At 36.4% G+C, this 144,179-nt stretch overlaps 1 protein-coding gene across 1 annotated transcript; it reads right to left on the bottom strand.

Moving 5' to 3' along the window:
• Positions 1–37,591: 37,591 nt before the first annotated feature.
• Positions 37,592–134,830, bottom strand: LOC131152964 (suppressor of mec-8 and unc-52 protein homolog 1). Its single transcript, XM_058104948.1, has 16 exons — positions 134,596–134,830; positions 133,950–134,160; positions 129,875–130,027; positions 119,170–119,218; positions 118,191–118,274; positions 117,670–117,773; positions 108,653–108,739; positions 108,520–108,573; positions 88,810–88,905; positions 71,263–71,390; positions 70,893–71,019; positions 70,630–70,689; positions 70,412–70,519; positions 48,566–48,666; positions 44,995–45,046; positions 37,592–37,996 (listed from the first exon to the last, which is right to left on the bottom strand). The coding sequence occupies exons 1-16, from the start codon at positions 134,625–134,627 to the stop codon at positions 37,898–37,900; spliced, it is 1,545 nt and encodes a 514-aa protein (XP_057960931.1). The 5' UTR covers positions 134,628–134,830; the 3' UTR covers positions 37,592–37,897.
• Positions 134,831–144,179: the final 9,349 nt, after the last annotated feature.

Below are 144,179 nucleotides of genomic sequence, written 5' to 3'. Positions count from 1 at the left end.
AACAATATTTGAACTTAATTGTTGTCACAATCTTGGTCAACATATCTGCGGGATTTTCAGCTATAGCAATCTTCTGAAGAAGTATCTTGCCTCCATCAATTATATCCCGCATAAAATGAAACCGAACGTTGATGTGCTTCGTTCGTGCATGGTAGACTTGGTTCTTTGCCAAATGAATAGCACTCTGGCAATCATGGAACACAACAATGTGCTTCTAAACAACTCTCAAATTTTCAAGTAAACCCTGCAACCAAATAGCTTCCTTAACACCCTCTAAAGCTACCATGTACTCTACTTCTGTTGACGACAAGGCAATGGTAGATTGTAAGGTAGACCTCCTACTCACTGGACCATTAGCAAATGAAAAAACATATCCAGTTGTTGATCGACATTTATCCAGATCACTTGTAAAATCATAATCTTATCCAACAACACATTGATCAATAGTATTATTTTTCTTAAATACTATTTAACATCAATCGTATTCATAATATATCTCAAAATCCATTTCACAGCTTGCCAATGTCCTTTACCCAAATCATGCATACACCTGCGCCCCATACTAATAGCTTGTGAAATATCAGGTCTATTATAAACCATTGCATACATCAAACTACCATTAGCACTTGCATAAGGAACTCGTGACATATACTTACGTTCCTCATCTAATTTAGGAGATAAAGCTGCACTAAGTTTGAAATGAGAAGCAAGAGGAGTGCTTACTGGTTTTGACTACTCAAACATGCCAAAACACTGTACTACCTTTTTCAAATACTATTTCTGAGACAAATTAACTCTTCCTCTCATTCTATCTCTGCAAATCTCCATGCCAAGTATCTTCTTTGCTTCACCAAGATCTTTCATCTCAAACTCTTGATTTAACTACCTTTCAACTTGTTGATTTCTTCCCTGTTCTCTGAAGCTATCAACATATCATCAACATACAAGAGTAAATATATAAAAGATCAATTTTGTAGTTTGCAAAAATAAACACAATGATCATATTTATTTCTGATGTACTTGTGACCCATCAAAAACTGATGAAATCGTTCGTACCACTGTCTTGGAGACTATTTTAAACCATACAACGATTTACTTAGTTTACATACCCAATTTTCTTTTCCAGCAACCTGAAATCCATCTGGTTGAGTCATATAGATTTCCTCTTCCAAAACACCATGTAAAAATGTAGTTTTTACATCAAGCTGAACTAGTTCAAGATCAAATTGTGCTACCAAAGCCAACAAAATTTGAATGGAAGAATGTTTAACAACTGGAGAAAATACCTCATTATAATCAATGCCTTCTTTCTGTGTGTAGCCCTTAGCTACCAATCTAGCTTTGAAGTGAACATTATTTGCATCTGGAATCCTTCTTTCTTTACATGAACCCATTTACAACCAATTGCTTTCTTACCCTTAGGCAACTGGGCTAGCTCCCAAATCTGATTCTGATGAAAAGACTGCATTTCTTCATCCATCGCTCTTTTCCACTTGTCTAATTCAGAGTTCCTCATTGCTTCTTTGAAAGTATAAGGAACATTATCATGCACAACTGGAAGTGCATAAGCCACCATATCAGTATACCGAGTAGGTTTTCGAATTTCTCATCTTGGCCTCCAAGAAACAAGTGATTCTTGTTGCTATGAAGATTTTGAAATTGAAACATCTTCTTCTTGTGCACTATTCCCCACCGTAACTGAAGAGTTACCTTGTGTAGTCTCATTTCTCACTAAGTTTCCCTAAATTTTCTTAATCGCCACCTATTGTTGAGTACCACTGGTCTTCTCTTTAACTCGTGACTCCTTGCATAATGTTTTCCTCATCATTGCAAGTTCATCAAAAGTCACATCCCTGCTTAAAATCATTTTTTTCATCTCTAGACACCAAAGACGGTATCCTTTGACTCCTACACTTATCCCCGAGAATATTGCTTTCTTGGCTCTTGGATCCAACTTAGATTCTTTAACATAATAATAAGGCATGGTAAATACATGTAAAGAATCATAATCACTATCAAGCTTTCCAGACCATACCTTATAGGGTGTTTTCCCCCTATTGCAGATGATGGTAGACGGTTGATGAGATGACACACATATCTAAGCCAAAACCTTTTTTCTAAACCAGCATTAGACAACATACATTGAACTTTCTCCAGCAAAGTCCGATTCATGCGCTCTGCCACCCCATTCTGCTATAGTGTATCTCTAACTATGAAGTTTCGAGCAATACTTTCATCCTAACAAACCTTCATAAACGGGTTACTCTTGTATTCACCACCATTAACTGATCTGAGCCATTTAATCTTTCTACCAGTTTGAGTTTCAAATAATTTTTTTCACTTAAGGAAAATATCACACACTTCATTTTTACGCTTCATAGAATACACTAAAACTCTTTTGGAAAAATCATCAACAAAAGTGACAAAATAATGCATACCACCAAATGAATCCGTTTTTTTGAGCCCCCATACAACTATATAGACGTAGTCTAAAATACCTTCAGTCTGGTGGATTGCAGTGTCAAATTTCACTCTAGTCTGGCTTCCCAAAATACAATGCTCACGAAATTCAAGTTCGCACACCTTTACTCTAATGACCCAAAGAAATTATGGTATTTAAATAATGGAAGAAGGAATTTAAAAAGGAAATGCCATAGTTTTGAATTTCGTCAACGAGAAGTGAGCATTTGTTGACGAACTTCCTTCGTGACCTCATCGACGAAGTCACGTGGTTCGTCGATGAAGGCTAGTGTATAAATAGCCCTAATTCGGATTTCAGCGTATATTTTTAACCCAAAAAAAATTATCTCTCTCACCCCCCCCCCCCCCCCACTTTGGTTTCTACCCCTTCTCTCTAAGTTTCTAGGCCAAATTCTCGCCGGTTCGACGATTTGAGGCCACCAAGACACTCCTAGAAGAGTTCTTTTCAAATCTGCTAGAGTGGATCATTGGTGGGGCTAGCTTGAATTCCATCCCAGATTCGGGGTAAAGTCTTTTATTCACTATTTGAATTTTCTATTCTAGGAGATGTTGATTTCAGGGTGTTGAACGGGGAACCCAACGGGTGCAGGACTGGTATATTTTAGGGGCTCTTTAGAAATTAGGTAAGGGGATAAACTAAGCTAGTTGTTTTTATGGAAATATATGTATAATTTTATGGCATTTAATTTCAGGAATATATATATTAGAATTATGCTTGGAAATTACTGTTGTAAATAATGATATGTTTTAAACATGTGTAATACCCATTTTTGTGGAATGAATAGAATTTATTGTGAATTACTGTTTTTTGGGAAAATGTTAAATGATACAAACTTTTACTATGACATAGCGACGTACGGGCCGAGGATGTTCTCACATGATATGTTAACGTACGGGTCAAGCCTTTTACATGATATGTCGGCGTACGGGTCAAGCCTTTTACATGATATGTCGGCGTACGGGTCAAGCCTTTTATATGATATGTTGGTGTACGGGCCGAGCCTCTTATTTGATATGTGATATGGCCTACAGGTCGTGATTAATAAAATACGAAATGCCGGCATAAGGGCCGAAGATTTTCATATTATGTTATGAAATGTGATATGATGATATTGATTTGACAATTATTACTATGTAATAGCAATGTATCATAATTTGAAATATGTTATATGTTATCAGAACCTGGTTGGCTTGGTTTAGGCTTACACGAGCACGGTACTTTTGATTGTAATGGCTTCTTTGCTTCATCCAGGACTATGTACGAGGTGAAGCATGATAGTTCAATCAATTTTGCTGCATACTGTTGAACTGTCAATTGTCCCTGCGTCATACTTAAGAATTCCTCCACTTTAGCTTCTTTGGTGGTGACAGGGAAATATATGTCAAAGCATATCTCTTTAAATTGACTCCAAGTTAGAGCTACAGGTATCGGCCTCTGCTCCTCCAGCAGTCTCATAGCCAACCACCAATGTTCAGCCTCCCCCGTCATTCTGAAGGTGGCAAATAACACTCTCTTCTTATCAGTGCAGCATAGTATAGTCTGTATCTTCTCCATTTCCTGTACCCTGTTCCTCGCTGCAATCAAGTCTGCACCCCCTGTAACGACCTGCCTTTTTTCCCATAATTTTCTTTTAAATAATAACATACGTAATGATCCACATAACCTACTAAACTGACATAATCATGATCAACCTGGATCCATGGGTACCTGGGATAAACCTGACATACAACTCTGATACCTATGCAGCGGAAAACATAAATTACATACATACCATCCAACAGTTACAATACAAGAGTGCTACTAATCTTTCAAATATATATATATATATATATATATATATATATATATATACATACATCCTAAAAAAGACAAGAAAGGGAAAGGTAGGATCATAATCGAAAAACCATCTGACCCTAGTTCAGTAACTCACCCTCCTACTAGGGTAGTATAAGTTGTCTCTACTGGCACAGAGCTCAGTCTGCCTGTCTATCTAGATGCCTTGAAATTTTTTATAAGCTGGGGTGAGACACCTCTCAGCAAGGGAAATAAACTAATATCAGTTGTGTGGCGGTGTGAGTTATTCGTACTATAATAGATAAACAATACATAGCATATGTCTGGATAAATAAAACTGGTGATATAATACTGAATAAAACATACATAATCATGATCATGTTAAATCATACTGAAATTTCAATTATAATAAAATCATCTGCTATAACTGATAGTACTAAAATATTACCCAGGATGGAAAGCTAGTTGATGTCATATATTATCCCCCCATGACTGGGTTGTCCAGCTCGAAGGCGGGACCTAACAATGGTTGGTCGACCACTGCCAAGTCAAATGTGTCTGTAAGTACGATGGGTCAGCCCCACCCTGGTCTGGACTGCCAGGGGGATGTTTACAACACTACACTGAAGTCACATCGACTATCCATCTCCCACACTATCTACTAGCAAGTGTGGTAGTACTAGTCTAAACTAAACTAAATACCTACGGTACTGAGCCCTGAATACTGATCTAAACTAAACCATCCGAGTTCTGATAACATATAGTATATTTACATATACTGATTTAACATGAAACTGGATTGATAGCATTTTCTTAAATTCTGACATATCATACATAATCACGACCTTGCGCCGAATAACATACATAGTTATGGCCTTGCACCAGCTATCAATCACGGCCTTGTGCCAAGCATATTACAACATACCAAACTAAAATTTGTACTGTTTATCATAAAATTCTGAAACCATAATTTCCTGTATTATTTATGGTTTTCCTGAAAAACTATTGTAAACATGCTTTTGTTGAAAATCTTATATAACATAATATTTGCAAAATGATACTCATGCCATGCAACTTTAAATAGTATTAAAACTGAATACCTAAGCTGAATGTATTTCTGATTAAATATTTTAAAACTGTTTTCCTGTTCAATAGTAGTATTCCCAAACATTCTAATATAACATACATAATTAGTGTAAATACATGTTGTTTTAAAATAATAAATTTTCATAAAAATAAACTAACTTAATTTATCCACTTACCTAACTACTGAGAAGCCTGCAAATTTAACTAAATGCACATATGGTGTTCCCAGCTCAACATCCTAAAATTTACATTTTTCCCTAGCAAAACTTCAGTATTATTTCATCTACTACACCTCCTCAGTCCATAAATACCAAATACTTTATAAAATATTAAAATAACCAACATACCCAAATTTTGGGATGGTGCCCAAGTTAGCCCAACTAACGATCTACTCCTGTGGATATGAAGAGAAACTTCCTAGGAGTAGCGTGGCAACTTTAGATCGTCGAATCGGCGTGAAACGAGGCTGGATTTCTAGAGAGAAGGCAAAGGAGACAGGTTTTAGAGAGAGAAAGGAGAAATTTGCATGTTTCTCTCATAGAAATGAGTTCTGGGCCTTTTATAGAAATGCATGTCCACGTGGCCTCATCGACGAGCCACATCTCCTCGTCAAAGAGTCTAAGAAGGAGTTTCGTCGACGAACACTTACCCCGCATCGATAAAATTTAGGCCCTAGGAAACAGTCTCTTGGTAAGTTCTCGTCGTCGAGATGCATGTCCCCGTCGACGAGCCCAAGAAGCCTATTTGTTGACAAACGTGCTGCATTCGTCGACAAGACCCTATTGAATTTCCCCTTTAAAATTCCTTTCTTTCCTCTCCTTTATTATTTAATTTATTTAATTCACTGGGTTTCTACATTCTCCCCTTCTTATAAAAATTCGTCCTCGAAATTTACTATCCATATTGACTCCATCCTCTAAATAAAAATGGGCTACTTATTTTATTACTTATTACTTACCCTCACTTGTGGCGGAGGAATATCGTAGTTACATTCAAGGTCCTGGAAGATTACAAATACATAAACTAAAATTCTCCCAAAACCAAAATACCAACTACTACCAAAATATTATTACATGTACTAATTAACCTGCAAAAGGAACATTACAAATTTATTTGCATCTTTTCCTAATTACTGCTGAACTCCACTAAATAAATGCAGGTATTTCTATCATATTTGCTCCTCGAGCTCTCATGAAGCTTCCTCTACCACATAAGGAAAGGTCGTGATGAAGGATAACTGAGACCCCAGGGCCTACTACAAGCTCTTCCAAAATCGTGACGTGAAACATGGGTCTCGGTCTGATATTATAGACACTGGCACACCATGAGAATGGACTATCTCCTAAACATAAATCTCTACCAATCTATCCATCCAGTACTTGATTTTAATGGGAAGGAAATGGGTGGTCTTTGTCAGATGATCCACAATCAACCAAATTGCATTCTGACCATGCAATGCCGACGGCAGCCTCGTAATAAAATCCATAGATATGTGATCCCACTTCCACTCTGAAATGAAAAGTAGCTACAACTGACATGCCGGTCTCTAGTGCTCAGCCTTAACCTGCTGGTACGTCAATCACTGTGCTACAAACTTAGCAATCTCCCTCTTCACGCTACTCCACCAGAAAAATTCTCGAAGATCCTTATACATTTTTGTACTGCCAGGATGAACCGTGCATAGAGATTTGTGAGCCTCCTCAAGGATGGCCCACCTAATATCAGCATCCGTAGGCACACACAATCTGGTGCAAAACCTCAGAGCTCCGTTATCTAAAATACTGAACTCCTCTCCCTGAACACCCTGTACTCTGGTTATTACCTCTACTAATTCAATATTTTCTTTCTAAGCAGCTTTAATCATTTCCTATAATGTAGGCTGCACCACCAAGTTAGAAATAAATGCATAAGGATCACACTCTACCAATTCTACACTGAGTCTCTCCATATCCATCTAGATCGGATGCTAAACCTTTATAGCTGCCAATGATAGTCCCACTGATTTCCTACTCAGAGCATCAGCTACCATGTTTGCTTTCCTTGGGTGATAACTGATAGTGCAGTCATAATCTTTAATAAGCTCCAACCACCTCCTCTGTCTCATGTTCAGCTCCTTTTGAGTGAAAAAGTACTTCTAACTTTTGTGATCGTAGAATATCTCGCATCTCTCACCGTACAAATAATGTCTCCAAATATTTAACGTGTGTACCACTGCATCCAATTTTAGATCGTGGGTAGGTTAGTTCTTTTCATACTCTTTCAACTGTTGGGAGGCATAAGCTATAACCCTTCCATGCTACATCAATACACATTCGAGCCCTTTCAAAGATGCGTCACTGTAAATTACATAGCCATCACCCCCCCACCGATGGAATCGTCAGTACTGGTGTAGTGACAAACCGTTGCTTTAATTCCTGGAAGCTCTGCTTGCATTCATCATCCCATACAAATCTGGAATTCTTCCTAGTTAGTCACGTCAAAGGCTCTGATAGTCCCATGAATCCCTCTACAAATCGACGGTAATATCCCTCCAGTCCTAAGAAACTCCTGATCTCCTGAATGTTCCTCGGCCTTTCCCAATTTACCACTGCCTCAATCTTGTTGGGATCCACTAAAATTTCATTCCCTAATATAACATGCCCTAGAAACGCAACATTCTCTAGCTAGAATTTACATTTTCTAAACTTGGCATACAATTTCTTCTCCCTGAGCATCTGAAATACCAGTCGTAGATGCATCTTATGCTCCTCAAAGCTCCTCGAGTAAACCAATATGTCATCAACAAAAACTACAATGAACCGGTCTAAATACTGGTGAAAAATTCTATTCATCAAATCCATGAATACAGTAGGAGCATTCGACAGACCAAAAAGCATAACAAGGAATTCATAATGCTTATACCTGGTCCTGAAGGCTATCTTTGAAATATCTTGAGTTTTAACTTTCACCTGGTGGTAACCTGACCTGAGGTTGATCTTGGAATAGACTCGTAGACCCTGAAGTTGATCAAATAAGTGGTTTATACGGGGTAGAGGATACATGTTCTTGATTATCACTTTATTAATTTCCCTGTAATCTATACACATTCTCATGGACCCCATCTTTCTTCTTTACAAATAACACTGGAGCTTCCCACGGTGATACACTAGGCTGAATAAAACTCTTATCCAGCAAGTCTTGCAACTAATTCTTTAGCTCTCCCAACTTTGCTGCAGCCATTATTAAGGAGCTTTAAAAATTGGTGCCATCCCCGAAAATAGATCAATAGAGAAATCTACCTCACGATCGAGATGCAACCCGTGTAGCTTGTCTGGAAAGACATCTGAAAACTCCTTCACCACTGGCATATTAGCAAGCTTTAATTCATTTTCTGATATTTCCTTTACAAATTTTACAAACCCCTGACAACCGTCCAGGAGTAATCTCCTCGCTTGTATGGCTGATACTAACTGAGGTGGGGATTGCACTTGCGACCCCATGAACTTGAATTCTGGTCCTCCCGGAAGTCTAAATATCACTTCTTTTAAACGACAGTCTATACTAACGTAGTTAGCTGTCAGTCAGTCCATACCAAATATTACATTGAACTCATATATGTCCAATACTATCAAGTCAGCTAGTAAAACTTTCCCCTGAATATCAATTGGACAGTGATGGAGCACTCTACTACACCTTTCTACTGACCCTGTCGATGTAGTTACTAACAATTCGGTGTCTAACAACTATGTTTCTGCCCTACATAATCTAATACACCTTATAGAGACAAATGAGTGTGTGATAATACAATAACTTTAAATGAAATCATTTTAATCATACTTATCACCACATTGTCAGCTGTCTCAGCATCACCTAGTGTCAGGGAGTAAACTCTCGTCGAAGCCATATTCCTCTGCTAACCTCCACGGGGCACCTGATAACCTCCCCGAGCAAGTCTGGGAGTGGGAACAGCTCTAGTCTGAGCCTCGCAATCTCTCATTATATGCCCTGGCTCCCCACATCAGTAGCAGACACCTTGCCCAGCACAACACTCTCTTGGGTGTTTCTTTCCACAAATCTGACAGGTTGGGTATGACTGCGTACCCGAAATCCCCCGACTCCCTGACTCCTACTTTCGATCCTTATAGTAGCCACCCTTCTTCCACGAACCTCGACTAGATTCTTGTTGGAAACCTGAAGGCGTGGATCTCTTTTTCTATATCTGTTCCTCAGTATCCATCTGTACTTCGATTTCCGCCATAGTTGCTCTATCTACTAGCTCGGCAAAGTCCTGCAGTTTCAGTATTGCCACCTGCTTACATAATTCTCGCCTCATGCCTTTTTCAAACTGTCTTGCTTTCTTCATCTCATCCGAGATAATGTACAGGGCAAAGCGAGATAATTCAATGAACCTCGCCATATACTGCTACAATGTCTGCTATCTTTGCTTTAGATTTAGTAACTCCTCTACCTTGGCTTCCCTGGACGAGGCCGGAAAGTATCTGTCAAAAAATATTTCTTTGAATCGGTCCCATGTCATCTCTATAGGCATTGACCTCTACTAGTCCAGAAGTTTCACAGTCATCCACCATCTCTCGGCCTCTTCTGTCAGTTTATACATGGAAAATAGAACCTTCTGCTCCTCTGTACACTGCAGCACTGCCAACACTTTCTCAATCTCCTACATCCAGTTCTCAGCGACTACAGGATCAGTTCCTCTTGAGAAAGCCAGAGGATTCATCTATGTCAACTTCTCAATCATACAACTGTGGCCTGCAGATGGACCTCACTACTCCCTAGAGCTTTTGGCAATTTCAGCCATGACTTGCTGAGCCACGCTGCGTAATACTGCGTCTGAGTCGCCACCAGCTACACCCAAGGGCCCAACACCCTCACTGCCACTTGTATGTGCGCTACCACCTCCACGGTCCATCCTGTAAAAACAATAAACTTGGCTTTAGGACCCTATTACCCTAACATGTCCAACATATTTCATCTAACTAGTATATTATATCCTTAATTAATTTATCATTTATTCTTAATTCAAGGTTCAATCATGCAACCTAGACACCCAACCCGACAACATCTTACTATGGCTTTCCTAAAATCATAACCCCATGAAAGACACATAAACCATCATGGAAGTCCTGCATCTAGACTATAAAACAAAACCTCAAATTCCTTTGTCTTATACTCTGGTATTGTTTCCACTGCTTCCTAAAGTCTACAAAACCTAGCAACCTATGCTCTGATACCAAACTGTAACGACCTGCCTATTTTTCCATAATTCTTTCTTTTAAATAATAATATACGTAATGATCCACATAACCTGCTAAATAGACATAATCATGATCAACCTGGACCCATGGATACTAGGGATATACCTGACATACAACTCTAATACCTAAGTAGCAGAAAACATAAATTACATACATACCATCCAACAGTTACAATACTAGAGTGCTACTAATCTGTCAAATATATATATATACATCCAAAAAAGACCAAAAAGGTAAAGCTAGGATCATAATCCAAAAACCATCTGACCCTAGCTCAATAACTCACCCTCCTATCGGGATAGTATGAATTGTCTCTACTGACGCGGAGCTCGGTCCACTTGTCTATCTACATGCCCTGAAATGTTTTGTAAGTTGGGGTGAGACACCTCTTAGTAAGACAAATAAACTAATATCAGTTGTGTGGCAGTATGAGTATATTTGTACTATAATATATAAATAATACATAACACATGTCTAGATAAATAAAATTGGTGATATAATACTGGATAAAACATACATAATCACGATCATGTTAAATCATACTGAAATTTCAATTATAATAAAATCATCTGCTATAACTGATAGTACTGAAATATTACCTAAGATGGATAGCTAGTTGATGTCATCTATTACCCCCATGACTAGGTTGTGCAGCCCAAAGGTGGGACATGATAATGGCTGGCAAACCACTGCGAAGTCAAATTTCTTTGTAAGTATGATGGGCCCGCCCCACCCTGGTCCAGACTATCAGGGGGACGTCTACAACACTACACTAAAGTCACATCGACTATCCATCTCCCACACTCTCTACTAACAAGTGTGGTAGAACTAGTCTAAACTGAACTGAATAGCTATGGTATCAAGCCCTGAATACTGATCTAAACTAAACCATCCGGGTTCTGATAACATATAGTATGTTTACATATACTGATTTAACATGAAACTGGATTGATAGCATTTTTCTAAATTCTGGCATATCATACATAATCACGACTTTGCGCCAAATAACATACATAATTACGGCCTTGCGCCGACTATCAATCACAGCCTTGTACCGAGTATATTATAACATACTGAACCAAAATTTGTACTGTTTATCATAAAATTCTAAAACCATAATTTCCTATCTTATTTATGATTTTCCTAAAAAACTGTTGTAAACATGCTTTTACTGAAAATCTTACATAACATAATATTTAGAAAATGATACTCATGCCACACAGCTTTAAATAGTATTAAAACAGAATACCTAAGCTGAATATATTTCTGATTAAATATTTTAAAATTGTTTTCCTGTTCAACAACAGTATTCCCAAATATTCTAATATAACATACATAATTACTGTAAATACATATTGTTTAAAATAATAAATTTTCATAAAAATAAACTGACTTAATTTATCCCCTTACCTGACTACGGAGAAGCCCACAAATTTAACTAAATCTGCACCTATGGTGTTCCCAGCTCAACACCCCGAAATTCACATTTTTTCCTAGCAAAATTTCAGTATTATTTCTTATGCTACACCTCCTCAATCCAGAAATACCAAATACCTTATAAAATATTAAAATAACCAACTTACCCAAATTTTCGAAAGGTGCCCAAGGTGGCCCAACCAACGATCTACTCCTACAGATATGAAGAGAAACTTTCCAGGAGTAGTATAGTAGCTTCAGATCATCGAATCAGCGTGAAATGAGGCCAAATTTCTGGAGATAATGTAGAGGGGATGGGTTTTAGAGAGAGAAAGGAGAAATCTGCATGTTTCTCTCGCAAAATGAGTTATGGGCCTTTTATAGAAATGTCTGTCCACGTCGCCTCGTTGACGAGCCACATCTCCTCATCGACAAGTCCAAGAAGAAGTTTCGTCGATGAACGCTTACCCCTCATCGAAGAAATTCAGGCCCTGGGAAACGGTCTCTCGATAAGTACCCGTCGACGAGCCCAAGTAGCCTATTTGTCGACGAACGTGCTACGTTTGTCGATGAGACCCTGCTGAATTTCCTCTTTAAAATTTCCTTTATTTCTTCTCCTTTATTATTTAATTGATTTAATTCACCAGGCCTCAACACCCCTTGAAAAAGCTAGAGGCTTCATTTTGGTGAACTGTTCTATATTGCAGCCCTAGCCTACTGATGGGTCTCCCTGCTCTCTAGAGCTTTGTGCAATCTCAGTCATAACCTGCTGAGCTACACTGCGCAGAACTGCATCTAAATCACCGTCGCCTATGCTAGAGGGCCCTGCACCATCACTACCACTAGCATGAGCACTGCTACCCCTAAGATCCATCCTGAAAAGAAAATAAATATAATCTAAAGACCTTATCTTTATAACATAACTATTATATTTATCTAACTGAAATCTCATATCATCAATTAACCTAGCATCCTTATTTTTAATTTAAGATTCAGTCCAACAATTTAGAAACACAAGCTGACAATAGTTTACTATAGCTTTCCTAAAATCGTCACCCTAGGAAAGACACAGAAACCACTACAAAAATCCTATTTCTCGATTGTGGAACAAAATTCTAAATCCTCATATTAACTTCCCAACCTCGACTCACTAAAACTCTGATCTACCCCACTTCCTATCCTTTTCAAAATTTATTCCTATACTTTTGTATTGTTTCTGTTGTACTCTAAAGTCTGCAGAACTTAGGAACCTAAGCTTTGATACCAAACTATAACGACCCCAAATTTATGCTATATTTTTTTTTTCCACATAATAATAATAATCATACTCTGATACCATAAAAATTAAACAAAATCAACCCAAACCCATAAGTACCTGGAATTCACATATTTATACAAACGTGTCAACTAAGCAGTACAAACCATGATATACTTAAACTTATACACAATACCAGAGTTTTACTGTTTCCATATATACATATATACACATATACATCCCAAAAGAACCACAAATCCTAGAGTCAAACCCAAAAATCCATCCTAATCCTAACTTGACTACTTACCTTGCAATTGGGGTGGTACCAACGAACTCCTTTATCTCAGAGCTTGCTCCACACGTCTGTCCGGGTTTCCTGAAATATTTGTAATGCTGGGGTGAGACACATCTCGTTAAGGGAAATAAACTAATATCAGTGTGTAACAACATGAGTATTATTATGTTATAATCATATACTGTACATGATAAACTGTATCTAATAAGTAAGGAAATTCTGAGCATAGTTTAACTTGCATATGACAAACCTGGTAAAATTGTTCTGTATAAAATCTGAATAACTCATGTTTCAACATAATATATATTGTGTCATACTAAATTTTTGTATAGATATAAATCATCTGCTATATCTGTGTATTACTGAGATTATATCCTGGATGGATAGCTTGGCTGAGGTCATGTATTACCCCCATATGATTGGGTTGTGCGGCTCGTAGGTGGGCTCTAACAATGGTTGGCTTACCATGCTAAGCCAAAATTGATAAGTATGTAAGTACGATTGGTCTGCCTAGCCTGGTCAAGACTATCAGGGGGGCACACTACTCTTCCCCGATTTCCAATCAACTATCCAACTCCCACACTCTATCTGAGATGTGTGGTAGCACTAACTGATCGAGATAGCTATAGTACCGTGCTCTAAATCTAAACTAAGTCATCTGAGTTTTGCTATCATATAATATATATTTCATAATACTGATATATAACTGTTTCATAAATCTGTATAACAACTATAATGATAATATTTCCTGAATAACTGTTATAACATAAATATCACAGCATCTGCTGCACCGACTGAATAATCACGGCATCTGCGTCGGCTGAATAATCATGACATCTATGCCGGCTGAATAATCACGGCATCTGCGCCGATTGAATATCAATATGCTGAAAATATACTTTCTGTACTGTTTATAGTTTTTTTTTTCTAAAATAAACTGTTTTCAAATCACGCTTATTCTGAGGAATCATAAAATATTCTGACAAACTATTAATGCTGTAAAATATATACTCATGCCACACAAGTAAGTGCTACTATATATATATATCACACTATCAATCTGGGAAACGCATATTTTTCTGAAAAATATTATTAGATCTGTTTCTAGGGTTTTCTCAATTCAACATCAGTATTCTCAAAAACTATACTAATCACATATATAAATTTCTGAATTAAATTCTATATATTCAATAATAAATTTTATGAAAAATATCTGACTTAGTCTATCTTGTTACCCAATTTCTGAGAAGCCTGTTAAAATCCTAAACCACGCTTACAGGGTCCAGAACTCCAAACCCTGAAATCGTATTAACCCTAATTCAATCAACTCAAACACCCTAGTATATTACTGTCTAACACATTTCCTGGGTTCACATATCCCAAATAATCACATAAACCCTAAAATAACTTACTTACCCTGATTTTGGGATGGTGCCCAAGAATCCCAAATCAACAATCTGCTATGGCTGTCTTGCAGAGAATCACCCCGAGATCATTGTGGTGACTTCCGATCTTTAAAGCGGGGTAAAACAGAGCTGGATTTGAAAAGAGAAGGTAGGTTGGCCGAATTCTAGAGAGAGAGAGAGAGAGAGAGAGAGAGAGAGAGAGAGAGAAGAAAATCTCGCTGAAAAATCTTATTTTTTTCCATATATAGGAAGTTGTCCAGGTGGCTTCGTCGATGAGACACATAGACTCGTTGACGAGCTGAAGAAGAAAGTTCGTCGGTGAAACCACTGAGTTTGTCGACAAACATTTTAGGATCTAAAATTTTTTTCCCTCACGGTATCTCCTCGTCAACGAGACACGTGTACTTTGTTGATGAGACTTAGAAGGACATTCGTCGACGAAGACCCTAGATTCATCGATGAATTCCTGCTGATGCCCCTTTTTATAATCCTTTTTCCTTCTTTTCTTTCTCTTTCTTTTCCTTTCTTTTATTACTTCCATAAATTAAATTTTCCCAAGTCTCTACAAACAACATTTGAAGTGGTGAAATATATTGGATTGTGTAGGAAGAAATGCAATACATGAAATGGTAGAGAAAGCGTGTAACATGAAGAGAGAAAAGTTGAAGTGAAATTAGGAGAAGAAGAGAGGATTGGCAACATGAATGAGGTTTGTAAAAACTAAAAAATTTGCATTATTCGATTCTCATCAAGAAGACAAAGTAATTAGAAATTTGGGACTAAGTTGGAAAGTTGTAATGAGACGAACATAATGTAAGTAAAATAAAGAATTGAGGAAGGTAACTTTGATATTTTAAAAGTTGTTCATAATGGACTACCTAAAAAAAGAGGCATTTTGCTTTCAGAAGTAGTAATAGGACATGTTAAACTCTTGATAAGACTAAATTTCATTAATTCAAGAAATTTTCTTATAGAATTTATAAACTCATAGGTACTATAATGATCCAAAAGATTTCAATTTAGATAGTCCTATACAACCAACATAACAAATCTAGTCGTGGTGCGGGCATGGACTACTCGACCCACACTTTGATCGAGCCCATGTCCACTTACTCTTAATAGTCAAGTCAAAATGTAAACCTAGTTATCCACACAACATATCTAAAGAGATTAAAACTACCATTGAACATGTTATGTTGATAGTTAGGATCGCAATCAAACCAAGCCAAGTTGGGTTTGAACTTATTTATGTTTGGCTTATTATTACTTTGGTCTAAACAAGTTAAATCTAATCCTTTTAAAATGTTCATTAAACATTGATAATCTTTTATGTTTATTTTCTATGAGTTTAACTATTTTGTGTAATGAAAGTAATATAAAAGATAAATAGAAATATGTGATTAGGAATGAGTACAGAGAAAATTTAGCACGTTTATGCATGTGTGACAATCATTTTCCCACGATTGTGACTAGCTATTGGGCATCTGTGCACAGTAATTTGTCGTTAAATTCAGTGAATCCAGAGACCTACACGGCCTGGGAGAAACATATAGGCAGCTGACCTAGGCAGTCCCTTGCCTGCAATTGCACCGAGTGGCTGTGCAGGTTGCGCCATTGACATGCAAGCAAATTAAAGCCTTGATATGATCATGTCCACACGAACAACTTTTAACCTTTTATTTTGCTTTATCTTTCTGAGCCACAAACATATCTTAATTGACTTGACAAATGAGATGCATGTGGTTTAGAGCGAGGCGACAGTGACCAAGACTACAAGACTGCTGCCCTTTCCCATATTTCCAAATCGATGAGTAATTGCCAGAAAGACGCCTCTTGGCAGCAGGCTGTGCTGGACTTTGTTTCTTTCTCTTTTTGTTTGGGAAAATCACAGTGCACGTGCATCGTGCAATATGTGTCTATTCCGTTCGTGTCAATTTTAGATCGAACCCGTCTGTCGGCCTCCACACCACACCATTGTTAATTTAGTTTGTTTGGTTTTTCAAATCCTACCCTAGCTAGCTAATTGCCTACTGAATGATCACCCGTCACTTCATTGTTTTAAGGTCCAGCCAACCAATTTGTTCATGGGCAACAATTTATATAGTTTTTCTTCATTATTTTTAATAACGAAACATATCCCCTGGCCTTAACATGTGTTTTATGTATTTTCAAAAAGTAAATAATTTTTAATATGAGAAAAACTTTTAAACGGAAAAAGTATTAACGAATCAGCCAAACCGGACTATTTTTTTCAAAACAAAAAAAAAAAAATTGTCCAAATTTTGACCAACCTTAAATTTTTGAGTTTTTTTTTATTGGCCGAATAATTATGGAAATAAACCCAACCTACTTTTCAATAGTCGGTTTCAGCCAAAACCGACTATTGAAAAGTCGGTTTCCTTTCACCCGCCGGCACCTTGTCTTCTCTAAGTCAGAATTGACTTTCCAAAAGTCGGTTCTCATATAAAAATCAAAATTCCCCTCCCCCAGGCCCCTGCCACTCGTCAAGCCAATTGCTCTGAGCTATTATTTCAAGCCAGAATCGACTTTTAGAAAGTTAGTTCTCATTCAAATTTGTTTTCCCGAACCCATTTTCTTCTCCCTCCCTCTTGCGTGTTCCTCCCTCCTCCTTTTTCTTCCTTCTTCTTCCTTCCTCCTCGGCCGCTCTCTGCCGAAGTGACATCTTCTCTCCCCCTTTTGCTACCCCAACGGCTCTCTTCCAACAACTCTCTTTCAACAGTCACTGGGCACGCTCTTAGTGAACATTTTCACTGAGAGGAAGGAGGATCACTCGTATAAATACCCATCTTCAAATCAAGTCATCCTAAAAAAACAAAAATAAATAAAAGTAAACCCTCTCCTCTATACATTTGAAGTTGAAATTTTCTCTACTTTTGTGTTTACTATTATAGTAGAACTAAGAGCATTTGAAGTTTGTGCTTTGATTTTTTGCATTAGTTCAATTTGATTTTGAGGTATTTTTATGATTATGGTGCATATATATTTATATATTTTTGCGAGATTTTATGTATGTGAAATAAGATTTGTTTGATATTATTGTGATTTAATCATAATATTTATTATTGTTCTATAATTTTGCATTATTTTATTACACTGAAATTATTTTTTTCAATCTCGATAATATATAATTGTGGAAATAATAGTTTTAACTGATTGAAAATAATTATTTGTTAAAACTTTGTTAGAAAGAATGGTGATTTGAAGCAAATAGGAATTAATGCTTTTTGATAAAGTTTTATTTAGATATTTGTTTCGAATAGGAGTTAGTATTTGTTTAAAATTTTTCAGTAGCACCAACGCTTTCTTAAAGAAGTAATTTTTATTAATTATTTTAGATAAAAGCAATAATTTTAGGAAAAAGTAATTCTTAAATTGCTGTTAAATTTTTTTTTTTTTTTGTAGGAAAACAATAATTACAGTAATTTAGTTGAAATTTGGAATAATTGATTTTTGAATTAGTTTTAAAGTAAAACATATTGAGTTGAAAATTTAGTTGTTACGTGGGAAATAATATTTTATTTTTTCAAATTAAAATAATATGTAAGTTTTCATTAATTTCTAGTTTTTTTGAGGAAAAAATATTTTAATTAGTTTAGTTGAAAACTTAAATATCTTAATTTTTTTCAAATTATAGATTTAAAATTGTTGATTTTAGTTACATGAAACATAGTTAATATATTAGTAATATATTAGTATTATATTAAAAAATGACTTTGTGACTTATTAATTAGTTATGGTAATTATGTTTTAGCGATAATTATTTACAGTTTATAATTTCATAATAGTATTAGTGAACAATATTTTCATTTATTTAGATTAAATAATAGGTGATTTGAATATATTAGAAGTAAAAGTATTTATTTTGGCACTCAGTAATTTATCATTAGAATTTAGTTATAGCAATAGTTAATTAGTGTTTATAAATTAAAAAGTGACTAAGACTCAGAAGAAAAGAATCTATAGCGATAGTTATTAGAGTAGGAATATATTTATCAATAAGATAATAATCAACAAATAAGGACTTAGAAGAGAAGAATCTATTGTGCATAACTGAAAAGTGAACGAGATTTGGTATTGAAAATTTAGAATGACATCAAGCTTGTCAGTTAACAAAATTACGATTTTATTATAGGTTGACGGTGAGATGGTACATAGGTTGACCGATATTGAATACAGTACTAGGCCAACGAAGGCGATTTGAGTTATAAGGAAGATAAAGTTAGAAATTCTTTAACAAAAAAAAAAACATGAAGGATTAGGCATCGATCATAATGATTATATATTAGAATTGAGTTTGAGAAATCCGCAACGAGGGGGTGGTGGAAGTGTAGTGTATGTCGATGTGCCAATAAAGGATAATTCAAATGTGCTAATTACATTGGACCCATAGAGTTCTTGTTCTAATGTGTATATAGTTAAAATTTTATTTAAATGCATCTCTCATAGTAGGAGTATGGGTGGAGCTTCAATTGTGCAGAGGGAAACATTTTTTCCATCATTAACCATGTAATGAATTTGATACTGCTGAGATGGTTAGGTTGTGCGATCACCTTTCACAAGTGATGGTAGCTTTGGGTTTGAATGACATGCCCTACATTGTTTCAATTAGAATTTTTGCGAACAGAGTTTGCACGTAAGGAGACAAATTTGCACAGATTCATTATAGGGTCTAATTTTCATGATGAACCATGACCATCAAATGAGCATAGGCATGACCAAAGTTCATGTGCAGCACTTGTAACAACGTGCCTATTTTACCGTAAATTTTTTTTTAATAACATACATAATGATCCCCCTAATCTGCTAAATTGACATAATTATGATCAACCTGGACCCATGGGTACCAAGGATATACCTGTCATACATCTTTGATACCTAAGCAGCGGTAAACATAAATTACATTCATACCTTCCAACAGTTACAATACTAGAGTACTACTAATATTTCAAATATATATATATATATACACACACATCTGCAAATACCAAAAAGATAAATCTAGGATCATAATCCAAAAATCATCTAACCCTAGCTCAGTAACTCACCCTCTCACCAGGGTAGTATAAACTGCATCTATTGACGCGGAGCTAGGTCTGCTTGTCTAGTCGGATTCCTTGAAATGTTTTGTAAAATAGGGTGAGACACCTCTCAGTAAGGAAAATAAACTAACACCAGTGTGTGGCAACATGAGTATTTTCATGTTATACATAATATCAGTACATAAATCATATCTGGTAAAAACTGTTGATATCGTATTTGAATAAAACATGGTACCTCATAACATGATATAACGTACTAAATTACTGTACATGAAAATCATCTTATATAATTGTACAATACATGAATAATATTAAGGATGGATAGCTAACTGATGTCATGCATTATCCCCACATGACTAGGTTATGCAGCCTGAAGGCGAGACCTAGCAATGGCTGGCCGACCACACTAAGTCAAACATGAGTATGTAAGTACGATGGGCCTACTCTACTTGGTTCGGACTGCCAGGGGAGCGCCTACACTACCATGAAGCCATATTAACTGCCATCTCCCACACTCTACATAAGATGTGTGGTAGCACTATCATGAACTTGTACTTGAACTTGTAGCTACGGTACCATGCTCGTGAAACCTAAACTAAACCATCCGAATTTTGATAACATATAGTACTTTTCATATACTAGTACATAACTCTTTCATAATCATAATAATGTCTAACATGTTAATATTTCATGAAATCTTGCATATCATACATAATAACGGCATCTGAGTCAACATGAATCACGGCATTTGTGCTGCCATATCATAACATGAAAATCACGACATCTGCGCCGGCGTATCATAACATACTGAACATGAAATTCTTATACTGATTTACATAATATCTGTAAAACATGGTTTTTGTACTGTTTAATAATTTTCTTGAAAATAGAGAAAAACATGCTTATTCTAGGAAAATCATAATATTCTGATATAACATAATTTCATGAAAATTATACTCATGCCACACAAATATGAATAATGTCTCAAGCATAAAACCTAATCTAAAATCATATTTCTTGATAAATAACATTAAATCCATGTTCCTGTTCAACTGCAGTATTCCCAAATACTGTGCTAATACATACATAATTTCTAAAAATAAATGTTGTAATATAGTAAATAATTTCATGAAAAATACTAACTTAGTTTATCCCCTTACCTGACTTATTGAAAAGCCCACAAATTACTCCAAAATTACACCCATGATGTTCCCAACTCAACACCCTGAAATTTACATTTTCCCAAACAAAACTTCAGTATAAACTCATGTAATACCTTTCCTCGGTCCAGAAATACCAACTACCTTAATAAAACTTAAAATAATCAACTCACCCAAATTTTGGGATGGTTCCCAAGTTATCCTAATCAACGATCTACTCCTGCAGATATGAAGAGAAACTTCTCAGGAGTAGTGTGGCGGCTTCAAATCGTCGAATTGGCAAAGAATCGGGCCAAAAACCTAGAGAGAAGGCAGAGGGGGTCGGGGTTAGAGAGAGAAAGAGGATTCCAACATTTTTCTCGTAAGAAAAATGAATTCTTGGCCTTATATAGAATTTTTTTTCCACGTGGTCTCATTGAAGAGTCACATCTCCTCGTCAACGAGTCCAAGAGATAGTCTCGTCGACAAACACATTCTCCTCATTGACGAGTTTCAAGCTTTGGAAACAATCTTCTCGATAATTTCTTGTCGACGAGACACGCGTCCCCGTCGACAAGCCCAAGAGCCCTACTCGTTGACAAGTACTTCTTCACTCGTCGACAAGACCCTGCTGAAATCCCTTTTAGAAATTTATTTTCTCCCTTTTCTTTTATTATTTAATTACTATAATTCTTCGAGTCTCTACATTCTCCCCTCCTTATAAAAATTTGTCTTCGAAATTTACTATCTATATTGACATCATCCTTTAAAGAAAACGGGCTAATTATTTTATTACTTACCCTCACTTGTGGTGGAGGAATATCGTGGTGACATTTAGGGTCCTGGGAGATTACAAATACATAAATAAAATTCTCCTAGAACCAAAATACTACCTATTCTATAATCTACAATACTACTCACAAATATATCATCTTGCTTTTCATAAAATTAAACCATACTACATTTACCTACTCGTATACTTAGTGCTGATCTCTCCACTGAATAAGTGCGGGTATTTTTGTCATATCTGCTCCCCATGAGGCTTCTTCCACCGCATGATTTCTCCATAGAACTTTTACTAAAGGAATTTTTTTACTGCGCAATTCCTGTTCTTTTCTATCCGAAACCTACACTGGTATGTCATTATAAACTAGTGAATCTCTAAGCTCTAACTCTGCATAGCTAACCATGTGAGAAGGATCTGGGGCACATTTCCTCAGCATGAAAACATGAAATACGTTGTGCATTTTGAAAAAAAAGCTGGTGGTAAAGCTAGCCGATAGGCAACTAACCCTACTCTTTCAAGTATCTCGAAATGGCCAATGAATCTAGGGCTCAACTTACCCTTTCTACCAAACCTCATAACTCCCTTCAACGAAATTATCTTCAAAAACACATAGTCCCCAACTTCAAATTCCAACTTCCGGCGGTGAGTATCGACATTGTTCTTCTACCAACTCTGAGCTGCATAAATTCTTTTTTTAATGAGTCAAACTTTGTCGTAGGCTTGCTGCACTATTTCTGGTCCCAACACTCGCTTCTCACCTATCTTATCCCAGTATAGAGGAGAACGACACCTTCTACCATAGAGCGCTTCATAAGGTGTCATTCCGATGCTAGCTTGATAGATGTTATTGTATGCAAACTCTACCAGCGGCATATACTGGGTTCAACTACCCCCAAAATCCAGAACGCACGCATGAGGCATATCTTCTAATATCTGAATCACCCTCTCAGTCTGGCCGTCCATCTGAGGATGAAACGTTATGCTAAAAGATAACTGAGACCTTAGAGCCTCCTATAAGCTCCTCCAAAACCATGATGTGAAACGTGGATCTCGGTTTGATACTATAGACACTGGCACACCATGTGATCATACTATCTCTAGAATATATAATTTCTCCAGTCTATCCACGAAGTAGTTGACTTTACTAGGAATGAAGTGAGTGGTCTTCGTCAATATATCAACGACCACCCAAATAGCATTCTAACCATGCGGTGCTGGCGGTAAACCCATCACAAAGTCCATAGATACATGATCTCATTTCCACTCTGGGATGTAAAGTGGCTGCAACTGGCCCGCCAACCTCTGGTGCTCAGCCTTTACCTGCTGGCACATCAGACACTGTTACACAAATTCGACAATTTCCCTCTTCATACCGCTCCACTAGTAAGACTCATGCAAATCCCTATACATTTTAGTACTACTTGGATGAACCGTGTACAAGGGCCTATGAGTCTCCTCTAAGATCATCCTCCTGATGTTCATATCTGTAGGCAGGCACAAACTGGAACGAAACCTCAAGGCCCCGTCATCAGAAATATTGAATTCCTCTCCCTATCCATCCTACAACTTAGCTATCAGCTCTGCTAATTCTGCGTCATCTCTCTGAGTGGTCTTAATCCTTTCCTGTAAAGTAGGCTGCACTATCAGGTTGGCAATAAATGCCTAAGGATCACTCTCTACCAACTCTACACCGAGTCCCTCCAGATCCATTTAGATCAGATGCTGAACCTCCATAGCTACTAGTGCTGGTCCCACCGATTTCCTGCTCAGAGCATCAGCTACCACGTTTGGTTTCCTTGGGTGGTAAATGATAGTACAATCATAATCTTTAATCAGTTCAAATCACCTTCTTTATCTCATGGTCAGCTCCTTTTGAGCAAAAAAGTACTTCAAACTTTTGTGATCGGAGAATATCTCGCATCTCTCACCGTACAAATAATGCCTCCAAATATTTAATGGGTGTACCACTACATCCAATTCCAGATCGTAGGTAGGATGATTCTTTTCATACTCTTTCAGCTATCAGAAGGCATAAGCTACAACCCTACCATGCTGCATCAATACACAGCCGAGCCCTTTTAAAGGCGCATCACTGTAAATTACATAACCATTACCCCCTAACTAAATGATCAACACTAGTGCAGTGACAAGCCTCTGCTTTAATTCCTAGAAGCTCTGCTCGCAATGCTCATCCCATTTAAACCTAACATTCATTCTGGTCAGACCCGTGAGAGGTCCTGATAAAGCTGAAAACCCCTCTACAAACCAACAATAATAACCTGTCAGTCCTAAGAAACTCCTAATTTCCTGAACGTTATTCTAATTGGCCCAATTCAACACTGCCTCAATCTTGTTGGGATCCACTGAAATACCATCCCCTAAAATAACATGCCCCAGAAGCGACCCTTTCCCTAGCCAAAATTCACATTTTCTAAACTTGGCATACAATTTCTTTTCCCTAAGCATCTGAAGTTCTAGTCGTAAGTGTGTCTCATGCTCCTAAAAGATCCTCGAATAGACCAGTATGTCATCAATGAAAACTATAATGAATTGGTCTAAATACTGATCAAAGATTCTATTCATCAAATCCATGAATACAGCAAGAGCATTCGTTTGAGTCTTAAAAAGTCTTTATGTAAGTACTTCAATCAATTTCAATATGGTTACATGAAACTTTTAAGTTAATTACTTAGACCTAAATACCTTTTAAAATACTTGAAAAATATTTTTATAAGGTCAAAAGTTATTTCAAAATAGTTAAAATTTTTTTTGGAATGAAAAGCACCAAAACAAGATTTTCCAAATTCTGTTATTTTTTCTATATCCTATTTTATGTATATTTTTCTCTATAAAAAACTCCTTATTTTAAAAATTGTTCAACATGAAAGTTGTGGTATTTTCTCTTAGCTCTCTGTTGATACCAAGAATGTCTAATTTGGAGTTGTAAGAAAACGTTATGACTAAAATACTGAAAGGTGGTCAAAGCTATCAAGCGACTAACCTTGTCTGTTCAGGTGACTGACCCTGTGAGTCCAGGCACCTAACCCTGTACTGACTGACTAACCCCTTGAGTTCAAGCGCCTGACCCTTCAAAATTCAAAATTTTAAAAGTAACAAAAAGTTTCCAAAATTGAGTATTTGAATTCTAAACTTTGTGAAAACTTGGGGAATGCTCCAAGCAACTTGGGCAACACGAAAAATACTCTTTAAACTCTATAAATACATGATTAAACCCAAGGATTAAATAGACCAACAACCTACAAGCAGCAAATCAATCAAATTCTTTATAGTCTTCAAAGCTACCTTGCCTATACTCTTGTTGAATTACTTGCTACGATTTTGCTGAGAAAAGCTCACGGGTCTTTGCATTTTTACTGAGTTATTCAACCTAAGAAAGAACCCCGGTGGTATGTATACTTGAGCTTCATCTTTCTATATTGTGATTTTTATTGAAGTATATAGATTTCAATTGTACTATTCTACTCTTTTGAGAGTGTCATTGTACACCAAATTGTTTCGTATTTCTCTTGTAGTTTTTGACGGTTCAAGGTTGGTTGAATCGTTGTACCAAGCGTGGGGTATCGCTTGGAGACGGGACTCCACCCTAATTCAAGGAGGGATTGTAACGGTTTGCTTTGCCAATAAAGAAGTGCTATAGTGGAATCCTTAGGTGGTCTTGCCTAAGGCAAGGACGTAGGCTGGGTATAAGTCGAACCTCGTAAAAACTCAAACTCTCTCTCTACTCTTACTTTTTAATTTTTCTGCATATATAAATTGTGTGGTTGTATATCTAAGTGTAGGAAGCTGAAAATTCGATATTTAGAAAACTTTTAATTTAAGAGAGTATGCTGATTAATCGTTTGCGGAAACCTTAAAAGGAGTACGTTGATTAATCGTTTGCGGAAATCTTAGTTAAAAGGAAGTAAACCAATATTCATATATACAGGGCTTTATTTAAACTCTAAGCTGAGTTTTGCAAACGCTAAATCAAGGAAGTGTTGCAGCTCATATAATTGGTTAATTATCGTGTGTTTGAATGATTGATTGATTGATTGTTATTGTTAAAGGTATTTGGCTTCTGTTGATATTGAGTATGGATTAATTGTGGTCGGTTTAATTAAAAATCAAATCATTCTTGTGTGTTTGCTAAACTTACAAATGGTTGTGAATTTGTAAAAAAATTTAAAAGAAACTTTTAAAACTCCAATTCACCCCCCTCTTGGGACTATACCTTAATTTTCAATAGCCATAATTTTTCCTAACATACAAATTGTTGATTTGGTGCATAATAGAGTTTTTATAAACTTAACAGTGTAAATTCTCTCTCTCTCTCTCTCTCTTTCTCTCTCTCTCTCTCTCTCTCTCTCTCTCTCTCTCTCTCTCTCTCTCTCTTGCTTTTTCAACTTATATATATATATATATATATATATATATAATTAAAAGTAAGATGCCATTTTTTTGTAATTATTTAAAATTTAAAAAATTATTTGCACAAATAAATAGTATAAAAACTTTTTATCATTATTTTTCTATTTCCTATAAATGTTGTAAAAAAAAATTAACTTATCTTTTTTAATTCTCTTTAAGCCCTTTTTACAATATTTTTCTAATTTTCCTATTTTTTAATAAATCCAAAATAGATAAAAATATTTGAACAAAATTAAAGCAAAAATTTCAATGAAAAAGAAAAAGATCAAAACATAAAATGAAAGTATGTAGATGCATGCATGGGGCATAACTGACTTTTGAAAATTTGGTTTTGCTCACTACCATGCACATGAAAAGTGATGCAAATCTTTTGTAATTAAGAATGATTTTTCAAAAGTCAGTTCTCTCTCCTCATCATTCCTTGTCCCAAATTCGATGTAAATTTTGAATTTTTTTTAATGAGAATCGACTTTCCAAAATTTGGTTCTCTCTATTGACATGACACAGTACTGACATTGAACTGAAATTGACTTTCCAATAGCCAGTTTTAGCTTATTCTGACTTTTGGAAAGTTAGTTGGGTTTATTTCCATAATTATCCAGATAACTACCCCACAATTATGTTTATTTTATTTTATTTTATTTTAAATATCTTTGTAAAACCAACTCTTAAATTTTCCTTCTTTTTTTTTTTTTGTGCTAAGTCAAGCTAGTGGAAGGGAAAACTAAATTTTTATCTAATTAGCTTAGTTATGGGTTCAACTGAAACAAAGGCCTATGGTACTAATTATGTGTGGTTTTTTCCCATTTTTGAAAGGTAAAAATATGGTTCAAGCATACAAGGGGTATGAAAGAATAAAGAAAATCAACAAGAAGTTAAAGAAAAAAATAGGAGAAAGAGAAGATAAGAAGAAGGAAAAGAATTTAAATTTTTGTACCAAACAAGCCTAGGAAAATAAATTTCTTAAAATGAAAAAAAAAAATGATGCTTCAAGGGTCTAGCTCCTCTTAGTTAAAGCAACACTAGTTTTTCTCCTCCAAGCCTACAAATAGTTGCATAGGAATTAAATACCACCTTTCGATTTGAAGTCCTCAGTATCCTTTAAATTCCAACTACACAAGAGATCAAAAATAAAAACCTAAGTTCCCTAATAAAAAATGAAAAAATTCAAAAAACAAGCCAGAATCTCAGGAATAAATGAGCAATGTACAAGTAAATGGTCTAAAAATTACTCGACACTTTTCCAGAGGAAACATCAATTAGGAATTTGCCTACCTTTTCCTAGGGAACATCGCATGTGATAATTCTCCCCCAATAAGGTGTATATACGAAAAAGGAAAGTTTTAAACGGATAACATAACTCCAAATTGTTTGTGTTTGTGCCATCTTTGTGCACCCCCTGTAGTATGATGATTATCACTTAAGTTAGTAAATCACCCAAAGAGTTATAATGGGAAATTTACTTGTCTCCTAATCTCCCTAATGAATAGGTGAGGGGTCACCTAGGCAAGACGATGGAGAACATTGGTTAAGCCATGTAAGGTGAATGATTTGTAGCCAAGTCACTTTAAGGACAAAAAGAGAAGTTCCACTAAGCGAGGCAAGTAAGTTATCTCCATATCTGAAGAAGCAACAAAGGACCACCTAGGTGAAATGGATAAGTTATCTCCATATCCCCCTTCCCCAACAAAATGGCTGAGTGGGATTTCATAAAGGAGAGGCTCCCCTAATTTATTTTTTATGTGGGAAGGGGAGGGAGAAGACACGTGTCTAGCTGCCCATTGGTACAATTGTTTTTGTCTATTCTTGGGAACAATTGTTCTCATCACTTAAAAGAAGGGTAAACCCCTCCTCTTATAAAAGGTCAACCTCACCCGACCCCTTCTCCATAAGTTTACATGCTAAGCAATGGCATAGTGGTTATGGCCTTTCATTTTGGCCTAGTGGCCCATAGAAATATTTTGTCTTTGTGTTCAATTGAAATGGGTAGTCCAATTCTTAATATTTTAAGCTCTTAAAAATTGAAAAAAAAAAAAAAATTTGAGTCAATGTGTCAAAACCATTTGAAGGTTAAAACTAATGGTCTAATTTTCAATTTCGATTTTCAAACTCAAAAACCAATTATTTTGATTTGGTATTGAATTGAATGGGACAAATAACACTAGCAACAATCTATACCAAGAAAGAGAAAGTAATAAAATTGCAAAGGCTGTCACTCAGTCCTCCACTTTCCATTTTTTTTTCTCTTATTTCTTATAAAATTTTATATTATTTTTATACATTTCTATTAAAAAAATTAACTACACTTGGAATGTATGAACACATTGTGAAATTGGATTGCCCTAATTTATTTTGAAAATTTTTCTTTCCGATGTTTTATTTTAGAGAAAAATTCGCTTATCTTTCCTAAAGTTTGGCAAAAACATACAAAACCTTCCTAAAATTTCAAAAACCATACAAACCTCCATGACATTTGATTTTTAATGCTTAAAATTGAATATGTTGCTATTTTTTCACTTGACACTCATGATATGCATAAATATTGTTAAACTATAAAAGATAAAAAAAAAAATGTGTAATACCCCCTCCCCCCTCGCCCAAAAAAAGTGCAAAGTTAATTATTGGAGATGAATTCCTTCCAAGTATTTAAGAAAAAAAAAAAAAAAGTTATGTAATCCCCCTCCCCCCAAAAAATGCAAATGCTATCTTTATAGATGTATTTCTAGCCATTATTATGCTAATTTTTCAAGAAAAAGTAAAAAAGAGTTACTTTTTTTAAATATTTAGCCTGGTTATTTAATGGTTGACCAAAAGGGTGTCCATGAAACCTATATTAATCGAGATATGTGAAATTTAAAGAACCTCAATGAATGATCTTATCTTCATGCTAAATCTTAGGGGAAGTCAGTTTTTTTTTTTTTTTAGTTATGGATTGATGCTCAAATGATGTGGGAAGAGGGAGAAAGAAGGCCCAAAATTGGAAAGAGATCAACTTCAAGGGACCAAAATATGAAAATTAGAGTAGTTGAAATTTTCTTAAAAAACCTATATCCAAAAAATAAAATGAAAAGAAATGATAGCTATAATGAGGAAATTATCGAGTTAAATAACCAAAGGATAGCATTTAAAATATATATATATATATATATATATATATATATATATATATGATTGGAAACAACATTTAAAAATTATTTTTTAGTTTTTGTTTGTGCAATTTTTGTGCGCCCTCTTGGAATGTCATCATAATGGCCTATTCTTAGTATTCCTCTCAAGTATTACACAAAGATCTCCTAAGCAAATAACAAGTATCGCATGGGCATAAAGCAATCTTGTCCAAGCTAACTTTGCCTAGGCATGAGGCAAATCATTTGAGGCAAGGCGAATCATTCATCACCTCAAATGTTTGCAAATGACCAAGGAACTCATCAAAGGTGAAACACTCCCGCTTCAAGCAATATAATTTCTGGTACTATAGCTCATCGAGACAACAAAATTCTTTCTTTTAAGTGAAATTACACTTTCATCTAGCTCCTTTCTCAATGGGTCCTCAGGAAAGCAGTCAATTGGCTTTGTTTAATTGCTTATTGACATAAAGATTTTGTTTAGCTCTTCTAGCTGGAAGATCATCACCCCTCACCCTTAGCTTACACTAACTCTAGTTTAAAGCTCCTATAATGATAAAGCTTAACTAAAATGAGTGCTTATACCCCATTCTATTCCATAAGGGTTTCACTTCATTTGAAAGCATACAAAACAACCCTATCTAAATAGTGCTAATTAGATTTAGATAGATTGAATTCAAAAGAAATATTGTGTAGGGCAAGCTTCAGAGCAAGAACAAAGAAAAAGGATTATTCCACTATAAAAGGAGTGAAGTGAGCCATTGCCCGATGGGGCACGAGCGTCTAATCAATCCTTGCTTAATTTGGTTTATAGATGGGAGGTCACTCACTAGCTTTGAGACTCGTAGATGCTAATAATCATATGTAGTTAGTTTCATTCTTTACTAATGTAGTATTGAAAAGCCCTAATCTCTTATTTCCAGTTCAAAAATTATGATAAAACCCCCTCCCCCCTCCTTATCCTCAATATGGCAGTCCCTTTCCTAACGCTCAAGGAGTTGCTTCTTTTTTGCTTTATCTTTCTCCTATCCTTTTTTATTCTCTTAACTTAAAAACCAAACCTCTCAATAAGGACCATTATATAAAATCTTTCATCGCTAAGATAAAGCTAGCAGCTGATATGTGAAAGTCAATATCATTTAAACATCACCGTATCAGCGAAATTTATTATAAAAGATATTGGAGAATTCTAAATTCTAGTATATGTCACTGATACACTATTAGTTGGTATTCTTAGTACAAGTGCTTGGAATGATGTCGTTAATCAACTGTTATCTTAGTTGGTCCTTTTTTTTAGCTCCCTGTGATTATATAGAACCTAATTTTATTTTTTAGGTTGCCTATGCACCCCTTTAGGGGGGAGGATCAGGTTAAACTGTAGTTCTCTCTCACACCCTTATTCTTTTGGTCCCACTTAACAAGAAAGGGCTAGTCATTATCAGAACAATACTCCTCGACACCATTTAGTCTGTCTTGAGTGCCTATGTTTACCGTTATCAACTCATGCTCCCTTACCCAATCTATCCACCTTTTCAACTCATCGTCATTTTGGGAAGGTAGCAGTCACAATTCCCCTCAGCCTAGTTGAAGGAAGAGACTAAAGAATAACATTTCCTATTCATCTGTCCCATGTACTGGACCTATTCAGATTTTAAATTATAACATAAGTAGTCTGCCTGCTTTTCTTTCAATCAACTGCCCCTCAACCGCATTAAGGAACTTCTCAATCTAAATCAAATCTGCCATTAAACCTTTTAGTTTAAGGACACCCATATATCTCCCATGCCTTCATAGTGGCCTTGAGGTGTTTCACAGCCTCATTTTGATGTAGGATGGGGATGGGTGACCTAGTCCTATGGGTTTCAACCCTCAATCACATACATGAGAAACACTTTAAAATGAGAATTTAATGAACCAAACATAAAAAAAAAATGAATCATATTTTATCATGCGGTCCAACGATTTTAAAAAGGTATATAATCATATTCAAATTCAGTCTCAGGTAGTTCTTTCACAAGATAGTCAAGTTACATGCCATGAAAATACCATTCAATCATTCAAGAAAATAAATCAATGTTATCACAATCATATCCCACAGTTGACAAGCATGTATGTGCATAAATAGTGATAAATTTCAAGTTTTGGAGGTATTTAGTCTACTAGTGACAAAGGAATTGAATAAAAATGGGATTTTAAGGGGTTTTTGCAAAATGAGGGCTTATGGGATCTTAAACTAAGATGGTAACAAAGTTATGGATGGGTTAGGTTGAGTATTACCATGTGGCTCCTCTGGATAACTTACCAATGATCAACAAACATGAATCAAATCAAGAAATCCGTCAAGGTCGCAGTGAACCAGTGTAAAGGTTGCTGATTGTTGTTCGTCGTGTGCGGAGGGCATGGGATGATCAGAGATGGAATGATGTGATGGTTAGATGTTGGATAGCTTGATGGATAGATTGTTGGTCTCACACCAACTGGTCTCCAAGGAGAACGTCGTAGCCTCTCGCCACTCAACCACAAGGATTGGAACAAAGCTCTGAGCTTTCAAAGGAAGAACCTTTATTCAATCAATAATAATACTTGGCTTCCTTCTAACGTTTACAATAGCAATATATATAGGGGAAAATAAAGACCTAGTGATAAATGACCTAAATGTCCCATACAAGCATAGGAGTTGACTCACTTAAGGAACTCACACAAATCTCTCACAAATTAAATAGTTAACACAAATTAAATACCTAACATAACTCAATACAATTAATTAAATGAAACAAAGTCAAAAGGGAGGCCCAAGCTGTGGGAGGCCGAGAGTAGCCATGTGAGACCCAGTAGATTCGTGTGGGGCCCACAAGGATCTTGAGTCTCAAAATTGTAAAATCACAACTTGAGGCTTCTTGATTCTGAAAAGTCTTCAAGTACCATAAGATCTTCAAGTGGTTATCAAGCATTGCGGACATCTAGGGGTCGTCCACGTGTCACCATGTCGGCGAACAAAAGGGAAAGGGGGAGTGGTTGTCGATCCCCATCACATTTCCACTTTTGATATCGTAGCATTGTCTCAAGGTATCCATGACTTACTTCATTTTTTCAAGTCTATGGAAATCAGAATTAGCCATTTCCAAGTCATTAGAAACCTGGGAAACAAAGTTGAACTTTAGCTCTATTTTTGTATAAGCCCTAAGAAAATCATGCAGTTCAACTTTTATTTCCACTTGTTTTACTAAAAGGGAAGCTTGTTGTTCAACAAGCCCTAAGCCAATGGAAGAAAGGCCCAATAGGGCTATTGGGGAAAGCCCTGCTTGCTTCATGACCCCCTTCGTTGGGGCCGATGAAGAAACTTCTGGATTAAGCCACCTTCCAATCCATAAACCCGAGGAGGATGCTTCATTCTAGGTTAGCCCTTAGTCTACACTCATTACTTCCGAGCTAGATGAGCTAAAAGCTGGATCCATCATGTTTATGACGAAGAACACGTTTTCATTTCCAAAACTCGAAAGAATACCCATCACAAGAAGCCACACTTTCCACCTTAAGCACCTACTCAAATATAAAGAGAGGGCTCGATTCCCTAGAGAAAGCCCCTTTTCTAGAAGGAATGATGTAAAAAAAGTAAGGACCTCGAATACAAGAGCCATATTATAGCATACACCATTGTGAGCAACCAGGATGAGGAATGAAAAGAAAATGTTCTAAAATGAAGAGCTACCCAGCCTAAAGAAAAAGAAAGAAGAGAAATTGGGTCATGTTTCCTGAGAGAGGCCTCCTTCTCTCAGGCCAATAGTCTTCTATTTCTAGTCGACTGCTTTATGACGAGCTTCATTGTATCCTAGGCTCTACTCGCTTGTCTACGCTCTGACCCAGCAAGTAATAATTGAAAAATGACGTTTCCTTGCATTTAAAACTTGTAAAGAAATGAATCAATCAAAATCAAGAAAAAAAAATGAAAATAGTGAATCAAGTTCTCTAGATGAATCCCTATCTTTATCTCTATCCACAAAGATACCTATCAATATGGAGAGAGGTCTATCTATGAATCGATCTAGACTATCCTCTTTCGAGATAGATATGTCCTTATAAGCGACTACACCGATCTTTATATGTTTTGGCCACATTCGTTTCTACTCCAAAAAGGAAGGTTTGGATCTTTCAATATTATGTCATGAGGGATGTGACTTATGTTAGGTTCATAAGATACCACTGCTTTTGGTGTTCTATGATTCACCTCTGAATAATGAGTATGTAGTTCAATCCTTTTGGTTCTTCTCTTCATACTAAACTATTGGGGGCTGCGGAGCAAGTTAGGATGGAAAGCCCTAGAACAAGGTAAACTTGGGGCAACTTTATAGTTAAACAAGGAGTGACTCGAAGTTAATACTACCTTAACAATTAGTCGACTAACTTGGTAATCTAGATTAGGTTACAAAGAGAAATGCAGCCTAATCGTACTTTTATTCAATTCACTCAAATTCGACTAGTGCTTCAAACTTAGTTAGAAAATTACAAGATAAAAATGAAAAAAAAAACATAATCTAATTATCTTAACATCTAGGTAAGGGTAAAAATGGTCTTATAGCCAACAAATGAAGTCCTCATGGGGATCCACCTACTGACCAATAGGTAGTAGATCCCTTAATCCTAACAACCCTAGCAAAGAGGGATTTCACTTTCGCCCCATCAAATAGAAGCAAAACCCCATCTACTGCACAATCAAAACCAACATCAAGTGGTTAAAGAGTTGAAAAAAGGACCAAGCAACAAAGGTTGTACAGTAATGAAGTGAAGAGATCATCCAATCACTTGGGAAGTGGTCTAGCTGCCTAAGCGACTAAGTAGAGGGTCGCCCAAATGAGGAACAAGTTAAACAATGCCTAGGTTAGGCAATGATAATTTCATGTTTCCATTCACATAAGGGAGAATCACGATAGTAGGGCATGAAAGAAGTATGTATTCGCTTGAACCTCATTCACCTAGGTGAATATTGTCTTATTCAGTAATGCCATAAATAAGGAAGGAGAAATTTAAGACTGCTGAAGGTTACATGATATTGAGGCTATTAGTACACCTTTCAAGTGCATGGTAAAATGCCTTGTATCACAATGGATTGTGCATGGAGTTGCCCAAGAACATTCTAAACTAGGATTTCACAAAAAGGGACGGATATAAAAGTCAACTGCAATAAAGAGTCAACATTCAATGAGTGACTAATTATGCTAGGTTTATTTGTCAAAACGTGGGAATCTTAAATGTTTTATTTATTAAGGGTATTATCAAGGGATTTATTGTAACCCCAACTTTGACATGGCGAGAGTATAAATATGTCCACTTGTAAAAAGGAACTCACCCAAATTTAACATGCCAATAGAACAAGCCAATGCTAAAACAGACCCTAATGCTCTCTCTCTCTCTCTCTCTCTCTCTCTCTCTCTCTCTCTCTCTCTCTCTCTCTCTCTCTCTCTCTCTCTCTCTCTCTCTCTTAATTTCTTCTTCTGTTAATATATTCCTTCTCTATTTCTCTTCTAATTTGAGTCTTTTCACCTCCCTTTTATCTCCCCTCTTTGATGATTTCTACAATTCTTAGCGTCCCTATCCTTATATCTTTGATGAGGTCTAACACAATGATCTCATTCCACCTCCACACTCGACAAATCCCCGATTTCCACTCTAGGAACTAATTGTTTGAAAATAGTTTTCGACAAAATATGACTTTTTTTAATAAAAAAAAAAAAACCAGCAATTAGTTACTTTTTGGATATTTCATATGAAAATAACCTCAAGGGGTCTATGATTATGAAGTTCAATTATTTTTAAATCATAATTTAAAATCACTTTACTTTCTCAACTAAAAGTAACATGTCCAAATAATTCTATACACTTACCTTCCTTGAGATTTTTGCAAAAGGGTAGAAACTTTCCTCGAACGCATCATCATACAAAGTCAAAAACAAAAAATTAATTTTGAATAGAGTTGCAAATTTTCCTTAACTAATGGTCACCCAATAAAGGAAATGCTAGAACTTCTTTTTCCTTTTTGTTCTACTTTTAGGAAAATCAACATGAAGAGGTCCATGTCTTGCCTTCTCCAATTGGACATCATGATGATGAATGGAGGTCTACATATCACTACTCCTAAAATACAAAACCATTGCACAAAGTTTTGTCGTCGCATCGAGAAGTGAATAGACCATGACATGCATTGAGAAGTGAATGAAGCATGATGTACATAATCTTTATCTCTACAATAAGAGATTTTTTCGATGAATTGAATAATGACCTCTAAATTTAACTGCAATTCACATCACGCACTTGGCTTGGTGCATTGGATCGCTGGACAAATGATTGAGGTAGAGGTAAACTTGTTTTATTTTGTTCGCACTCTAGTAAAAAATTTCAAAAGTTACATGTCAAAATAGTGAGTAGTTTAGAAAGATGCCACTAGAAAAAAGACCAATGCCATACACAGGACCGATAAAAATGGCATATTAACATAAAAAAAATCACAATAACCAAAACAGATTTAAAGAAAAACCTTATCCCATGCTCAAGAACTTAGAATTTGAATTTGGTATTTCAATTTGCATAAATTTGAATAAAAGACAATACAAATCCAAATCCGAGGTAGAAATTCATGCTCTCAAAACTTTGGAATTTTCATCCTTTGCGGGTTACCAGTACTACTACCAACTATACTACAACATTTCGAGCTTGTTTGGTATTATTTTACTTTCTATTTTTGTTTCTTTTACATAAAAAAAATACAATAAGACCATATTTGCCTATATTGTCAGTTTTTTATTTTTATCATTGACTTTTTTTCTTGAAAAAAAAAAATTAAAAACCCAATCTTATATATATATATTTTAAGTTTTGGCAACCTATTGGTAGAATCCTTTGACATCCAAAATTTACTCTTGTGGATTAAAACATTCATTTATTTATACATAATTTCTAATTAAAGTCAAAATAAAATAGTCACATGAATTTAAAATATAATTAAAATAAAATATCCATAAATTTTCAAAAAAAATAATTGAAAATATATGGCCATTTAAAAAAAAAATTGTACTATTTTTGGATTGTCATATACAATAAAATTTTTCTTGTAAAGTGGATTTTAATTAAGTACAGTAACTATAATGTTTTTTTTATTTTCATTATAATAACTTAAATTCATATTCTTTTGTACTTTCATTATTTTAGTCACATTTTTTAATTACTATTTAATTCAAGAATAAAAAAGACCATTTGGTTCAATCAAGTTTTTATTTTTTTTACTTTTAAAGATAATAAAAACTTCAAATAAGTTTCACTTGTGGTTTAAAGAAAAAACACCTTTTAGTTTCATTATGATCACCAAACCCCCTTCTCATTCTCAAAATTGTGAAAAGTCATAATACTGTTAAATTATGTTACCTCAAATGTTTGAAAATACTAAAATACTCCAAATAATTAATTAAAATACGAAATGAGTAAGTACTAGTCTCCAATAACCAACAGGATAGAAGAGTACCAACAACAATCTCATCATTGGCAATACAAAACTAAATGTGTTACATATGCATACATATGTAATTAAATTGATATGTACGATCGAATATCAGTGATAGAAAGAGATACATATGTATTTGTTGCCGTCCTCAAGGTATGTACATAATTATATATTATAGATATGTACATGTGTACATAAGTACTATGCTAATTAATTACATATGTTTATAATTAATTGATTTTATTATGTGAGAAATTTATACATTATAGAGTAGCAAAAAAAAATCCAAACATCTCAAGGATGCGATAATCAAATTGTGGTAGCAAATCCTCAATAAGTTGGATTAGGAAAGATCTACATGCCGAGGATAATATTTCAGCAAGCCAGAATAACTCTAAACTACGTACATAAATATGTAATAAGGTAGTAATTACTTAATTACATAATTATGTAATATATATAAGCATATGCAATTACATGCACCTAATTTGATGCATATGATTTACATTTGACTTTTCTTAATTTATACTCAAATAAATGTTTATTTTTTAATACTATCTGATGAAGGAAAATATACATTGAAAAATGTATTTCTTTCTTATAATCAAGGAATAAATGTACAAAGCTTGAGCTTAGAGATAAAGAGATTGCTATTTAATCTGAAAACTACAGAAGCAAATTCTGATCTCTTGTGAGAAAAATACAGGGTATGAGCACTGACTTCCTAGGAAATTACCTCATCATATATGCTACGGCCTCGTGCATAAATAAGCCAGAATACAATAAAATTCCAGATCAACAAGAAAGAGTTACTGAAAACTAAATGTCGCTCTAAACTAGAGAGAAATAAATACATAAAAGATACAGGCCAATAATATACTCATGGCTTCCATAATTTCATTGTGCAATCTTCACTATATGTGGAGACAAGATTTAAATGTGGATGGTGAGTCACACCGATTACATCCTTCTCATGCACCTGCCAATCAGGTGAAAATGCAAAGGCGTGAAGACATTACAGAAAAATCCTGTATGCAATATAGACCAATTCATGATATCAAACATTTATTATTGGCGACGCTGGAACTGAGAAGCACCAACACCGACAAGCAATACATAAAAACACAAAATGGGCACAGCCATATGCAACTTCAAAAAATCCAGATGCAACACAGCAAAGAAACGTTATTAATAACTTGAATTAATCTGTGCGGGCACACAGAGCGAGCGCGACATGCCAAAGATGTTGTATGAGCATCTATCTTTTGGATCAAATAAAATCGCATACATATATTTGTGTCTGTTCTATGTAAGTATATATACCAGCGGGTATGCCCACACATGTGTGTTAAAATAGCAAATGAAAAATTGATCGAGACAAACATCACATAACAAGAACTCAAATTTTTTTTTTTCGGTGGGCATGCTCTAGGCAAATGAAAAATTGATGGGAGAGAGAAGCATAACATAACAAGGGCCCAAATTTTATTTTTTATTTTTTTTGGAAAAAGAAAAGAAATATAACAAATACATATAAAAAAATAAAGTAAAAGACTCGTTATTCAAGAAACCCTTCTTCAAACCCTTCCCAACATAATTAATGAAACATTAAATTGTCCAACTCTATTTTACCATTTTCCTTCTTAGATTTCATGCCCCTTTCTTCCTCGACGAAGACTCAAACCATCCAAAACATCATGAAACACATTGTCCTTCTCATTTGAATCCTATTGAAATATAGTAACTGCTAAGATACTGTCTACTTTGAAGGTGCTCACATGTTGCTTGTTCTCTTGGAGCTTTCAAATCAATTAAAAAGAGGCATTCCATAAACGGAATCAAAAATATTCCCATGAAATGACCTCCGTAGGAATCTCATTCCTATGAATGTTCTCATGGGAATATTTTTATATGGTCCAAATTTTAAGAATCCCAATAATGTATACACCATGCCTATGTTGGTGTATGTAACCACGTCAAGACATTTTAAGGAGACGAGCTTCATGCCCTTGACTTGTGCTAAAAATTTCAACCACCATATATATATATATATATATACAAACACATAATAATCCAATTAATTGAAATAATAGGGAACAATAGTATCGAAATTTCGACCATTATATTATAGGACTATAATATGGTTATAATAATATTACTTTCATTTTTTATTGATCACTACATTTGTTTTATAATGCTTTATTATTTTAAAAACAATTATAGCATGTAATAACACAACATTATGGGGGCATTAATATCCAATCGACCAAAATAGCGAGCGCAATTTAGCCCTAAAAAAGGATTCCTATGAAACCTGGGCAGAATGGTGGGAACAGAATTCCCATGTTTTGTGGGAATCATTCATTATCTGGAATGTGAGGTTAGCAGCAATTCATATGCTAAACCCCAAAACAAACATGGGGATAATATGTCAAGGACATCACATTCCTGAAAGTGTTGAAAGAATGCCACAAACCAAACGCTCCTAGGGATTTTGAACACATGGAAGGCATTATCAAGAGAGAAGTCTGAGCTACAACCATAGAAAGCACATAATTCATTAACAGATTACCATCATGGCCAAAAGAACTATCCAGCCCACCCTCCTCTTTCCCCAAATCACACAATCTCCTCCAGATAGCCACCTTGTGGTCCTAATTCCCAAGACCACTTTCCGAGCTAGTTTGACAATCCACAAGTGTAAACCAGAGCTCTTTCTTTTTAACATCCTTTTGGTACGTAATTCTGGCGAGAGCCTACACTTAAAATCTTTTGGGCAGTTAAGACCTAATTGCATAGCCATCATTGGAGCAGATACAGGTTAGAGCCAGCAAGAGTCACTACCTAACCAAGCATCAATCCTTACCCTCTGGTAAAACTCGAATTTCTGCACTATTTCCCATGGTAACTTCTTCGGATCAATCTTATTGGCCAGATCGTTCATTGTCTCATAATATCCTGAATGAACAATGCTACACAAAATCAACATCACCATCTTTGATAGACAAATATCATTCAACTTTCACCCAGGGTTCTTGTGATGATCCCAAGTGGTAGCTTCAAGACTCGAGCACCCATGTGTTACATGGTTTAAAATCACAGTAGCAGGTAGCATAATGTAACAGTAAAGGGATTAGCAAAGAGCAGGAGTAGCGGATTTTACATAACAGGAAGCAGGTGTAATGGTTGTGAATTTTTTTCAAGCACGCACAACTTTATGCATATTAGTGTATTTGCATGTTTTAAGCTTCTAACCCTTTTCAAGAATGGTTTCAGTGTATTTTGGATCCTTTAGTTCAACTAACCGAGTTGTTTGGTAAGGGCAAGAAATTCACATTTGTTTTAAACCACCATTGACAAAAAAAATTGTGTGTGCATGTATTTATACTTTTTCATTATTCTTATGTATAATAAATTCTTATGTGTAATAAATTAATTAATAAAATAAAATATATTATGCACTCCATTAATCTATTAGGCACATAAGACATACACACAATACAAATATACAATAACTAGAAAAGAAAAGGTTGAAGTTGAAAAATATAAAACATAAGTATCAAAGTGCTAATATTATCAAAATAAAATATTTTCTTAACAAATGAGTATTATTAAATTGTTAACTGATGCATCTCTTGGGAGTGTTTAAAAAAATAGCAAATTTTGTATCATTATCATCATCATTATAATTTTTTCCCTCCCCACATAGTACATGGAGAATAATTTATGAAAAGGGGGAAAAACAAAAGTAAGAAGAAAAAGTAAAAAATAAAATGCATATATATTTTTCCCGTAACAGTCCTGTAGTAGTTATGTAACGCCGTAGCGGCCTTCATAACATCACAGTCCGTAACGGCTGTGATTTTTCTTCCCACTGATTTAGCAGTATAACGATATCGGGAACCCAAAGGCTGTTATTTAAAACCAAGATGTGTACCAATAACAGCCTTCCTCGTCACTGTGGAAGAGAGATCCTTTGGGCAGTTGACTATGAAACACCTCTCAATCCCAAAATGTGACCATCAGTTCTACCCTTTCTTCTTCCAGAGTCCTGTCTATGTTTGATGGAAGAATGAATTCAACAGAAGTCTTTCCGAGTAAGGAGGTACAATGCATACATCATACCCTCAAAACCTCTGATGGCGTGATAGCATTATGCACTAGGTGTTACATTTTTTTTAGGAACTGCTGGCTGGCCTGTTCTCTGAGATCCTTAAAAGAAAGTTAAATCCAGCCAAACACTATAAAGTAAAGACCAGGCCATTCCATGCTGTTGGGTGTGAATATTAGAATTACTGAATCAGGCATTATCTTTACAGAGCTCATTTGGCCCACAACCTCCTTGAGCCAAACTCTAACACTTGACTCAAATCCAATAAAAACTGAAATACTTAGAATTGTAGCCATACACATGATATACATATTATACATATAAATTTTGCACATTCTACAAATATTTTTTTGTCCACGTGCATTTATAACTAATATTACACTCATAGAATGATTAAATGATGCTAAGAGAAAGAGATTCCTATACATAATGAGGTTTTGTGGGGCTCCATTTAAGCATGTGCGCACATGCACGCAGACACTCACATAGGAGTGCAAACATACTCGGTAAAGATAAACATCACGAAATTAAACGAGAATTCACTCCTGGTAAGGCTCTAAACTTTGGAGTCAGACCAAAACGATAGATGGTAGACTGGTCAAGTTTAAGCAGCACCCCTCCTGGGGGCTGTTTAATTTCTATTTCCCCACTAAAAATATGTAAAAGTGCACTTCGAAGTTTCTGCGAAACAGTTTTCATCATTTTGTCTGGAGGAAAAGTCTACGGAAAATGCATATATAGGGCATGAAACTGACATTACTAAAGGTTTGCAGAAACAACACCAAGCCCCTCCTAAAAGTTTATTTTGACACAAAAACCCTATCCCTTTAGTGCACCCATCAAATAACCCCAAGAGCTAAAAAAAAAATTTAAACTGCTGATTCAGCACTGCAGTTTTTTTTTCCCTTTTCTCGTTTATTGTTTGCTTAACATTATGCTATCTTCCTTTTCTTTCTTTTTTTTTCCAAGCCAGCACTGTTTACGTAGGTAAATACCATATTATCCTTCTATGATAAGTGTTAACCTTTAGAAACCACTAACCCTTCTAATTTTTATCATATGTTTATCTTTTTTCTATCATTATTTTGGCATTCTTGAAATTAAAAGACACGAGTGAGACATAGTTTTTCAAGCATATCAGCATTTTTTCTTTTCAAATGCAGACAAGCCCAGGACAGTCGGACCAGAATCACCAGATCCCCTCACCAGTCAGTCTGGGCTGAGCAAGAGAGCTTTTTATTTAATCAAGTAAACATCTTAAGCCACTAAAATGTTTTTTTTTTTTTATAAAAGACCGAGGTTAGCAAGGTTGAACATTGTCCAGCAAAGGATTGTAAAGGCGTCTTACAAATTGACTACTGTGCTATATTACTGAAGAGTTATATTTATTTAAATTCTATTACATGAAAAATTATACAAAATATGCCAAGTATATTTTCTATAAACAGTCAAATGTAACTTCGTTACACACACTAGTTTCATCAATCATATCTAGCAGAAATTCTTTTAATGAATCTGCAAAAATGTTGCACACCTACTATTTCAGTGATTATATGGGTTAAAACAATCAGGAGGAGAATCTCTTCCATCTTTGCTGATCAGAAGGAAATCCTTCGATTTGAAACCAAAAAGTGTTGGGGAAGTGGGTTTTCTCTGTTTGGAAGATAAATCTCAGTTTGGGAATCAGTGGATTAAATTTACTATTACAGAAGCACATTCAATCTGCGATTTCTTGTATGCAGTCTTTTCGAGATTAAACCATTTTATGTGTTACATAAAGTTAGGCAGGGTTCAATTCTGGGTTGCAATAAAGGCAAATCGACAAGGAAGTTCCTGGAGTTGGGTTTACAATCGTTTGGAAAGGAATATACTGTTTTGATTCCTGATGGTTTGGATGGTATGGGACATCAAAGATTTGTGGAGTGTTACAGGCACAGGTTTGCATCCAGAGTAAATCCTTGGCTACAGACATGATTTATCTGCTCACCATCTTGCTCTCCAGGAACTAGAAGGAGGCACTTTCAGGAAGACAGCGACCCATAAGAATGTGCTGCAGTGCGACAAATTAGGGTCAGGATCACTGTGTGGTGGAGTAATGGTAGCGAAGGGGTCTGCCACCCTGGGGGTAGCTAGGGTTTGTATGAAGACGATGGGTGTTGTACAAGGGCCCAAGATTGATGTGGGCATGGATCGGGTTGGACCTGCAATTATTAATAGTACGGCTCATTCTTCAAAACCTAATTCTGAGGCCAATGTCAAGGATTTTAAGCTAAGGGATTTTTCGAAGGCAAAAGATGCTTCGCAACAAGGGAAGGGGAAGGGGACTTGAGAAGGGGATTTGCAACAGGAGAAAGGGAAAGGGACTCCAGAAAATTTTCGAGCAGGATTCAGTAAAAGCTTATGGGGCAAATGGTTTCAGAGAGGAAAGATGTAGCAGCCCTTGCATCAGCTAGAGTGTGCAGGTGGAGGAGAAGGTTCATGGTCTGTCAAGTGGTCTCCAGCAAGGGATAACAATTTGAATAGTGCTCATGTACTTTTCTCAAAGCGTGCCAATTGAAGGGGTAAGGGATATTTTTGCATGATCATGAGCATTCTAGAGGACATTCTCTGGAGGTTGGAGGTCAACTGGAAGTTTGAGAAAAGCAGTAGCAGCAGAAAAAGGTTAATATGGCCATTAATCAGGTTAATGATTCGGTTAGCAAGGGTTCGAACACTAAAAAGGTGGGGTCAGACGGGATAGAGTTTGAGAAGCAGGAGTGGCAGAAAAAGGTTGATATGGCTGTTCGAACACTGAAAAGGTGGGGTCAGATAGGATAGTGAAGTTCTGGTTGAGGAAAAGTCAGCAACACCCAGATCAATTCTTGCCCAATGCTGGGGCCATGGTCTTAAATTTTCATGAAATTGTCGACGGAAATTTCTGATTTCCATCACCCTCAAAATCAAAATCGCAGTTGATTTCCGTCTTGCACAATTTCCGTCAAAATCTCAACAAATCATCCAAAATTTATCGAAATCTCGAAATTTTAGCGAAACTTATCAAAATTTTAATTATGCAATGAAATTTCCTCGAAATTCAAAAGAGAGATTTAGGAGTGAAATGAAATTTCTCTTTTTAATTTATTTTATTTATTTTTTTCTAAACAAATGATTATTACAAGTGCTTTTGGAATTATATGAAAAAATAAACTTACAACAACATTTTAGTTGACCATTCATTTCTAAATTACCATTATTTTTATAATAACTAATATTTAAATGATTTATGAATTTCATTTGTATTAACCGATTCACTAAATATGTTTAATGTACATTATCTTACAAATATGTTTGACGCACATATTATATTACATCTTCTCCACCTTATACACAACATAGATGTATTTACTTGTAATATATTTGTCCTAAAACTTACATTATTATGTCTATTAATCATTTCTAAAGCTTCATAAAAGAATTCCATCTTTTACTACTGATTTCCATTATTTTTTCAAATCGAAATTGAAATTTCTGTCGAAAAAAACACAGCATAACTTCAACTCAGCAAAGAGGGAAGAAAAGGGGGGGGGGGGGGGGGGAAATGGCATGACACTGAGTTGGCATTTTATATTAACTCTTAGTATGTTGGGGGATTTTTGTTCTTTGCACCAACAGTTAGGTGTGTTTCTGTTTTTTTTAAAACCTCTAGAGAACTTGGTATTTTTCCCCTCAAAGAAGGTTAGTGTTTTTAACCCTACATATAAATTTGAATAAATTTCCTAGTTCATTCAAATAGACTTGGAGTGTTCATTCTTGAGACACAATTCAACTAAATAGTAGATTAGAAGACAATGCATAATAATGGTGCATCCAACAATTGAACATCATACCTTCATTAGATGCTCTAGCTTGCCAGATTGATGACTGAAGCAGTAAATATTCCTGTATATTTTTGATAAATCAATATTCTAATAATGTTATAAAAATTTTCAAAAATAAATAAACAATAAAAAGCTAATAATAAAATAAAAACTCATGCTTAAGCTGGTTGATACAGGAACAAGAGCAAACATCTTTTTGGTAATATGAGCAAACATCGTTATCATAATGATTTTAAAAAGTTAGCTACTGTCTAACTCCAAGCAGGAAATAATGATAGTGACACACATTATGGTCAGCAGAAATACGGTTGGCAACATATAAGCAGTTCATAAATTGAAAGAGAACAAAAACTGGGCGTCTTGATGGCATTCCATACAATTGAATAGAAGAAGCTGATCAAACAATACACCAGTAAGTAAATTTTTCCAACCATTCTCAATCTATGGAACAAGATCTCCATAGCAACACTCGAGCTGGAAAAGTACTTGGTTTTAAATAGTGGTTGCGACCATTATGTAAAGCTGGTAAGTAACAATTTTTTCTGGCCTCAATACCTTTACACCCCACTAAACAATGGAAATTAGAATCACAGCCTTAATGGCTGTTACGAAGCACTGGCTTTAAATAACAGCTGCTCCAGCCATTACAGCCCCACTACAAGACTCTTACAGCAAAATTTTGCTTTTCTAATGTTTACGCATTTCCTTCTCGTTTTCTCTCATTTTTCCTTTTACAAAACAATCCTCATCAGTTGTATGCCCCTCCCCGATTTTTTTTTTTTGGGATCATAATGAGAATGGTAATGATATTATGAGATAGAAACATTTTTCTTTTTGCAATATTCACAACAGGTGCATTAATTAACAATTTGATATATGAACAAAATTCTGTAAAAATATTTTAATATTGAATCATTTATTCTTTTGTAACATTCACAAGAGATGCATTAATTAACAATTTGATATGAACAACGTTTTTGTTCAAAAGTTTAATTTATTAACAATATCAGTAATTAAATGTTTCTTTTCTGTATTGTTCAACTTAAAGGTTTCTTTTTTTTTTCTAGCTTTTGTCTTTTTAAAGTGGTTAATAGTCTTTTTAAATAATAAATTTTATGATTATAATCTTGTAATTTTAAAATCTTTTTTAAGAAGGGTTAAGAGCATAAAAACTCCAAATATACCAGTACAGATAAGGCTGCATATGCTTGAACAAAATTCACGGTCGTTACAACTACCTCCCACTACTTATATCTGCTATTATGCTTTCATCTACGCCCATTACCATTATGTTACACAACCCACTGCTGCTATTTAAAACTATGGTCAAAATGTATTGATGGATTTTGAAACATCAATGGTGGTCGCCAGAAATACCCTCACAGCACTGAAAGGCAGACTTCCCTGATGGCATCTGGCAAGGGTGACACTCAGCTTAAGGAAAGCAAGAATTTTGGAGAGAAATGCCTTCACCTAGAGTTGTGTATGAAAAAAGCTCTACAGAAAAATAATGATGGAAATTTTTCTCTAATGGAGAGTACAATTGAAGGAGTGATTCCTAGCAGAAGGTTTGGGAGTCTACGAGAAACAGGGCAAGGAGTGATGAAGAGTCAGTCTAATAGTGCATTTGGGTGTGATGGCAGCTTGTTATTGGATGAGTTTCATGAACAGGTGGCAACTTGGCCTCTTTGGAATCTGTGCATTAAGCTCCATGCATCAAAGACCCCTACAATTTCTTGGAAGGGGCACCTATTTTTTATCAGGAATGAGTTAAGATTAATGGTCAAATTGAGCAGGTGGCTAATTCAAAAAGGGGTAGCTTTTTACACCCATTTTCATAGGAGGAGGCTTACGAAAATAGTATTGAAGCTCAAAATCTCATGGATAAGATGGGCTTATAGCTGTCTGCTCTGCAAGGGCAAGATGTTAGGTTGGATTGTTGTAAAAAGAAGAAAACATTCATAGGGTTAGCAAATTTAGTGTATTCTGTAAATTATGAACGGAAGGGTTTTAAAAGGTTTTCTTGAATTAGTTGGTTTAGGGTTTCTTCTCTTCAGTATTTTCTACAGTTTCCTTTTTGTTTCTTTAGTTTCGAGGACACTTTCTCCTCCCTTAAGATTTATTTCCTCTCTTTAAGTTCTCTTTTCTATCCAAAAGAAAAATTCCCAGCGAATATGGGCATCTAAAATTTTGGTGAACAGCATAGTTTTGTGTAGCATAACAAGCAAGCTAGGCCCATGACTCCATGAGAAATCTATGCTCTATCTTGAAGAAGAGTGTTGGATATGTGATTGCTTATATTTTTGTAGTTTGAGCATCTAAAGACAAGTAGTAGTACATTCATATTCTTTAACAAGGGAAGAGAGGGAACCATTTGATTTTCTCTTTTCACTTTCACGAACCATTCAGTTTGTTCTTTCCACTTCCACACCTCTTTTTCCTCAACAGTAATCCTTCTCGAATCTAAACAATTTAACAATAAGCAACTGTTTAATCAATTATGGTGTCATTGTACAAGTTAGGAGAGAGCCATTTGTCCTTTTTCTTTCGTCCTCACATTGACAACCCTTTTCTCATCTCTTTCCCTCGAGTCATTTTCATTTAGCAACTCAACAAATGTAACCAACTGTTTAATCAACTGTGGAAAGCATCATTGCACAAAAAACAAGTCAATTATTGCATCACAGTCTTTGAATTAAATAATAAGCAAAACTAATCTATCGGACTTACTGAAAATACAGCAAGTAAATTAAATATTGCTAAACACAGTAAAGAATAAAGCTTGCACGGGCAAAAATAAAAAATAAAATAAATCCAAAAGAAAGGAGTGAAACAATTAAATAAGCCAATAAATTTAACAGCTCACAATAACAATCTAGCTGATAAGATTTTCTTAAGAAAAATGTCAGAAGCATTCTGAAATGGTAGTCCAACCATAGTAACAGTTGCATTGCTGGATAACTTAAAAGGTTATATAAAGTGGAAAAAATGCTATCCCCATTGTCATAAATATAGGTCTGTATATTTTAGATTAAATTAAGTGCTAAGATTATTGCATAAAATATTTCAGCACAAGATAGGAAGTCAGATAATCAAAATGTACAAATGGTGTACAGTGATTTAAAGCATTAAGGTTGTGAAGCAAATATTAGTGTGGCCTTAGAAAGCCTATCAAAAGAGACCATGAACTCAAATGATTGACATACACAGAATTTCAGTGTATTCCTGAGCAAAAACAGCAGCAAAAATTCCAGGAAAAGTTCTAACTAGTAACTAGTACTACCAACAGCCTACAACTTACCATCTCAGACAGGAAAAATCAATTTTATTCATGTTATATGTGCAACAATCAACAATAGATCACCATGGAATCATGATGTTAAAAAATTTTCAAAACCATCATCCAGAAAAACAGGAGTGCAACAAAATGAGAGGAGAAAAACAAGTAATAAAATACAGAGCAAATAAAGGCTCTTTGCATTCTTATGTTTTCCATAAATCTTAAATCAGAACTACTTATGGAAGGTGTATCAAAAGCACATAAACAAACATCATTTGTAGATTGCATAGGTGAATGAACCTGTCCTCTCCAACACAGTAAATCCATTCCCCTTTAGGCGAAAGACAAGATGCAACAAAATCTCCACCTTCTCTTTTACCAGAAGAGAAACTCTTCACAACCTGTAGTGCAGACATAAAGGAAGGAATCAAAAATTGAATCTCCAAGCAACGAAGTACAAAACTGTTTGAAAATATATTAAGGACATTTTCCATAAACATTTTTCCTATGGATTCTATCATCTTGGTGAGAATCCATCCAGTGTACATCAATTCTAACACCACCCTCAACAAGTACTTTGTCAGCCTTCATGACTATTTCCTACAAGCACTTTATTAACATATTCACAAGGCAGATATCAAATCCAACTCAGAAGGGGTTCTGATAGGGAACGAATCAGTGAGAAAAAGAAATAAAATAGAACCAAAGGGAAAATAATTGGAAAATAAAAGGGGTAAATAAAGTTAAGGGGCAGAGCAAACAAAAAAAAAAAACAATTACGGTAGCAATTCTCTGACAATCCAGGTTCTCTCAAATATAGATAATAAATTATATTAGAACAGCCAATCAGGTTCTCTCAAATATAGATAATAAATTATATTAGAACAGCCATGATGGGCTGAGTTTTGTAATAGGGGATATTATTTCAGAGACCCAAAGTGCTTTGGTAGGTGACAGGCAGATTGTGGATGCTATTTTAGTAGAAAATGAGCTTTTGAGAATTGAGAATTTTGGAGACTCAAAAGTGTTTTTTTGAGGTTTTGGGAAGACATTTGGGTGGGGAATTTCTTTGCATTGTACATCTTTTCCTCATTGGTATATACAGTCCTCATTGCACAATGAATCCATTTCTCCATTCTTTACTTCAAATGGGAGGGGTTCTCTTGGAATTTCCATTTTTGTGGGGCTCTTAGTTATAGCAAGGTGTTGGAGCGTTCAACTCCTTTCTTAATGATAGGATGAACTACCGTTCGTGGATTCTTAATGCTTCAAAGGAGTACTCTTGTGAGTCTTTTTGGAGCATTTAACCAATAAAAACATGTCCTTCCCCTTCACAATTCTATCTGGAAGGCCAAAGTCCCCCTCGAAGAGTAGGGCTTTATCTCTAGTGTTTGTTATCTTTGTTTAGTTCACAATCTATCTCTTACCTGTTTCCAAGGTCTTAAATTTCAATTTCAACTAAAATTCCAAGGCCCCAAAAGTGAAGAAATTTCTATTCCAATGTCAATTTTTCAATTTTGATTTTAAAAAACTAAGGAACTTAATAGTAAAGCATGGAATTATTTTATGAAACTTTAGAAATGGTTAATAAACATAATAATATAAGTTTTAGGACTAGGAGGGTAGATCGTTTATCATGTAAGGATTGTAAAGTTATTCTAGGTGAAAGTCTAACCACACAACATAAAGTCTTAGTGTTAGATATATGTATTAAAAAATGGAAGAAAAATGATAAAATAAACTAGTGTAGGAGAACTAGATGGTGGAACCTAAAAGGAGAAAATATAATAAAATTTAAAAATAAAATGATCAAGATGGAGATTGGACCTTAGAGGATGGGATAGATACAAATACTCTTTGGAATAAATTAGCTAGCTCTATTAAAAAGATAGTAAAAGAGATTTTAGGTGAATCAAGGGGAAGATTCTCGAATAGCAAAGAAAGTTGGTGGTGGGATAAAGATGTACAAAAAATCATAAAGACAAAAAGAATTTGGTATAAAACGTGGCAAAAAATGTAGAAACAGAGATAACTTTGAAAAATATATGGAGGCAAGAAAAGATGCAAAAAGGGCCGTTAGTGAAGCTAAATATAGATCATTTAATAGTTTGTATGATAGATTAGGTACAAAAGAAGGGGAAAGAGATATATTTAAACTTGCTAAAGCTAGAGAAGAGCAAGGACTTAGGAAATGTACAATGTATAAAAAGTGAGGATGATATTGTCTTGGTTAAGGACGAAGAAATTAAAGAAAGATGGCGAAGTTACTTTAGTAAGTTGTTTAACGAAAACCAAATAGAAGGCGGCTTAAACTTAGAATTGTCAAATGAGGAAAAGATTAAAAATTTAAGATTTATTCGCAAAATTAGAGTTAACAAAGTTAAGTTTACACTAAAAAAATGAAAAATAGGAAAGCTATGGGACCAAATAACATCCCAATTGAAGTTTGGAAATGCTTGGGTGATAACAAAATTATATGGCTAACTAATTTATTTAATACAATTGTAAAAACTAAGAAAATGCCAGATGAATGGAGGAAAAACACTTAAATACCTATATACAAAAATAAAGGAAATATTCAAAATTGTAATAATTATTGTGGAATTAAACTTATGAGTCATACGATAAAACTATGGTAAAGAGTAGTTAAACAAAGATTAAGGTTAGAAACGAAGATCTCAAAAAATCAATTTGGCTTTATGCCTAGGAGATCTACCACAAAAGCTATTTATCTTTTAAGAAGATTAATGGAAAAGTTTAGGGAAAAGAAGAAGGACTTACATATGATATTTATTGACCTTGAGAAAGCAGATGATAGGATACCTAGGGAAGTTCTATGGTGGGTTTTAGAAAAAAAGGGTATATGTTGTAGGTATACCAATGTCATTAAGGATATATACGATGGAGTAATGACTAGTGTAAGGACTATAGATGGAGAAACTAGAGAATTTTCAATTACCATAAGTGTACATCAAGGATCTGCTTTGAGTCCTTATCTTTTTGCTTTAGTGATGGACCAATTGACTAAGAGTATTCAAAAGGAGGTTCCATGGGGTATGTTGTTTGCAGATGATATTGTATTAATTGACGAAACTAGGGAAGGAGTAGAGGCTGAGTTGGAATTATGAAAAGAAGCTTTGGAATCTAGAGGATTTAGGATAAGTAGAAATAAAACAGAATATATGAAATGTAATTTTAGTAATGATAGGAGGAATATTGAAGACAAAGTTAAACTTGATGATGAAGAAATAAATAGCACTCGTAGATTTCAATACCTTGGATCTATTATGCAAACTAAAGGAGAAATTGAAGATGATGTAATGCATAGAGTTAAAGCAGGTTGGGTAAAATGGAGAAGTGCTTCAAGTGTGCTATGTGATCATAGAATACCCTTAAAATTGAAAGGAGAGTTTTATAGGACAGCTATAAGACCAGCTATGCTATATGGATCGGAATGTTGGGCGACGAAGAAACATAATATCCAAAAAGTAAAAGTTGCCGAGATGAGAATGCTTAGATGGATGAGTGGTATAACATTGAAAGATAAATTAAGGAATGTACATATTCGTAGTAAGTTAGGTGTAGCTCCTATAGAAGATAAGATAAGGGAGGGACAACTCAGAGGGTATGGACACTTGCAACGTAGGCCTTATAGTGCACCTATGAAGAAGAGTGACTTAATTACTATGGGGGGTAATAGAAGGGGTAGGGGTAGACCTAAAATAACTTGGGAGGAGATAGTGAGTAAGGATTTAATATCCTTGAATTTATCAAAAGAAATGGTCCATGATTGCATAAATTGGCGGAAAATGATTCATATAGCCGACCCCACTTAGTGAGACTATGGCTTGGTTTTGTTGTTATTGTTGTACTAGTAAATTATAAATTAAATACATGTGCTGTGTATGAGGTGCAATAGTTGTAAGACAATATGTGTATTAAACATATTCATAATATAAGGTGAATAAAAATATGTACAATTAATATAATTGTAATTCATGAATCAATTAAACATTATATAATATATATATATAATATAATTTTGACACAAACAAGTAAATAAAATGTTTTTGTAAATTCATTCTTCAATTAAAATTTCAACAAGTTTCTCTAGAATTATGAGATTTTGATAAATTTTGGATGAGTCGTTGAAATTCGATGAAAATTATGTAAGATAGAAATTGACAAGCATTTCAATTTCAAAGGTGATGGAAAATAGAAATTTCGATAATTTTGAGGAAGTTTAAGACTGCAAGTTCCTCCATTGCTCCTTTTCATGAAGGGTGTAGAATTATCTCTTTGGCTTATTTGGGGAGAGTTGGGTGTGTCCAAAGTCGATGAACGGCTTTTTGGCTATATCATTTTCGTGTTTTGGGAGGGGTAAAGATGGTTTCGCATTGTCGAGGTGGGCTAGTTTTGCAGTTTTGTGAGGATTTGGTTGTAGCGGAATGCTCAAACTTTTACAAGAAAAAGGCTGTCCTCGTCCATGCTTTGGGATAGGATTCAGCATCTGGCCTGCTTGTGCACTTTAGCAGCAGGATATTTCAAAAGGAGTTTCTTTTCAGATTTACAGCATGATTGGCTGCCTGCTGTTTTGCTATTTTCAATTTTTTTTTTCCTTCTTTTATCTTCTAACAAGGATTTCTTATGCTCCTTGGTGTACTTCTTGTGCTCAATAAAATCTATACTCTTTCATTATAACAACAATAATAATAACAATCTTCTATATGATCATGATTAAAATGGTCAATTGAAAATTTTTTTTTGGTTCTCCAAAATCCATTTTTTTAAGCAAAAGTAATTCAACTATTTTTGTCTTTGGCATTCTAATATCTTAACAGTTTTATGGGGAATTTGATTGGAAAAAAAAAGCTTGCATTTTTTCAAGATGGAAGAACACATGTCCTTTGCTATGGAAAGAATTTAGAATTTAGTATTTTGAAAGGCTGTCTCATTCTCATTGCATTTTATCCTTTTTGTTTCCTTTTTCCCATTAAATGATATATTATTCTCTTTTCTGTACATTTCTTCTTTAATGAAATATCTTCCTTTTCTATCAAAAGAAAAAAAATATATAAATAAAAGATGCCATTGTTAAGCATGATTGAAGTCTCAAGCTTTAATACTTCTCTTTCTTCTTGTTTTGCATCTTGGAGAAAGAGAGAAGGAAATTATCTTTAGGCTTTGATAATGTTTAGAAATATTATTGGGGACAAGTGCCAACCTTCCCCTTACCCTCGCGAAGCAGGGAGCCTTAGGGCCCGTGCCGGGGGGGGCGGGGGGCGCGGCGGTGGTGGGTGGGGTGGGCGTTTGGCAACCATGGCAATGCAGCTCTAAAACAAGAGGTACTTCATTCTCCAAATTTCTATTGCATAGGCCTGGCAAAATGGGTCATGACCCGACGGGTCACCCGTGACCCGCCCAGTTAAGACGGGTTCAGGTACATGAAAATCAACCCATTTATAACGGGTCAACCCGCCACCTGCCCGTTTATAAACAGGTCCAGCCGGGTTCGGGTCAGGTCACCCACCAGGTGACCTGTTTATTTGGCTTATAAATTAGTCATAACCGATAATCTACCCGTCTGCTAACTAATGTGCTGAGAGATCAAAGATTCAAACATAAAACCCTAATCGTCTAATCCTATTCCTGCGGCGCCGCGGCTCTAGCTGCCTCCTTCTAGTGCGCTACTGCAATCCACTCCCCGAGCGGCCAAGCTTGAGTCCTCGTCTGATGACTCTGATCATCTCCTCCACGCATCTCGGCGTCTCTGATCACCTCATTGCCGCTAATCTACCAATTCGATCATTATCGAGCCAGGGGTCCGGCCATGGCTCGAACGTGGGTTCGAGCCTTCCTTGCCCTGTTCATCGCGTCCTTCCTGTATCTCGATCGCTCCTCTGCTACAACGATCTTTCAACATTTCGATAATCACCACCATCAACTGGTCGCTGGCAACGGCGGAGCTGTGGGTCCCCCGATGATTCTCCCGCTTTACTTCTCAGACGGTAATTACTCTAGGCATCAGCAAGACATCGCCGGCGATTTTCGTCAACAGAAGCTACAGAACTCAAAGCACCACAAACCCAACGCTCGTATTAAAATTTTCTTCTCATCCCCCCTTCTTTGTTATTACTTATTATTATCTGGAAAGTGCAATGCATTACACCAAATACCCTTGCAAGAATTAAATTACTTGGGGAAGTCATGTTAGAGAGAGAGGCTCTCCCTTCTCTCTAGAGAGAAGTGCATGACCGTGATGCTGAGTTCTTGATCTCTTCGTGTTGCTCTAGAATCTGTTGCTGGTGTTGCACAATCTGGATGTGCTAGAGGTTGCTTCAACCTCCAGTGGTGATTTGTTGAGTTGATTTCGAGTTTCTTGTTCTCTACTCGTTGGAAACTTGAAGTTTGAAATTCTTTTGGCTGCTTCAGGTTTACTTCTCTCTGGCTCACGGTTCGGATGAAGTAGTTCTGAAGTTGTGATGGTTTATTGAAAGTTCAGGTTGAATGATCCACTCTTTTAGTTCACTCTTTTAGTTCCACTTCAGTTTCACTTCTCTCTGGCACTTGGTTTCGGTCGAAGTTAATATGAAGTTTTGATGATTTATTGAAAGTTCAAGATGAATGATCCACTCTTAATGGTTTGGATTATTTCTCAGCTTGGTTCATCTTAGAGATCTAGTTTGGGGTTTCAAAGTTTCAGTGGTGAGACATTTCAAGATTATTTGTTGGAATTTCTTCCTCTGTTTCGGTGATGTTCAAATTGGTCTTTAAGTGCTCGAGTTTCTAGATCTGTGAGGTCCCGCTTATTTTGGCTTCCGTTTAGCTCGTTTCAGTCCATGTTTTCAAGTCTGTTCCTTGCGCACGGGTTGGAGGTCTACCTGGTTTTTCTTGTTTTCCTTCGTTCAGCTAATAGCCGATTTCCCTGTTTGATCCGATCAAAGAGTTACTGTTCAGTTCTCTTCTGTTTGTGAGGTTTAATTTTGAAATTCAAATTCTGTCACGTGGCTATCTTGTGTCAGTGGAATTTATTGGCGGGCCAGTGTGGGTGCTTTTGTGAGGTTTGGCACAGGCAGGACTTTTTCTCTCCTGGTTGTGTCTTAGTTGTCATGATGGAGCCCACTTGTCTCTGTGTGGATCAGTGTTAAGTAATTTTCCCTTTGTAGAGTGTATCACGTGCTTTCGTGTTGGCCACTCCTTCCCTACAGTTTCATGCTCTTCCGTCGTGCGTGTGCTTTGGTGTCTGCCACGTATGCTAGTAAGGTGTCGTGTTATATGTGCTATGTAATTTCCTTCTTCCACGTGAGCTCGTGCATGCATGCATGGTGTTCCCATAGCTACACATGCATGCATGAATGGTATCCACTCATCAGTGAATTTGGAATTTGGAATTTGAAATACCAGTGTGAAGATGGGTCGTCGTAGTTCTTCTAAGGCTACTGGAATTCCAAATATGAAAGATGGAAATAGGTTCTCACCGCTAAAGGATTCAGATTCAAATGGTGATGACAGATTCGTTAAGAATGTAAAAGGACTCTCCCCCTGCTATGAAGATTCGGGTTCTAGAATTGAAGAAGACTCGGAATGTGATTCTGAAAATGATTCTGTTGGTGGTCTGCTAGCTGATGGAGTTGTGGATGCTTTGAGAGGGACTGAAGCTTGTACTTCTGGCACTCGCACGCTAGGTGTTCGAAGAAATGTCACAGATGGTGTCTCGACCCCAGGTTTGGATCTGGATCTTGCTGCTTGGCCTCTTATCAATACAAAGGTCCCTAGTGTCATGAGAGGGAATGATAGGCAGCAACATCTAGTCGATGCCACTACAAGTGGGAAGAAAGATGGATTCATCAACGGGATTAGGAAGGGGTCTTGGGCCGAAATGTTGTCTAAAAATAGACATCAAGAAAATTGTGGTGCTCTCCCTTCTTTCGAATCTAATGGTGATGAAGTCCTTATTGAAGAAAAGGATATGGCTGACCCTGAAGAGAAGTGGAAATTTTGCTTAGCAGGGTATTTTGCTGGCAAATTCCCTAGTAAATCTGCCCTTAATGATATTGTCTCATCTTGGCATGCTAAGGTTGACATTTTCTACCACAAGAGTGGCTGGATCATTTTCAAGTTCTACAAAAAGGAGGACATGTTTCAGGTGCTGCAAGGTGGCCCTTTTCTTGCGTATGGTAGGCCTCTGTTTCTCAAAAGATTGCCAGACATATTTCAATTTAATAATGAGGAACTGAGCATTGTGCCTATGTGGATTCAATTGAAAAACCTTCCTCTCGAACTTTGGACTTTAATTCTCTTGGAAAGATTTGTTCTATGTTAGGAAGGCATGTACACGCTGATAAGCTGACCACCAACAAGGAGAGTATTTCCTTTGCTAGGGCGTTGGTTGAGATTGATGTCGCCAAAGATCTAAAGCATAGTGTGAGAGTTCGTATGCCTAATGGGCGGTCTTTTAATCAAGAGGTTTCTTATGAGAATGTGCCAAAATTCTGTAAATTCTATAATATGCTTGGTCATGCAGAAGTGAATTGTAAAAACAAGAAAACACTAGAACAGAGGAAAGGAAAAAAGAAGAAAGACTCCAATACAATTAAAAAGCCATTGGATGTTTGCATGGACTCCTGTAAGTCCAATGACAAGAATGCTAAGAAGGTTAACACTGCAGGGTCCATTGAAGCAGTAAAGATTGGTGCTTCTTCTTCCTTGCAAGGGGGGAGAGAATCTGAATTTTTTAGGTAAATGTTAACGTTTCCCATGCTGTTTTGGATGATGCTGGAAAGATCAACAACAAAGGAATTGCCCCTCTTGGGCCATCGGTCAGTGGCATTCCCCATGGGGGTGCATTGGTGCAGGATAAGGAACTCCAAATGGTGAAAAGGAAGAATTGGAACAAGGGGCCTAGGCCTCCTGAGCTCACTTGATCTTGCGTTCCCTTTGTTTTCTGGGTATGCCTAGTTTTGATTGTACTTGTTTCTAAGTTTTTTTCATAGTTTTGTTGCTACTTGATTGTAAGCTCTGTGCCCTGGGTTGCACAGTTTTGATTGTATTTGTTTCTAGGCTCTTCCTAGTTGTGATTGGGAGCTTTGGCATCCCTTCTCAGTGTATGTGTCGGATTTATCTATACATATTCCTTAGATCAATATAATTTACCTTTACTGATAAAAAAAAAAAAGAATTAAATTGCTTGGACATCAATACCCTTGCAAGAATTAAATGGTTGTGTTTTTTTTTAAATTGTCATTTTATATGGAATTTTTAAAAAATTTTAAAATAAATAAATTATTTTTTAAAACAGGTAACCCGTGACCCGCCCTTTTATTAAACAGACGGGTTAGGGTTGGCACATGTGTAACCCATTTAACATCGACCCGTTTATGACCCGACCCGTTACAACCCGCACGAACCCGGCCTGTGAACTCATTTTGCCACCCTATTGCATTTCCGTTTCTTTTATTTTGGGGTGCTTTTATTAGGGTCATATCTTCAAGATTCTAGGATATTGTAATTTAGGAAGCAAAATTTTAGTTATTATTCAAGGATAGCTTATTTAGGTTTCTAGTAATTTTAGTTTACTTAGGAAACTAGTATTCCAGTTTATTTAGGTTTCCTAAAATAGTTTGCCTATTTTCCATGCAGTGTAAGCCTATCCCTTACATATTAGTTATAGGTGAATGGAATTGAGAATTAAAGTTGTTGCATTTTGGTCCTGTATGAAGTGGTATCAAAGCAGACTATTAGACACAGCTGTCAGTGCTATTTGAGAGGGTTCGCAATTTCAACTCAAATTGCCACAGCTGTCAATGTTTGGCAGGATTGTTTGCCAGTTTTTACTTATAACTCGTTCAATTAGCAATTTTAACTTGAATCACCTTGTGCCGCACCTGCCACTTCTGCCATCTCCACTCGATCCATCTTTCACAACAATAGGCATACAATAAAAAAGGAAAAAGGTGCAGTCCAAATCCAACAACCCTCATAACCTCCAACACCTCAGCATTTATCCCCTCAGTCCAAAACTCTACGTTTCCACTTCTCACAGTCCCGCACATCTCATCCTTGTTTCCGGTTACCCTCCAAATCAGCCTGAATCCGAATCAGCCCAGGAATTTCGTCAGACCTGCATTTGTCGTCACTGAGAAGTTGTCATCATTACAAGTCTTGCTGGATTGAAGGTCCTTGTAATTTGGTTCAGTGTCTTTCTCATGATATCCATCATCAGCAACCAATAATTCCGATCCAGACTCACTTACAATTGCCCCCCTTCACCAGAGCTTCAACTGCTGTCGTTGATCTGCATCAGTTGAAGAAGCAGTTCTAGTGTAACTGGCACAGGAGCAGAGATCAAGCTGTGACCCTCCCTGGATCAAACCCTAATTTCATTCTAATAAGGTACCTTTTATGTTATCTAAAACAAGTACATTTTTAAAACAGTTTGCTTCAGGCAACCCAAATCAGCCCAATCTCCAACAAGTTGATTTCATCGTCCCAGATGAATTTGCTAGTGGTACCTCCTGGGCTGTTCACACAAACATTCTTATTTCATTTCAAAGCCAGTACTTTACATTGGCCTCCCTCAAGCATGGTCACAAACTGGGCTTTTCTCCTTCGGAATTCTAAACTCATGGTCCAATTCTTTCTAGTTGGGGGAGAATGATGCAGTATGCAGACAAGAGCTACTTTACTCCTAATTTTTGTTGCATTTTTGTTCCTTTTATTTAGAGTAATTTTATTAGTATTTTATCTTCAAGATTCTAAGATAGTATAATTTAGGAAGCAACATTTTAGGGCATTATTATTTAAGGAACTAGTATTTTAGTTTATTTAGGTTTCCTAAATTAGTTTGCCAATCTTCCAAGCATTGTAAGCCTATAAATAGGCACTTATGTATGTTTTAGGGGATTGGAATTGAGAATTGAAGTTTTTGGATGTTATTCCTGCATTAAAGGTCTTCCTTTTGTGAAACAAAATGGAGTGGAAAGGTAGGGTATTTCCTCTTAATACTATACAAGTATACATAAACGATGGATGATTAACACCCATTCTGTCACTTGTGTTCTTAATGAGATCATCAGTATGATGAATTCAGAGGAATTCTTACATGATTTAGAGGACAAGGAGTCCTCTCAACCAGCTAGAGAAGCTGACGAAAAAAAAATAAACAGCAAGGAACATACCAAAATAGGAACAAAAACAAACACAAAATACAATACACAAAATCCAATACAAGAGCACTGCCTTCCAACCTCTAGCAAGGTCAGACAGCAAAGAGCCCTAAAAAAACCCAAGAAGCGCACAAACAGGGGGGCTAGGAAAGTCGCTCTATCCCACAAAAGTCGTAAGTTGATCGGCTTCTGAAAATCCTTGCGCTGTCCTTGAATTTAAAATTTAAAAATTCAAAACATAAATCGAATCTTCTATCTTAATTGATCTACTTTACTATTAAAACAACTAAAGATTATTTCAGGAAGGATATAAATAATAGTATTTAAATTTTCAAAATTGTATGAAAAAATAGTTAGATATTACCTACAACATTTTATTTGACTATTTGTATCCAAATTATCTGTACTTGTAAAATAGGCAATATACAAGTTACAACTAATTTATGAATTTAATTTATGCTGATTGAACATTTTTAATATGATTATTATAATACATTGCACCTTATACACTATATAAATGGCAATGATGTATTTTATAATTTTTATTCATAATACTTTATTTATAAATCTTGCATTCTTATGTTTATTAACAATTTCTGAATTCTGACAAAGGATTCCATGCTTTACTTGTATTCATTCATTTTTGAAAAACGAAATCAAAATTGACATTGATATTGAAATTTCCATGATTTTGTAGCCTCAAAATTTTAGTTGAGATCGAAATTTAAGAATTCGAAGCAAGCACCCAGTCCTAAGAGTGGGATTAGAACCAAATTTATTTATTTGCATTTTTCAATTACGGTGCAGATTTGGCATTGAACAAAGTCAATAAGCTTAACAAAAGGGTATTTCATGGGAGATATTGAATTGGGCTCTAAATATGCAAAAAAAAAAAATTTTAATTAAAAAAAAAAAAAAAGTGGGGGACAGGTGGGGGGAGAACATACCATTAAAATTTGTTGGTATGGAAGAGCTGTGTCAAAAATTATACTGCCTCAAAGCTTCAATATATGATCATCGCTAAATTTAGATAGCAGGAAGGTAAAATAGTAACCCCAAGGATTCATAATCAGTTCTGATAACACAAAATCATTGTGTTATATAATGTTTGCGCTCGAGTATTGTGATGATAAGTTAATAGAAAGTGTATCAAAACTTGAAGAAGCTTCGCAATACTAAGAAAGTTGGATTAGAAAAAAATAAATTAACAGAGAACAGACAAGGTACTATGGGGGGCGACAAGATGTCCTCCAAAGAGCATCACGAAAATTAAAAAAGTAAAATAAAGCAGCTCCCCAGTCCTTTTGAAAGAAGGGCAGCAACAAACCTCAAAAGATCCCAAAAGAATGGACCAGAAAGAGGCCAAGAATAATACTATACCCCATAACAGGCTAGGAGAGCTTGTGTGATCTTGAAAGTTTTTGCATTCTTCTCAATCCAAAGAGTCCACAAAGCAGTGGAAACCACACTACACCGTTAAGCTCCTTCTTCCCAGCTACCAAAGCCCCAATATCTCACTAGCAAAAAATCGCCCACAGCCCAGGGCGACACCAAAGCCTCACCAAAACCGAAAAAAGAGAGCACTCCAAAGATGGGTTGCTGTCCGACAATGAAGAAAGAGGTGAGCATTCATTTCAGTGTACTCACAGAAAATGAATCAGCACATATCAGGAATGAGAGCCTTGTAGGGTCTTCAAATGTGTAACAAATCATGTTTGTTAATCCTATTAAAGACTCACAGTTCAGCTGAAAATCTGAAATGATGTGGCTCAAAGTGAAGGAATCAGGGGAAGGAGTTTTAAGGAGGTGATGGAAGAAAATTTAGTAGAAAAGAGGCCTACAGAATCACCCTCCCAGACCCCTTTATCTCCACTATGTGAAGGAATAAAATGATCAAGAACATTGAGTAAGGTGGTAAGCTTATCAATCTCTCCTTCATTGAGATTCCCAAAAAATGGAAATCCCAAGAGAGAGAACACCCCTCAAAAGAAAAGAAAGAGCTTATAGGTGCATTGCCAAAAGTAGAAAGCTTAATCAAACGAGGCACTATCATTTCCAACAAACCTCACCCACCAAAGCATCATCTCAAAATGAACCTTTTTACCATTACCCACTTCCTCTAGTATCTATCACATTCCAGTGAACCCTATACATACCTTCCATTACCTTGTGCTCTAGGGAACCAAACCTCTAAAGGAAACCTCCACAGCCATTTTCCAATTAAAGAGAAGTTTTTAGAAACCACATTACCAAGCCCCGACTCCCCTTCAAATTTAGGTCTACAACAGCCTCCTACCTAACCACGTGATCCCTCTCATTCTCCCCAAAATTAGACAAAAGAAAGTAATGCATCATCCTATCTAGAGTCTAGGAAAAACTCGTGGGCACTCTCACAAGAGATAAGAAGTAAATTGAGATATTAGAAACAGCACACTAATGAGTGTGGTACGACCCCAAGAGATAAGTATGCCATTTTCCACCCCTCTAGCCTCCTACTGACCCTTTCAATCTTGACGTCCAAAAGGGCACAAAGTTAAGGCTGCATCCAAGAATGAGATCAAGATAGGAAACTGATCAATCCAAATATGCACAGCCCACCAAGGCCTTAAACCCCTCTAAACCCTACCACCAAAATCATTAACAATAACTGAAATATTGGTCAGGCTCAAGCAATACCTAATCCATTTCCTCCACAGCCCCATAACCTCTCCCACACCACTTTAACCCCCCCCCCCCCCCAAACCAAAAAATAAAAAATAAAAAATAACCACCTAGTTCACCTTATTATAAGCCTTCTTGAAGCCTAGTGTCCTCCAACTCCAATAAGGTATTGTCTGTTTTGGCCCACTAGTCTCACGAATTTGTGCTATAAAAGGCGTCTCACATAATTGGAACCCAAACAATCCTTAGAAGTCCAAGATCTACGTAGTACACATCTAATGTGAGACCGTGACAGGCTCTCTAATCTATAACACCTTCTTCAGAGTGGCTTACACCTTTGTGTAGGATCCACCCACATGATAGTACCCCCAAGATGGTTTTGATACCAAATGTAACGGTCTTGGGCCCAACTCTGAATGAGGTATTGTCCGCTTTGGCCCACTAGTCTTACGAATTTGTCCTACAAAAGGCATATCACATAGTTGAAGCCCAAACCATCCTTATAAGCCCAAGATCTCCCTAGTACACATTTGATGTGGGACCGTTACATGTTGATGTTAGGGTCTTAGAGTTTCAAAACCCTAACACATGATTTTGGTCTATGATTAATGACTTGGGGTCGGTTAACCTATATGCAACTAGGTTGTTTTCACGAGGATGGTTTCGGTATATCTCAGTGACGTTGTGTTTGTGCAGATAGTTCTGATTGTGGTGTTCTCAAATCTAAGATGTATGATTATTAGATCCTTGGTGGTTACTTGAATGTGACCAAGAACATTTCGAGAGAATGACTCTTGAGGAAACACTAGGTGAGCATCCTACCTCCTCTAGTATCTTGATGGGTACTAACTAAGCAACCCTGAGAAGTGCTCAGGGACGGGCTCTTGATATCCTCGAGGGGTGTCTTAGGCTTTTGTGTGGGATTGGGAGCCCCATGAACAGTCCATTTGGGGAATGGGATTGCACAGGTCTCTCTAGCCCAAAGGTTTAGGTGTACGTCCTCCTTAGCCATTGGCTTTACAGTTGAGTGGTATCATCTAAGACCCCTGGTCGTGTTAAAGGGATGAGAGTTACCCTTAGTAGTGGTGGAACGTGAACTATTTCCCTTGCCGTTAAAATCAGGATTCCTTAGTGATGACGTGGTTCAAGGGTTGTTGAGTCGTAAGACTTGAAGACTAGGTTGGACACTTGAGTGTTTCCTTGGATAAGACTGAATATGGTTAGGCTAGACTTGTTGTAGCCTTGTCGTCGCACGGCGTGACTCCTTGACACTATAGGAGGATTTTAGCAAAGGTGATTACGTTTGGCCATCGAGAACTCCACGTCCATGACAGTATTAAAGTGGATCTCTCGATCTCGAATGAGGAATGAGATGGAAACTATTGGCATCGACTCAATTGCGGGTATTCGGTTTGTGACAATAAGTGGGGGGTAGAAGCAAGTTATGTTTGAGTAAGTTTTTGTCTTGCACTCCCCTCTTTTCATGTAAACCATTGCGGGAAATGAAATGAAAATTGGCCTACAGTGAATGTCTTATGAATTTTTGGTTACTTGAGGCATGTTCTTAGGCAATGCACTCATTTCTCGGAAGAGTAAGAAGCAAGACAGAGTTTCCAAGTCCTCCACTAAGTCTGAGTATTGTGCTATGCCTTCCGCATACTTAGAGATCACATGGCTTTGTGGTTTATTGGGTGAACTTGGTTTTTCTCGGCTTCATTCCACTCCTCTTCATGCTGATAATACCAGTGCTATTCAGATCGCCGATAATCCTGTCTTCCATGAGCGTACAAAACATATTGAAGTCGATTGCCATTCCATACATGAATCCTTTGACAAACGAGTGATTACTCTTCCTCACATTTCCACCAAATGTCAAACTGTAAACATATTCACTAAAGCTCTTTCTCGGCACCGGCGTCAGTTCTTGGTTGACAAATTGATGCTTCTTGATTTACCAGCATCAATAAGAGGGGGGATGTTAACGGAGATAATTCAGGCAATTAGGCTGTAAATAATGCTGAAAATCTGGCAGCATTTAAGTGCTGAAAATCAGGCAATTAGGCTATAAAATAATGCTGATTAAGCTGTAAATAATGCTGAAAATCTGGCAGCATATTTAAGTACTGAAAATCAAGCAACAACTATGTAAATCTCTTTTATATAATGAAAGCAAACCTCATGGAAAGGGCATTCAGACCAAAACTAACAATATATATATATATATATATATATATATATATAAATCTCTTTTATATAATGAAAGCAAACCTGATGGAAAGGGCATTCAAACCAAAATTAACAATATATATATATATATATATATATATATATATATATGCAAGAATATAACCCCGAATGCCCAAAGCCCAACACCAAGTTTCCCTGGCTGAAGAAAGATGACAACTGTTCAATAATGACAACAAGGAGGAGAGTTCCAGCAACTCAAGATCTTCTGAAATGACAGTTCCAAGAAACCAGAGAGCTAACCAAATTGACTAGGAAGAATGAAATCATACTATCTTACCCTGTGCTTAATCGAAAGGGGACAAGGATAAGTTGTGGATGGAACATCATTCCCCAACCACAGATCTTTCCAAAAACGAGTCCAAGAACCCCTACCCGCCACAAAATTAAGGGATAAATATAAGGAATAGATCTCCATGGACTCTCTGAAGAACATGCAAACTAAATATGGTATCCCACCCATTCACACCCAACCCATGCTTACTTCTAATCACTTCATGCCAAAGGGAATGATCTTCTAAAGGAAAACGCCATAACCATTTAGCTGGGAGAGCAATGTTTTTAAACACCAAATTTCCAAGACCCAGCCTCCCTCCACTTTAGACCTATAGACCTCCTCCCACCTAAGTGATCTTGGAAACCCCCACTCCAGACTATAAGGCTACATTTGGTTTGTGGATTACCTATTCTCAAGAATAGATTAGTTTTAGTAGGTTAGTTACAATTAGTTATACAATAAATCATGTTGTTACTATTAAGCAAATAACAATATGATTTATGAGATCATAATATGGAATAGACAAGGAATAAATATTCCCAAATTTCATCACAGGGATGTTTATTCCTTTCTTATTACATATTCAATAAAATAATTAGGAATATATAAGGAATAACAATTCCTTTGATTCCCAAAATTTAAACTATATTTCATCTTATTCCAATGAATACCTATTCCGCTGAAACAAACGAATCATAAGAAATTTATCATTATTTTCTCAATCTTATTTGCAAACCCTACTGCAGTTTTAAAAATATACAAATAATATAAGGAGATACTAGATAAAGAGGCCTGATTGCCTGAATAAGGGTGATTCTGCCCCCAGGGGAAAAGAGTGCCCCTTTCCAGCCATCCAACCTCTTGACCACTCTTTCCACTGTCGGGATCCAAAATTCCACGAATCTAGGATAGCCCCCTAAATGGATCCCCAAGTCAAAGGCCACTCTAAAAGACCACACTCCACCTAAGAAACCTGCTCCCTAACACGCTCAAGAGGCGCATTAATATCAGCTAGACTGCTTTTCCCCAAATTTATTTTTAGACACAACACCCTTTCAAAGACATGGAGGGTACCCAAAATACATCTTAAAGAAGGCCTATGATCATCTAGAAAGAAATTAGTATCATTTGCAAACTAAAGATGAGAAACCATCACACCCTCTCTCCCCACTTCCAAACTTTTCACTAACCCCACAGCCTTATCCACCATTCTACTCAACACATCAGCTACAAAGACAAACAAAAAAGCGGAGAGTGGATCCCCTTGTCTAATGCCTCTCAAAGCCTAAACCAGGACTTAAGTTCCTCATTCACAACAATGAGAACCACACATTAGATAAGCAAAAATATTGTGAACATGGTCTTAAATTTCCACGAAATTGTCAAAATTTCCATCGAAATGTCCATTTTCCATTGCCCTCGAAATCAAAATGGCAGTCAATTTCCGTCGTAAATAATTTCCATCGAAATCTTAATGAATCATCCAAACTTTATCGAAATCTCGAAATTTTAGTGAAATATGTCAAAATTTTAACTATAGAATGAAATTTCTCTCTTAATTTATTTTATTCTTTTTTATTGAAACAAAAGATTATTACGTCAATTGTTGAAATTATATGAAAAAATAAACCAACAACAACATTTTATTTAACCATTCATGTCTAAATTATCATTACTTGCATAATAAATAATACTTAAAGTCATATAAACTTAGAACAACATTTTTTTCAACCGTTCATGTCTAAATTAGCATTATTTGTATAGTAAATAAATTTTAAACGATATATGAATTTCATTTTTATTAATTGAATATGTTTAACACACATTATCTTACAAAAATTTTTGATACACATATTATATTACAACTTTTCCACCTCATACACAACATAGATGTATTTAACTTGTAATATATTAGTCCTAGAACTTACATTACAATGTCTATTAACCATTTCTAAAGCTTCATAAAAAAAATTTTGTGCTTTAATACTGATTTCTGCTGTTTTTTCAAATCGAAATCGGAATTTTCATTGAAATTTTTGTATCTTTGAAGCTTCGAAATTTGAGTTGAAATTGAAATTTAAGACCTTGATTGTGAAAAGTATCTTTAAATAAAAAAGTTATATTATCTTTTAGAAGTTAGACAAAATATTTGTAAAAGAAGCTAAATTCAATAAAAATTATTGTGAAATGATTGAACCCAAAAAAATCCATTAGATTAAAAAAAATAAATAAATATAATGACACTACAAATGCTAACTAAAAGTTATAGCCCAAAATAAAATAGTTACATTGCCCTGCAATCTTCTAAAATTTTTATGAAATTATAACATCATTTAAATAAATAGTGACATATCTTCTAAAAGATGAATTTGAGGAATAAATTGTAGACATAAAAGCACTCATTAAATAATAAATTTTAAATTTATTTGAAATAAAAAATATATATATAAAAAAAAAAAAAAACCTCATTAATTGACTATTAAGTAAACCAAAACTAACATTTATAAAGATTTTAGGTAGCAAAATAATATTTTAGAATTTACAACTATTTATATTTTCATTGGAAGAAGTCATATATTGATATCTTCAGTTTGATTATTTTGTAAAATCAAAACCAAAGCCAAAAACCCTTTATTTATAAAACTCAAAACTGAAATTGAGAACCAAACCAAAATGTAAAATGAGTTGGTTTTGGTCCAGTTTTCAGTAATTTTTTAACACCTCTTATTATATGTTTCTTCTTCCATGTGATTGTGAAAACTTAACCACACAACATAGATTTTTAGTGCTAGATATATGTATTAAAAAATAGAAGAGAAAGGATAAAATAAATCAGTGTAAGAGAACTAGGTAGTGGAACCTAAAGGGAGAAAATATAATAAAATTTAAAGATAAAATGATCAAAGATGGTGATTGGACTATAGAGGATGGTATAGACACTATTAAAAGATAGCAAAAGAGATTTTAGGTGAATCAAAAGGAAGATTCTCAAATAACAAAAAAAGTTTGTGGTAGGATCAAGAGTTCCAAAAAGCTATAAAGACAGAATTTGGTATAAAACATGGCAAAAAATGTGGAAACATAGAAAACTTTGAAAAGTATAAAGAGGCAAGAGAAGATGCAAACAAAGGCTAAATATAGATCATTTAATAATTTGCATGCTAGATTAGATACAAAAATGGGGAAAGAGACATATTTGAACTTGCTAGAGCTAGAGAAAGAAAGAGTAAGGACTTAGGTAATATAAAATTTATAAAAAGTGAGGAGGATATGATCTTGGTTAAGGAAGAAGAATTAAAAGGAAGATCGTGAAGTTACTTTAGTAAGCTATTTAATGCAAACCAAGTATAACGCTTAAACTTAGAATTGACAAATAAGGAAAAGACTAAAAAAATATGAAATTTATTCGTAAAATTAAGTTAACAAGGTAAGTTTGCATTAAAAAAGATGAAAAATGGAAAAAAAACTATAGGACCAGATAACATCCCAATTGAAGTTTGGAAATGCCTAGGTGATAACAGAATTATGTAGTTAACTAGTTTATTTAACACAATTGTAAAAACTAAGAAAATGTCACAAATAAAGCAGAAGCACTTTAATACCTATACATAAAAACAAAGTAGATATGCAAAATTGTAATAACTATCGTAGAATTAAATTTATGAGTTATACAATGAAACTGTGGGAAAGAGTAGTTGAACAAAGATTAAGACTAGAAACAAAAGTTTCAGAAAATCAATTTGGTTTTATGCCTGGGAATCTATTACAGAAGCTATATATCTTTGAAGAAGACTAATGGAAAAGTTTAGAGAAAAGAAGAGGAACTTGCATACGGTATTAATTGACTTAGAGAAAGCATATGACAAGGTACCTAGAGAGTTATACGGTGGGTTTTCGAAAAAAGGTGTATTATAGTAGGTATATTGATGTCATTAAGTATTTGTACGATGGAGTAGTGACTAGTGTTAGGACTATAGGTGAAGAAACTAGAGAATTTCCAATATTGATGTACATCAAGGATCTGATTTGAGCGCTTATCTTTTTTCTTTGGTAATGGATGAACTAACTAGGAGTATCCAAAATGAGGTTCCATGGTGTATGTTTTTTGTAGTTGATAGTGTCTTAATTGATGAAACTAGGGGTAGAGTAGAATCTAAGTTAGAATTATGGAGAGAAATTTTAAAATCTAGAAGCTTTAGGATAAGTAGAAATAAGAAAAAATATATGAAATGTAATTTCAATCATAGGAGGAGGAATATTAAAGACAAAGTTAAACTTGATAATAAAGAAATCAATAGGACTAGTAGATTTTGATACCTTGGATATATTATGCAAGCTAAAGGAGAATTGAAGAAATTTTAATGAATAAAGTTAAAGTGAGTTGGGTAAAATGGCAAAGTGCTACGAGTGTGCTTTGTGATCGTAAAATACCCTTAAAATTAAGAGTAAAATTTTATAGGATAGCCGTAAGACCAGCTATGCTATATGAGAATGTTGAGCAACTAACAAACAGCATATCCAAAAAGTAAAAAATGTCAACATGAAAATGCTTAGATGGATGAATGGTATAACGTTAAAAGATATATTAAGAAATGAACATATTCATGGTAAGTTAGCATAGCTCCAATTGAAGATAAGATAAGCGAGGGACAACACAAATGGTTTGTGCACTTGCAACATAGGCTACATAATTCGATTACTGTGAGGGGTAGTAGATGGTGTAGGGGTAGACCTAAAATAACTTGAAATGAGATAGTAAAGATTTAATAGCCCTGAATTTGTCAAAGGGAATTGTCCATGATCCCATAAATTGGTGGAAAAGGATTCATGTAGCCGACCCCATCTATGGGACTTAAGGTTTGGTTTTTTGTTTGTTGTTTCATTGCTTTCATGTGATTATGTTATAAAATATGAAATATAAATATGTTCTATATTTTTATGATTCCTTAATTTAGATTAGAGTTATATTCTATAAAATATATATATATAAAGATGACTAGTAACAGCTACAAGAATTTTCTTTCCCTTTGCTGATACATGAACCAATATAACATTCAACATGTTGGGCATATGCTGTATGTAACTTGATTATAAATTTTGGTAACAAGCACTCAGACATTAGTATGCCAGATTTTGAAGTCAAAACATGTGAATCTATAAGTTTTAACAAGTTTCTAATCTCATAAACAAATTCACATACATAATATTCACTATGTTTGGTAGATCAATTTAGAGTTTGTTAATTTGATTTCCAGTGTATCCAGCCTCCTTGTGCGCTTTTGCAACGGGATGATACAAAGGGTTTTCTTTTCTTATTTACAGCGTGATTGGCTGGCTGCACTGTTTTGATTTATTTTTATTTTTTTCTTTTTTGTTCTTGTATCTTTTAAGGAATATTTCCTATGCTCCTTGTTGTACTTCTTCTTAATAAAATCTCTTTGTTTTCAATTTTTTTTTTTTTTTAAAAAAAACTAATAAAGGTGGACTAAAATATCAAGATTCAAGAATATGAAAAGAACATAAAAAAGAAAAATCAAAACTATAAGGAACAGTGAAGTTATGACCAATTCTTCCCTGTTGCCTGTCCATGGATCTGCAGCTATTTGAGATTATCAAGTGACGCAAGGAAAGAACACAACTTTTCAATTAATTACAGGATACCCAATGTGTTTGTCCCCATGTCAAATAGCAGAGCAAAAACTCTTCAGAAAATGTTACTCTTCCTAGAACCTCAGCAGGTGGGGAACAACATTATCTAACAAAAAATTCAATTGCCTATTTTCGGAAGAAAATGAGTACCTGTCCTTGAAGTGTCATAAGGTATATAGATGATGTCTTGTTACACACAATAATATGATCGGCATGTTTTGGGAAAAGATGAACAGAATTCACAGATGCATCACCTCCCTATTAATGCACAAAGAACCAGAAATTAGGCAATAAAATTAAATAATAACAAATTTCCAATATTATGAATGCTGCAACCATTCAATTCTCAAATCCATAAGAAACAATACCCTTAAAGGAGGCGGTGGCTTAAATGTTTGTAAACAGTCTGTGGTCTTCGCATCCCAGACCTGGAAAAGCCAAACATATACAATATTCACCTGAGCATAAAAGGAGCTCATCTCCTATTTCTTTCAGATGAATGATATGAATTGAACCTAAACCCCATGCCTGCAACATTGTGCAGCAATGCTTTTCATGGAAGAACCATGTTCTTACACACTGAAAGGACCCAGCAGCGTCATAACTCATTAATATATATATATAGCTTTACCTTGACAGTGCAATCACTGGATGCAGTAATAATACAACTTCCATCATTGGTAAATATAGCATTATTCACATAGGATGTATGGCCACGAAATTCCTTTAACAACTTCCCAGACTTTAAGCCATGGATCCTAAAACAAGAAATGAATACAGTTTATACATTAAATTATATTTTAGCAACCAAGAAGGAATGCTCCTGCTTTAAACAAATAACATTCAGTGAGTTGCAAAAGTCCCCAAAATTAGACCAGGTCAACGAACAAAAAAAAAAACTAAAATATAACAGCAGCAGTCCGAACCACTATTTAAACATGACATATTGTTGTCTTAGACTAGAAATAACCATGACACAGAAAACACCCATGACTTCAAACCTTGCAGTGCTGTCAAATGATGTACTGAGTAACTGGCTTCCATCTCGAGAAAAAGCAAGACTGGTGACGCCCTGAGAATGTGCACGTTCAAGACGGCGCAAGCATTGGCCTGTTCTTATACGCCAAACCTGAAACAATGTTACAAATAAATTGATGTGCAATTTTATCAAATCTCCGATCTTGTCATCGACAATAAACAAGGTGCAGCATTGAACAAGGCAAGGCACATGCTTAAAGCCTCCCACTAGCTAAAAGGTATGGTCCCATGTCCAATGACAACCAAAGTAACTTAAACAAATAGAAAATAAATATACTTCTAAAGACTGAAGGGCATCAGAAAGCATTTGGAAGGACTGGCCAAGAAAGACATAATAAGGATCATGTTGATGACAATGATGATGAAGGAAACAAATAATTATAACAACAAAAACAAAAACACTAACAATAATATACACTTAGGTCACATAATATATCCTAAATAAGATGATGTTGAATGAAAGTTCAAAAAGTTTCAATAGAACCCACTAACAAGATAAAGCATTCAAAGATGCTAAGATATTCATAAATATGACTTACAAGCAAGTTATATTTCATTTTATATAATGAATTCAATACTACAGCCAAAGAAAATCCTTTTGCAAGAAGTCTTTGACCATGAATTTGGAAAGATATAAATCTTTGATCCCAAAGTTGACCTTCTTCTTCTTCATATCACTGCCCATGATATTTCCTCAACCATTCCTAGGCTTCTTGAGTGGGAACACGTCTAGATAGCCCTCCAACAACCCCCTAGTGATAGAGAACATCCTGCATATTTAGGAAGTGCTGGTACATCCTAAGGAAAAGGTTAAAGAAGCCTGACTTTTATTGAGATGCTCCAAGCATCAAGACCCTCATCATCAGCAATTTCACCTCAATGCAAGCCAATGTTCTTCTGAAGATAGAGATATCACAGCTATCTTGACCCTCTGGAATCCTAGATGCTAGGACTGCCAAAGCATCCACTTGCTAGTTAGCCAACTATGATGCATGCATTTTCAACCTGGAATTTATTAATCAAAGGCCACACTAAGTTCTATAAGGTACAAGTAAGGTGCAAATGTGGATTCCGTAAAAGCACTCTCCATTTGGCTGCTTGAGAAAGATGCTAGAATCATTGTGCAGGCGCAAAGATTAGAAGGAAGAAGATGAAGAGGAAGACGAAGAAGAAGATAACAATGAAGAGGAAGAAGAAGAAGACGCAGAACATGGTTATCAAAATCCTGATCTAGATCATGCAATCCTATAATCCTATGATTCAGACTTGCCTAATCGATCCGGATCCTAAGTAAAATCTTAATCAAGTAGGATCCCAATAGGAACCTATCTGGTTCATGATATTAGTATCACGATCCTACTTGTGATCCTACCAATCCTACTTGTGCGATGGAATATGGATTTTTCCTGTTTAGGATTTTAAAGAAAAAGGCACAATATGTTTTTTTTTTTTATTGGTCTGAACACATTACTTTTGCAATAGACACAAAATTTGGTCTAATTGGCTCAAATGCATCAAAATTTGGACTAATTGGCTCAAATGAGATATTAGTATCACGATCCTACCAATCCTACTTGTACAAAGGAATATGGATTTCTCCTGTTCATAATTTTAAAGAAAAGGCAAAATATATATATATATTTTTATTGGTCTGAACACATTACTTTTGCAATAGATACAAAATTTGGTCTAAGTGGCTCAAATGCATCAAAATTAAGACACAAAATTTGGTCTAATTGGCTCAAATGAGATCTTAGTATCACGATCCTACTTGCGATCCTACCAATCCTACTCGTGCAATGGAATATGGATTTCTCCTGTTTAGGATTTTAAAGAAAAAGGCACATTATTTTTATTTTTTTTATTGGTCTGAACATATTACTTCTGCAATAGACACAAAATTTCGTCTAATTGGCTAAAATGCATCAAAATTAGGGCAAAATAATGAACATTTCTATTAGGCTCAGACTGTTCCTTCTTCCAGCAATGTCTTATTGAATCAAGATTAGCAGTTTCTTCCTCCTGTTGCTCTTCATTCTTTTTGCTTTTCTATTTAATTACAATTATTAAATAAATAAGCTAGAAACAGTCTGCCCTTTGCAGCACACTTTGCAGTTCAAACTATTCAGATTTTTTTAGGGTCAAAATTGTTGAAGGAAAATCTTGAGGATTTTCACATTGGGGGGTCATATATGCATATGCTTGTCGCTTAGGATAAAACTCCTATTGACATTTTTTGTTGACAAAATAGTAAAAATTATATATATAAACAGGCATGTGTAAATATATGTATATATCTAAATGTGTACATGCGATTAATGTATGGGTGTGAGTGTAGCAATTTATTAGTGAGAGCATGTAGCCAAGGGTCAAAATCCTAAGACATTTTTTTGCTAAGAAAATAGTATAAATAGGTATGTATATATCTAAGTGTGTATATGCGATTAATGTATGGGTGTGTGTTTAGCGACTTATTATTGAGAGCATATTATTATCATTACAATCCACGATCTGATCCTAAGACAGAAAAGGAGAAGAGGAAAGAGGAGGAGGAGGAGGAAAAGGAGGGGGAAAAGAAGGGGGGAGGAGGAGAATTACCTTTTCAAAACCCTACACATCTTAGTGCTGCCGGATGGATAATGTATCTAGAACAATGTACTTCTTGCAAGACTTCCTCTTTCAATCATGTGGAAGTGTGGAACACAAAGCCTGTCCAAATAACAAAGTCCTACATTAGAAGATTCTGTCCACCCTTTAGAGTGTGCACCCTCTTCCATACCTCTTCATATTTTTTTAAACTAAGGGTCATGTTCTTGCCCTTCGATAATTCACTCCAATAACGTTGATTGTGCCCTTAAGTTATATATACAAAACTTATCTCCTTGAAGGGTCGTTCACAAGTCAAATGAATCTATTGTTTCCAACATTTTCCACCTTCTAATTTTCAAATTTGCAAATGTATGTCAGGACTTTCTACTTAGCGCATCTACGACAACATTTGCCTTACCTGGATGATAATGGAGTTTAAAGTCATAATCTTCCAAATACTCCACCCATCGCCTTTGCCTTAAGTTCAATTCCTTTTAAGTAAAGAGATATTTAAGGCTTTTATGGTCTAGATACACTTCAAATTTGTTTCCATACGAGTATGAACGCCATAATAATGCAAACACAACAACAGCTAATTCCAAGTCACAAGTTGGCTAATAACATTCACGCGGTTAATTGTTGCAAATCTTGTGATCCATACGCAACCACCTTTTCCTTTTGCATCAACACGGATCTTAGTCCATTCAAGGACGCATCTGTATATACTACATAAAAAGAGTTAGTATTAGAGTTGTTCTCAATCAAGGTTTTAATTCTTGAATGGCTCTTTCACATTCTTCACTCCACACAAATTTCTTTCCTTTCCTAGTCAACTCAATTGAAGGCATGACTATTCTAGAAAAATTCTACAAAAATATGCAATATTACCTTGCCAAACCCAGAAAACTACAAATTTTTGCCACATTTTTAGGAGTTTCCCAACTCAATACAGCCTCAACTTTAGAAGGATCAATAGATAATCCATATTTGGTTATGACATGACCCAAAATTTTCACACTAGTTGTCTAGAATTCACATTTCTCCTATTTAGCAAATAACTGATGTTCTCGTAATGTTTGTAAAGCCAATTGCAAATGTTATTCATGTTGTTCTTGAGTCTTTGAATATATCAAAATATCATCACTAAAAATTATTGGTCTAAGTATGGTTGTCAAGCTTGATTCATCATATCCATGAACACAGCAAGTGCATTTGTAACCCCAAACAGTAACACAAGAAACTCATAATGACAATATCATGTACGAAATGTCATCTTTGGAATGTCTAATTCCCAAATCCTCAATTGGTGATAGCCTAATTGCAGGTCAATCTTCAAAAAAATTGAGATCCAGCCAACTGATCAAATAGTTCATCAATTCTTGGAAAAGGATACCAATTCTTGATAGTAACCCGATTCAACTTCCTATAACCAATGCATAGCTTCAAATACCCATCATGTTTCTTAGCAAATAATACTAGTGCAGCCCATGGTGATACACTAGCTCGAATAAATCCCTTATTGAGGAGATCTTGTAGTTGCACTTAAGTTCCCTTAGTTCAGCCAGAGCCATTTTATATGGAGCAGTCAATATAGGTTCCATCCTAGGCATCAAATCAATAGTAAACCCAATCTCTTGTTTTGGAAGCAGTCCTAATAAGTCATCTAGAAAAATATTTGGAAATTCATCAACCATGGGTAAAGAAGTTCGAGTTCCATTAACTTGTGTATTTGCTTTCATTACTGCTACAAACCCCACACATTTTCCAAAATTCTATCTTTTCACATGCAACCCAGATATCAAAGATGAGAGCTTCTTAGTTTGGTCTCCATAGAAGGAAACTATCACCCCATTTGGATCTCTAAGTACAACTTTCTTTCAAAATCAATCAGCAAATGCATGATAAGTGGATAACCACTCCATTCCTAGGATTATGTCATAATCCATAATTTCCAAAATTAACTAGGAAGTGATGTTGATCAATATCTAAAATGCAATTTCAATCAATCTTTGTTCACATTTATAGTTTTTCCCAAAGTGAAGCAACATTAAGAAAGCTACTCAAATGTTCAAATTCCAAACACAACATATTAGCGAAGGACATAGCAATGTAGAAGTAGGTAGAACCAAAATTAAATAAAACCCTTGCTCAAGTATTGTGTAAAACAAAGCCTTCATACACAAAGTCGGTCCCAAGCCAGGATTAAGGAGCAAGGTTGTGTTAGGTAGCTGGCAGCCAACGCAAAACTTCATCAGATCTTCTTATCATGAATTCTTACCAAAATCACCTAGATCAAGGGAATAGATCGGGTCAGTATAAAAAGGAGAGGGTCACTAAGTTAGTACAAGAAACTAAGATAAGATTAGCAACTTGGAATATGGGGACTCTTATGGGAAAAAGTATGGAAATAGTGGAAATAATGTTTCGAAGGAAAATTAATTTAGTCTACCTTCAAAAGACGAAATGAGTAGGAGAGAGCCAGAGAAATTGAAAATTTGGAATTTAAACTTTGCTACACTAACAAAGAGAGACATAAAAACGGGATGGGTATTATTGTAGATAGAGACCTAAAAGATAATGTAGTAGATGTTAAAAAATAGGGAATAGGATCATTACAATCAAGTTAGTTTTAGGCCTAGAGATAGTGAACTTCATTAGTGCATATGCTCCCCAAATAAGCTTAGCAAAAAATCTAAAAAGACAATTTTGGGAAGATATGGATAGTATTTTACAAAGGGTCCCGATGCGTGAAAAGACATTCATAGGAGCTTATTTGAATAGTCACATTGGGAAGGATAATATAGTGTATGAGAGGATACATGGAGGCCATGGATATGGAGATAAAAATGAGTCCAATGATACAATCTTAGATTTTTCAATGTCTTACGATTTGGTTATATTGAATACTTGCTTTATAAAAAGAAAAGAAAACTTAATAACTTTCAAGAGTGGGTACAATATAAGTCAAATAGATTTCTTTTTAACTAATAACAGGGACCGTCTATCTTGTAAGGATTGTAAGCTATCCTAGGTGAAAGTTTGGCTACACATCATAGAGTCTTAGTATTAGATATACATATTAAAGAATGAGAGAGAAGGAGTAGCATAAACCAACACAAGAGGACTAGATGGTGGAACTTGAAGAGAGATAATATAGTAACATTCAAATATAAAATGAAAAAAAGTGTGATTGAACAATAGGGGATGAGGTTGATGCAAATAATGTTTGGAATAAAATTGCGAATTCTATTGTAAGAATAGCAAAAGAGGTTTTAGGTGAGTCCAAAGGATGATACTTGCGTAGTAAATAAGTTAGTGGTGGGATCAAGAAGTCCAAAAAGCCATCAAGACAAAGAGAAATTGGTATAAGATATGGCAAAATTGTAGAAATATAGAAAATCTTGAAAAATATAAAGAAGAGAGAATGCAAAAAAGACTATCAATGATAATGTCTTAATTAGAGAAGAAGATATAAAATAAAGGTGGCAGAGATACTTTGATAAGTTGTTCAATGAAAACGAAAATGAAAAAATTGAACTTGGAAATGACAAATGAAAAGAAGATTATAAATAGGAGATTTATTCGTAAAATTAGGGTCCTTGAAGTTAAGATGACATTAAAAAAATTAAAAGTGGAAAATCTATAGGGCCAAATAAAATACCAATTGAAGTTTGGAAATGTTAAGGAGATAAAGGAATTGTTTGGTTAACTAATATATTCAATAATATTATAAAAACCAAGAAAATGACAGAAAAATGAAGGAAAAGTATGTTAGTACCTCTATATAAAAACATAGGCAACATTCAAAACTATAATAACTATCGTGGAATTAAGATTATGATTCATACGATGAAATTATGGGAAAGGGTAATTGAACATAGAATAAGATAAGAAATGAAGATTTCACAAATCAATTTGGTTTTATGCCTGGGAGATCGACAATAGAAGCTATTTATCTTTTACGAAATTTAATGGAAAAGTTTAGGCAAAAGAAGAACTTGCACTTGGTTTTTACTGATCTAGAGAAAGCTTCTGATAGAGTACCTAGGGTAGTGCTTTGGTAGGTATTAGAAAAGAAAGGAGTTTGCAGTGGATATACGGAGGTCATTAGAGTCGTGACTAGCGTCAGGACCGCAAGAGGAGAGTCTAGAGAGTTCTCAATCTCAATAGGTGGTCATCAAGGTTCTACTTTGAGTCCTAATCTTTTTACTTTAGTAATTGATGAAATCACTAAGGAATATCCAGGATGAGATCATTTGGTGTATGTTGTTTGCAGATGATATCGTGTTGATTGATGATAATAGGAGCGGAGTGGAAACTAAGCTAGAACTCTGGAGAGCCACATTAGAGTCTAAAGGGTTTAGAATAGGTAGGAATAAGACTGAATATATGAAATGAAATTTCAGCAATGTAAGGAGTAGCAACAAAGGGAAGATTAAATTGTTTAATCAAGAGATTAGATTTAGATATCGAGGATCTATTATGCAAGGTGAAGGGAAAATTGAAGAAGATGTATTACATAGAATTCAGACAAGTTGGGTAAAATAGAGGAGTGTGTCAGGTGTGTTTTGTGATATTAGAATACACTTAAAATTAAAAGAAAAGTTTTATAAGACAGCTATATGGTCAACTATGCTTTATGGTTTAGAATGCTAGGAAACTAAGAAACAACATATGCAAAGAATGAAAGTTGTTGAGATGTGTATGCTAAGGTGGATGAGAGGTTTAACATTAAAAGATAAAGTAAGAAATGAACATATACGCAAAAATTTAGGCATGGCACCGATTGAAAACAAGATAAGAGAGGCAACTTAGATAGTTTGGACATTTAAAATGCAAGCCTAGTAGAGCAGGTGTGAGGATGAGTCAGTTATGGTCTCTAGCATGGTATTAAATAACGGCCGTTACGTAACGGAAAAACAGGTCTCCAATACCGTTTCGGGCCACATTAGCGGCGAGCCAAAAATTCACATGTGTAACGGCCGTTACGGAAATGTAAGGGCCCGTAACAGCCGTTACACTAATGTTATGGAACGTAACGTCCGTTACGCAGCTTCGAGCCTTCGAACCCTTACATCTGTCGTCCGCAAGCTGAGTTCAGTTCCCTCTTCACCTGAATCACTCTTCGATTCTTCGTCTCCTTCATACGTACAGCTTCGATCTACTGATCTGAAGCTTTGAATCCCTAAAACCCCCAAAATCTGCTTCGTACAGCTTCGTCTCCCTCAGTCCGTCATTCGTCTGCTTCGTCCAAGAACCCAAAAATCAGCAAGCCTTCAATTCCTCCATTCGAAGCCTTCGATTCCTCCAAAATTTGGAGCCTTGCAGGTTGCAGCTGCAGCAGGCCAGCAGCTCTCTCACAGTCGCAGGCTCGCAGCTTCCATGGGAGTGGGAGTTGGGAGTGGGTATTGGGTAAGTGGTAACTAGGTAGTGGGTGGTAACCAGTGGGTATGTAATATGTATGTTGTTTTATTATTTCAATTTATGTTTTATTGCTTAATAATTTATTCTGTTTTATTATTTCAATTTATGCTTTATTGCTTTATATAAATTGTAAATTTCAGTTTATATAATTAGTATATAAATTGTAAATTTTAGTTCATTTAATTAGTATATAAATTGTAAATTTCCGTTTTAAATTTAGTTTGTTTTATAATTTCAATTTATAGTTTATATAAATTATAAATTTCAGTTTATTTAATTACTAATTAGTATATAAGTTGTAAATTTTGTTTTATAATTTCAGTTTATAAATATAATTAGTATATAAATTTAGTTTATTTATTATTTAATTAAAATACAAATTAACAATTATAAATTATTAATGATTGTATAAGTAGAATTTATTAATTAAAATAAAAAAATTAGTATAAAGTTTTTAAAATATAAAATTTATAGAGTTGCTTAGACTCTTAGAGAGTTAGAACCTAGAACTTAGAACTTAGAAACTTAGAGTACAGATTTAGTAAAAAATTATTAACTAATATTCTACATATTTATTTTTTTAAATACCTTGAGGTCATTGACAATTAATAATTTAATATTAGATCTACAATTTATAATAAATTCTAATTTGTACACAATTAGTCAAGTCTCAACTCTTAAGTGACTCAAGTTCAAGTCTATTACCATTTAAATAATTAAATTGTAAGATTTACAATTTCATATTTATTTTGTTAAATTGTAAATTTTAAAGTAATGTAAATTATTAAAAAATATGATTTTTTTCTATAAACAGCGCACTAAAATTAATATAAAAATCATAATGCCTATTAAAAAGCATTTGTAGGTTGAATGAAAACCTTTAAAATTCATTAAAAATCATGTATTAATGGATTTCATGCTTATTTTTCAATTTTGGCATGGTTGTGCATGCGTGAAAAAAATTCACGACCGTTACGCCTGCTTCCCGTTACATAACACTCACGTCTCCCGCGTCCCGCGAACGTTACGCAACATTACCCGCGACCGCGATTTCAAACCATGGTCTCTAGCATGAAAAATGGTACGGGTAGGCCTAAAATTACTTGGAATGAGGTAGTGAGGAAGGATTTAATAGCCTTTAATCTAATAGAGGAAAATTCTTTGGATCGGGTGAATTGGTGGAAAAGGATTCATGTAGCCGACCCCACCTAGTGGGACATAAGGCTCACTGTTGTTGTTGTTGTTGTCAAGTGTTGTGTAAAAAAAGCATACCTTCCACTATAGAATTGCTTACCTCCTTATTTGGTTGCTCTCCATGATGCCAATGTTGGGATGGTGCAATGGTATAAAATCATCCTTGTACCTTATTTTTCTAATTACTTCCCCTTTCCCTCATACGAAGCTTCAACCATTGTTGGATTTGCAAGAGCATTCAGCTGGGTTGGTTGCACTGAATATTAAGGAAAATTCAAGATTGGGGAAGGATATGGTTGATAAGAATCATCCTTGTACCTTATTCTCTAATTCCTTCCCCTTTCCCTTATACAAAGCTTCAAGAACTATTGGATTTGTAGGAGCATTTAGCTGGGTTAAGTTGCACTAAAGATCGAGGAAAACCCAAACTTGGGGAAGGATATGGTTGATAAGGTCTAGAACGAGAGAATAGAGTTGCTGGATGCTGTTGTCTTCTCAGCATCATTGGGGATTGAGAGTCAAGACACTCCCTCCTTATATGCCCCTCTTGCCCACACTCATAACACTTCAAAACCCCATGAAAGGGGCCACTAAATAAGAGCACTTTGTTGTGGTGCTAGAGAAACTTTCAGATTCTTTCCAGCTGACCCAGTTTTGCTAAATGAGGATTGCTCAAATTTTTTAACTGTCTTCAATACCTTGTTCTACCAAGAAACCCTTTCTACTATTTCTCCAAAACTCTCAATCCTTAGGGCCACAAGTTTAGACCTACTAGTAGGTCTCAATCCCCTCTCAAGCTTTTGAACCTTTAATTCCTCAATGTTGACTAGTTCTTGTCCAAACCGTGGCAATTCAGCAAATTTTCTTTCATATAGTTCCTTCGAGTCAACTGCATAAATTCCTGTAATTTGGCTTCTCAGAATGCCTTTCAGAATTATTTCTCATTGAAAACTGTTTCAAAGTCAGCCCAGCTCATACCCTCAACATCTCTTCCCCATTACACAGATTCCCACCAATGGTCAGCCTCACCTTCAAATAGAGAACTTTCAAAGATGACTCTATACCCATCTGGCATTCTAAGCATATCAAAAAGTTTCCTAACCTTCCGCAACTAGTTCTCTAACTCTAGGTTTCCTGCAAAGCTAGTAGGCCTTAACCCTTAAGCTCCTTCAGCATATTCATTCATTTTTCAGCAATTGTCTCTTCTAGTACATCTTCCACCATTGGTTGTTGATTCAACTGACTTTCATGATTATTTTGCTGAGTTGGCTAATTATTTTGAGCCATTGTAATTATGACCTGATTAATACTCCATAAGGCTGTATATATCCCAGCTAAACTCTCAGATTCCCTTGGAGCACTTTGATCCTAATTAATACCATCTTCTGGTGGGGCTGAAGGCGTCAAACCACCCCTTTATCATTCTCCTTAATAAAAATAGCTGTCAAGTGTTTTCATGTGCTCAATAAATATTACCATGGACATGTAATTATTAACAATCCTAACTAAGCTACACAACTAGTCGTATTCATTATTTTAATGTATATGCCTAAATCTACCTAACATAATCCGCAAATGATCTAACCACATGCAAGTCAAAGGACCCAACCACGTGCCGCTCAAATTAATATTATTATTGAGATTTTGATTAAAATAAATGACCTAACTAGAAGACAGGCCTCTGCCTCCATTTATAATACAAATCAAATACATTCTAATGACAATAATACCCTTACTAACTCTCTCTAATTAACACACTAACAAACTTAATGATAAATACTAAAAGACATAATTAACCTCTAACGCTCCCCTTTAAGCTGGAGCATAAATATCATATGCTCCTAGCTTGTTACAAATAAATTTAACACGAACAACCCCCCCCCCCCCCCCAAAGCTTTGGTGAACAAATCAGCAAGCTGCACATCAGACTTCACATAAGCGTAGTAATGAGCTTCTGCACAGCTTTTTCCCAAACAAAATAGCAATCAACTTAATGTGTTTCATTCGCTCATGAAAGACTAGGTTGGAGGCAATATGAAGAACAGTCTGATTATCACACATCAACTTCATAGGCTAAGAATTTGAGAAAACCAATTCATCCAACATGTTCTTCAACTAGACAAGTTCACAAGTAGTGTGAGCCATAGCTCCATATTCTAATTCAGCACTTGACCTGGCCTTCTTATTCTTCCAAGAAACCCAATTACCACCAACCAAGATACAATACCCGATTGAGGATCTTTGGTCCGAAGGCAACCCAGCCTAATCCGCACTTGTATATATCCATGAATATAAGTGTGACCTTGATCACGATATAAAAGACCTCTCCGAGGTGCACCTTTGAGATATCTCAAGTTGCGAATTACCGCATCACAATGACTTTTCCTCAGAGAATCTAGAAATTGACTCACGACACTTGTTACAAAAGATATATCCAGTTGAATGACTTTGCGATAATTCAACTTTCCAACAAGTCTCTGGTATTGTCCAAAATTAGGCAACAAATCACCCATATTTGACACTAAATGTTAAGATCCATGGGTGCATTAATTGGTTTGGATCCCAAAAATCCAATTTCATCCAACAGATCAAGAACATACTTCCTCTAAGAAAAAACAATTCCTATACGAGATCTAAATACTTTTATACCCAAGAAGTATTTCAATGGTCCCAAATATTTGGTTTGAAACTTATTCTGTAGAAAAAGTTTGAGACTTTGAAAGCCTTTATCATCATCACCTATAATAACAGTATCATCCACATACGCAACAAGAAGGATCCTACTTGATGAAGTATGACTATAAAGCACATAATGATCAATTGCCACCATTGAAGACCAAACTCAAGTACTACAGCAGTGAAACGGCCAAATCATGCTCTAGGAGATTTTTAAACCATATAGTACCTTCTTGAGCAGACATACTAAGCTTGACTCCCCCTAAGCAACAAACCCATGTGGTTGCTCCATATAAACCTCCTCCTCAAGATCACCATGCAAGAAGGCATTCTTCACATCTAATTGATCGAGACGCCAGTGACAAGTGCTACAAGGAGATGAACAGACATACTGATGTAAGTTTGGCAACCGGAGAAAAGGTGTCAAAACAACCCACACTTCTTTTCTCCTCTCATCATAAGGAACTGATTGGAGCAAGTGGTCAGATTTTCCTAATCCTACTCAATAAACCCGAACAGCTTTAGACCATTCAACATAATTCTTTCCATCCAACTTTTGAGTTATTATCTGTCGCAGCGATGAAGGAAGCATTTTTTTAGGATTCATAGACTCCACCCCAACACTCACAAACTAGCAGCCACACCAATGTCAAACAAGAAAAACAATCAAACTAATCAACATAATTACAAATGATGTGAAGCACCGATACAACCACGAACGAGGTAAATGACTTACCCATTGATATAGCACTACCACTACCTCACAATTCAACTTACGAACACTACCACGGCCCCCAAGAAACTCACAAAAAAGCCTTTAAAGACACCGAAAAACTAACAGATTACCACAAGTGCATGTTCGAAAAAGGTTGGATCTTTGAGCAAAAAACATGCCCTACAACTTGATAATATGGTCTAGAGAAGGAATCAGAACATCGCAGAGGGAAAAAAAAAAAGAAAAAGGTGGCCAGAAACTCTCTCACGCGCCAGCGCGTGGGGCTGTTGCCAGCGATGTGGTTTTCTGAAGGGTAGGCTTCAAAGGGTTTTATTTTTGGCTATATGGTTGGTTTTGTAAAATAATGAAGGATGGAGGTGGATTTGAGAAGGGGAGCGATGGGATGCTTTTTTCCGAAGATAGCTGAGTATGATAGGGTTTAGGTTGGATCATGCCCTCATACCATGTTGAAATTTTGATTAAAATGAATGATCTAACCTAAAGATAGGCCTCTCCCTCTATTTATAATACAAATCAAATGCATTCTAATGACAATAATACCCTTACTATCTCTAATTAACATATTAACAAACTTAATAATAATACTAAAATACATAAATAACCTCAAACAATTATCTTGCCGTCTCTTTCTTTAAGCAAGGCCCAATGTAAGCAAAGCTCTAAAACCGCTCTGTCACATCCCTATTTTTGGCATGTGACCAAGTAAAAGTGAATATTTGTTAAAAAACACAAGATACATAGAACATCTTTCAGTGACAAGTTCTCTCTTTGCAAAACTGCTAAGTAGCCGCTGCTCTCTTGCGAACTCTTTTGTCCCAGTTAATAAAGGGAAATATATAGGTCATTAGCCCAATGTGCTAGGTGTCAACTCCTGGTTTGTGAAACTTCTAAATGGCTGCTCTCTGCTGCTGCTCTCTTGCGAACTCTTTTGTCCCAGTTAGTAAAGGGAAATATATAGGTCATTAGCCCAATGTGCTAGGTGTCAACTCCTAGTTTGTGAAACCCCTCTCTCTCTCTCTCTCTGGATCTTTGAGCAAAAAACATGCCCTACAACTTGATAATATGGTCTAGAGATGGAATCAGAACATCAAAGAGGAATAAAAAAAAGTAAAAGAAAAAGGTGGATAGAAACTCTCTCACACGCCAGCGCGTGGAGCTGTTGCCAGCGATGCGGTTTTCTGAGGGGTAGGATTCAAAGGGTTCTGTTTTTGGCTATATGGTTGTTTTCATAAGATAATGAAGGATGGAGGTGGATTTGATAAGGGGAGCGACGGGATGCTGTTTTCCGGAGACAGCCGAGTATGATAGGGTTTAGGTTGGATCATGCTCTCATACCATGTTGAAATTTTGATTAAAATGAATGATCTAACCTGAAGATAGGCCTCTCCCTCTATTTATAATACAACTCAAATGCATTCTAATGACAATAATACCCTTACTATCTCTAATTAACATATTAACAAACTTAATAATAATACAAAAATACATAAATAACCTCTAACAATTATCTTGTCATCTCTTTCTTTAAGCAAGGCCCAATGTAACCAAAGCTCTAATACCATTCTGTAACATCCCTACTTTTGGCATGTGACCAAAAACGCTGCTCTCTCCCTCTCTCTCTCTCTCTCTCTCTCTCTTCTCCCCCCCCCCCTCTCTCTCCCTCCCTCCCTCCCTCCTACCACTAATAAATCGAATCGAATTTCCAATATCAGTTAACACAACTTAGTTAATGACTAACATGGTTAGTATGAACTTGTTTAATGCAAAACAAAGCAAAGTAATGCTAATTTATCAAAGTAGTTTAAATTTATCGTGGCCTAAAGGGTATGGTTAGCACAACCAGTGGTTCTCTTCACATCCTCTGCAAACTCATCAAAAGCCAACTCGAATAGGTAGGACTTTTGATGCTCAAATGGAGGCCTTAAGAGCTAGTATGAACACCTTCCAATTCCATCGCCCCTTGATGCATTGATAAACTAATGGGGGGGGTGGGGGGGGGGGGGAGATGGGCACGATTGTGATCATAGAACCACATGAGATCTAATGGAACATCTTAGCAGTCCCATATTCAAGTCCACAATCACAGAATCCATGGTCTTAAAGGAGGTATTGTTGAACCCTTGGATTGTTATGAGCTGTTTCACCAGATAATGTTCTCAAATCCTAGCAGCCTTGAAGGTGGAGAAGACCATGATATTCACACAAAATCCATTATCAATGAAGGTATGGTGAATAGGGAAGTCATCCATGATACTCTATAGGTAAAGAAGTTGATTATTGTTCTTACACTTGGTACACATGTCCACCTTTGTGAAAATGATTGCATTTTTATAGCTCCTCACCATCTTTCTCATCGATTAACCAACCAAGTTGCATTTCCATACCGCAAGCATAATATCTAGATAGGAGCCATAGCCAAAACTCTCTTGGATCCTTTTAAAAACCCCAACTAATCAAAGAAATGTCTGAAGTGGATATCTTCATTAGAGTGCACACCACCAAATCATCCTCCCCAAGTTTTCCTTGGTGAAGACAGCTTCACGTCCAGACTCCATAGAAATGGGCACAAGCTCATTACTACTCGCTAAGAGACTTAATAGGGATCGATAGTTTGACGTCCAAATTCCATAAAAAGGGGCACAATCTCACTACTACTCGCTAAGAGACTTAATAAGGATCAAACCATGGCACCAAAGTGAGTGGCCCACTTATAATGATGGAGCAAGGGGTTATTCCAAAAATCATCTCCTTCAACAAGAAGCTCACCATTTCCCATCTTTCTCTAGAAAATACTTCCCAAAATAGTTAATCTTTCAAAGGATGGCAAATAACGCCATGCAAGTGACAGTACTTCAAATCCTTCCCTTAATTGGTGGCTAGCACTAACAATGGGGAGTTCCACCACCCCGCCCTTCATCAATTCATCAAAGAGCACCTTCACCTTGTTCATGGCACTTAGAAAAGCTGGCTAAGAATCAATATGCAAATGAGACAACTACTAAGGATTCATACTAAATCTATCCCCCATATGTTAGAAGGCGTCCACACCCAAACCTGTCCAATTGAATGAGCATTATCATTCCACTAGCTTTGGATAGAGTTGTTGGTTCTTGTAGCAGCCATCACAAGCATGGCAAAGTATGTACTACTCAATTCTCTAAGTAGATCTTATCCTAAATAGGCATCAATTGGATTCACATCACATCTAGGTCCCGTTGGATACATCCCCTCACAAAAGCACTCCACATAGTCCATCAAGTCTTCCTTGGGCTTCTGGCACACCCTCCTAGGAAAATTCACCTTCTCCTAAGTGAAGCAGAACTTATTGCAAAACACGTGGCACATTTGGCACTAGGTTTCCACTAACATAGGCTTAACTTCTTAAGGTTGACATACCATGTGTACCCCTTCCTTGCTAAGAACTTGGAGATCTCCTCAAATTTGAGGTCAACAACTAAAACCATAGACACTAGATGTCTCCACAAACTTCATTAAATGCTCATTGACGTTACAATCTTGCTAGTAAAGAGGTAGAATTTGGGTAACATAACCCTCATGGTAATGCAAGTAAGCGTTGACTCATTTACTGACACTAAATCCAATCCAAAGTGGTTGAGTTTCTTTTGCATGGAAGTGATGGGGGCGGAATTGGAGGTGAAAAGTGCTCAAAACATTGAGGTGAGGTTCAAGGGTTGTTTATAAAGTAGATCCCCCATGTTGGACATGTGGGAGGGGGGACCAATGCATGCAAAAAGATCTGGCAAGAACCGCCACCTATGAAGCTGGGGTAGAAATATACTACAAGGTTTGAGGTAGATGGATCTCTTTGGATCAGAGGTATACTATTGCCATGTCCTCTCAAATTAGGACGAGGAATATTGCTATACCCACTTTGAGGACAATTAACTAGAGGGGTTAAGGTAGCTCCTTGAGGCTGCTGGATGGGAGAGGCTGTGACTGATAGTAGCCACTGCTTAATTTAAACACCCAGATATTCTTTTGGAGAATGCTGAATATGTTCTTTAGACAGAACTAGAACATTTGTGTCGTCTGCATCCTGTAGGTGAAAGGGTGGATACCTCATGGAAGTGTATCAAATTAGAATGGATATGTTTGTAGGCTCAAATGCCAAATTGAACAGTGACAAGTGACAATGGTTGAGGAGGTAAGAGAAGCCTCATGTTGCAAATGACAAGTAGTGGACGCTCCAATAGGTTAAGAAAAGGTTAAAAGGTGTTTAGCCTTCCCAAATAAAACCCATATTTGGGCCAACAAAGCCCAGAACATCTCAAGACAAAGATTAGTAAAAAATTACATCTGATTATTCTCAAGAGTAATCTCCACTGCATAGTCTCAGGTTCAGCCTCCTATAGAGTGGCAAGCATGAAATTATCAGCAATCAAGTAGTAATTACATGCATTAAGCCCTAGTTGAGAGAACATTCATGGTTGGGCCAAAACAATAATTTTAGGTATCAACAATTTCCATGCTCAACTTCATGCTAACTCAGATTTTCTTTAATTCATGTTAGCTTAAATTTTATTTTCAAACCACCCACATTTTTGTGAGTGGTACTATCAACTATCTTTAAAATATTTGAATTTTTTTCTAATTATTAATTGCATTTTGCGGGGAAGAAAAGAAAAGAGAATATTTTTTAAAAAAGAAATTAAAATCATGCCACCCACTCATGCATTGCATCTCAATATGTTGGTATAATATTTTAAGACTCAACAACAACCACGCACGAACTCTATAACAGCACCAAAATGCAATAACAAAAAGCAGATGAAGCCATGCAGATAACATACCAAAGGAACAGGCAATTTAAATCAAAGAAATTTAAAAAAAAAAATCAATTTAAAACTAAAGGGGCACAATAGAAACTTACTTTAATTTTCCCATCTTGTGACCCAGATGCAAGCATCTCTGAATCTCTGCTGAAATCAACACAAAGGACAGCATCCTCATGCATCATAAATCTTTCCTGCAAAGTTTACACTAATCAGTAAATTCACAACATAGTATTTCAGAGAAGGCCCCACCTTGCAAAATTAATAATAATAATAATGATAATGATTGTGGGGAATTTGTTTTCAATCAAATAAATTCAAGGGAATGGGAAACCCATGATTATCTAATCATAACTGATTCAGCTTTTCTTGGCTCATTTATTAACAAAAGAACTACTAGTGTTTTGTCAATTGATTTAAGTTTTTCTTGGCATGATAGTATTAGCATGTTTTGTCTTCCACACATAATCAATGGTAAGGATAAGGCAGCTACAAAGAGGCTCAAGTGAGGTTGATATGATAATGATAATGTTGATGTAATTTGTTGATGATTATGATTATCATTAAAAGTTAATTACCCTTGTTTTTCATGCAGAGGGGTTGTTCCTTGGACTCAAACCCTTGAACCAACTGACCACAAAGGAGCAACCTGGCTGTTGATCCAAGGCCCACCCTCTTGGTTAAGGCTGCATACACTGTGATGACTCTCCCCCCTACCCTCGCAAAGCTGGAAGCCTTGTGGCTCGGGGACACCCTTTCCATTAAAAGTTAAATAAATATTAAATAATAATGAGCGAGGATTTGATTCTGTAAAAAATATCTATAAACGATAAAAAAGTTCAATTAATCCATATAATAAAAAAAAAAAATAGTAAAATAATTTTTTATTTATTCAGTTAAAATTTAGCTAGGTTCCACCCGACTTAAATATCATGTTCAAGGAAAGGAAATGCAAAGAAAAACAAGATGATAATAATGTGTAAATAAAAGTTTATCAATTTATTTCAAAAATATTTTATTTTCCTCTCACTTTCAGTAGAAATTTTGAATTCCAACATATTTTCATTTTCATTTCCTAATATTTTTCAGAACTATAACAGAAACTTAAAGTGAAAGAGTTTAGACATTCTAATAAAATTATACATTTCTATATTCCACTATGAATATATGTATATATATCACACACAGTTATATAACATATTTATATATGTAAACACACAAACATATTAAGTGCATAATATATATATTGTGTGTTACTATCAAACTCAAGAGTGGTCATGGTGGTAAGACTCCTCAAAAGGATAGCAAAGGTAGTGGGATCAACTCCACCCTCCTGTGCACGTGTCCATGTAATAACTATTTTTTAGATGAAAAGTGGGTCAACCCCACCAGCTCACCAAGTCCAGCCAGGTCAGAGCAGGCCACCCGGGTCTGGCCAGGTTGACCTTGGTTAGCTTCAATTCCGGTTTTAATAACTAGGCCGGACCCATGGAATGACCAATTCCAGTCCAACCAGATCAGACGGGCTGGTACAGTCTGGTTTTCGACACCATGCAGGCAAAGCTTTCAGCAGGGGGGTATGGCAATGGCACCAGTAAACCTGCATAGCTTTCTTTAGCAGGAGTTGGTTTCAACAGAATCTATTTTCAATGGTACTGGCACAAAAAAACAGCTGTGCCACATTGTTACTAACAACCTGCTTCATCCAAGTCTCCAAACAGCACTATTACCTTATACTTGTTCAACACATTAATTCTTCTTTAAAACCCAGATAGAGATATCTGCCTCACCTGAAGCCTCTCCCAACCTCTCAACAGCAGCTAAGGGACACACCTCCATAACTTATTCTTTTGAATTGAATCAATTTGATGCAATTACTCTCCCATGACATCTGGATAAATTTCCCGATCCGCAAACATCTCTCAAACCAACCCTATCCAATCCCTCCTCCATCACTCACCAAGACACCCTTATGAGACTCACAGCAGAACCCAACAGTTTCTCCACCAAACAATTTCCTTCCAAAAGAAAACTTTCAGAGAGAAAATTTTGCTAAAGACAAAGTTATTGGGAATGCAAAGAATTCCATATATGCAACCTCTCTAATTTCTATGCCAATGAGCTCAATGCGCTGGTCCTCCATGTATGACTTACTAGTTCTAATGTCAACATTCTTAGTCTTTCATGAATTCTTTGGACTTAATGGTTAAATATTGTGGCAACTCTTATTTTCTTGGGCTATTCTTCTAATACAATGGATTACTGTTTGAGTTTTGGCAATGGCTTGTTCAACATCTCAATGAGCCTTACATCTGTTTTTTCAACAATAATATATTTTCTTTCAATCGTTTCTCACTCTCTTAGCGTATCCAAATGATTTGAAACAATATCCAACTTGTTTCTGAGGTCTATGACATCCTCATAAAGATCTTCAACATCTTTGTTGTACTGTTGGTCCATATTAGTCTTTTCTACAAGGACAATTATGTGATTTCTTCAATCCTCGAACTAGCTCAAATTGTTCTTTGGTCACAATCACACTCCCCCTATTCTTGCATCATTTCAGCTTGTTCCTATGGCCATAGCAATTGAAACTGATCCAGTCAGGTTGTCATATTACCACTTTACCTAAAAGCTTAAGCTGTTACGTTGTGGACCAACTATGCATATCAAGCTTTAACACTTCCCCACACAAACAGCCTGACATGTGGAAATATAAACAGTCAATAGATAACACTCATTACAGGGAATACAATAACTTTTTAAACACCACATAATAAAGGCAGACAACGAGACTAGAACCCACGACATCCTGGTAACTAGCTCTGGTACCATGTTAGATTACCACTTTACCTAAAGCTTAAGCTGTTAGGTTATGGGCCAAAAATGTATATCAAGCTTTAACACAGGCACACTAATCAATTCAGTTCATTAGACTGGCCTGATTCAGTTAAATTGGTTAAAGACGAGATCGGCAATATGGCATTTGACTGGTTATGGCACAGGTTAAGAGAAAGAAAGCATCTCTTCTATTGCTGGCTTCCATGAACTTCATGACCCCTCTTCGAAGGGATGAAGGAGTTGGGCAACATTGGAGGGAGTTGGGGACTACAATAAATGGTCAAGGGGAGGAACAAGCAAGAATGAAGTCGCTAGTGGTTTGTCAAGGATAATGATGTGAGATGAGGCAAGAGAGGCTCCTCTATTTTGTGGTGACAGGTGGACCTTTGTGAGCAGCTGAAGAGTCTAGCAGTTAAGGTAGGACTTCAACTTGTCGATGATGATTAATAGAGAGGATCAGAGCTTCAAGATTTGTCAATGACAGCAGCAACTCCAGCAAGTTACAAATAGCTTCCTCGATGGCTTAAGCAACGAAATCCCCTTTGCTTGGGCACAAGGACTTCTTTTTTCTATTTTTAGCTAACTGAGAGAAGGAATTAGGTTAGATCACCATAGAGTTATGCAGAAACGGGGACATGACACAATTGACAATAAGATCGGAGATTGTGTTGCAAAAGTGATTGAAGATGGTGAAATGTAGGTTGTAATGATGATGACAGGAATAGTATAGTGATGGTGCTTGTCATTCAATGCTCCAAATACAGAACCTACCTACCTCCTTACAAACAAGGGATAAACCCTAAACAACCTCAATTCATAATATTTAACTCAGGCCTAGCATGCTTGGGAATCAAGAAAATATTTAAGGGAACCTAAGAAAACTAAATACTACTTTCCAAATTGCTAGACACCTAAAATCTACAAAAATTAGCACCAGATAAATATAATAGTAGAAAATATTTAAAAAATAGAAAAAATCAAAAAAAATGTTTTAAAATCAAGTAATCGACTTAAATTGCATTAATCTTGACCATACATGTCCTCTTGATGTTCTCTACCATTAAACCTCCTAAACTAAATTAGGAAAAATACAATTCCATGCAATAATCAACAAGAAACAATGAAGACAACAAGCAACCTGCCTACTGCCTGAAGCAATCCAAATAACCCAAGCATTAAACAAAGGAGTGTCTTTCAACTCACAATCCCTAATAAACCAATCAAAGCAACTTGTACTACATGTGACCTTAGAATCCCTCAACTTTTCATGCAAGCCCTAATGACATTAAAACTGCCCCTCAAACATCAACAAGAACCCACAATCTGTATAAATCCCCAAGCTCAACCCAGAAGGATCCATAACAATGGCGAGCAGAACCATATACATAAGTGAACCACCACTCCCTTGTTCCTGTAACATTAAGGAGGATCAACACAAAAAATAAATTAATAAATAAATAAAACCCAACAAGGGATCCACCTTAAAATTTGGAAGCAAATATGGAATCCCAAACAATTAACATAACCCCAGAGGCACCAGAAGAAGGCAGCCATGCTCAATCTTTGAATTTAAATTCCCAAAAGTTCCTATCAAAACTCAACTCATCAACAAATCTCTTAGGGGCTCGTTTTTCATTAAGTATAATGAACAAACAAGTGGTGACAAGTGCCAACACATTTGTCTGCCTTGCTAGACTTTAGTTTCTATTATATATTTTTCTGCTGTTGTAACTTCTGAAAACCTTGTTTGTTGCCATAGTACTTTGATATCCAAAATTCCCTTTTGCAGTTAAATCATTGCGTGCACAAATTTTAAATTAAAAAATTAAAATAATATATGTGAATTTATGAAATAAGTTTGAGTCCCTACAATATCTTAAAATTTTGAAAAAAAAAAAAAAACTAAAATCAGTCAAAAAATATTTTCACAATTTTTCAACCTTCACATACAATAGGATTATTCTTGAAGTACAAAAAATAAGTTTTAAAATATAATTATTAGGTAAATTATAATTAATTTCCATCCTTTATTATAAAATTTCTTAATTTGTATTCTTTTGTATTTTCGATATACGAATCATACATACATACATACATACATAAATATATGCATATATATAATTTCATCTAAGAACAAAAATGAGCATGCGTTCACTTGGGGATCATTTGGTATCACCGTCAAAAATTATGAAAACAAAAACCAAAAACAAGAAACAAAACTAAAAACCGAAGACCAGCAACATTTTTTGGTTAATATTTCTAAAACTAAAACAAATTAAAATTTTGTTTGAACAAATGCTAATTCTTTCCTTAAATCAAATAAAAATTAAAAATATGATGAAAACAATAAAAATACAAAAACGGGTACAAATTAAAAAAAAAATTAAACAAATTATACCTATTTTACTTAAATTTTATAGTTTAAAACTCACTTTTAGTGCTAAAAAAACAATCTTATTGTACATGACAATTGGAAATTAGTAAAGATATTTTTTTAATGCCCTTTATAAATTTATGGACATTTTTATTTAATATCATTATATTTTTATTTTAATTAAAAATTATGTAATTTTATTTTTATTTAATTATGAATTATGTATTAAATGAATGACTTAATCCACAAAAACTTAATTCTAGATATTAAAACAATTAAAAACTGAAAACAGAAATAGAAAACTAGCAACGTACGCAAACACATTTTCATGACTCATAATTTGTTTTTTCACTTTACAGCAACGAAAACAAATGACATAAATGATACTAACATCCCCTTAGGTCTTTTACTTTGTTTCAGTTTTGGAAACATTAACCAAACATGTTCCCAGAATTCAGTATTTAGAGTTAGTTTTCATTTCTGACTTTTGTTTTCAACACTTAATAAAAACAATATCAGGCCTAACCCTAACAACACCTCCCTAATCACTTCTCTTTTGATACTATCACCTAATCCTCTAACATCCCATCTCCAAATCTTTAAGGAATACCCTTTTCTTCCTTTTCCTGACCATAATTAATGGAAAAAAAAAACAGGGTTTTGGACCCACTATGGTTTCAAAGTGCCATCAATCCTTCTGCGCTGCTTGAAGCTCTACACTAGGGTTTAATGTTCCATTTGCATTTCTAATGATCTCTCTTTTCTGTTAAGTTTCACAGGCTCAAAACCCTAGTTCCTTCTGGTAGATACCTTTCAATTCTACGGTTCTCCTTGCTTGGGTCATTCAAGACAATGACTCTCCTCACCAATGATTCTCCTCATCATCTCCATCATGCCAACTCACGACCTGGGAATATCTATCATGACAGAACTCTAACCTTCCCATTCCCAACCCCTTTGTCTGGAAATCATAAGCCAATAATCTTTCTGTCCTTCACACCTAGTCGCCTTCTCTTTTGATAACCTATTTTCCGCTATAGCTTCTCTTCATTTCCAGAACCTCTTTCAGCAAATTCTACTTGGCTATCAGAGTCTGGTCAACCTACCACATTGTGTTGTCCTTTATTTCTCACATTTGGGAAAGGCTTTTAAGCAACTCCTCGCTGGTTTTCAGAGTACACTCAAGCCATTTTGATGAGAACCTCCGACAGCTTCTTTTGGTTTTCTTTGACCATAAGCAATCCTCAGTCATGGCTTTTCTATCACTATTGATAGGACAGTGTCCTCCTTCGACTGGGTCCCCAATTCGCATGCGCTCAGAATGGGGGAAGATCTGAAGCTAGAGCATTCAGATGCACATTATTGGCAGATGACGAAGTTGACTCAACGCCAGTTCAGCAAAATCTGGACACAAAATTCTCAGTATCCTTGGGTAAAAACAAAAAAAAAATCCAGGAGGATCACTGAGCATGCGGCTGATATCAAATAAATTTGAACGCCTGATTGTCATAGAGAAATTCTTTTATTCCAGGGGAAGATTCTCCATAAGAATTCCAGAGGGTAAGGAGGCTTCCACTTGGTGGTCCTTTTGCAAAATTTTGTTAGAAGGTGAAGTAATAACGGTTTCAACAGAATCAAGGTCACTCTTGCAAAAACTGTGGATCAAGAGACGTAGTGAAAATGAAGGCAGAAATCTCAAGTTTAATGGGCTCACAAGTGAGTTCTGCTTTGCAGATATGGTAAAGCATGGAGGTTGTGGTGATCATAACTGGAAATCTTTTGGTGAAACTAGCTGGAAAACTCAACAAGGCAAATCGCCAGAAATGGAAGGAGGAAATCAGGGAGGGAGTGATTCTCAGACTATTTTCAGACGTAAAGCTCGTTCAAATGTTAAATTTTATTCTCTTAAAAATGGGCTGAAAGTCATTAATATAGAAAATATTTTTTTCAGTACACAGTTTGGACCAGGGGGCCTATGTTTGGAACCGGTCTACCTGTTAGGCTCAAGGTGGGTAAATGGGCTAGTCTAGCTTGGACAGATACGGAAAAGTCCCGGGTCATTAAAAACCCAGGCCCTGAAGGGGATTCTTCTTATGATGGGGGCCTGAACATAAACAATAAAGGGAGATGGGAAGGTCAGAGCAGCAGTTGATTTTAAACAAGGAGGGCAATCAATTTTCGCCAATTTCACAAATTCAGAAGGAGAAGTCCAGGAAAGGTGTTGCATTTCAAGCACCTAATCAGATCAACCAGGAGTGTGTTGTGGATACAGCAGAATTTTCAGAGAGATTTGTCATGTGAAGAATATGCAAGGAAGGCATTATATGCAGAAAATAATATTGAAACTGGAGTAATAAGCAGCAAGAATTCAGGCAGGGCTTTGAGTATGGAAAATACAGATTCATACAAGCAAGGAAACAGGCAGGCGGTGTTGTCGGATAATCAACAAATGGATCATATATCTGACTGGGATAATGAAGAGGAAGAATGGTATGAACTACGAAAACAACAATAATCTACTACTGGAACAGATTTGGGAATATGAGGATGTAGGCTTTCCTTCATCTCAGTTGAAAGATACAGTTAATTCAGAGGATGCTGCAAATTCAAAGAACTATTTGAGCAAGTATCAAACTGCTAAATCAACACAAAATGCACTCTCGAAGGAGGTAGGGACTCTGATCAAGTCGTCTTATTCTGATCAATCTGGTATGTTTCTTCAAGTTTTTCAATAGATTCAAAGAATCATTTTTATAAGGAAGCTTTGGTTGCTGATAATCTCTTGAGGAAATCTTTGTGGTGTTCTCCTCTCAATCTAAATTCTGGGTTTGTAACTTCTGATGTTCATAATGAGTCATTTAACTCTGACGAAGGCATCCTACCTATGCCTGGGGCTAATCTAACTGAAACAAATTATCTTTCTTGCCAAAGAGATTTCTATTCCATGGGAGGGACTTTAATCATTGACCCACTGGGAGGTGAGAGAGACAGCCGAAACCCACATGACCTTTTAGATAAATTGGGGTGCTCCGGGGTTAACCCATGAGGCCAGGTTGTCAAAGTGGCAATGTCCCCTAGTACTTATGAAGCAAAAAAAAAAAAATTGGAAAAAGAATAGCAAAAATTAGCCTCTTGCATAAATTATTGGGGGGGTTTGGCTCTCTTGATAAACATTGTCAGATTAAAGATATAATAGTCAAGGCTGCCCCTGACATTGTTATGATGCAAGAATCTAAATTGGAGATGGTGGATGGTTTTCTTGTTAGGAGCATTTGTAATACTAGATTTAAAGACTGGGTGTTGTTAGCATCTACTGGTTCCTCAGGGGGGGCATAGTTATTATTTGGGATACCAGATTTGCTAGCAAATTGATGTTCTCATTGGTTCCTTTTCTGTGTCAGCTCACCTAGAAATTATAGGCAAGGGTCAATGGTGGTTTACCTCGATTTATGGTCTCAAATGATCCTCGGCTGAGAAGTATTATTTGGGATGAGTTAGCCGTGGTTCATGGCATGTGTTCCCCTAGTTGGTGTTTGGGGAGAGATTTCAATGTCATTTGATTAGCAAATGAAAAATTGGGAGGCTCAAGAATTACTTGAAGCGTGAAGGGTTTTGATATATTTATTAGGGATTGTGAATTGAGGGACATTGCTCTTTCTAATGCTCACTTTACTAGGTTCACTGATGGCTGTAGATCTATAGCTACTAGTATTGATAGGTTCCTGCTTACTACAGACTGGGAAGATACTTTTCCAACTTTTACTCCAGAAGTACTCCCTAGAGTTGTTTCTGACCATTGCCCCTTGATTCTTGAATCTGATCCTATTAAATGGGGCCAACTCTGTTTAGGTTGAAAATATGTGACTTACTCATGCTGATTTTTGAGGTTTGAGGAGTTCGCAGGGGGAGTACACTGATGAAGGATGGGAAGGTTTTTGTTTTATGAAAAAACTTAAGAATTTGAAAGAGAATTGAAAACTTGGAATATTGAGACCTTCGGTGATGTTAGATGTAGGAAAAAGAATATTGTTGAGGAATTGGGGGCGATTGATAGACTAACTGAGGAGAATCTTATTTCTGAGGGCATTGCTGGAAGACATAGCCAGTTGTCCAAACAGTTTTAAGCAGGTTGTTTTAAGGGAAGAGATGAGCTAGAGGCAAAAATCTAGGACGAATCATGCCAAGAGTGGGGACTGTAATTCCATATTCTTCCACAGGGTGGCTAATGGTAGGAGAAGAAAGAATTTTATTAAAGAGATTGAGGATGATAGAGGAGATTACTAGGGATTTGAATCATATTCTGGGGCTGACTACTGATTTTTATAGGAATCTCTTTTCAAAGGAGGATAAAGGGAGAGTTATGATTGAGGGGCTGGACTCGTGTCCTATATCAGCTGATAAAGCAACCTGGCTAGAGAGACCCTTTGAGGAAGAAGAAGAGATTAAAATTTCAGTTTTTGAAAGGGATAGAGAGAAGGCCCCTAGGTTGGATGGTTTTACCATGACTTTCTTTCAGGATTGTTGGGATATTCTGGAGGGAGACCCGCTCAAAGTTTTTCATGAATTTTTTGATAATGGGATAGTAGGAAGGAGCATAAATTGTACTTTTATCAACCTGGTGCCTAAAAATGATTGTGCCGTGAATCAAAGATTTTAGACCACTTACCTTAGTCACAAGTGTCTATAAGATTTTGACTAAGGTATCATCTAAGAGATTGACTACTATTTTGGAGGACATTATCTCTCTTAGCCAGAGCACTTCCACAGGAAATAGACAGATCCTTGATGCTACTTTGATAGCTAATGAGGTAGTTGAAGATGCTGTCCATAGGAAAAAGAGGGGTTTAGTGCTAAAACTGGATTTTGAAAAAACCTATGATAGGGTGAACTAGAGCCTCTTGGACAAGGTTATGGATAGAAAAGGCTTTGGTCTGAGGTGGAGGAATTGGATTAGAGGATGCTTATCTCCTGTGGCCCTCTCTGTTTTAGTTAATGGTGAGGCTGGGCCTTGGTTTCATGCGTCCACGGGTATTAGACAGCGGGATCCCCTCTCCCTTTTTCTCTTAACTATTGTAGTTGATGGTTTGAGCAGGAAAATTGAGAGAGGAGTTGATTGGGGAGGATTAAGGTGGGAAATGAGGAAGTGTCATTTCAGTGATTTCACATCAACAAGTTGCAGATTATACTATGTGGGAAATGAGGAGGTGTCATTTCAGTGATTTCACATCAACAATTTGCAGATTATACTATTCTCTTCGTCACAGATAGCATGGGTTGTTTTTTTCTAATTTGCTATCCTTCAAGTTTTTGAGAAAGCTTCTGGTTTGAATGATTAACTTTTCCAAGAGTGGTCTGGTGAGCCTTGGCATTAATGTTGGCCCTTTTGTTAAGCTTATGGGTTGTGCAGTTTTGAATTGGCAGTTTTCCCTTAGGCGGCAATCCTACTACTGATTCTTTCTGGGATCCTGTTTTTGAGAGTGTGGCTAGGAGAGTGGATGGGTGGAAAGGAGCGTTGTTCACCTTAGGAGGTCAGATTACTCTTATCCATGCATATCTTTTTCCATTCCATTGTATTATCTTTCTCTTTTTAAAATTCCTGTGAGAGTGGGACGCAAGCTTGAGAAATCAATGAGGGAATCCTTGTGATTGAGTGGAGGAGAGAGTAAAAGAGATCACCTTGTAGGTTGAGAGACTCTGTGTGAGTTTAAAAAGAGGAAGGTCTAGGTCTTGGTAATTTGGTGTCCAAAAACATTTCTTTGGTGGGGAAATGGTCATGCGGCTTTCCTTTAGAATCTAATTCTCTTTAGCATAAGGTAATTTGTAGTAAATTTGGTCTACTACAGAATGGGTGGGATGCTAAAGTTGGGGTTAATATTACTCATGCAAGTCCTTGGAAGTTTATAACTCAGATTTATGATTATTGCCTTCCTAGAATCCAGTACATGGTGGGTAACAAGGAGCGAATTCGTTTTTGGGAGGACCTTTGGATTGGGGAGATGCCATTGGTTATTGCTTTTCCCTGTCTTTATCAAGTCTCTATTCTTCACGACACCCCTATTTTTTGATTTTTTTTTTCTTTTAAAAGGGATAGTCTCTTTTGGAATTTCCATTTTGTGAGAAATTTCAACAATAGAGAGATTGATCAGTTGGCTCTTTTAACCAGTTTGCTTGATTCTTTTCATGTTAATTTGGGGACTGATAAAAGGGTTTGGAGTTTGTATGCTTCCAGGAATCTCTTGTAAATATTTTTTCTCTTATTTGACTAGCAACCCTAATGAGGATCCTTTGGGTTTGAACTCTTCGATTTGGAAAGCTAAAGCTCCCTCAAAAATAAAAGCTTTTATTTGGACTGTCGTACTTGATAGAACTAATGCAAATGATGTGCTGCAGGTTAGGAGACCTTTTAAGGCTACATATCCAGACATCTGTGCTCTTTATTTTACTTGTTCAGAACCTGCATCGCATTTGTTCATTCATTGTGATTATGCTTGGAGGGATGGAATAAGCTACTTGGTATTTTAGGAGAATGTTGGGGGAGTTCAGGGGCAGTGGAGGACTTTCTGACTGTTTCTTTTGCTGGTTTTGGCAGGAAAAGGAAAGGGCAGCACTCTGACAATGTGCTTTTTTTGCAGTCTTTTGGGGGGCTGTGGACAGCATAATGCACGTATTTTTTTCTAGAGAAGAAGTCATCTCATTTGCTGGTCTGCAAAAAGATACGTTGTTTGGCCCCTCTTTGCCATGTGGAGCAAGGCAATTTTAAGGGGGTGAGCTTTTCTAATATTCAGTGCAATTGGCATATTTAGCACAATAGGCATTATGTTTGTTGGAATGTTGGTTCGAGTTGGTTTTTCTCTCCTTGTTTTTTAATTTTCAGGTTATTTCTTTGTGTTTTTTATCAGGATTTTCCAGACCAGGTTAAGGAGCTGTCTTATTCTCCTGGCTGTATATTTTTATTCTATTAATGAAACTCTTCTTCGTTTACAATCAAAAAATATAAATGATGTGCTTCAGAAGAGAAGACCATAGGGCCCTATCACAGGATGTTTGTGTCCTTTGTTTGTGTAGTGGGAAGACTAGCTCACACTTGTTTCTTTATTGCCCCTTTACCTGGGACATCTGGAATAAACTATTTGGTTCTGTGGTGAAGACTAAATTTGTCCCTCCACTTTGAAGGCTTTTTGCTCTATCACTTTTAGAGGTTTTGGAAAAAAGGAGGGATAGGAAAGCCTTATGGCGATGCACTATTATGGCTGTTATTTGGTGTCTTTGGTTGGAGAGAAAGCGCCAGAATTTTCGAAGTGGTAGACACAGCTAATAATTTGGTTTGGAGTAGAGTGGTTTATCTTGCACCATTGTGGGTGCCAACTAATGGCTGTTTTCATCATGTTCTCTGGGAGACCTGCAGCGGGACTGATTGGCTCTGCTTCATTGACTTGGCTTTCAGACTATGATGATCTCCTGGTGCAATTTTTTGTTTTTGTTTTAAAGGGAGGATTTCTTATGCTCCCGCTTTTCTTGTCTTTTCCACTTTTTTCTTTTGTTGTACATTCTTATCTCTAACAATAAATTTCCTTATTTATTGAAAAAAGAGACCAAATGCCCGCAAGAGAAAATTCAAACAAATTATTCCAGATTTCCCATTAAAAGAGACAATCTAAGAGTAAGTTAGAAACAGTCTCCATATTATGATAATATAGCACACAACATTAAGACATAGAGCTTCATCTGATCTTCTTCTCTACAGAAGATTTTAGTATTGATTCTTTCAAGGACTGCAATCCAGGTGAAAGCCTTAATTTTAGAGGGAAACTAAGACTTTCAAATAAAAGAGTTAACACGAAAAGAGAAGCAGGATTGCGATTATAGATCAAGTGGGCAAAGACTGACTCAAAAGGAAAGTTCATAAAAAAGCACAAAACTCATTTTATATTATCCCTACCCTCAGAAAGGGCTGAAGGAATCAAATGAATCCAACAACAAAATAAGATCATCAGCGTTCCTTTCATCAATTTCTAGCTGAATGAAAATTTCAAAAAATCAAATTCCTCTAACCAAGGAAAAACTCAAAAATAGGAGAATCATGAAGAACTGAAAGAGAATATAGATATAGAAAACCTAAACAAAAGCAGCATTCCCAACCCAAAGTTCATCCCAAAACCAAACCCTCTCAAGTATTCCAATGTTATGCCTCTCATGTGGGGAAAAAAAGGGGGCATGAAATCTAAGAAACAAATTTCCAATGGCTCACATGGCTAAGAGCACCTGCTTTAGCATTCTGCCCACATTCTGCTAAAGCCCATATTAGCTACAGATTACCTTATGCTAAAGGGAAGTAAGCTCTAAAATGAACTGCCATAACCACTCCCCACAAAAAGAGAAGTTTTTAGACACCAACCAGCACTTGTCCAAACTCCCATGGCATCCCCCTCCCCACCACCACCACCCCAAAAAAAAAAAAAATCTTAGGCCTAGATAAAAGCTGCTAAATTCTTTCACCATCACGAACCCCATGCCACAAAACAACTCACGTCAGCTTTTCTAACCTAGCTTTTCTAACCTAAAGCAATGAACACTGGAATCCTAGAAAAAGACAAATAATACAAAGCAATACAAGAAAGCCAAGTTTAAATACAAGTAATCAGAGCCCTACTGTGAAGTAAACACCCCTCCATCCAACCTCCTATAGACCATTTCTAATACCAGGTCTCAAAAGGAAACAAATATAGGATTACCACTAGGGGAACACCTAAATATGTAAAAGGGGCTACTACAAAAACCAGGCTCAGCCACTGACACAGCAGGAAAGAATATCCGACTCAGCTTTAATGCCTAAAGTCCCTTTGATTTATAGTTCTTTAATGATGAACCCAGTGCTACAAATGCCCTATTCACCAATGTTAGTTTAGTCTTTTGCCTCCAACTTACCTCCTTCCTCAAAATAATCTTATCAAACTCATTCAAAAACCGTGCTCTTCTACTAACCAAATCCTCTGAAAAAGAACACTCCGCTTCCAACCAATCCACCTTCCAATTTCCTGCAAGATATCACTCTTTTTAGCTCTCACATCAGCGAACACTTCCAAGTTGCAAGCTTTCACTTTTTTTCTTTAATAAACTTCAAATCTACAATAATCCTACCACCCTTCAACAACAAACTCCCCTCAACAGAACTTGACCACTTCGTAAAACCAAAAAGATACCACCCCATATTCTCAAACTTAAAAGGTGCGGCACCCATATGATAGGACTGGACCTAAATATAATAAGGAAATGATCAAACACCTCCCTAAGAAACACCTCTGAGAAAAATTGGGAAATATATCCTCCCACTCGATAGAAAACAAGAATCTGTCAATCAAGTAGTTATACATTGATCTGCTGGAAGCCCGGTGAACTGCACATTAGACAATTGAATAGTACACAATTCAGAGTGTCTATTAAGCCATAAACCTTTTTATTAGATCTAACAGGAATGAACTCATATGACTTAACTTCAAATTCAAACTTCTTAAAATTCATCATTCCTAATCATAACCAAGTGTCACAAGCTAAGCTTGTTCAGGGCATTATGCTTGCCTGTGAGCGCTTCTCTCGTGTGCTTAGGATGGATTTCCATCATGTAAATACTAGTGTAGGGTTATTTTCTGCTAGTAGAGTCTTTGTAAGCCAAATAAGGCAGTATGACTCCTCGGTCACTTTGATGTTTCCTAGTGTTAGGATGATAATTACATAAAAACCTCTTTAGGGGAGGGTGAGTGTTTATCAGTCATTGTAAAACTCACTAGCAATTGTCAACGTGCTTAGCCTACTTGCATCCCTCGCTAAGTACAACATGTCAACGGAGGATTTGTTAATGAATTACGTTTGCTTCAATGTTACTGCTTGCTTGCCACGGCTTTCATGAATTGATTATTGTTTCCGTTGCTATCTGAATGAATGTTAATGAAAGTGCTTCGTGGATGAATGTTGGCAAACGATAGGCTGGCTAGTTAAACAGAGTGCTTTAGCTAGCGCCGCACGGCCCTTCACAACGGTGTGAAAATAGTCGGACCGTGACATTTGGTATCAGAGCCAAGTCGGTGACACTTGGTGAGAGCCCAAGGTTGAGTTACTACGTGAATTCGATTGCCTTCGTTGTTGGATTTGGGAAGCTTTGGTAAGTAACCATGGCACCAAACACTGCTGAGAGGATCAACGTGCTGGAAGCACAGGTTGAGACAACAACCAACACTATGGCCGCAGAGGTGGCCCAGATGAGGGAACTTGTTGATGAGGTGATGGGATCACAAAAACATCAAACAGGTTTGCTAGGTGACTTGTCAGAGGACTTTCGCCACACAGTGGAAGCTTTGCAGGCGCGGATGGCTGATCTGGATGCAAAGATGAATGTAATGGTTCTTGCTATGGGGAACTCCAACACTTCGGGAGTTAGCAAAACCAAGGTGCCAGAACCCAGGACGTATGGGGGTGCCCGAGATGCCAAGGAGTTAGAGAACTTCTTGTTTGATGTGGAGCAGTACTTTCGCGTTGTGAGGATGGCCTCAGAACAGGCAAAGGTGGATACTACGACCATGTACTTCATTGGTGATGCCAAACTGTGGTGGCGTACCAAGTACATAGAAATTGAAAATGGAAGCTGTGTAATTGATAGTTGGGCAGACTTGAAGAGAGAGCTCAAGGCCCAATTCTTTCCTGAAAATGTTGAGTATAATGCAAGGAGAAAACTGAGAGATCTCAAGCATACGGGGTCAATCAGCGAATATGTGAAACAATTTTCTGCTTTAATGTTGGATATTCGGGATATGTCGGAGAAGGACAAGTTGTTCTATTTTCTTGAGGGGATGAAACCATGGGCAAGAACTGAACTTTATAGACAAAGAGTTCAAGACTTGTCAACTGCACAAGCGGCTGCCGAACGCTTGACAGACTACACTGGTGATGAGACCGCTTCGTCCAAACGGTTTGACGAAGAGGGAAACAGTGGAAAGTCTTTCAAGAATGGCAAACCCAAGAGTGGGGGAGCCGACTCTAAATCATCAACCTCAAAGGAAGCTTCGTCGTCTCAAGGGTTCAACACACCCAATGGAAAGGGGAAGAGTAAACTTGAGTGTTTCTTGTGTCGAGATCCTCATAGAGTTTTTGAGTGCCCTCACAAAGCATCACTTAATGCCTTACAGGCTTCCATTGTAAAACAGGCAGTGGAAGACGATGTGGAAGAGGATGATGCCCCGAGAGTGGGTTCAGTGCGGCTGGTGAACGCATTGGAAAAGCAGGCAAAAACACTGAAAGTTACACGAGCAAAAGGGTTAATGTTTGTGGACTTGAGGATAAATGGGAAGAGTACTCGCGCTATGGTGGATACAAGGGCTACTCATAATTTTGTTTCACAGTTGGAAGCAGGGAGACTCAACTTATCCTTAGAGAAGGATATAGGATGCATGAAAGCAGTTAACTCTATGGCCCAGCCTACTCTAGGAGTAGCCAAGCAAGTGGCTATAAAGCTTGGACAGTGGGAAGGTCATACGAATTTCACAACGGTGCCATTGGATGACTTTCCAGTCATTCTAGGAATGGAGTTCCTAAGGGGGACGAGGGCAGTGCTGATGCCTTTGGCTAGTTCCCTGTGTCTGATGGGAGATCACTCGTGCATGGTGCAAGTCGTTGCAATGAAAGGAGACGACGGGAAGTCCCTTTCAGCCATACAACTCAATGAAGGATTGGGTAAGGGTGAGCAGACACGTCTAGCCACGATGGTGGTAGACAAAGAAGTAGACCAAGAGCTGGAGCCTACGACCATCCAAGCGGTGTTGGATAAGGATAAGGAGGTGTTGCCGGATAAGCTGCCTCAGAATTTGCCTTCACGACGGACTGTGGAGCAAGAGATCGAGTTGTTATCAGGAGTGAAACCACCTGCTAAAGGGCCATGTCGGATTGCGCCTCGAGAGATAGTAGAGTTGGGGAAGCAACTTGATGAATCGGAAGCGGGATGTGTTCGCCCTTCCAAAACACCGTTGGGAGCATCAGTGTTGTTTCAGAAGAAACATGAAGAGCATCTACGGAAGGTGTACGACAGGCTGAGGGGAAACAGTCTGGATGTGAATAAGGAAAATTTCTCTTTCGCTCGGTGGAGCAACAAATTCCTTGGTCAAGTGGTTGAACAAGGTCGTATCCGGAGGGGTATGGAGAAGGTAAGGATGATTCAAGAACGGAAGATCCCCACGACAGTGAAGGAGTTGCGTTCCTTTCTTGGCCTTACTAGATACTGCATTCGCGGAGAATGACTCCAATGATAGGACTACTGAGGAGGTATTATTGGCCGCACACGCGGGATGATATGGTTGATTAGACCAAAACTTGTCTCACTTGCCAACAAGACAAGGGGGAGCGGAAGAAGTATGGTACTTTCATGGCCACACCAAAGTACTGTTCGGCAGAGGGGACGACACAATTGTTCCTTGTGACTATTGTGAAACGTTGGGGTGTTCCCTAAGTTATTATTTGTGACCAAGATTTAATGTTCACTGACAACTTCTTAACAGAGTTTTTCAGGATATTCAGGTCACACCTTGACATCTCTTCGAGTTATCATCGACAGACAGACAGACAGATGAAGAGATTCAGAGAGCTACTAGATGAGTACTTGTGCCATTTTGTCAACGACAACCAGAAGAATGGCGTGCAACTACTTGATGTGGCTCCATTTTGTGGCAACGCCCAAAGGCGCTCAACAACCAACAAGCGCCCTTTTGAGCTTGTTACAGGCCAGCTGCAGCTGTTACCTCACACAGTGGGCGAGCCGTACAGACAAAAGAGTCCCAGGGCATACATATTCACTAATGAAGGGAGACAGAATGCAGACTTTGCCCAAGCCTATCTAGAGAAAGCTTCTGAGCAGATGAAGAAGTGGGCAGATCAGGAGAGAAGACCGCAGTTTCATGTCAACTACCTCAAGCCATTCAACGCCAACACCAACGACCTGAGCAAAAGTCAGTCAAACAGCGCAGAGTTGAAGACAGTGCAACTTGACAGACATGAAGTTGAAGAGATCCTTGCAGATAGAAAGTTCATATTCTCAAGGAAGAAGCGGCAGAAGGTCCTAGTGAAGTGGAAGTGCCTTGATGATAGAGAAATCAGCTGAATTTCTGCGGAAGATTTGAAGCCATTCGTGGACAAAGTTGAAGAGTACCTATCACCAAAAGTCTACGAGGATGTCGACCGCATAAGTGGGGGAGAATGTCACGAGCTAAGCTTGTTCAGGGCATTATGCTTGCCTGTGACCGCTTATCTCGTGTGCTTAGGATGGGTTTCCATCATGTAAATACTAGTGTAGGGTTATTTTCTGCTAGTAGAGTCTTTGTAAGCTAAATAAGGCAGTATGACTCCTCGGTCACTTTGATGTTTCCTAGTGCCAGGATGATAATTACATAAAAACCTCTTTAGGGGAGGGTGAGTGTTCATCAGTCATTGTAAAATTCACTAGCAATTGTCAACGTGCTTAGCCTACTTGCCTCCCTCGCTAAGTACAACATGTCAACGGAGGATTTGTTAATGAATTACGTTTGCTTCAATGTTACTGCTTGTTTGCCATGGCTTTCATGAATTGATTATTGTTTCCACTGCTATCTGAATGAATGTTAATGAAAGTGCTTCGTGGATGAATGTTGGTAAACGATAGGCTGGCTAGTTAAGCAAGAGTGCTTTAGCTAGCGCCGCACGGCCCTTCACAACGGTGTGAAAATAGTCGGACCGTGACACCAAGCCATGTCACTGGGTGTCCCCAGAAAGTAGATGATGTACCTCCATTATTCTTCCCCAGTCAAAACTTCTATGTAGACATAATCATTTGGCTGCATAAATATAAATTAATGTTTTGACATCTCACAAATATGTCTTTTTATCAATCAAGGTTGCTTGTGTGTTCTTCCATGACAAGAGTGATCACAACCACTTCTCTACCATTTTATAGGCCTTTCATGTGAGCATGAAGCAGAAGATTTGGGCATAAAAGCTTCCCGAAATCCTTGACCAGCTATAAATACATGTTTCTGAATTTGCAACATTAAACATATAATGTCAACTTTAGTTGTGTCTGTCTGCGCAAGTGATAAAGAACTTTAAAAGTTAAATTGTGAACAAAATAAAAGGTCTGAAGTAGCCTCCTTAACCAAAGGATGTGCTTCATCAAAACCCCTTATGGTTGCTAATGAAAAGAACTCAGATTTTTTTCCATTCAGAAACTTGTTTGAATGTGCAAAGAAATGTCGAATAAACAAGTGCATTGAAACCAAGCATGGATAGTAAAAATTAAAAAAGAAAAAGTTTCCTAATCATTAAGTAAAAAAAAATCCACTGAAATGGTAGGTAACTCTCAGGTGCAGCCAATTAAACACATAATATTCAATTATTAGACAAAGTTATGCCATGACAAGTAAGATAATCTTGCCTTCCAAAATAAATTGTGTTGTCAAAAATAAATAAATAAGTCATAAATAAATAAAACAAGGGCCATGCAATGATGCCCAATATTATCAAGAAGTACAATAATAATATTATATATCAGCATATGGCAATTTAATAAAAAAAAAATACTCACTTCAGCCTGGTATTGCAGATCCTTTTTGAGTTTTCCACTAATATGGTCCCAGACCTGGTATTGTTCCAAGAGTCAAACACCACCTAACTCGCACCCACACCTAATTATGGGAAAAAATCTTGCCCATACATACCTCAATAAATCCATCAACAGAGCAAGAAACAAGAAATTGCCCATCTGGGGAGAACCGAGCACATTCTGGGTGACTTTTCTTCCCAAACTGCAAGTAAAAAAAATTAAGAAAACGTAAGAAAAGAAGCTTAAGAACTCGTGAATATTCAAAATACACTAGAAAGTAATTAGAAACCCAAAGCCTAGTAGCATGAAGCAGAGGAAGGAGTCGGAAGCAGGTGCAGTTTGAAGGGGGAAGGTAGGAGATGTAGAAATGTCAAAGATTAGAAGCATCTAGGAAGCCTCTACATTAATTCTATATAATTTTTCTATAAATCTGAATAAAAATATGAAATACAAACTCGCAAATAATATTTTCAAAAAAAGTATGTCTTAACTCTGACACAAAAACTAACATATAATTACATATGACAGTATTTTAAAATAACAATGTCTAGAGCAGTAAAAAGTGCATTAGAACTTCACATCTATTTGATGTAAAAGAAATCATATTTTCAAAAAAAAAGTATGTCTTAACTCTGACACAAAAACTAATATATAATTACATAGAGACAGTATTTTAAAATAACAATATCGAACGAGCAGTAAAAATTGCATTAGAACTTCATATCTATTTGATGTAAAAGAATAAATTTTAAAGCACACTATATACTAGAAATATTTTGAGTGTAATAATGACAAGAGGGAGCCAGTTCTGATGTTGGCATAATTTTTTTTTTTTCAGATAAACAAATAAATTCATTACAGAGAGGAAGAGAGAGTAAAAAAGAGTACAAGAAGAAAATCAAAGAAAACAGAGGAGGATAAGATATCCTCTCAAAATAAAAGAAAAAGAGAAAAATAAAAAACCCAGAAACAAAGATTGCAAATCAGCTCTACTTAAGCAAAATATCCCAGTTCCATGGGTCATCTTCCAGATGTCAATGCTGAAAGAAAACATTCACTAAAACCCACAGCAATGCAAAAAACAGCACTCTATTTCAAAGCAAGTTGAGTATCTAAGTTCTTAAATACACCAAAAGATAGTAATAAACACTGCCACAAAGCTATCATTCCTTCCTCTTTGCAAACCCCATAAATATCAAAGCAAAAACACCTCCAAGGTAGAAGAGCACGCCCAGTTCTCTCCAAAATACCAAATAATTTACTCCAAAGGAAATAACTATATAAGAACATGCATGAACAAGTCCCTCAAGTCTTCAAACAAAGGACCCGCACATCAGGTGATAAAGACTTGTTAGGTCTACATTTCAAGAGCAAGTCCTTGGTATTAATATTTCCTGTCCACATGAAGGCCCTAAACTCAGAAGGAACTTTAGCTTAACAAATGGAGGAGTAAGGAGCAAAAAAAGCAGCATTAGGAACACAAGTCAAATGGGAAAACAAAGACTTAAAAGAAAAATCCCCAAAAGAATCTAAACCCCAAACTCTTTTGACACTCCCCTTTCAGCTGAAAAAAAGTGAAGGACGTGATTCAGAATTCAGAAGGGCTAGCTCATTGGTCTCTCTAGTTTCTCAGTAAGGTTCCTCACAAAAGGAAAATCCTAAGAGTGCCCACTCTCTTGCAAGGGGAAGAAAGCAAAGATAGGGAAATAAAAGAAGATAAGCGATTGAGATGAAGATACATAATAAGAAGCTGATAAATTTGCAAGGTGGAATCCCCTTAGACACATGACAGTGGAGTTCCAAACAACATCCTTATGATAGGGTTTTTTTTTTTTTTCTTTGATAGAAAAAGAAGCCTTACCAAACTAGGAGGAGAAACAGATAAAATGACAAGAAGTCCTCACTCATGAAAACAAAGAAAATCAAAAACAATATCAATTTAAGCCACCAATATCAGTTGATATCTTGAAAACAGCATTCCTCGAAACATTCTGTGCTATGAGCCCAAAAGGAAGCCAAATACCTAACCCTCTTGAGGCCCCATTAAAAATCTCTTTCAAGAAAAAATTCTAGCATTCCTTTCCATCCAAATTCCCTGTAACACACCAAAAAGACAGACTCCCACAATCTCTTCTCATCCTTACTTTCCCAAAACCAGTAAAAGATATATCCAGGAGCTCCCTCACTAACTTTGGACAAACCCACACTAAAACAAAAATTTCCAAAAAGAGTACTCCACAAATCCCAAGCAAAAGAGCAATGTAAAACAAATGGATGCATCCTCACTCCTCAGGACTATTCCCATACATGAGACACATATTGGGAAACAAGGCTTTAGAAGGCATCCTACTCTGCAGCAGATTGTTGGTGTTAACTCTATTAAGCGCCACTAGTCAAATAAGCACCTGTATCTTAAAAGGAACTTTAGTCTCTCAAATAACCTGATAGAGGAAAATCCACATCCACCTTAACAGGGTGAGGAAAGAAATACTTGCATGAACAACCCTAAGAATGATCCCCAGACCAAACTCTACCACCACTCATATACTGGAGATATGCAACCCTCCAGTAGAACAAGCAAAGCAGACAGCTCATCAACCTCTCTACATTTAAACCCCTTCTGAATGAAGGTCCCAAGAAAAGGAATACCTCTCAAGAATAAGAAACAAGGAAAACACATAATCACGGCAAGAAGAAAGATGATACAAGCGAGCAAAAGAACAGGACAAAACATTCCCCCCACCCACAGATCTTCCCAAAGCCTTATACGATTACCTCTACCAATTTGAATCTTTGTTAAGAGGAAGAAAAGAAAGACAAACCTGAGAATCAACCGTGAAGGACCCTCTGAAGAACTTCTTAACCCCAAATTAGCATCCCACCCGTTATCTTATATTCCATATTTACTTTTTGTTAAGAGAATTCACCTCCAAGGGAAACTGATATAACCATTTAGCCAAAAGCATGTGTCTTTAGACACCAAATTACCAAGACCCAACCTGACTTATTCCTTCAACCAACACGTCGATTCCCATTGAACCAAGAACTATCTTCTCCCCTAAATCTGACCAAAAAAAATCCCTCATCAGCCTCTCAATCTTTTCCATTTTGATAGTCAACAGCCTTCCTCCATTTTGCTACAGCCTTTTCTATGGATACCTGCTCAGTCTTTCTTCCCTTGCCAACTCCTTCTCTGTTACCTCCTTAGCCTCAGCGTCATCACCACAGCTAGATCTGTAACCACGGAGTTCACCTCAGCAACACAGTCTCAGAAAAGCTCAGCTTATATTCCTTCTCATCATGCACTTTCATATAAGCCACCATCGTGTTCACCTACTCAGAGATTTTAAGCACCCCTGCTGCACTTTGCTACCCACAACAAGATATGGATGGTCTTCAAACATGTGACGGCATGTAACCAAAGGGAAAGTGGAGTTTACCCTAACTAGCCAGTAAATGGTTGGCTAAGTTGAGTTCAAACCCCTATTTTCTTCAAGTATCTGCATCCCTCAACAAAATGATACCCCTCAGATCAGCCTTGACATCCTCTCGTTCAATGCTGCCACCCCCATCCATCTTGAGCTCCCATCTAGGGATGTGCATCACACCTTCAGAAACCAAGTGTTGCTAAAAAGAGCCATTAGGATTATAATTTGAAGCTTAAGGCCCAGAATCAGTCACCCACTTTCCTCTTCCTTCGCAACAAGGAGTCTTTGGATCATCCTTGTTGGAGGCCACCACGACATTCTTACCCTTGTCTTTTTTTTGAATCTGACTAGGTTGCCTCATTAACTGCCTCTTTCTTGGCAGCTGCATTCTCCCACAAGGGTGGCTTGAAGAAAGCTCAAGTTGAACATATCCACAAAACATGAAAGTTATAGGTTGATTGTCATGGGGTAGGCCTCCAGATCACTCCAGAAAGTTCACCCTCTAATCTTTGTCCAATTCAGGAAGAAGAATTTAGTCTTCCACCCCTTAATTGAATCTGGGGTCTCCCAAAGAATGCTCCTGCACTTTCTAGTACAGAACTACAAAATTACTTCCAATCCTTTCCCACAAGTTATTCATTGCAGCAAAGAGATCCAGAAAGACATCGATCCTAAATTTATCTACAGTCTCCACAAGCTGATACACAAAACCGAGAGCATTTGCCAGCCATTTGAGGCTAGCTGAACAAGCTGACCAGGAGGAACAGTCTTGGAAAAGGAAAAGGGAGTAAGATGCCAATTTTAAAAGCATCCTAATACAAGCAAATCCTACTGAAGATATAAGTAGCAGATTGGTCAAATGGAAAAGGGAGTAGGTGGTCAAGTCTGAAAGAATGAAAAACCATCTTAATAAGCTCAAGGTCCCTGAGAGTCAGGGAGCAAGAGTACGTTAGAGCAGATAGAATCCTAGACAATGATATATTCACGGAAGAACTTCCAGTCTCCAAAAAGGGATTTGTAGGTTGGGCTGCAGGATGAATACAAAACTCACCATCAACTCAAACCACCTAGTGAACCCCCTATGAGGTATAGCTGTATAGGTTCGCCACAATGTAAAGAAGAGGGGATAGGCTCATGTTCAGCTTCCTGTGCACAGCCAAGGTACTTAGAAAGGTAAGGCACAGAACTCCTTTTAGAATCAAAGGATAGGATGAGCTTTCCTTTTGAAGCCATTACGAAAATAAATAATGGCACTGAAAGCCGGAAGAAGGGGGTAACAAATTAACAAGAAATAGGGGAGTACTCACACAGGCCTAAGAAAGAGCATAGAACTGAAGGAGGGAGGTAGGCTTAATAGAATTTATAGACAGAGGGGACACCGCCCCACATATACCAAAACTGATGTGGAATTTGAGTTCTTTGCAAAAGAAAGCCTCTTACGGCATACATCAGAACCAAGCAAGCAGTTCCATCTTCCAGCGAGAACAGGCTCATATGGTACCGCATTGGTCATGCCGTCATGGCTAAAGAGGAGGCCCTCCTCTCCCTCACTATATACATAATCCCTTGCTTGCTACATTCATATAATGTATTTACAGTAAAAATATGAGAATAAGGTGATATTATTTAACAAATGAAAAATAAAAAATAAGAATGTTTAGGTCAAAACATTTATAAAATTTACTTAATCAAATATTAGTTCATCAGTTTGGTTCTCCTTTCCAGACCAAACTGAAACTGAAATCCAATTTGTAATATCTATAAAAAGGCAAACTGAAAACCATAACCAAGAATAAAATGCAAAATGGTTCAATTTTATTCTGGTTTTAGAAATTTGGTAATTTCTTTAACCCCTACCATGAAAAAGGAAAAGAACCGAAGAATGTGTGTGTACCTAGCAGAAGCATCTAGCTGATTAAAGCAAACATGAATTGAAGAATATTGAAGAAAAATGACCGCAGAGAAGCTTTAGTAATCTTCAAAGAAGTGCTATTGAGATTAAATATGTACAAATGGTTGATATCCCTCAAGCAACCTACAGGAGATTGACAAATGAGCCACATTAGCTAAGAGACTTTTGAAATGCAAAAGATCATAATAAATGCAATTGACCAGTCTCATCAAAATGGCATGTCCCATCAAATTCCAACTTTTTAACATTCAGATGACAAGTGGAAAAATTTTGACCTAAAAAATGTTAAGAGTAAGAGTGGTAATTAATTGATGGGGAAAAGTAGAGGATGAATGTCGATCTCGGAAGAAATATAGAAGCATTGTGGCACATCAAAAGAGGCCATGTTTATGCAAACTAAAGTCAGTTAGAGGGATACAGGATAACCAGTATGCCTCTCTAAAGGAAAATTGTAACTGCAACTACTATTTTTTTCGGTCAGCAAATAAATATTGTTAAAAGAAGGAATCAAGGGCTGCCAACATACCAAGAAAATAACAAGAGCAACATAACCCTCGCTGTAATGTGTCAAGGAAATCAACGATTACAAAAGAGTCCCAACCAGCCCATTGTGCCAACTAGAAATCATAGTATTCCAATGGTCCATGATAGCCTGAATGGGTTAAACAGTTCCTTCTAAGGCTCTCCTGTTCCTTTCCCTCGCAGTGCCCCAAAAAATAGCAAGGGGGTGAGCAAGGAACGAAAATTTTGATTTTGACTCAAATTTCGAAGCTCCCAAAGTATGGAAATTTCGACGGACATTTCAATTTCTATGTCAATTTCAATTTCAATTTGAAAAAATAACGGAAATCAGTAGCAAAGCATAGAATTCTTTGTGAAACTTTAGAAATGGTTAACAAACATAATAATATAAGTTTTAAGACTAATATATTATAAATTAAATACATCTATGTTGTGTATGAGGTGGACAAGTTGTCATATAGTATATGTATCAAACATATTTGTAAGATAATGCACATTAAACATATTCTGTTAATACAAATGAAATTCAAAAATCATTTAAATATTATTTATTATACGAATAGTGATAATTTAGACATGAATGGTTAAATTAAAATGTTGCTGTGAGTTTATTTTTTCATATAATTTCAAAAGCACTTGTAATAACCTTTTGTTTCAATAAAATTAATTAAGAGAGAAATTCACTTCACTCCTAAATCATTCATTCAAATTCTGAGGAAATTTCATTTTATAGTTAAATTTTGACAAGTTACGCTAAGATTTCGAGATTTCATTAAATTTCGGATGATTCGTTGAGATTTCGACATAAATTATGCAAGACGGAAATCGACTACCATTTTGATTTCTAGGGTAACAGAAATCAAAAATTTCGATGGAAATTTTGACAATTTCATAGAAATTTAAGGCCATGGGGATGAGGGAAAGGGATTTTCTTCATTTGTTGTTTGATCAGATCCCTTTCCAAGCCCATAATTCACCTCCAGTATCCACAGCGGAAATGACTCCCTTCTGCTTGACCATGAAGATGACCAAGCTCCATATTTTCCTGGTCCACTGTTTCCACCTGCTCCAGGCATAAAAAGCATCGATGAACGACAGGTAAACCCCTTTTCGGAAGGGTGTCAATGGTAAGAATCCTCTCAAGAGTTGCCTCCCATGTGAAAAAAGCAACCTTTGTGGGGACTACAGTTTTCCAAGTTAGTTTTCAGGGGAAATAGCAGTTGCACGCCGGGGAGCTAAGGTGTTTATAGTATGGTCTGACCACGAAGTTTCCATCCTGCTCAAAGCCCATTTTGGCTCATTGGAAGTGGCCTAACACTAGATTTTGTAAAGACTGCTGTAGAAATCTGATAGAGTATCAAACTCCCAAAAGCATTCTAATCATGGTAATTTTCCAGATAATCCTCTGATTAAAAAGCTTCAACTGTTGGCCAATGAGGGCACCATTTTGGAAGAGTAAATAGTGCCGAGTTGGGATTTGCCACACCAAAAGAACACCTCCTCTCCATTCCCCACATGAAAGTAAATAAGAGTGAGGAATTTCTCCAATCCTCTCCAAACACCTGTATGCAGGCTTCCTTCTCTGTCATGAAACTCCAAAGCCACTCCCCCAAAAAGGGCCTCTTATTGATGATGAGCAGGGATCCAAGGTCTAGACCTCCCCTTTGCAAGGGTTGTTTACCACCCCACCCCACACCCCCCCCCCCCCCCAAAAAAAAAAAATTAACAAGATGATATTTAAAATCCTTACCTTACCCTTGTTCCCCCAAAGGAATCCTCTTTGAATACCTTCCAATCTATTGGCTACCACACTGGGGATAAGGTAAAGAGACATGAAATAGACCGGGAGATTGGAAAGAGTACATTTGATGAGCGTGAGTCTATTATAATGCCCAAGAAACCAACAAGGTTCTTAATTATTCAACATCACCATTCATGTGGTAAACTATACGTCTAAAATCAATGCGCTTACTAGATAATGCAAGCAAAGTGCCATTCATTCTTGCCTTCTCCTCTCTAATGGCATCAAATGGCCATAATGTGGTGGAAAATGCAAGGAGAAGGGATAAAGGAGGTATTATTTTGGGTAAACTAAACAAGAGAAGACTAAACTTTAGCCAATTTTCTATTTAAGGGATAAATGAGGTATTTTTTTTCAGGTGGACTTCTTGTTCCCTTAGGTTTTAACTTGTCTTTCCCAATCTAACATACCTTCTTTTTTTATCAAAAAAAAATTCTATATAAAAGGAGTAAAGTACTTTTTCTGTTTGAGGGGCTAAAGTCCATTGCTATCACAATTAAAGGAATTGCATCTATTTCCATTTACTCAATAAATTAAAAATCATTAAAAATAACACGTCTGAAGAATGGTTAAGTGAATAAATAAGTTACACCCAAAGGTACTCAACTGTGGCCTTTTTTTATTTAAGGGACCATACTTTAGCTGTTTTTCGGCATGGCAAAAAAATTAAATAAAAGAACAAAAAATAAATATATAGCTAATCTCAATTAAAATTTAATTTATCCTAACTAATTAAGTAGTACCATAATATCCAATCAAGCCAAGACAATCCTAATCAAACAGCCGAAAAAATTAAAAAGTAAAAAAGTAGCAGCAAATCATTGAAGGAGGAACACAATCAAAACCCATTACTGTAGTACTCGTCATAGGCTTGATCCCCACAAAAACCACCCATAGGATCAGAAAAGTTTCATCACAAGTCTTGATCCATAACCAAATAAATCCAACCACTAAATTGCAATTTTGTGCGGGGGATATCTTTTTCTAATCATAAGTAATTATACATTTAAATCATTCGAGCATATGATTTGGTAGATGCATTGGATTTATGGAGAGAGATTTAACAAGAAGACATCAAATGAGAAAAGATCTACTTCACCCATAATATTCAACTAATGCTTGAAAAGGAACTGTCGTCCATTCATACAGAAAATTTTATATATATATATATATGTATGGCAAGTCAAATACACGAGTGAGTGTGTGTGTGGGAGCAGGTGGAACACAATGTCAAGACTTATGAAGGGGACAAAACAGATAGGCAAACAGTGAGCAAAATGACCTTCACCGAAACTTAATCCCCACAAGTGTGCACCATAAAATTTCACTGCCTATTGCAGTAGTTCTTGAGCTAAAATAAGCACAAATTTACAATTTATTAAATGCATTGTACCAGTAAGCAGTTGCCACATGTTTAGCCCAACAAAAATGATAAACTCTATTGAAATAGAAAAATATGTATGCCTTACCTTTATTGTGTGCCCAGGGGTTGTAGGGTACATATCATCTACATCTTGTTTCATAGCAGCAGTTCCTCGAAATAAGTCAAACTGTGTTCCCGGCGGAAGTAATCCTAAACAGCCAAATTTGCATCAAGTTACAGCAGTGTGGCATATGTGGTATGTGCCTAGGGGAAGGCACCATCCAAGTAATTGGCATGTCTGGGAATTATCAGTAAGCTAAGGTCACCACCGAACACGTTCCTCAGTCAATTTTCCAAAACAAAGAAAGAAAAGGGAGCAAAGAAGAAAATAAAACATCAAATGCAAGAATTCTGGAAGCAGACAATTGTCTATCCAGTTATGGATAACAAGAAAAGAAGTACATTACAAGACAGAGACAAAGAACATTTATTTTAGAAGTTCAAACAACAACATCCCAAGTTCCAACTAACTGATGGAATCCTCTTCCCTCTTGTTCTTAAAGAAACCATCCATTAATTATCTAATGCAAAAATTTAACATTATTTTCAAAAAAAAAAAAAAATGACCTTGGTGCTGCTGCCACTTCAGAGCCTGACCAATTAGAGCCATTAGCCGTGCTGGTGGGACCACAGTCACTTCAGAAGCAAGTGCTGGAGAAAGAAGAACAAAGGAGAAGAATATTCATTTATAAAATCAAAAGGATGAAAATGCAACTATAGGAAACTAAAAGGGCACAGATGCAAATTAATAAAATGCAACTCATGATCCACTAATACACTGTTACAACATGTATCATTTTTAATCTGAAGCTCAGATATATTGACATTTTCTTAATACACCTAGCAAGTATGAGGATGATGCTATACAAGAAGAATAATACATCTAATTTTCATTGAAACTACTATGCTCTTTCTTTGCACGCTTTAAATGCCCATTCAGTTCTGAGGAGGCAATAAATAAATAGTTATCAAGCTCATTTCTTGAGTATTCTCAAGCGTATTATTTCCCTTCACTCATTATTTTTCCAGAACCAAATGAAATGTGAAAACACTAATCCATCGCTGTCTTGAAGGTATTTGTACTCGTGCATTCAACGCCTTTCAGTATTGACATTACCCATATGCTGGAAATCCAGTTGATGATACCAGCTTTGGTCATTGAACTACTCAGCTCCAAGCAAACAATGACTCCAAATACGATAGGGAAAAGGCTTTGGAGAATTGTACCAACAAACACTGAGTTTACTTTTGGCCAAATTGGAAGAAAGTACAACTTTTAACATTTCAAAACTCATATCAAGGTTATTTCTACCAAGCATTCTCCAAAATTCTAGTATGTTTAAGGCACAATGATTTTAAGTGCATCATTTTATAATTAACAGAGCGTGGACCCTTTCCAAGTTCATTATCGAATGATTTCTTCGTTCATTTTTTCTTTTTTCCAGTATATATAAAACCAAAAGCATTCTTCAAGATTCCAAAATATAAGAAAATATTAATGCATTCGCTTGACGTAAAGGTAAGTAAGAAGAGGAAAGACCAAAACCTTGAGCAATTTGTGCACGACGTTTTTCTTTTGTAACGTCTTGATATGCCTGTCACATGACACTTATTGTATAAGTAGTAACAGACTAAATAATAAACTCATGAAACAAAACAGAAGGGGAAAAAGAAGAGTTGGCTTAATATAACAGCATTCGCACCACATGCACAACGTTCATAAAATAAAAACAATATTTTAGAAGGAACAATCCAGGGTTGCCTTGAGGCTCACCTCAAGACTAGGCATGTGTAAAATTCCCTCAAGGTATAGTCTAAAATACTACCAAACTACTGAAAGGCAAATGCATGGTACTGTAAGGCTTACACATTTGTGCAGAAGGTGCCCATTCGTGCTTTTTTGTTTGACGCTTTGGCCATTTTGAGATTGTGCATTTTAATGAGTTTGTGCATTTCAAGTTCAATTTGGTTTTAAACTAGCTGGCAAAATTTAAGATGTATATATAAAGGATTAAGGAATGCCCTAATCTGAGTGAACTAAAATTCTTCCATGGTTAAACCTAAAATCTTTCCAAAACAGTTGAATGTTGCATCTTGGATCCTGGACCTAGTTTAAACTTTGCAACTTTATGAGTATCTCTTAGCATAGTTTACTTGAATGATTTTAAGTTTGTTTGCTTAGAATGACCAACTAATTTACAAATTATACATGAATTTTCTTTTTCAAATCTTATTTTCAATTTTCTTTATTTTCAATATATATATATATAATTATATAAATTCTTCTCTTATGCTCACCTCACGAGAGTTAAACACATTGCATTACTGATTTTTGGAGCCCTGAAATTGTGCTCTAAAGCATGATCATTCCAATAACCTGAAACCCTTTGTGCCTCAGAACAGTTTCAATGGGCTCAATTGCTATCTGGACTATCACCGATTTTTGGGGCCCTGAAATTTGGCTCTAAATTTGTAAAACATGATTCAGATATTAGACCTTGCTACAAATACTAACCATTGGCTGAACCATAGACAAACAAATCAAAGCCCTGTAGTGTTCATTAATTGACTCAAATGCTAAACATTGAGCACTCCAAGCCCAATCCACTCCAAGCCCACACCATCCTTGAGCCTATGTGTGTCCATCCCCTTCACCCCACAAACAAAAGCAGCGCTGAGACCCTTCAAACCCTCAGCGGCCATCGCTACACCAGGCAGCAGCACTGACCTGTCACAATTGCTGCATCAGAAGATTCACAATTGCTTGATCTGACCTTTCTAATAGCACCTGTCCAACTTTGCAAACAAGGTGATCAGAAAACTGAAACATGATCCTATCTTGAGATTTGCTCCTCTTCATAGCACATACCATGACTGCCACACCTCAACGAATTGCAAATCAAGATTTTTGATTTACAGAGATTTTCCAATAGCACATCTGCCACCCCTAAATCGAGATTTCTCTTTCATATGGACGAACCCTCTCCTCAACCCCAATCTTTTCCAGTAACAAATCAAAGGATTTCTTCAATTTACAGAGAATGGAGATTTTCCTACATACCTGACATTGCTCAAACCCAGTGAAAAGAAAAAGAAGTGTCAAAAGGGAATATGAGAGTGAAAACAGGGAAACAGGGAAACATGGTTGAGAACCTTTGATCGCTGATTATAAATCTGTCTTGAAACATTGATTTTTGATAGCTTCTCATTCATGCAGCTGCAGTCAAGGGATTGCAAGCACCACAGGATGATTCCTCAAACCCTTAGTCTCCAATGCTTGGAAACTCTGTTTGGTTTGAAGCAGCTTCTGTAAAATATTTATCACAATAATCTACCTTGGCAACAGCCCAGCTGTTCTATTTATTTATATCAGCCTCAAAACTTCTTGGAGAATCTATAAGCTATTACAGACTTCACACTTAACAGTCTTAACCCCTCCAGCAAACAAGTAACTGCTATATGTCCCAATTACATTACTTTAAAGACTACACAAAGTGACCAACATCTGATTAAGCTTCAAACTCAAAAACTAAAATGACAAAAAAATCCCTAAACATAAACTAACAATAGAATACCTCAAAGCTGATTTCATTTACATGCTAACATATAGTTTGGATCAGAAATTAAGAAATTATTCTGTGCTCTGAACAGAAACCTGAAAATACTGCAGCAAAGTGAGGGAGTGAGAGAGAGAGAGAGAGAGAGAGAGAGAGATCACTCTAGGCACTCATGTCATGCCTTCAATAACTCACAGTTTCGTTAATCAAAGCTTACCTAAGTATGATGATTATAAAGCACATAGACTCCAACACTTGATGAGCAGGAAACATGGAGCTAAGTAAACTAGGGGTGAAGGTAACAAATGAACAATAAAGCTCTCTGCCACTCATATGGGATACTAGACTCACAAGAAAATAAACATAAACTCTCAGAAACCATGGAATAATTTAAGCTTGACCAAATTACCTTGAACATGAGACACCCTAATGCTAGGAAATTAGACAACACTAAACATTAGGTTCTGCAAGGCTGCTTTGGGTACATAAGTAATTTTTTTTAGACAGAAGAAAATTTTATTAAAACAAAGAAAAATAATGCATAATGGAGGACCAGGAGTCCTCCCTGGATAACAAAAAATATAAAAACTATAAACTACTGAAAGAACCTGAAAAAACAATACAAGTATCAATTAAAAGAGCGCTTCCCTCCAATCTCCCATGATGTCGGACAGTGGTGACCCCAAAAAAATCCACAAGAGTGCAGCCAAATGGATGCGAGGAAAGTCACTCTATCCCAAAATAATGGTGAGCATGTTGAGCGACCTTTAAAAATCCTAGCATTCTTCTCAATCCACAAGGTCCAAAGAATGGCGAAGATGGCCACAAGCCAAAGAGCCCTTCCATTTCTATTCTTTCCGAAACCCCTGAATTTGACCAATAACGAGTCTTCCACCTTTCAAATTCTGCGTGTTAATCATTTCCAAGATCACAGTCCAACCAAGAGCTCAAATCTTCCCAGGGACCTTATCCTAAAAATAATGTGGTTGCAAGGAAAAATGTTGGGCGAGGGGGGTTTTAAAAGGTGAGAGAGAAAGGATTTAGAAGTGAATGTACCCAAGGAAACAACCTCCCACACTCTCCTGTCCTCATGAATGGTAGGAACATGATGGTCCAAGAAAGAAAGAAGGATAGTGAGCTCCTAGACCCTCTTTCATCGAGAATCCTAAACCTGATTTTAAATCGCATTAGCAGGTAGCTTAACGTAACAGTAATAGGTGCAGCAAGAAGCAGGAGTTGTGGATGTTACATAACAGGAAGTGGGTGTAATGGCCGTGAATTTTTTTTAAGCACGCACAACCTTATGCATATTAATGTATTTGCATTTTTTAAGCTTTTAACCCTTCTTAAGATTTTTAGGTTTATTTTGGATCCTTTAGTTCAACTAAGTAAGTTGTTTGGCAAGGGCAAGAAATTCACATTTGTTTTAAACCACCATTGATAGAAAAATTATGTGTGTGTGTATTTATACTTTTTCATCATTCTTATGTGTGATAAATTAATTAATAAAACAAAATAATTATACACTCTATTAATCAATTAAGCACATAAGACATACGAAAAAAGACATACATTAACAAGAATAAAAAAGGTAGAAACTGAAAATTATAGTACATAAATATCAAATTGCTAATATTATCAAAATAAAATATTTCTTAACAAATTAGTATTATCAAATTGTTATTAATGCACCTCTTACATAATGGTTGTATGTAACAGTCGCAGCCATTATTTAAGCAGTCATTTGGTATCATTGTCAAAAATTAAAGAAACGAAAACTGGAAACGAAAACCAAAAACCATAAATAGAAACTAAAAACTAGAAACCCGCAACCTGTTTGGTTAACATTGATAAAACTAATACAAATTAAAAAAATTGTTCATTTTCCTTTTCAAATCAAAATAAAATAAAAATATGATTAAAATAATAAAATTACAAATAATACACATTAAAAAATTTACTATAATAAAAAATAAATTTTATTATAATCATTTTACTTAACTGTTCTACTTTCAAATTTTACTTTACAATAAAAATTTTATTGGACATGAAAATTGGAAATAGTAAAAGTATTTTGTAATTGTTTTCATTATTATTTTTTAAAATTTATGTATATTTTTCTTTTATTTATACTTAAATTCATATGACCATTTAATTTTGATTTTAATTTAAAAGTGCATAAAATGAATAATTTATTTCAAAAAAATTATTTTTGGATATTAAAATTTTCTAGCAACAAGTTGCCAAAACAACTGAAAACCATAAAATCCAATTTCCAATTTTTTTGGCAAACAACTAAAAATCAGCAACAGAAACAAAAAACTGACAACAGAAACAAACACGTTTTTATAATATGTTCTTTCACTGTAGAGCAATAGCAACAGAAGACAGAAAATAGCAATGATACCAAACAGACCCTAAATCCATTATCCTAAAGAAATGGAAATCCCAAAAAGGACCCCCCAAGTAGAAATGAAGGTGCTTGACAGTGTTGTGTAGCAATGAAAGCTTGAAAAAGCAAGGAAATATCAAGTCCAACAAAGACTCTCCCACCCACATCCTCCTAGAAGTGGATTTTTTTTGCCATTACCCACTTTAAACCAAATAAGAGGAAAGAAAAGATGAACTACTTGGGACAGGAATTTCCAAGGACACGTGAGAGGTAATGCCACTGCCTCTCATCTCCTACCCATCCCATCTGATCCGATACTTGCTCTTATCACCTTGCACCACAGGATGTCAATCTAAAGGAAACCTCCAAAACCATTTGCTTATCAAGGAGATGCTTTTGGATACCACATTCTCGATGCCCAAGCCCCACTCAGACTTAGGTTTGCTAACCACATCCCAGCTAACTAAACGGTCTCCCCAAAACCCAACCAAAGGAAATCACGCATTAGTCTCTCTAGCAATTTGGTTACTTTCGAGGGAATCCTAAACGAGAAGAGATTATAAATAGGAATGTTAGAGAGGACAAGCATTAATTAAAGTGGCTTGGGCCCTAAGAGAGAAATAAGATTCTTCCATCCCTCCAATCTCCTAGCCACCTTTTCTATCACAGGATCCCAAAAGACTTCAAAGTTTGGGTTCCCTTCTAGAGGGAGACTGAGATAGGATAGGGGCCACTTAAGGGAGTTGCAACCCACGAAGTGAAATTCTAAATAACTCTTTCCCTCATATTGATGCTTGCCACCCCACTCTTGTACACATCAATCTTCAAGCCAAGATTTGATCAATTTTAGCAACAAAAAAGACTTCAAAACTTTGCGAAATTGTCCTCAAGAAGAAGCAAGGTGTCATCAACAAACTAGAAGTGAAAGATCTCCGCTTCCTCCCTCCCCACATGCAAACCTCTACCAACTCCACTACCCTGAGTGTGGAAAAGCATCGTACTAAGGAAGTCAACAACTAAGGTGAACAAGAACTGGGATAGTGGATCCCCTTGCCTAAGACTTCTAGAGGCCCAAAACCACTCTCTAGGTTGACCATTAATGATGACAGACAAATGAGTTAAGCTAAGTCACCCCTTTGTTCACTTTCTCCATTAGTCCCTGAAGTCTTTTTTGCCCAACACCTTATCTAAAAATACCCAATTGACCCTGTCCCAATCTTTCTCAAATAGAAGCCCCTTCCTACCCCTACTCACATCCTCAACCACCTCATTAGCCACTAGTATTGCATCAAGGATTTGTCTATCATGAATGAATGCGAGCTATGCCATGGTGATAATGTCCCTCAAGACAAATCTAAGTCTATTGGAAACACCTTTTGACAGGATTTTGTACAGGCTAGTAACTAGGCTTATCAGTCGAAAGTCCTTGACTCTTCTAGCTCTCTTATTTTTTGGTGACAAAATTGGAGTTTGCACTAATATTGACCACACCCTTATGATAGATTTCATCAAAAAAAAAAAATTAGGGTACCACCTTCCAACACTCCCCAATTATCCTAAAAGAACGCCATCAAGAAACCATCTGAGCCGAGGGACTTATCTCTGCACATGTCAGAAATTGATTTTCTAATTTCATGGGCCTCAAAAGGCCTTTTCAGCCACTAAGCATATCTCTCTTGGATGGGACTCCAATTTAGGCCCCACCATCAATCTATTTGAGATCTCCTCAGAAAAAAGAGTTTTATAGAACTTCGTAATCTCAACTCCAATCTACGATTGACCCCCCACCACTTGGCCAGAATCTAAGATCAGCTCATTGATGTATCCTTTCCGTGTTCATCCATTTGCAACCCTATGGAAATAACCAGAATTACAGCCCCCCTCCTTCACCCATTTTCCCTCAACTTTTGACACCAATACATGCCCTCTCTCAATAAGAGGATTTCTAACTCGTTACTAAGTGTTAAATAATTGGGTAAAATGGAAGACCAAACCTCAATGATAATCTCCCTTATATGTATAGTACATAACAATGACCATAATACCCTTACTAACTCACACTTACTAACATAAACTCTAGAACATACTAATAATCCAAAATAACCATTAACACTCCCCCTTAAGCTAGAGCATATATATCATATGCTCCTTGCTTGTTACAAACAAATTTAACACCAACATCTTCCAAGGATTTCATGAAAAAATTAGCAAGCTGCAAATCAGACTTCACATGAGTGGTTGTAATAAACTTCTGCACAAATTTTTCTTGAACAAAGTGGCAATCAATGTCAATGTGCCTTATCTGCTCATGGATGATCGGGTTGGAGGCAATATGAATGGTAGCTCAACTATCACACATCAACTCCATAGACTAAGAATGTGAAAAACCCAAATCTTCCAACATGCTCTTCAACAAAATACATTAATAAGTAGTGTGAGTCATGTCTCTATACTCTGACTCAACACTGAACCTAACACAGTTTGTTTCTTACTTAACCAAGAAACCAAATTAGCACCAACAAAATATATAGTACCCAGTTGTGGATCTTTTGTTCCAAGGTGACTCGACCCAATCTACATCTGCACATCCATAAACATGAGTGTGACCCTGATCCTAATTTAAGAGACCTCTCCCAAGTGAGCCTTTGAGATATCTCCAGATGCTACATTCCAATGACCTGCTCTCAGAGAATCAAGAAACTAGCTCAGAACACTTGTTGCTAAAGATATATCTAGTCGAGTGACTGAGATAATTCAACTTTTCGACAAGTCTCCAGTACAGTAATAGGTTAGGCAACAAATCACCCATAACTGGAACTAACTTACTATTTGGATCTATGGGTGTATCGACAGGCTTGGATCCCAACAACCCAATCTCATCTAAAAGATCAAGTACATACTTCCTCTGTGACAAGGCAGATCCTGTACTAGATTTCGATACTTCTATACCCAACAAGTACTTTAATGGTCCCAAGCCCTTGGTCTAAAAGTTAGTCTATAGGAAAAATTTTTGCTCTTAAATGGTTTGCTCATTATCACCACTAATCACAACGTCATCGACAAACATAATAAGCAAAATAGTGTTCAATGGAGTGTGACGATAAAATACAGAAAGATCAATTGTACACCGCTGAAAGCCAAACTCAAGTACTACAACACTTAATCAACCAAACTATGCTCTGGGAGATTCTTTTAAACTATATAATGATTTCTTGAGCCGACACACTGAGCTTGACTCCCCTTGAGCAACAAACCCAAGTGATTGCTCCATATAGACCTCAACATGAAGATCACATCTAGGAAAGCATTCTTCACATCTAACTGATGTAAAGGCCAATGACAAGTAGTGGCTAAGGAAATGCACAAGTTTACTAAGACAAGTTTAGGGACCAGAGAGAATGTGTCAAAACAATTCAAACTATACACATAAGTATATCCCTTAGCAACAAGGCGGGCATTCAAACAAGCAATAGAACCATCAGGATTGATTTTCACATTGTACACTGAGCAACAGCCAACCACAAATTCAGGAGGAAAAGGCGCCAAATCCCAACATTCATCATATAGCACATGCATCTCTTCAGCCATTGTATTCCCCTACCCAGAAGGGGAAGGCTTCATAAATATATTTTGGAAGAGCAACGAAAGACAACATACTAACAAAACATTTACACAAAGGTGACAAGAAATCATAGCATATAAAATTGGAGATTGGATGTTGGGTGCAAGTGTGTTTACCTTTACGAAGAGCTATAGGAGGGTAACATCATGGGAAATAGGATCATCTTACGAGGGGAGGCGCAATAGAAGTCGGAGGAGGCTCTCCTCCCTTAAGTTGCCATGTGTATACCTGCAAATTGGGATGATTCAAGCGACAAGAAGAACTCAAACTGCATAAAGTTGTAGGAGGATTGGGCATAGATAAAAGTTTAGGATCTAGAAGACAAAGCAGAGGAAAGGACTCATCAAGGTCAACAAAACTCAAGGAATCAGAGTAATATGGTGTAGATTCAAAAAGGGTGGCATTGGCAGAGACAAAGAATTGATGTAAAGTAGGGCTATAAGATCAATATCCCTTTTAAGTACATGAATAGCCCAGAAAAAATACATTTGATAGCACGAGGATCCAACTTACCTATTCCTAGATTTAACTAATGAACAAAGGAAACAAATCTGAATATGTCAAGAGGAAGACAAACAAAGGAGCCTTAGGGAAGATAACTGAATATGGAATTTTACCACCAAGGACAAAGGATGGCATTTTATTGATGCCAGAGAAAAGTGAAATTGACGACACCTTAGAAAACTTCAGGGACATTTGATACGATAGGGTACAAATGAGGCAAGAGATGACTGATGGATCATACTAGAATTAGTCATATTGGCAGCAAACTGGGTATTGAAGAACTCCTTAGTCTTTAGCATTATCGCTACGAAGTGTCCTGGCTGGCAAATCAAACTGAGTATTTATCTAAGGACAAAAGGCACAAAAGATATTAAACAACTCAAAACAATCTTTCATTAAAGTATTAAACACAACCAAGTCATTCTAAAGTTGTCATTGACAAATGTAACAAAGTGCCGAAGCCCTAACTCAACGTGACATGACTAGGACCCCAACCATTGGAATGGACTAGCATAAAAGGCCTGTTTATCAACTCGGGAAGTGAAGGGAAAAATATGATGTTTTCCGAATTGACAAGACTCACACTCAAGATTAGGCACAAAACACAAGGTAGGAACCAATTGTTTCAACTTGTCCAAGGGCGGATGACCAAGGCAACGATGGATTTGAAGTGGTGTAGCAACGATTGTGCAAGCAATGGGAGGCTAGAGCGACTCATAGTAAAGTCCACGAACCACACATCCTATGCCAATTGTCTTCCTCGTCTTTAGATCCTAAGTAACCACAAAATCAAGAAAGAAGGTTACAAAACAATATAACGACTTTGTAAGCTTGCTAATTGACATAAGATTGAAGGGAGAATTAGGAGTGTAAATAATGGAAGAAATAGAGACAGCGGGAGTAGTATTCTAGCCCTGCAAGTTTAGAGAGGATACCATTTTTAGCATCTGTGCCATTTCCAAAAATCTCTTTATTCCAATCTTCCAACTTAGACTTTAAGAATTTCAGCTTCTTCATGAATTTAAAACCCTCCCATCCTTCCATCTAACCCTCACTCCATCACCTCTAACCCTCTCCCTAAAGGAAGGATGAGTTAACCACATGTTCTCAAAATGGAAGGGAGTAAGCCCCCACTTCATAGGGTTAGACTCTAGAAGGAGAGGAGTAGTGGTCAGAAATGGGTCTAGGGAGGATTTCTAAACGAAATGAGGAAATTCATCCTCCCACTGATCTATAAATAGAAATCTGTCAATACGGGAGCGTGCCTGTCTATCCCTGAAAGCCTCCCAGGTGAAAGTGTCATTATCGATAGGGATACCTCTAAGCCTACTATCCCAAATAAAGAAGTTAAATCTTCTCATACACGTGGAGCTCCTACGGTTCTCTAGGACCTCTCTAGAGTTGCGAGACACATTAGTACCCTTCCCCCCCCCCCCAAAAAAAAAAAAAAACGACAAAGTAAGGGCTACACAAACCAAAAACATCTACAAGCTCCTCGAGGAATTGACATTTCAAAGAAACACCATTCGACCATATATGGAAGAAAAATGCCAATCTCCTACACCCCTAATGTTAAAAGGTGGATAGACAAACAGTAGGACCCCTCGAGGATTTTCTTAAAGGACTCTATCTAGTATCCCAAACAATAATTTGACCCTTAAATGCCTCCAATGAAGGAAGATAAACCCAAGAATTCTGTTTAATTGTGAAGGAATCAACCTCCCTCAGCTAGTTTCCTAAAGAAACAAAATATCAAGGTTGATCTTTGATATAAGCTCCTTAACCACTCTACTCTTGCCCCCAACTACCTAGACCTCTAAAATTCCAAGGAAGGATCTTCATTTTGCACAAAAAAGCACCCTAGATGTGACTTACCATCCTTGTCATATTTAATTGACAAAGCCAACTTCCCCAACTCTCTCATACGTTTCTTAGCCTTTCTAGTGTCCCCAAAATCCCCTTTCCTCAACCTCATTCTCTCACCTCTAAAGTTCAGATCAAGTTTTCTTTTTGATAAATGAACTTAGAAGATCACATCTGCTATTTTCTTTTCATAAAATGCATGTCATAAGAAGAACATATATTATGCCAATTACATTGACACTTTTCTCACCAATAAAAACATACAGGAAACTAAGAGATTGAACTTTGAAAAGTAAATGCATTTCAGACTAACCTCATGCGGATCAAAATAAGTTCGAACTAAAAGATGCTCAAGTCGCAAATATCTTTCAGGTTGCTCCTGCTTCATGACACCCATAGCCTGAGTTTGCCTCAAAATAGCACGCGCAGTATCTAGCTCCCGAAGTTCAATCATTTCTAAAACAATCTAGAAAATAGAAAATATGAGAAAATAGAGAAATTATAATTTGTTAAATAAAGCAAGGGGAAGAACAAAATATTTATAAAAAATAAAAAATAAAAAACAAGGTTTGTGTGCAAGTGAATGTCTGTTATGGACCTTGTTATGCTGAGTTTCAGTTCAAGACAACTAAAACACCTAAACACCATCGTGGACAAGGTCCAAGCGACATGCATTTGTATTTTGAAGGTGTCCACATGTGCATGCATGCATGAATCTCTGCGTATGCGCCAAAAAAGTGAGGGGATATGTATCATGCATGCCTTCATCAATAAGAGGAAGGGTGGTGTCCAATTCATATGTACTGTTAAGGATCTAGAATTAACCTTTCTTACATTTCGGTGATCTTTTATTACATGTAAAAAGGTGGTTATTAGCACCATAACACATAGATGCATATGGCCTAGGGTCAAACAAACAGGTCCTCAACATTAGTAATTAACAACTTTAAGAACACGAATGGATCACAACCTGAAGCGCCCTGAGGTTTAAAGCTAGACCATTACGATGCTGCCACCCAGGCAAACAAGAAATTTATTGCCTGTAGAATATTATGTCCACACAAATGACGATCATTAAAATCCAGGAAAAAAATCTTGAGGTCTGTTGGATACATCTATAAAGCTCATAGTTAATGACTTAACAAATCACTACAATCTATTTTCTGGAAATGTCATTAGTTCCAAATTCCGTTTCCCCCATTTTCCAAAACCAATGAGTCCAAATTCTAGGACCTATTTTGAATCTCATGGCCAAGTCCAATAAAAAGCCAACTAGCCAAGCTTATAAAATTTAAAAAATAAAAATAAATAAATAAATAAACAAGAATACAACATACAAGACGAGCTCCACTCCATGAACCGAGCAAAGGAGCAACAAAGAAGGCTTTAAGTCTTAACCCAAGCATAAAAATCATAGAATCTATATACAGCACCTACTACATTCAAATACATATCAAAAGGCAAACAATAAGAAGTGTTGTCAACATTTACTTTTTTCATTTGCAGTGTACTAATTTTTACAAAATTAATTTGAAATATTCAGCATCCAAGTCTCATCACACCAGCCAAATGCCTTGATAACTAATTCCAGAACCATTAAGAGGAAAAAGGACAAGGGGAAAGAAATTATGATACTTCGAACTTTCAACTTTTTTTCCAACAGTTTACTTATTTCGCATTCACAAGTAGTTTCTAATGATTGTCACTTCCCCTCAAATCAAATTTACAAATCTTACGGGGTTTTTTAGTATCACTGTCAAAAATTATGCAAACAAAAACCAGAAACAAAAACCAAAAATAGAAACCAAAAACCAGAAAGTAGCAACACATTTGGTTAATATTTGTAAAGTTAAAACAAATTAAAAAATTATTTAAAAAAGCTCATTTTTCGTTTTAAACAAATAATATTATAAAAATATGATTAAAATAATAAAAGTGCAAAATAATACAAATTTAAAATACTATAATAAAAATAAAATATTATAATTATTCTACTAAATTGTTATATTTTCAAAATTCACTTTACAATAACAATCTTATTGTACATGACAATTGAAAAATAGTAAAAATATTTTGCTTTTGAAATTTATGTATATTTTTATTTTAATTATATTTAAATTCATATGATCATTTTATTTTATTTTTATTCAAAAAGTGTGTGCAAAATGAATAAATTAATCCAAAAAAATTATTTTTGGATATTAAAATTCCTGGCAACACATTGCCAAAACAACTAGAAATCAAAAAATCTAGTTTTCAATTTTTTCACAAACAGCCAAAAACTGACAACAAAAACAGAAAACTAGCAACATGAACAAACACTTTTTTATAATACGTTTCTTCATTGTGCAAAAATAGAAACAAAAAATAAAGAACAACAACAATACCAAACAAGACAGATGCCAATCAAGAAGTAGGAACATTTGGTTTGTTGAAAAGTTCATCATAAACCTAATGGCGAGGGAGAGGGTTCATTCTAAGTTGGTGCCTTAAATCATTCCCTATGCTAAATGGAAGTGGTGGGAGTGATTGCCCCTAGAACATCACCTCCTTTGGCATAAAGTGATTAGGACTTACATGCCAAGCATGGCCTCACACAAAATGATTTTTACAGTTGGATCTGCCACTTCTCTTTCCCATGTAAGACATAATATTGGTGATGATTCTCGTATCCATGAAGGTGTTTGCAACAAGAATACACCTTTTTACTCCAAAATTTCCTTGACTTCATCATCTTTTTATTCAGAATGCTCCTATACCTTGTTATTACACTTTTGAACGGGTTCTCAATTTCTCAAATTTTCTTTTCTTTTCTTTTCTTTTTTTGTTTCCAAAAATTCAAATGAGAGATGAATCATAAACCACCTCTCATTATCCTTGTTCTTGGCACTTGTCCATGGGTCTATACAAGAGGATTTGGTCTTTGGATGGTACTAGAACCTATAACTCATATATCCTAATCTACTTTTCTTGTTTCTACTCCTATTCAAACCATTTCCGTCAGCTGAACACATATGGAGACTCCAACTCCAAGTTTAAAGATTTCCTTTGGTCCACATAATCCATATTCTACAATTAACACCAACAGTACAGTAAATTTTCTTTTCATAAAGAAGAAAAAATGTGCAGAAGGAGAAAGAGTTCTCTTTGCAATCATCCATTTGGCAACAACTTTGGATATAGAAAAGTGGAAAATTTGACTTGGATCAAATTTTGTTGATTCCATGGGCAATTGCAGGTTAATTAATGTGGTGTATTTGTGCGGACCCAATGTTACCGTTCTGGTTCATGGAACAAGAATCAGATTGTGGCACAGCATATGCTCTGAAATGTGGAAAGTTGGGGGTATACTTATGTAGATATATTCGTCAAAAATATTTAATAGCACTTTTATGTTTTGGAGAGGATGTTGAAGTGTTTCAAAATCTAAGTTTCAAAATCTAAAAGAGATTTTCTTTCGTGAAATAGATAAATAATGAACTAGGAGGGAATTATAGTGGTATGATTCTCCACTTTAACAAATAAATACATATGTTATGTGAAAAATATTGAATTAAAACCTAGTACCATTAGATTTAGCATTTCAAAACTAAAATGTACATGTTTTGGAACATTTGTACCAGTATGTGGTTGGCTACGGTGTCAGTGATTTCTAGTAACTATGTGCTGACCATAACTATTGGGTGTTTCAAACCAGAAGCAATAATGGCTAAGCTAAATAGATTTTTTAGGAATTTTATTTTCATGTGCATACATTTTCTTCAACTAGATCATTTTTTATTAGTTTTTAGATGTTATGAATTCTACAGCGTTACAGCTATTTTTCCCCGTTTTTTTCTGCGTTTTATGTTTTCTTCTCGCAGTTCGATGGTGTACCACTGCACCTTGCTGTATAAAACGTGTGTACTTAGGCTCATTCCCTTGGCATCTTCTGATGAATTGTACTTACATAAAATAATAATAATGGTAAAATCAGAACAGCACCACAACCTCCAATTGATTTATCTCAATATGTCAACCACATATAGACACCACATAAAGGCAATAGCATTTTTAATTTTTTTTATAGCAAAAGAAATTTCATTAAAAGGGAAAGAATTTACAAGGGGAGTGAATCATAAAGACTATAACATACAAAGGAAATATTTTTTAGACAAAAAGCATATGCATGTAATTGGTGCATTGTAGGACGGTAGGAACCCCCCCCCCCCCTTTCCAGGGGCGGAGGCAACAACATGTGCATATCAATTATGCACCAATCAACTTGACATATGAATAATAAGTTAAAAAAGGATATAGCAGGTAGAAGCAGCTACTGGATCACAAAATTTCAAACATGTGCCAGAGGAAATGAAAATATTTGCTCTACTGCTTTATGTATTTTTTACCTGTTCATACAAATCCTCTAGTTTCTTTTCTGGGAGCTTAAGTTGTGCCACTTGAGGCAATATTGCATCCCATCTTCCACTATTAATATCTGCAACAAATGTTTCAAGGCTGTCCACTGTATTCAAAGAAACCTGGCACTCACTCTGCAACGTCTGAAAGGTTTGGTGCAACGAATTTTCTTTGCAAAATTGAAGGACAATTTTAATGACGCTGCAATATATTATATGTCAGATTAGATTTTTCTGCCATCCTAGAAGCCCGGCAATTATACTTTTATATTCTGATCAGAAATTGAAAAAAAAAATAGAAAAATGTTAAATCCAATCAACTTCATTCCATTCTCATTTCCTTAGACTTCTCAGCATCCAACCAAAGTTTGAAGTTATTATTAAGAAATGGGTTGCTAAGGAAAAGCAACAGGGCCGGAAAAGGAATACTCCACGAAACTTTTCAATTTATTTTCCCATAAACAAAAGCCAAAACCTATGTAATGTCAAGCATATCGCCATGTCAATGCAGGTCAGAGATACGGGATAAAAGAATCAAGCAAATGCCTCCGTAACCTGCTGCTTGGTTGCTGAAAAGAATTCAGTGCACTATCTTTGAAGAGTGGGAGTGAGAAGAGAGGGCGCGACAAGAACTTACTCGCGAGCTTCGATTTCCAGGGTTGACGCCATAGTTGGCGAGTAGAGCTGAAGGCAGTAGAGCCCGAGGGCCGCTGTGCCTGCCTGTCCTGCGGGTTAGAGGGGGGGTGGGGTGGGGGTTGGTGAGAGAAACACCAAATGGGGGGAAACGTTATTTGTTAGGGTTCCTATTTCGATTTAGAGTATCTCTGGTTCGCTCTCAATCTTTCTTTCTTTTTTCCTTGCATGGTCTAATGGAGAAAAAATTAGGTACTTCTTAATAATAAAATGTTTGGTTAATTGGTTCGTCTTTTGGAATGATTATTAATTTAAAATTTCAGTTCATTGAAAAATACAAATTGAAATTGAATTATTTTATTCTTTGATCTAATTACAAATTTAAAACACTACAAATTTAGATTTTTCATCTATAATAATTAATTATGAATTTGATATATTTATTATTAAAATTTAAGCGTTGGTCTTATGATAATATAATTTTTATTAATTTAAATTATTAAAACTGTATATGTTATATATTACCCATGATTATTGAATTGGTCAAATTAAAATGAACTGATATTTGAAAGGAAAAAAAAACTAAAATTTTCAAGTTGAAATGAAAGAAAAAATGATTAATGACCTAATAAAAACAATTGGAGTGCATGATGGGACCACTTAATCAATCTTTCTATTTTTTTTTTATTTTGAAAATCAAAATGACTTAATATGTTATGAAAGTATGTAATATAATTCAATTGAAGATACAATTGAAGGGTTGTAAACAAGTCACACTGAACCTTAGTATGTTGAAACTCAACTTGAAAGAATAGTAGGTGCGGCTTGGGCTTGGGCTTGGGCTCGAGCTCGTTTTAAACCAAGCTCAGGCACAGCTGAAAATTTTGACTTGGTCAAAATTAATTAAATATTTAATATTTAGTCTTTTAAAAACCAAACAAAATGACTAAAGCAACCAACAGAAATTAGGCCTACTAGTAATACAACAAGTCAAAAGGCTTGACCTACAATTAAGCGTGGATAAACAACAACACGGCCCATTATGAAGCAGGTTCACACATCATGAGCTGATGAGAAGAATTATAGTTAGGCAGTAGCTTTTTATAAACTGCAGAGGAGTCAAGTTTTCTTTATTTTCTTGATGTGGGACATTATCTTCCCAGCATACGGCCCTTTCAATGCCTTGCAGATTGACCTTGTAGGTTACAATGGTTCTCTTGCTTTCAAGTTCAAAATCCCTACACCAATAATTCCAGTAACAAGCCAAGCCCCAAAAAAAAACAAAACAAAAAACAACGCCAGTAACAGCAAACAGCCTCACTCGAGTCCTTTGTAGCCTTTGTCCATCTAACAGGAATGTTAGGAACCTGCACAAGAGTATGATGAAATACACCCATTTGTCGGTGTTAGGACCCTATGAGTAATAAACAAGCACCAAAAAATTGAGAGACACCATAAATTTACGTGGTTCGGTCTAGATCGACCTACATTCATGGAGCACACCATAATTCACTATATAACCGGAAAAATACAATCTCTCGGAGGCACCTCTCTCTCTCTCTCTTCTCTCTTCCTCACTCCTCTACACTCTCTCCTTCTTCTCAGTGTATTACCTCTCAACAGCTTCTCTATTTATGGATAGCTGGAGTTAATCACAATAAATAAAATTGAGGAATTACATTCATCTACAATTAATATCCGCAGATTACAGCTACGCGGATGTGTCTACAGCTTGCAGATCACAGCTCACGCGTCTCTTGACTCTAGCTACACAAAAATCTCCCACTTAGAGACGTAGACGCCTCCTCAACCAGTATCAGTATATGAATAAATGATGTGCTCAAAATATGTCTTTAGGCATGAAGACCAGCTGAAGTTGAACACAACTTCAGCTTCTCTATAGTCACTACCTTTGTTAACATATCTACTAGATTTCTGCTACCTTAGATTTTTTCAAGTATCAACACGCCGTCCTCTATCAGAGATCAGACGAAGTGATAACGCAGTCCAATATGTTTAGTTCTAGAATGAAATGCGGAGTTCTTTGCCAGATGTATCGCACTCTACAAAACATTCCTCTCCTACTTTAATCCAAGCTTTATTAATAAACCCTAAAGGCAAATCATCTCTTTACTAACTTCTATCACTACTACATACTCAACTTCTGTAGTGGATAAAACAATAATCTTCTGTATCTGTGACATCTAACTAACAATTGTTTTGCCAATAGTGAATATATACCTGGTAGTACTTCTGCGATGATCAATTTCACCTGCAAAATCAGCATCTACAAGTTCTTGAATTTTCAAATCGCTTTTGCCGAAACATAGGCACTTGTCAATAGTGCCACGTAGATATCTCAAAATCCACTTCACTGCTTCCTAGTGAATCTTCCCTGGATTTGACATATACCTGCTGACAACTCCCACTGTTTGGCCAATATCTCATCTGGTACCAACCATAGCATACATGAGACTTCCAACGACTGAGGCGTATGGTACCTTAGCCATGAAATATTTTTCTTCATCTGTCTGGGGAAACTGATCCTTCGAAAGTGACCTGCTAATGGTGTATTTACTGCCTTGGCACTGCTCATGTTAAACCTCTATAAAACATGACTGATGTGCTATGACTAAGATAACCGCAACGTTCCTTGTTGTTTATCTCTAGAAATCCGCATCCCAAGAATCTGCTTTGCAGGATCCAAGTCTTTCGTATCAAACTCCTCTAACAATTGCTGCTTCAATTTTTTGATCTCTTCTATATTTGATCATGCGACTAGCATATCATCAACATATAACAATAGGATAATATAGCTAGTACGATACCTCTTGAAGTAGCAACAGTGGTCAGCATTGCACTTCTAAAAATTGTTCCTCTGCATATAGCTGTCAAATTTCTTGTACCACTGCCTAGGAGCTTGTTTGAGACCATACAAGCTCTTCTTAAATTTGCATATAAGATTATCTTTACCTTTAACTGAAAAACTTGTGGCTGTTGCATATAAACTTTCTCATCAAGATCACCGTGAAGAAATGTCATCTTCACGTCCAACTACTCAAGATGTAAGCCCTCTCAGGCAACAATACTCAAGACAAATCTGATGGTTGTCAGCTTCACAACTGGTGCAAAACTATCAGTGTAATCAATTCCTATCTTCTATTCGAAACCTTTGACTACTAACTGGGCTTTATACCTCTTAGATCCATCATGCTCTTCTTTGATCCTATACACCCATTTTTTTGTGAAGAGCCTTATTACCTTTAGGCAACTTAGCTAGTTCCCATGTTTTGTTGGAGGTAAGAGACTTCATCTCATCTTTCATTGCAAGCTCCCACTTGCTCGAATCTTCTGCCTAACACGCTTCAACATAGCATTCAGGTTCTCCTCCATCTGTAAGAAATAAATAATTCACATACCTCCTATTTGGTACATGCTACTGAGAAGATCTCTTAAGCTTTGGTGCTGGAGTAGGAGGTGGTGGTGCAACAATTTACTCCATAGGTTCCTCTGCCTGAGTATTCTCGGTGTTCTGCTGAGGATTCTCGGTGCTCCGCTGACGTGTCCTTACACCTTTTAGGGCATCATCCACATCAACATAGGTTGTTTCGAACTCTATAGGTTCTGTTATGTGTTTATCTTTGTACATTACCTTTTCATCAAAAATCACATTTCTGCTTCTGATCACTTTTTTGTTTTCATCATCCCAAATGTGATACCCATATTCATCTCCACCATAACCGACGAAGGTGCATTTCCGAGATTTCAGATCAAGCTTATTCTTGACATGATCATTGATATGTACATATGCAACACAACCAAAAACTCTCAAATGTGAAAGTTTTACCTTTTTACCGCTCCATACTTCTTCTGGTAGACTATCGTCCAATGGTACTGATGGACTCCTGTTAATCAAATAAGCTATTGTGTTGACTGCTTCTGCCCAAAACATCTTTGGTAAGTTTGACTGCATACACATGCTTCTGACTTTTTTTGTCAATGTTATGTTCATCCGCTCAGCTACCATTGTGCTGAGGCGTACCTGGCACAACTCTTTCCATTATGATACCATGCTTATAGCAAATTTCTTAAACTTGGTATCATCATACTCACCACCGTTATCAGTTCTCAGCTTCTTCATTTTCAAACCAGTTTTATTTTCTACCATTGCTTTCCAAATCTTAAAAGCATAAAAAACATCATATTTATATTTCAGGAAGTAAAACAATACCTTCCGCGAAGGATCGTCAATAAATGTCACAAAGTAATGCTTCCCGCTTGTGGATGAAATGATCGTTGGTCCCATACATCTGAATGGATTAGCTCAAGTCTCTCCTTCTTTGGGGTACTAGTGTTCGTCTGAAAACTGACCCTCTTTTGTTTCCCAAATATGCAATCCTAATACGTGTCAATCTTCACCAACTGTAAATCACTCAACTTTCCCTTTGAGTACGTCACCCTGAGTCCCTTCTCACTCAGGTGTCTGAGTCGTTGATGCCATATGTTGCTATCATCATTTCTTGTAGCAAATGTAACAAACATGCATGCATTAGGAGTTACATAAAAAGTACCACTTTTCTTACCTCGTGCAATTGTCAATGCACCCTTCGAAATCTTCCATTCATCACCAATGAAAGTTGTGTTATATCCTTCATCTGTCAATTGACCAACTGAGATCAAGTTCTTCCTCAGGTATGGAATATATCTGATATCTCTCAGCTCCATATTGACCCATTCATCTTGATCTTCACTGTCCCCTAACCAGCAATGTCGCAAGGTTGATAATTGCCAAGGTATACTTTACCGAAATCATCTGTTGTATACTTCTCTAGGCAATCTCTATTGCAAGTGGCATGGAATGAAGCTCCAGAGTTTAACACCCAAGACTCCCATTTGCTCTCCAAAGAGCAGATCAACATATCATCATTTTCTAAAACAACATTTGCTTCTGTCTTCGCCTTTGTCTCATATTCTTTCTTCAGACCTTTGCACTGGTTCTTGTAATGACCAGTTTTTCCACAATTCCAACACTAAATATTTTTTGTGCCCTAGAAACCTGTGTCCTGAGAACCTTTGGGATTTCTGGATTTAGACCACCTGGGCCTAGATCTTCCGCGATTGTTTGATCGTCCATGCCTATTTCCTCTGCCTCGACTTTCCATGTTTAAAGTTGAACTCGAAGTGGAACCATGGGTTGATTGCATTCTGATTTCTTTTGTCAAAATCATGCCGACGACCTCATCGTATACTAGCTTTGATTTCCCTGTGGAGCTACTGATTGCAGCAACAACACCATTTCAACTTTCGGGCAACTGATTGAGAATCAATAGAGCATGAATCTCACTATCAAATATAATCCCGACTAAAGCAAGTTGGTTCAACAACTCGTTGAAACTATTCAAATGTCTGCCAAAACTTTTACCTGCAGACATGGACATAGTAAATAACCTTTTCATAAGATGTACCTTATTAGCTGTTGATGGCTGCTCGTACATGTTAGAAAGCGCATCTATTAGAGACTTGGTGATTGATATGTGCTTGATATTAAATGTCACAGACTTTGACAACGTCATTCTAATAGCTCCGAGAGCTTTCCAGTCAAGCAACTCCCACTCATCCTCATTCATAGATGCTAGCTTACCCTTCAATCGTAAGTGCAACTCCTTACCAAACAAGTAATCTTCAATCTACATCTTCTAGAAACCGAAATTGTTGCCGTTAAACATCTCGATATTTGAGCTTTTTTCATTCGACATCTTGATTTTCTACTATAGATATGGAATTAGCTAAAATGGATAGCATGGTTGGATCCGAAATGGTCGAAAACATTAGAAATTGTTCAAGTTATTTGAAAAATGGACCCGAAACTGCTTCAAAAATCAATCAAACTTTCGGTCAAAACCGACCAACTATAATGGAATATTCTTCTGACTGACGGAATATTCCTCTGACTGACGAAATATTCCCGACGATATCACTAACGCCGTTAACAGACGCCATCTGCTGATGTGGCACATGTGGGCTCACCTGCTAACAGATTCTATGGGTCCCACTGTGGGTCTCACTGCTGACGTGGCGGGGTGACGTGGCAGCTGACGAGGCGCTGTCAGGGGCTCACTGACGTGGATGGCTAGTCGTGCCGGGTATGGATCTAGGTTGGGTACGGTCTGGGTCTAGAGCGGTTACCAGGTCGGGTTGAGGCGGCCGGGTGAGGAAGACGCGTGGAGTGCGTAAGGGTGCACGAGGACACGGTCAACTCCAGCGAGGCGCGTGTTGGCGCGTGTGGTGCCATCTGGGCTCCTTTCGAGCTTCGGTTTGCATTGTTGGCTTCGTCTCAGCAAGATGAACGTGATGGTGGCCTCAAAATTCAATTTTGAGGCACTGGACAGGGCTCTACTTTCGATAAATTTCTCTAATTTGGCATTTCTGCTCTAAACCAATCTCTGATACCACTTGTTAGGACCCTGTGAGGAATAAACAAGCACTAGAAAATTGAGAGACACCAGAAATTTACGTGGTTCGTTCTAGATCAACCTACGTCCACGGAGCACACCACAATTCACTATACAACCATAAAAATACAATCTCTGAGAGGCACCTCTCTCTCTCTCTTCTCTCTTCCTCACTTCTCTACACTCTCTCCTTCTTCTTAGTGTATTACCTCTTAACAACTTCTTTATTTATAGATAGCTAGTGTAAATCACAATAAATAAAATTGAGGAATTACATTCATCTAAAATTAATATCCGCAAGTTATAGTTACGTGGATGCATCTCCAGCTTGTAGATCACAGCTCATGCGTCTCCTAACTCCAGCTACACAATAGTTGGCACTATGCATAGGGCTTTTTTCCCACCAACTCTCAATTCCCATGATTCCCAATTCCCACATTGGAAAATGAAAATCTTCTTAGGTCTATCCTCTTCTATACAAGCCTTTTTCCCACATGTAATTGACGAATTAATAGAACAAATTATTTAGGAGTTTTCTTTTAGGATGATTTGTGCTGTGCAAAGCAATAATTGATTTGATAACTTAAATTAAATGAATAAAATAATTTAAAAACTAAATTTGTAAATGTGCCTATTATCAAGCTTAATTGAGTTGTTTACAAACTAAAATGAGTCGAGCCAGTCTATACTCATGCTCGGCTTGTTTACTAACCAAACCTAAAAATTAGGCTTGGTAGTTGCTCATTAAGATAATAATAAAGCTAAATGAGCTCTTATCAAGTTGAACTCCCAAAGCGATTTGGTTCGTTTGCAAACCTAATAATTGCTTGTAGCCATAAGTTGTTATTGACATAACTTGTGGTTTGAGTTGTATTTTGGAGATGTCAAAAATTCTTGATAATTATTGTCATCGCATTCAAAATTGCCACCTTTTAATGAGGTGAATCTTTGAACTACCTCAACAGAGATGACAAATTAATATGAGAAATTATTTATGGAGAATGATGTAGGTCAAAACATGCAAATGAAGTAGCCACTAACCTACTTTGTCCTGAGCGCCTAATTAATTACTACCAGTTGATTAGTCAACTAGCTACTCTAGGGTCTAAGGAATTGATAGTCAAAGATTTGGTGTATCAAAACTAAGTTTGAGCATACAATTATAAGAAGGAAAAGTACTAACGCTCCTACACACTCATTCCATAGACAATACAAAACAACTTTAGAATTTCAAACAAAAGTCATGCATGGTCATTGATTCTTCATTTTAAGATTAGGCTATTTCCCTTTAGATATTGTTCCACCCTAATGACCATCGAGTATCCCATTAAGTTCTCAGGGCTTCTTTTACTTCAAGAACCCCGAAAGAACATTATCATATGCCACTTAGGAGTTTCATTTTTGGATTAATTAAGTTAGCGCATTCCTCAAGGTTTTATTAAGTTTGATTCATTCATAAATTCAAAGGATCCTCAATGCACATCATGCACCAATATTTTCAAAGGAAACTCAAGAACATCTTATGTCAATATAGCACATAAAACCAACATACCAAATAATGATGAGATGAATCAAATCAAACATATGCACGCAAACCAACAAACCATATTAGGAAATCATGTTCAAACACAACATCCATGCAATAACTCCAAGTTAATAAGAGACTCTAATTTCCTAAACCCATCAAGCTAAATAGAAATAAAACTTTATGTACATTGGGAGGAATCCCTATTTTTGATTTTTTTATTTGTTGGTTTATTGAACATATTTAAAGTTAAAACTCGTGGTCAAAAGGCATCACAAAGTATCTTAAGAAAATGAAAAAATCTATAGAAACAACCATAATTTTTTTGAATTTTCCTTTTTTTTCAACTAAAAAAAAAGTCAAATCCTCTTAAGTCAGCTTAATATAGTTTCTTGGCTTACTCGAGAATTAGATTCGTCCCTTTTTCAAAATTTTTAATATATATATAATAAGCAACTTCAAATTTCATTTTATTTCATTCTCATTTCCTTTCAACTTTCTCGACATCTAAACAAACTTTGAAATCATTATTAAGAAATAGGTTGCCACTACAAGGTCCAAAACATATGCTAGGTCTAGCATAAGACTGTACCAATGGAGGTCAATTAGACAAGGTAAAAGAATCATGAAAATGCAATCATAACCTATTGTTGGTTTGTTGAGAAGAATTCAATGCATTATTTATTTGAAAAGTGAAAGTGAGAATAGAGCATAGGGCATAAACTTAATTGCAAGCTTTGATTTTAAGATTAGTCACCATAATTGGAGAGTAAAGCAAAATTAATGAAGGCAATAAAGCACGAGACCCAATGTGCATGTCTGTCTATGTGTGAGAAATGGGGTGAGAGAAATGCCCAGGTTATGGTGAGGACATGTTATTGCTAGGGTTCCTTATTTTGATTTGGATTAGTTATCTGTTTGCTCCCAAACACTTTTTTTCCCTAAGAAAATTGTAAAAATAGCATGTTTTAATCTATAAAAATTTAGATCCTTTGTGGTTATTCTTGCTCAGCAAAAACAATCAAAGTGCATGGTGGGACCTAGTTGATGAGTCCTTTTAAATTTTAAAATAAACAAAATAATTTAATTATAATCCCTTTATTTTTCTCTCATACTCTTTCCCTCTACACCACGCTAGCTCATCCCTCTTCTCCATTCATAGTGTCAAGACAAGGAAAAAAAAAAAAAAAAGGCCTCAAATATGTGAGTTTGCAGAACAAGTTCTCCGCTAGAGAACTAGCAATGATGCCCTTCAGCCACTCTCATTCACGGTCTCCATTGAAGCAAATAAAAGGTATTTACAGATTGTATGAGAGTTCTCTCCGTTAGAGAACCATGACCACGCCCCCCAACCACTATCATTCAGGCTTCATTGAAGCATATCAAATACGTTCTCATAGTCACTTCCTTTCAACCCTTGTGGAAGCTATTTCAGCCATGAAATCATAACAATAAGGAAATATTGTTGAAGAGGTAGGAGACCCAAAGTCAAATAGTGTTGTGGCCTAGATCCTCCATCTTGTTTATATTTTCATTATCTTTCATATTCCACATCAAACATGATTTCAAGTACGTATGCTTATGCATAAGCATGTGTGTTGAAACTTTCTT

The sequence above is a fragment of the Malania oleifera genome, chromosome 4 (genome assembly GCF_029873635.1).
Source record: "Malania oleifera isolate guangnan ecotype guangnan chromosome 4, ASM2987363v1, whole genome shotgun sequence".
NCBI lineage: Eukaryota > Viridiplantae > Streptophyta > Magnoliopsida > Santalales > Ximeniaceae > Malania > Malania oleifera.
Note: the sequence above shows the minus strand (reverse complement) of the source record. Positions and strands in the feature narration are given on the sequence as shown.

Bases quoted from the DNA above. Each gene is read 5' to 3' on its own strand.
- LOC131152964 (XM_058104948.1), bottom strand. From the start codon at position 134,627: ATGGCGTCAACCCTGGAAATCGAAGCTCGCGA. The intron at 134,161-134,595 runs GTAAGTTCTTGT...AATATATTGCAG, and splicing joins CTGGAAATCGAAGCTCGCGA to CGTCATTAAAATTGTCCTTC. The intron at 118,275-119,169 runs GTTTTGGTCTTT...TTCTTTCTCCAG, and splicing joins TCGTGCACAAATTGCTCAAG to CACTTGCTTCTGAAGTGACT.